Source organism: Podarcis raffonei, chromosome Z (assembly GCF_027172205.1).
Source record: "Podarcis raffonei isolate rPodRaf1 chromosome Z, rPodRaf1.pri, whole genome shotgun sequence".
Lineage (NCBI taxonomy): Eukaryota > Metazoa > Chordata > Lepidosauria > Squamata > Lacertidae > Podarcis > Podarcis raffonei.
Window position 1 is genome coordinate 42,269,001 of NC_070621.1, and position 144,179 is coordinate 42,413,179.

Here is a 144,179-nt window from a genome sequence, read left to right on the forward strand (position 1 = left end):
TCTCCAGAATAACTGTCTATGTACACCCAGGAAGACACTTTTATTTTATTTTAATAATTGCCACACATCATCTCTTTTTCTGCACTCTTCTTCATACTCTGAAAATGTATTCATCGCTTCACACACCCAAGGGTATGCCAAAGCATTTCACAGTGATACATTCAAAATACATTAAGAAGTTCAATAAAACAATGCAAAGTACTAAAAGTTTTCATCAAAGGGCGGGGGGGGGAGGGATCAGCACCTCAGTCAGCACAAAACATACATACCTTCCACACAGCCTAAACCCCAACAGCCTGACCACCAGTGCTATCCAAATACCTGAGAGAATAATATGTCTCTGCTTGGCACTGCAAGATTGGCAAAGTTAATGCCAGTCCAGCTTCCTAGGGAGATCATTCTGCAAGTTGGGGGTGGGGGAGTTTGCTACCACAGAAAAGGCCAATTTTCATGTTACCTCCCTCTGAGCACCCTTGGAAGGAGACTCACAGAGAGGGTCAGATGCCAATCCCAGGGTCTGAGTATGTTTGTAAGTGGAACGGCAATGGCCTGTGCAAAAAGGTCTCCCTCCAAATGGTGGTTGTACCAGTGGCAAAGTGTGGGTTGCCAACGCACAGGGTGGGGGTGGGAGGGAGGAAAATGGGCAGAGTACACACGCGCATTCAATTGCCTAATAGTGTCTGTGTCACCCAGGAGATCGCAGCCACAGAAACAAGAAAAGAGGAGTTGTTCTGTTGTCTGGAGATGTCACGTACTGCTTCGCCTGGAGAAGCTTTTTTCAGTAGACCAGCTACAGAAGCACGCAGCTGTATTGAGGCAGCACAGGGTGTTCAAGTTTTGCTAACAATGTTGTGTCCAAGGCAACTGCTCCTCTGCTTTCCCCATGCTATGCCAATGGTTGATAACTCTGGTATGAAACCACCTTAAAAACCCAGCCTTCTCCTTATGCAAGAACTATGGAAAGGTTTACACTATACATTTAAAGCACATTCTGTGCATTTTCAAAGCACATGGCTTTCCCCGCAAAGAATCCTGGGGACCGGACCATAGTTTTCCCCTCACAGGGGCTACCATTTCCCTTGCCTACTGTTCCCATGATTCTTTTTGGTGATGTCATCTGCTTTAGACGTGTGTTGAATGGGCATTCAATGTTTGGTGTTCTTCTGCTCTATCTTTCCCATTGATTTCAGTATTTTGCAGAGCAGACGTCTTCGAGAATGCTGCTTCTAAACTGCTCTACAAATTAATCTGTGTCGTTTTCTGCCCTGGCGCAAGGCAATTTTATTTGTAATTAATATGGCTCAGCCCTCAAGCAACAGTTCTCTGCAACTCAGTTAACAAACTCTTTGGAACAGAGAAAAAGAAAAAGCAGACAAATATTTCATGGCATTGGTTGAAGCAATGCTCATATAAGGAATCAGCGAAATCAAAGCTGACGTTGTCTTAGGAATGAGGTTTCACCTTTGGCTGTCTGAAACATTAGCTGCTGACACATCAGAAGAAAAAAGTGATGGTAGACCTTTAAGGTCATACTTCACAGGAGGAGGAGGAGAGCGAGAGGGAAAGAATTACGCTTTTTAAATATGACAGATGCATAACTCAAGGAACAGCAAAAGCATTGCAGCTCGGCCACTGGATCTTTTTGGGGAGGGGTGGGGGGAATATTCATATCGTTCCAACAAACACCATGAACTGGATTACAGAGGAAATAAATGAGCCTACAATCTCCACTCTGATCTCTGATCCCTTCTGGAAGGGAACTTATGGAAGAGATATTGTTCCAAATATTTGAATAGGAGATGAGATAGCAAATGGTACGACATCACATTCTGACTATGGTAAAGAACATACAAAACACAGGAATAGTTACAGTGGCCTTTAGACAGCCTGGAGGGGTGGGGAGGAATCAGCCTAATTTGGTAATTATTTAACTCTGCACTTTCTACGAACTGTAATAAATGTTGTGCGTATACACAATGAATCACTGAGAGCTGGTGCAGAGTAGTAGCTAAGAATGTGAGGTTTGAAGTTCCTAGCTCAAAAATAATTTCAGCTGTGGATACAGTAGTTGGATTTAAGCAAGCAACTGTCTTGATCCTATGCGTGTTGATTTGTAAATATGTCACACTGTGTTCAGCTGGACCTACTCTCAAGAAATTGGTCACTTGGGGATAATAACACTGACCTACCATACAGGGCTGCTGTCAGGGGAAGGGCTGTAGTTCAGTGGTAGAGCATCTGGTTGGCATGCACAAGGTCCCAGGTTCAATCCCTGGTGTCTCCAGGTAAGGCTGGAATGTCCACTGCCTGAAATGCTGGAGAGCTGCTGCCAGTCAGTGTGGACAATACTGAACTAGATGGACTGATGGTATGAATCACTATAAGGCAGCTTCCTATGTGCCCAAGGAGCCCTGAAATAATATTAGTGCAAGATGGCTTAGCAGTGTAAAAATGAAGGCCAAGCTGGTTTTTCCAGATGAGGTATCTGCTGGGAGAGAAGCTGTTAAGAAGAACAAAGGTGTTGATGACCAATCATCAGCTGCAACCCTACATCTGAGTAACCTGATGATATGGTATGAATGTCACTGCACAAGTGGAGACAGAGATACACCTGTGGTACACAGTGCTTACACTCTCAACAGCTCCCCCAGGGCAAGGGCAGCCCAGCCCATTCTGCCACCTAAGGTGAAACAGGAAGGTGTTGCCTTGTGAGTTGCCACCCCGCCAAAGCACTGAGGTCGCATAGCAGCTCCTTCCAGGGTCTGGTGAGTTCTCATGCAACCTTCCTGAGACCCAAGCAGCAGCGGAGCTACATTTTGGGGGCCCTGAAACTTGAACTGTCTTGGGGACCCCCTTTGCAAGCAGTAGTGAGGCCTGGGCAACCACTGTTGTCTTCTTCAATGGGGTTGTTCCATGGCTGATCATCACACTTTGCCACATCTGTGCTACTGACTTTCAAACTTTGGGATTGTTGAAATATATACAACACAAAATGAATCAGTTTCACTCAATTCAGTGTGACTCCAATTGGGTCTACTAGACCCAAAAATGTTAAGCAAGTTGCTTCTGGGGCCCTTCTGAGATCAGAGGCCCTGAAATTTAAGCTTTCATTAACTTCAAAGATCTGCCCCGGACACATGTGAGGCACTCCCATGAAATTTCACAGGCTCTCATGAAATCTCACCGGAACCCAATCCAACCACTTTTCCTTGCTTCTTTGGACATGCTACTTGGATTCCACTGCTTGAAGTGTGTTATGTACTGAGTTGAATAGGATCCAAAATGCAGCAGTCTGATTGGTCCTAGAACAATAGGATTCAGAATGCAGCAGTCTGATTGGTCCACAGGAGCCACTCAATCCGGCTCCAGGAGAACCCTGGAATTAGCCAATCACGTGGGGCCCATTGTGTAAATAATGTATATAAAGCAGACATTCTGGGGAGAACTTCCATTCCTCCTCACCACTATGAGCTGAATAAAGAGCATGAAATCCACTCTCGACTCCAAGTATACTTCAAAGTGGCTGCGTCAGTCTACCTCCTGGAAGGGCCAGCAGCTTGAACATTCTGCTTAGAGTAAAGCCTTTTGCCTAGCCACACAGTTGTGCTGAGAGCAGGCCCCTTGTTACAGTAAAGCAGGTGTGGGGGACCTTTGGCCTTCCAGATATTGCTGAACTACAACCTCCACCATCCCTGGCCATTGACCATTCTTGCTGGGGCTGATGGGAGTTGTAGTTCAGCAACATCTGATGGGCCAAAGGTCCCCCAAAGAGCAGGTTTGGGGGAGAAAGTGATATGATAAAGCCACGGGTGCCCAGTGATGAAAGTGAATAAGGCGCAACGTTCAGCCTCATATATGTGTCCAGCTGGGCTGCTGCCAGCATCTAAATTCATCACCATACCACAACTGAGCCCATTTTCATTCATCAAGCTCTCTTTTGTCTCTTCATATCATTGTTGAAATGGCTTCCATAGCAAGCCATCTGCAATACTTTTGTTTTTCTCTAATTACCTTTGGATTATTAAATCATCCTTTGCTTCCAATATCTGTTGACAGGCATTGATACTGCCCGCGAGCTTGCTTTTAATAATAATTAAAGCCTAGACCTCTCACAGAATTGAGTGTAAGTGCACACTTTCTGTGTTTTGTATCCCTTCCTAGATAAGCCAGCTTTCATTAAAAAATATATATTAAACATCATTTATATCTTAGGAACATGTATTCTTATAACTCTATCTTTTTAAATGTATTTTTATTAAATATTTTCTTGATTTACAAAGGTATGTGCAATGTCTCTCTCTTCTATTTTTTTCCATGTAACTTTTTTTTTTTTTTACAGATCAGTTTCATTTGTTGAGACATTAGGAAGAAAAGGGGGAAAGAGGTGTGGTAGGGAAGGTGGTTGGGGTGGATCAGGTGGTGATGTTTCTATTTTACTTAATATATGTGGGGTTTTGTGTCAGTGTTGCTTGTGCAGGTCCCCTGCTGTTATGTAGTCTTATAATTGAACAGTTCGACATCTAGCATAACCATAGAACAATTTTGAATTTCCTAAAAGGTAGTAAATAGGCAAAATAAATATTGTATTAAAGGCAAGTGATTATATAATGTAATAATTGCTACTGTTTATCCTGCAGTAATACACAAAGGAAAATTACAAAAGTGGGGAAGGCAAATGAAGGTTTGGAATCCAAACTTAAAGTATTCATTATTCCTATATCTAATAGCAAACATGTGACACCTCTGGGCTGTCAATATTTTGTGCGAAGGATTTGACCACACATTGGGGAATTTTGGTTTGTGCAATTAAAGCAGATTAAAGTGTTCAGTCATGCTACTGCAACCCCCCTCCCCCTTTAAAGCAACAGGTTTTTGCAGGTAGGAAAGTGATGGGGAAATGCTTTGAAAGATGTGGCATGAATTAATGATTAACAGGAAGACGTATAACCACCTCCATAAGCAAATCAGGATGAGTGTAGTTTTGCATAACTTGCCTGCAGACAAATCTATAAAGACCAGATATAGTCTGTCTTTTGTGCAAGCTTTGTGCAAATGGGGATGAAGATGTAATACAGAAGTCATCTGAATCAGGACAGCAAAACTGGGCAAAACTGACAGACAAGGTTGTGATTTCTGCAGACTTAAGGGTGGTGACTCCCCATGTATTCAGAGTGCTCGTTCATTTGCAAATTAAAAAACAAACAAACAGCCTGAGAAGGATTGAGCTTGATCCTAGATCTCAAGTAAGCATGGAATGTTGAGGAAGGACACCCGTTAGGAACTTCCAGGCCTACAGATGTTGTTGAATGACAACTCCCATCATCTGTGACCATTGGCCATGCTGGCTGGGGCTGATGCGGGTTGTAGATGAGCAACATCTGGAATGCTCCAGATAGAAGGCTGACCTAACTGGCATTCAAACAACTGGATAGACATGAATAATATTTTCTTGATCTGCTGTGTTTTTAAAACACTGTATAATTTGGTGAGTGGTCGGAGTGCAACGTTTGAAGTGCAGTTTAAATCTCCACCTTTATGTTTATTGTTCTTCGCAGTGCAGTTTATCAACAGAATATATTCGCAAGAACTAAAGCAAACTCCATGATCATTAAAACATTCAACATTCACACCCAAATAGCTACATAATGCCATCAGCCGTAAATATTCATAAATGCTAATGGCTACAATCCCTTTTTAATTGCTCGATACAACTTTAATGAGGTTCTAGCTGGCAGCCAGCCAGATCTGAGGACCTGCCTTGTGTGTGAGAGTGCAGAAACAATCCATTTAACTAGCAGCAAAAAGACCAAGGGTGCAATCCATGGGAATAAGCCCCACTGAACATAATGGAACAGTAAAATTAAAAGTGCCACCTGGAGACAGCATTAGGGAATCACAGTTCTTGAGTAAACAGAGCTGCTTAAAAATCCCTTGTAAATGTCCTCTGCATGCCTTGACTGAACATACAGAGAGGGAAGTGTGGGATTGAAGTTTTTGCTCCTGTCTCTTACTTCCATATGTACATTGTAAGGCCAGAACGTTCTGCATGTGTGGTGTGCTACCAGGTCATAGGTGCCTGCTTCCTGGGGCCCTGGCTGCCCGAGCACCTACAAAATTCCCCCTGAAGGGGCCGGGCACCCACAAATTTCGGTGCCAGGGCCATACATGCTGCCCCAGGCACCCACGGTCATGGGGCTAGAATCATAGAATCATAGAATCATAGAATCATAGAGTTGGAAGAGACCACAAGGGCCATCGAGTCCAACCCCCTGCCAAGCAGGAAACACCATCAGAGCACTCCTGACATATGGTTGTCAAGCCTCTGCTTAAAGACCTCCAAAGAAGGAGACTCCACCACACTCCTTGGCAGCAAATTCCACTGTCGAACAGCTCTTACTGTCAGGAAGTTCTTCCTAATGTTTAGGTGGAATCTTCTTTCTTGTAGTTTGGATCCATTGCTCCGTGTCCGCTTCTCTGGAGCAGCAGAAAACAACCTTTCTCCCTCCTCTATGTGACATCCTTTTATATATTTGAACATGGCTATCATATCACCCCTTAACCTCCTCTTCTCCAGGCTAAACATGCCCAGCTCCCTTAGCCGTTCCTCATAAGGCATCGTTTCCAGGCCTTTGACCATTTTGGTTGCCCTCCTCTGGACACGTTCCAGTTTGTCAATGTCCTTCTTGAACTGTGGTGCCCAGAACTGGACACAGTACTCCAGGTGAGGTCTGACCAGAGCAGAATACAGTGGCACTATTACTTCCCTTGATCTAGATGCTATACTCCTATTGATGCAGCCCAGAATTGCATTGGCTTTTTTAGCTGCCGCGTCACACTGTTGGCTCATGTCAAGTTTGTGGTCAACCAAGACTCCTAGATCCTTTTCACATGTAGTGCTCTCAAGCCAGGTGTCACCCATCTTGTATTTGTGCCTCTCATTTTTTTTGCCCAAGTGCAATACTTTACATTTCTCCCTGTTAAAATTCATCTTGTTTGTTTTGGCCCAGTTCTCTAATCTGTCAAGGTCGTTTTGAAGTGTGTTCCTGTCCTCTGGGGTGTTAGCCACCCCTCCCAGTTTGGTGTCATCTGCAAATTTGATCAGGATGCCCTTGAGTCCATCATCCAAGTCGTTGATAAAGATGTTGAATAAGACCGGGCCCAAGACAGAACCCTGTGGCACCCCACTAGTCACTCTTCTCCAGGATGAAGAGGAACCATTGATGAGCACCCTTTGGGTTCGGTCAGTCAGCCAGTTACAAATCCACTGAGTGGTAGCATAGTCAAGACCGCATTTTACCAGCTTCTTTACAAGAATATCATGGGGCACCTTGTCAAATGCCTTGCTGAAATCAAGGTAGGCTACATCCACTGCGTTCCCTTCATCTACCAGGCTTGTAATTCTGTCAAAAAACGAGATCAGGTTAGTCTGACATGACTTATTTTTCAGAAATCCATGCTGACTATTGGTGATCACAGCATTCCTTTCCAGGTGCTCACAGACTGTTTGCACACTCACAGACTGTTTGCACACTGTTTGGTATAGGCTGGCACTCCTATACCAGGTCTCCTGGCCTCACTCTTTCTATGCTTTCTGAAGTTCCAAATAAACTGAGGAATCAAAAGAGCCTCATTATAGGAGACAAGACTGCACCTTTCCTTTCTGTCCCGGCTTCTGCTCCACCTCACCCTTCACCTGATCACTCCCCCCTCCCATGATCCTCCGCTGGGGCTCTCCAGTCCACATGAAGGTGGGTGGGGAGAGCTGGCATCCCTGCTCCCCACCTCCAAAGCAACTGAAGTTGGGGTGGGAAGGGGAGATTTCCCCACCTCCAACCCAGGTTCCCACCACTTAGCCCCTTTCTCTACTCCCTTCTCCTGTGTCAACTCAAACCAGATCCCTACAGGCTTCATGACTTGATATAAGAAGGTATAGATTTCTGCTCTGGACCATTTTCATGTAGAGCTGTCTCCATTCTGCTGCAGTTCAGCCTCTGAGAAATTTTTTACATGATTATCATTACGCTATTCAGCACAAGGAAAACAGTGGGAGATGTCCACAATTACGCATTGTTCTTTTCTGTTTCTCTTTTTATTTTGTTAAATTTTAATTGATTTCCTGATGAGTTGAGTATTACAGCACTCATAATATTTTATATACCGGTATTTTGCAGTTGTTTTTTAAAATGTATTTTTATTAAAGATTTCTTGGTTTACAAAAGTATGTGCAATGTCTCTGTTTTACAAATTACATTTTTTACAGATCAGTTTCATTTGTTGAGACATTAGTGTTACATTCGGAAGAAAAGGGAAAGAGGTGGAGGGGGGCATGGTGAGTGGGGTGGGGTGGGGTGGCAATGCTTCTATTCTACTTAATGTATGTGTGGGGTTTTGTGTCAGCGTCGTTTGTTCAGGTTCTCTTTGCTATTCGCTTGTGTTCCTTTGGTGTTGAGAGAGGTTGGGGGTTGGCCTAGCGTGTGCTTGTTCATTTGTGATTGGCTGTGGTGAACTTTGTTTTCATGTATGTGTGGGGTGGGTGGGTGTTTTGGATCAGGTTAGCCATATTGATTTGTATGCTGTCGGTGGATTTTTGTCGTTGTCTTGTTGGGCTGTGTATATGATAAAGGGGAGCCATAACAGGGTGAAGGTATCTTCTTCTATTTGTCCCCGTGTCAGTTTCAGTTTATTGGTTAATTTTTCTAGTAAGGCTATTTCCCATACTATTTGGTACCATTGGTCCATGCTTATTCCTGACAGGTCTCTCCAGTGTCTGGTTATGGTGTTTCTGGCTGCTGAGAGTATGTGGGTTATGAGTTCTTTGTTATGTGAGTGGGCATTATTATCTTGGAAGATGTTTAGTAGGGCCAGTTCTGGGGTTATTTCTAATACCTGCTTAGTTATTTTGCATATTTCTTTTATGGCTGTTGTCCAGAATAGTTGGATTTTGGGGCATTCCCACCACATGTGGAGGTATGTGCCTGGGGAGGTGCACACTCTCCAGCATTTTGCTGAGGTTCCTGGGTGTGTTAGCCCTAGTTTTCTTGGTGTTAGGTACCACCTGTAGGTGAGTTTTAGAGTGAGTTCTTTCCTTTTCGTTGATATGGATTTAAAGGGGGGTTTAGACCACATTCTGGCCCACTCAGTGTGGTTAATCTCATAGCATTGTTTGTGAACTAAAGCAGCAGCAGCAGCAAACAAAGATCCCTGCAGGATTGATTTCCGTTCTAGAGATGGGACAAATAAGCAATAACTGGCAATTTCCATTCCTGCTTCAGTTTCCAAAGTAATTCGGAAACATCTCTATTGTAACTCTAGATTCCTCATCCTGAAAGGACTATGGTACCAGTTCAGACTTGGGAGTCTGTCCACTCTCTTTGGGAACTTCTTGGCATGTTATTGTCTTATGCGGAGGGTATTGTTCTGCAGAGAGGTATATTAGGTTAGCCCCCATCTGCAGTCTGGGGTGCTATTGTCTATACGCAGGCTAAGAACTGGAAATGAACTGGTCTTTACCATAAAATTTCTTTTTAAGGACAGAAATCCACAAATAGGATTGGAATCATCCACTGAAAAGTGAAGTGTTATGCACCTTCTCCCCCACCCCCCATTTCTTGGGGAGGAGGGAGGAGGAATATGAGAAGCATTTGCTCAAAATGAGGATGACGACCCCCTGATTTAAAATCAAATGGCTCTTTCCCCTGTATCAATGCAGCAGTAATCCCAAAGGCACAAAATACAGGCAACAGACACATGCTAGGTAAAAGGAATAAATATATGTTTATTAACAAAGCCACCAATCACACTTTGAAGGCAACAATCTGTATTCAGGTAGACACAACATCAATATATAATTTCATTTTCCTATTTTTTTTTCACAGTGCAGATCAATATATAGTTCCCCCCTGTTTCTTTTTTAAAAATCTTCTAAATAACAGTCATCAGCATCCTCTAAGAAAAAATGTGATACAATTACCTTCACCCTGTGACATATTTGTTCTTTCTCATTTGTAACGCTAATTTAAAAATAGATAAAATTTTGAGCAGTTTTACGCAAAGGGCATTTATGGACCATTTCACACATGTTAGCCCTGCTTATTTGTTCCATGTAATTGTTTATCAGTAAAGAGATAAGTGCTGGGATCAATGGTGTCTCTGTGGCTGTCTCCCTGTACCAGTCCAGATCACCACAAATCTGCCTACCTCTGAGCACACTAACCAGGTGGAGAAAATAAAGGTGACCTGTGTGTGAGAATCAGTGCTAAGGAAAATCAGGTTTCTTGGTATACAAGCAATAAGCAAGAACTGATTCCAAACTGCAGTCCTAGCTATAAATTAACCTGAAATCACTAGGCTCTTTGGAGTCTAATTAACAATTAAGGCTCACTGGCTTCTTGTGCAAAAAGCACTGGGTGGACCTGTGCAAATCTCTCCAGAGATGTCAACAGAGTTTGAGGTTAAGTCAACACAAATGTATTCTCACCAGCTTTGGCCGACATTAACTGCAAGATATTCACCCCACCACCCTTTTTTGAGGGTGCTTCCGCATCAGGGATGGTGAATCCTTTTTACCCAAGAGGCCAGATATTTATGTCCCCTGCCCCTTTCGGCCAACTTTTAACAAATGGGTGGGATGCCCTGCTTGGTCAGTCATCTGACATCATAACAACATCAGATCACCAACACAAGTCAAAGCAGAGTGCTTCCCAGTTGCCTGACAGCCTGTGGATTGTTGGGTGCTTTGGAAGCACTGAGTGCAAAGTGCTTTGCAAGCCCTGTGCTCGGGGCCTTGCAAGTGCTGAGCACTGGTCTTGCAAAGGGCTTTCTGCAGCACTTCCTGCATGCCAGACAACCAGCTGTTCAAGGGGCTTGCCCTATACTTGGTGCTTTGAGCGGGCTCCCGAATGTTGATTCCATGCATCCACATGGCAACTGGACCAAGAGTCACTCTGATCCCCATTCATCCACAACTCACAGAAAAGTTGTGCAGGCATGACCACCCAAGCTTCAAGGTGGAAAGGTTCAAGGACCTGGAGTAGACTTTGGACTCCCGGGGATTAGAAATTAAGTCTCCTTGTTTTGAGCAATCACAATTGGATTTTGAAATTAAGAAACGCATTCTGCAGCCCCTTTGTAGACTGGTAGAGCTGCAATCAAAATAATCCAAGGTCATTTTGCCACTGTGTTGCACTGAGATAAGCCATGGTTTGGTTCAGCATGTCATCTGAATCTCATGGTTCATCTGCCTCCAGACAAACCACAAACCTAATGTTTTTTTTCTGGGAGAGCTAAACTATGAACCCAGATTCTGATGACATGCTAAAGCCAACCATGGTTTAGTGCAGCACTGCAGCAAAATGACCAGGGAGGAGCAAAGCAACTGGAATCTCATCTCCTGAACAAATGAGGGCAGTGTGTCTTATGCTGTAGAGCTTTTACTCTGACACACTTTAGCGCCTTACCCTCTGCTTTGATGGGAGATACTCATGCATTCCTTACAACCAATGTGTCTGGTCTTAGCCGATCGTGCATTGAAACAGTTGTGCACGTGTTATTATACTGTTCATATTAATGTGGACAATCACTCCTTATATATTATACCCAGTGTTTTGTTTTCTTAAAAAATGTTTAGGGGTACTCTCATTCTGACTCAAGAAAATCACCATTTTATAGTTCAAATGGGGGAAAATAAATACAGTAAAAGGACAAAAGGACAAAATGTTTAGGGTTATGTGTACCCCTGTGTACCCCCAGAAAAAAGCACTGATTATACCTGTTTAAACCAAACCTCCAAGCAGATCTGATAATTTTAACCCTTCCCTCTTTCTGTCAAACTCCACTAATGAAATCACCACCAAAGTGGCAAACGTCTGTGCATCTGCATGTGCTACTAGAAACCAGATGCTTAAATCTCCTTGCCAACTGCACGAGCACTTAGCAACCCATTCTAGTGTGACTGAATGTGCAACAACACAAAGACACACTTCCTGGCACTTTGCTGTGCTATTAATTCTACATAGTCTTTTGCTGGCCTGTAAGCTGTAAAACTGTATTTGTTGATTGTAACTTAGTGGCTGATCTGTGATCCTAATAATAAAGATTCACTGGTTTATTGTGCCTTGCGCCAACCGTTTCTAACTCCCAAGTTCTTCTGGCACAAAACTATGTATATTATCTTACTACTGTGATACTTCAGAATAGTTTTTCTCAGAATAGACCCATTGAAATTAATGAGCATGACTAAGTTAGGCCCGTTAATTTTAATAGGCGCACTCTGAATAAAAATCAATTGGTTACTACTTGATGTGTCCTGAGATGTATGCTGTTCAGACCACTTAGTGGTGACCAGCTCCTGAGATGCTGCAGTTGTTTGGCATGATTCCTAGAAAAGGTGGGTGCTAGAGATGAATTAAAGATCGCATTTACTTGGAGGAGCACAGTGCTAAGAACAAACAAGCATTGGCTCTTATAGATGCAGCAAAAAAACTGCATTGTTATATTGTGCACTTTGTAACTAAGGGATATGATATACAGAAGCCCTGCTTCAGCAGCTACAGGATACACACAGAAGAGGCTACTTCAAATATGTTGAGGGGAAATCAACTTTGGAGAAAACAGACCACTTGTTTTCTCCTGCTCTGGAGGTAGGTCTCGAACCAATGGCTTCAATCTCTGAGAAAGGAGATTCCGACTAAACATCAGGGAAAAACTTTCCGACAGTAAGAGCTGTTTGACAGTGGCAAGAGGTTGTAGACTCTCCCTCCTCTGAAGTTTTCAAGCAGAGGTTGGGTGGGAACCTGTCAGGGATGCTTTTGCTGAGATTCCTGCATTGCAGAGGGTTGGGCTAAATGACCCTTTCAACTCTGCAGTTCTATGATTCTATGATTGTGCCCCATGGAACTCTGGCTTGTAGCAATAACCTTTCCAGCTTTTGGCTCGGTTTGACCTCACACCTAGAGGAAGCTATTGAGCGAAATGAGGGCTCTTATATCTCAGCCTCTGATGGGTTTGGGGAGCTGCCAAAGAGTCATTTGGCAATTCACTTCTGATTCAAACAAGCTGCAGTGCTCTTCAGAAGGCCCAAACATCAATTGCTTCTAAATGAGACTTTGCATTTAATAATCCCTTTTCTTTCTTTTACGTAGCTGGCAGGTGGAACATCAACAGTTTTCTTTTTGTATCTTTCTCTAATATTTCTTTTGCCTTCTCTCTCTTTATTTCTCCTCCTCCTCCTTCTGGAGTTCCATGTCTGGGGCCTTTTATTAAAGTCTATAAACTGTATACTCATGGAGGTGGTGTATGATTTATGGAGGGCCCTGGGTGAGAGACAGGGAAAGGTAGGTTTCCCGGGATGAAAGGCTGGGAGGAGCTACAGTCTATAAGGGCTAATAATTACTTTTAAGAGAGGATCCATATTCCACTTATCTGATTTGTATTTCTGTAGTCACTATTTTACTGTATTACAGAATTTTTAAATTACAAATCTCATTCGAACCTGCCTGGTTAAAAAAAACACAACCAAAACAAAGCTAGATTGCATCAGCCAGGAGGGCTGTAGTTATCAGACCAGGGGTAGAGAAAGAATGTAACTCTTTCCTTTCTTAGCTCTACTGAAGTCCTTAGGAGAACTCTTCTTCTAAAATTGGCATTGACTTTGGGGGGAAATCCTGCATAGGCATTCTCTCCCCTCCACATAAATACTAGCTTAAAAGGAGATGTTTTCTAACTCAATGCAATCTGGTTTCTATCTGGTTTCTATCTGGTTTCTCTGCCTGGTTGCTCAGTCAACTTCTCTAAATGAACTATTTAAAAAATAAATTTAGGACCTAAAATTTAGCAATTCACACATGCATACATTATTTCACATGAACTATAATCCAATTACAAACATATAATAAAAATGTGGAAAACCAAAAATCTCTCAACCAAAAATCTCTCAAAAGGTGTTTTTAACCTTGCTTTCTATTTTTATTCCAAACCTTATAAATTATTGAAAACACGGCAACTTACAATAATGTCTTTTATTTTCCCAAACCGAAAACCTAGACTAAGGTAAATCCTTTTTTTATTAAGCAGACCTAAATCCAGTGAATGGAGTACACCTAATTTATATTTCTACTGCTCTGCATTTCAACTGAGACAATTATTATATATAATAAAAGGGGAACTGAATCAACACAGAATAGACACTGAAATTAAACTTTCCAAACATCTCTCATTAACAAGCTCTTGCATTTAAAGATCTTAAATACACTGGGCGTTTGATGCCACTCACTCTGGAATATAGATGTAGTGGAGAAAATCACACATAATTTGAGATTTTAACAAGGTCTAGGTTCTCCGGGGACACGGGTGGCGCTGTGGTCTAAACCACTGAGCATCTTGGGATGCCGATCAGATGGTCGGCGGTTCGAATCCCCACAACGGGGTGAGCTCCTGTTGCTCGGTCCCTGCTCCTGCCAACCTAGCAGTTTGAAAGCATGCCCAAAAGTGCAAGTAGATAAATAGGTACAGCTCTGGCGGGAAGGTAAACGACGTTTCTGTGCGCTGCTCTGGTTTCAGCGGTCCGTTGCGCCAGAAGCGGCTATGTCATGCTGGCTACATGACCCGAAAAAACTGTCTGCAGACAAACGTTGGCTCCCTCGGCCTGTAAAGCGAGATGAGCGCCGCAACCCCAGAGTCGTCTGCGACTGGACTTAACTGTCAGGGGTCCTTTACCTTTAGGTTCTCCAGACACCTTTTATATGATTTGAAATTCTTTACAACATATACAACATTACTTTCAATACAATCCTTGTCACAAGCCTGTCAAATCCGGAACTAGACTTGATAATCTGATGAAGTTGACAGTCTTTACTTAGACTTTGCTATTCTAACTCATGTGCAACTACTCATTCTGCATGCCTATTTTATGGTTTTGTTTTTCATATTTTAATTTTTGTCTGTTGTTATAATTGTCCTTTCTGTTTGAATTACATTGGGGAGGGTTCAGTCTCCCCTTCATTCAGCCTCTGGTTCCATTAATTATCACCCCTTGCTGAGGCAAGTTGCATTTTTTAAAGAAACAAAAAACAAATACACCATTTTGCAGGCTAGATAAGACGTATTTAATATCACCTGCAGTTTGCCCTTGTGTGTGTGGCTGTAAACCAGTTCAAAATTCAAGTTTTAGTAAGACTGCTGTATTGCAGATTATATATCTATATGGACAAAGGGGAGGCTGGTCGGGCAAAAGATTCCTGCATTGTAGGGAGTTGGGCCAGAGGGCCCTTGTGGTCCCTTCTAACTCTACAATTCTATAAGTCTAAGGTGAGGTAGAGCCCTACCATTATTTTTTCTGCACTCTAAAAATCCAAACCTCTGTAGCAATGCCATATTCATAAATTTCCTATAACTGAGGGTAGAGTGCCAGCAAATTTGTCAATTTGAGTTTCTCTCTGTTCTTCAGTTCTGCAGCCTCGTTCAAGTTTCCACATTTCCAAATCAGCTTGAGCTGCTTTAAAAGAAAAGTCCTCATGAGAATTCATCAGCCTTTTTTGTGTGTGAGCTTCTCCTAATATACATTTCTTCCTATGGGAAAATAACTGCTCTCCAATTTTACAGCAATTTCTCCCCAATTTATGATTTTTGTCAATCAGAATTGATCTCAACTGATTAATTCAACCAATTTGTTGATTAAACATTGGAGAGCTAGCTAGACTTCTGGTCTTTCCCAAATGATAGGATTCCCCATACCTGGGCCTGCAGAGAGAGGGCACAGTGTTGCTTAGGAGAAAGACACACATCACAGAAAGCAAGACAAATGACCTCCAGATGTTGCCAGGACTACAGCATCCTAGAAATTCATTGTCCTGGCTGGTGCTGATGGGAGTTGGAGTCCAGCAACACCTGCAGATTCCTCGCCCTGGATATAAAGAGAGAACCCACAGCATAACCCTCAGCTGCCAGTGAACCTCAATTATTCCCAGCTCTGGAATTTGTCGTGCTAGGTATTCATACCAGCAAATCATATGCCAGCCCAGTCATTGGTCTTGCCTTTCCCAACATTCCTCTGGTGGGAGGGCTGGCTGGCTTTCTTTATATTTACATGCAGTGCATGGACAATCCTGCAGATATGCATTCATCCATCTGTGGCTTTATTTTGCTTTCCAAGTGCAAACTCCACTCCCACCCCAGTGCAAACATGGCTCAAGGATTAGGGGAAGGGCCAGCCAATCTGTGCCACACAAAGCTGCTTTTTGTTTCAAACTTTCTAAATTGACTCTTCCCTCCCCTGCTGGGGCTGAATTAGACACTTGAGGAATAGGTACATTCTGATGGACTGCCACAGGTCCTGCTGTTCTAAACATGTCACTGCTGTATTCACATTTAAATAGCAACCCATCAACCGCAGGTTAAAAACTGATTTGATTTGCTTTTTGCCCTGCTTTTTGGTTAAGACACTTTAATTTTTAACAGCACAGGCATACTTTTTTTTTTTTTTGCTATTTCCTTAAAAAATAGGCACACTTAAATAATACATTGCAAAAGGTTTGTTCTTAAGAGCATATATAAATAAAACGGCCTTTCTACAGGTGAGCTCATCCTCACTGTTTTACTGTACAAGCCACTGTTCTGGGCATCCCTCTGTATTGGAAAAGCTGAGAACAGTGGCTCATACAGAAGCCCAATGGGCAGCCTCCTTCCAGGATGATTGCTGTGAGGTTACATGAGCCCTTAATGGTCTGTAATTCACCTTGCATGCCACATTAGCAGCCATCTCATGGCACACTAATGTGTCCAGCCTGGCAAGGACACAGCTCTTTGTTGCTAAGCTTTAAAGAAGAATTGCTGGAGATATATCATCAGGTTGGTGGCAAAGCACTGGTTAACACATACAGTAATCTAATATAGCGCAAAGTTGGTCATGCGGCCTAGAGCTTTTGCACACTCCAGCAGAGGCACACCAGAAGGAGCAGAGCATGGCACATCTGTCGGTAGAACACTACAGAGAAGGACAGTGCACAAAGTAGCACATTCTCAAGGCTGTATGCACCCTTCTTGGAATGCTTCTTGTCTTAGGGAGTCATCGCATATGTGCAGCACACGCATCCCAAATCGATCAGGCACACTGTGGGAAGCAGCATTGAAGAGAACAAGACAGGCAAGCACCATCCTGCAAATCTTTACACAAATCCATGACTTCAGTGGGAATGTGAATGAGGTGTGTGTGTGTGTGCATGCGCGCACATGTGTGCGTGCACTAATGCTGAGAGAGGATAAACCCACAGGTCAGTGGCAGAGCACATGCATTGCACGCAGAAGGTTCAATCCCAGGCATTGTTCGCTGAAAGGGTGGGATAGACCTCTTGGCCCCAGATGCTGAAGAGTTTGGTCAGCCAGAGCAGAGAGTCCTGGCCTGGATAAAAGGGTCCAGTTGAGCTTAAGGCAGCTGCCCCAGGGCAACCTTGTAAGCTGGTGGCCAAAGAAGGCTTCTTGCTTCAAAAGTGTATGCTCTTTCTCAGCAGAACCTAGGAAACCATAAGCCGACTCTCACAAAGCATAATAACAAGCCCATTGTTTGAAGAGAGAGAGAATGAGACAGAAGGTGGTGGAATCATTTGTACGAGTCAAATTTGGCCCTTGTGATAGCATGTAGAAGATGAGCTTTACATAGTGCATATGGACAGAGCGGAATAAATAGTCCTTCTATTTACAATAAGATTTCAGCCTGGTTGTTGTTTGTTCCGGCCGGGGATGGCTTGCTTTTAGCCCCCTCCGTCCCACCTTTCGAGGCGTCAAGAAAGAGCAGGCGTGGACTCCAGAGGCCAAGGAGGATTCTCTTGTACTCCTTCCGGAAATTCTGGTTGAGAATGCCGTATATCACGGCATTGAGGCAGCTGTTAAAGTAAGCCATGAAGTAGCTCACCACAAAAAGCCACTCTGGAATCTGCGGGATGATCTTTGAAGGGTTGATGGAGACCGCCAGGCCGATGAAGTTTAATGGCCCCCAGCACACTGCGAACAGGACAAAGACCACAAACATGGTCAGGAAGTTCCGCACATCAGCCGTACGCACTTTCTGCTTGCAGTCTTGCCTCACCCGGTGCTTGACCTGGATCACGAGGATCCAGATCCGAAGGTAGCAGAAGGACACAATGGAGAGAGGGATGATGAAATGGACCACCACCACAGTGATGGTGTACGACATGCTCACCGTCTGAGCAAAAGTGCATGAATAAATCCTCTGGTCATACTGCAGGGAGCCCACAAAAAGGTTTGGCAGGATAGCCACCAGGGTCAGCAGCCACGTCAGGCAAAGGTAGCCGCAGGTGTTCTTCAGGTTGAAGAGCCTGTCGTACCGGAGGCTGTGGCAAATGTAGCAGTACCTGTTGATGGCGATGGCTGTGATGTTGAAGATGGAGCCAATCACACTGAGGCCCATGAAGAAGCCGCTGATCTGGCAGTGGATGTCGCCCATGGTCCATTCATTGTGGAAGATGGCGGTCAATATAAGAGGGTAGGGATAGACAGCCACCACCAGGTCTGCCACAGACAGGCTGACCACAAAGATATTGCCTGGTTGGGGGATGGGAAGAGAGATGAAGAAATAGTTAAACCCCTGGCTTGTGTAAATATTAATATCCAAAGAACATCTGACCCAGCTTTCAGGGCACACCACCAGCTTACAGAAGAGTTCTGAAGTATAAAATTGCACCAGATTCAAACTTCAGCCACTGGTTTAAAACCGGTAAGGTAAAGGTAAAGGTACCCCTGCCCGTTCGGGCCAGTCTTGCCAGACTCTAGGGTTGTGCGCTCATCTCACTCTATAGGCCGGGAGCCAGCGCTGTCCGCAGACACTTCCGGGTCACGTGGCCAGTGTGATAAGCTGCATCTGGCGAGCCAGCGCAGCACACGGAATGCCGTTTACCTTCCCGCTAGTAAGCGGTCCCTAATTATCTACTTGCACCCGGGGGTGCTTTCGAACTGCTAGGTTGGCAGGCGCTGGGACCGAGCGACGGGAGCGCACCCCGCCGCGGGGATTCGAACCGCCGACCATGCGATCGGCAAGTGCTAGGTGCTGAGGTTTTACCCACAGCGCCACCCGCGTCCCTTCCTTAAAACCAGTAGCAGCTAATAAAAATTGTACGGTGTTTGTATCTCTGACTTTCAAGTTGTGGAATGAAGAGGCCAGACGAAAAATGCACTGTTATGGGAATATAGCTTTGTAGTGGTAATCTTGGGCAGGAGTAGGGAAGAATTCTACTCAATACAAAGTGATCAATTCAATCAACTGCAAATTCCTCCACTCCCTTGGGCACCCAGATCACTCCAGTTGGGTATTTCTGGTTCGTTCCATTGGCTTGCCAAATGGATCCATTCCAAGAATCTGAAAATATAAGTTCTGAGTTGAAATTGTTATTTAGAAGCCATACCAGTTTTGTAAACACACACACACAGGTTTTGAAAAATGCGGGCCAAGAGCTAATAAAAATATATAGAAAGGTCAACTGAGTTTAAGAAAGCAAAGGGGGTAAAAGCTAAGAAAGTGGAAAAGTAAATATTTAGCATGGTTGGGGAGGCAATAAAAGTGTTCTGCAAACAGATAATAGAATTTGGCATACAGACAGAAATAAGCCTGCCATATGCTCCTGTAGCCCCAGAAAGATAAACATGAGAATCTTGTGGTGGACTATAACTTTGAAAAATTTACAGAAAACATATTTATCTCCAGATCCTTCCCATCACTGATCTTCACTTTCCTGCTGCCCACACATTTCAAGTATTCAGCTGGGAAAGAACTATAAAGTTCCTTCCGTTGTTTGGGAACACAACAACAAGGAAGCCACAACAGTTCCGATCTTGTGCTGTTGGGTGTGCAGATGGATAAGGACGTAGGAAGCTGCCTTATACTGAGACTACGGGCCCTTCTAGCTCAACCAAATCTATCCTGATCATCAGCTCTCCAGGGTTCCAGGCAGCGGCCTCTCCCATCCCTACCTGGAGGTGTCACAGACTGGGCCAGGGACCTTCTCAATGCAAAGAAGATGCTCTACCACTGAGCTATGGTGCTTCCCAGGGTGTGTGTGAAAGAAGAAGTAGCCCAGCTCAGGAGGAGTTAAGTTCAGGAGAGTGTAGAGAGAATTAGGCTTTTCCAGGGCAGACCCAACATATTGTGCTGTCTGAAGCAATAAATAAGTCAGGCATGCTATACTAGCAGGCCCTCCCACTCATTCCATTGAGTGGAGCTGTAGACTTCTGCCCTAAAGTCCTGCTCAGATGAGCAGGTGACAGCAAAGGCTGCAAGGTTTTTTAGCTGGGGCAATCAGAATAAGATCCACTATTTGACTATTGATTCAAAACCCTAAAGTGTATTTTATATAATTGACTTTTTGATTTCTATTCTTTGTATATTGTATCGTTGTTTTATTGCTATGGCTGATGGCTGACACAAATAAAGATTCATTCATTCATTCCTGCTCAATGCCCTGGGCTCAGTGCCCTGGGAGGTGTCATTTGAGGACTTTCTAGGGCTCTGGTCTATGTCACTATCAAAACGATAGGCAAATCTGTCAATTTTTCCAATCGGGTAGCCAGAAGTAGAGCAGGCACAAGATACTGTTCTGTTGCAGAGGCAGAATACAATTCTTCAAGTATTTATCCTAGGCCTGACCACTCCAGAGGCTTCATTCAGCCTCCCAATCAATCACAGAGGCTGCTCCACAATGATGAGGACACAGAGGTCTGAGCCTTTGGCAGAACTCACCAAACAAAGGCCTCAACCTTGGACCTCACAGTTCCCTGTTCAAGGAAGAGGAAACCCCTGACAGCATCTAGTGTAACACTGCAAATGTTTAACCTGGCAGAGGGCAAACGAGAAGCAGAGATTCACAACCACTTGAAGATAATGCTCTTTCTTATTCAAACACTGCAATCTGTCAACGGACACTGAGAAAAGTGAGACTGGCATGTGGGATTTCCTAGTACATAGCGCTGAAGTGAAACACGAATGGGCACTGAGGAAGTACTTGTCACTTGAGAGACAACCATTAAATTCATGGGATCACATGCCATCCATCACCATCAGAATGACTGAAGGCAGCAGACAAGGAGCATTCGCAAGAAGCTGACATAACGATGAAGGTTTGCTACAGCAATCCATTTGGCACTGACAACACTCTCTATAAATTCTGCTCAAATGAGAGTCTGGAATGACCATGTGGTTATGAATGTTCTGCACCACCTGCAATCTCTGGCAAGCAGTAGCAAGATTCAAATCGAGGCACAGCAAAATCTAATGTCTTTAAGAAATATGGGGTTTATTTTACACATATTTAACACCTGAAGTCTTCCATGGAGGGGGTGCAGAACGTTATGCCCCAATAGTGTCTCTTGTTGCCCCTCCCATAACTTCAGCAAGCTTAACTCCAAATCAGCAGGCAGTGACGGTTTCTGGTCTTCTGTAAGAAGCTAGTAATGCCATAGATCTAGAGTACCAGAGTCTGTTAATGAAAAATTGAAATTAATAAACAGCAGTCTAAACTACAGAGCCTAGGGCTTGCCGATCTTTAGGTCGGCGGTTCAAATCCCCACAACGGAGTGAGCTCCTGTTGCTCGGTCCCTGCTCCTGCCAACCTAGCAGTTCGGAAGCACGTCAAGTGCAAGTAGATAAATAGGTACAGTTCCGGCGGGTGTTTCCGTTATCTGCTCTGGTTCGCCAGAAGCGGCTTAGTCATGCTGGCCACATGACCCGGAAGCTGTCTGCGGACAAACGCCGGCTCCCTCGGCCTATAGAGCGAGATGAGCGCCACAACCCCAGAGTCATCTGCGACTGGACCTAATGGTCAGGGGTACCTTTACCTTTTAGTATTTAGATAACATTTGGCACATGTGGGGGGAAATGCAAGCTGCAGAACTGTGCCAGACTAGGAATTCCTGGTTTAGCTTATGCAAACCAGCCTGGCAGGCTAGCTAAGTGCAAAGCCATTGAGAAACACTGGGCCATTGTAAGGGCATTTGGCAATGCAGAAAGCTGCCACTCTGAGGAGTGGACAAAACCAGGAGATCTGGGAGGTTGCCAAGGTGACAGGGGTCATGATGTCACAAAAACAGGTGTCCTTTTTGAAATCTAAAGATGTTCTGGGAACAAGGAGGAGGAAGTGGGCAGAAGTGGCTGTAGCTGGAGAGGCTGCACCAAGAGACCAGGGGCAATGACTGACTGCAGCTCTGGAGCCAAGCTTGCTGAAGCTATGAGAGGGACAATGAGAGACATTATTGGGGTGTAATGTTCTGCACTCCCGCTACTGAAGACTTTAGGTGCAAATATGTTTAAAATAAACCCCATATTTATTAAAGGAACTAGCCTCCACTGTGCCTCAGTTTTCCCAATGGAAACGACAACCCTGGCTGAGTGCATGGAACCCCTGGAATCTTGCTGCTGCTTGGCAGAGATTAAGGGTGACAAGAAACCTTCGTAACAATATGGGAGAAAACCCCATTGACGTTTGTTCTGATTCAGTGGTAAATATTGTGTTTCCCTGGGAGAAAGCAACAAGACTGGATGAGCTCTAAGTCAGGTTGCTGGTGGATCTTGCCCACTGCCGGGTACCCCCCAAGTGGCAGAAGCTCTCTAGCAGCAAGGACTAGAAAATACTTCTGCTGCATAACTTATGGCAGCCTTCCGCAGGAGCACCACAATGTGTCTTATGTGCCTCATGATGGACTGATAGGGCAGGCAGACTTGCAGAGGCTGCAGACAATGAAAGGGAATGTAATTTTCTGAACTCTGAAAGTGTTAAAGGTTAGAAATAATGCTGTCACCTGAGTTCACAGTTACATTTCTCAGCATATGAACTTTTCCTGCTCATCTGTGTTACAAATCTAACAGCATTCCCTCCCTCCCCCATCCCAAAAAAGTTCTTGCACTTAGAATTTGGAATCAAAGAATTACAGAATTGTAGAGCTGGAAGGGACTGTGAGGACCATCTAGTTCAACCCCTGCAATGCAGGAATATGCAGCTACCCCATACAGGGAATGAGTCTTTCTTTCTCTGGTGTCTTCAGTGTTGCACTGGTAACATCTTAATGCCAGGGACACTTGGGAATGTTGTTTTATAGGGCTTCTAAGAGCTTTGTACAGGCATAGGCAAACTCCAGCCCTCCAGATGTTTGGAACTACAATTCTCATCATCCCTGACACTGCTCCTGTTAGCTAGGGATGATGGGAACTGTAGTCCCAAACCTCTGGAGGGCTGGAGTTTGTCTATGCCTGGCTTAGTATTTGCAACAGGAATCTTAAGGCTTACCCACACTTCTGCTTCTCCTGTGCCTAGAAGGCATGGGATCAAGCAGTTTCCCACTTGTCCCTGCCACTTCCTTTGGGAAAACTGCTCTGTAGCACTGAATTGGAGCAAGCGTCAATCTGGGGGAAATCCAATTGATGCTTGCTCTGATTCAGCGTTAAGGAATGGGTTTCCTATTAAATAGAGGGAATGATGGACGAAGGACACAGCTCTGTTAGATTCACAACTCTTTATTACAGCAGTTAGAACTGCTCCTGGAGACAGACAGACTTGCATATGTATATGTCTGTTTTATATAATACTATGTAACTTCTAACAATAACAACTCCCAACTAGCTAACCAATCAGTGAGCTGCAGTTCTCAATCCTTCATTTGCATACTGGTGGACCTGAGTGAGAACTGCAGCTACTCTTAATACATAACATTTCCCCAGGGAAAGTGGCAGGACGAGCAGAAATCTGGATGAGCCCTCGGAGACCACATGCCCCAGGGCTGATTGTTCCTGAGCATTCACATTACAACATGCAACATGCAAGGAGCCTTGAAACATGTAATTCCCAGGGCGCCTGTTGATCACAGTGAGCACTTGCGTGCCCTGGGAAGATTGCATTTCCCAATGTCTGTGTGCTTGTAGTTCTTTCTACTAGAGCAGCACTGAAGGCATTCAGGGGCAGGGGATGTTGTGAGTATTCCTAGTTACCACTGCCAGATGATAACTGGAAGGGAAAGAGAAGGGGGTGGGGCAATGTAAGTTTGGAACTGGCTAAGAAGTTTTTAGAACTGTTCTCCCAGGGGGTTTGCCCAACAGAAGTTCGATTCAGCACACACACACACACACACACACACACACGAGAAACTTCAGCTCATCACTGCTATGCAAGTTTAATATACTTAAATTCATGCAAATAACCCCTTTCCTTGCAGGAGATTTCCATTGGGAACCAACCCTTAGAAACATTTCAGGGTTGGGCCATCTCAACTGGAACAGCTCCCTCTCGGAAAAGTCACATGCATTTGGTGTAAAACCTAAGCTTATCTTGATGGAACACAGCTGCCTCCTGGACCAAAACCAGCATCTTCTCAAATCTCTTGGAACCACAAGTGTGACATCTATAACTGAAGACATAGGAGGAGGCAGGTTTTCCCACCAGCATCTTTGGGATCTCTAGGAACAAACAAGGCATTGCTAGGCTGGTAGCCATGCACCTCCGCCCAGTGGTGAGCAAGGGTCCCTTTATAGTAAGAAGCAAAGCAGCCCTGAGTGGAACGTCCTTTTCCCTATATTGCCTCAGGCCCCTGATGTGGTTGGCTCCAGAGGCATTTGGGGGAAATGGAGATGGGAGGCAGCTGTAGTTTCAGCTAGCACGTTTCTCTGTGGCATACACATTGCCGTGGTAAACAAGTTTTTTAAAAAGGGGGGGAGGGGGAGGAGACTGATAGCCAGAATCAGCTCCCGGTGACCTCTCCTATGTTCATGGGTCTTGGCACCTGCCTGATCATGTCAGGTGCTGGCACCAGGCCCGCAACAGATCCACTTCTCCTAGCCCTTGGTTCTCCCTGGTATGAGCCAGGAGAAGAAAACACTGGTGTGGCATCATTGCACTGAGACTTTCACATGTCTCTGGCAGCTCCTTGAGTGGACAGGGAACTCATGTCATGTGTCTTCTTTTACTAGATGTTATGAAGAATATGTGGGGAGGAGATGTGGGGCTGCTGCTCTCAAGGGCAGCCACGTAACCCTTGTATGGCTGTTACATATCATGCCTTAAACTCATTACATATTATATATAAGCAGACAAATAGTAAAGATGTGTTACGGAAATTACGGAGGGGGCACATCTTTAAAGTTGTTAACAGTTACAAATATTATGCCTGAATGTATCCTTTCGACTTGACAGCTCAGGGAATATACCTAGCTTTATGAATCATATAAAATCAACCCCTTTGCCAAGTTCCTCCATTTCAACACCATTTTGCCCTTGGAAAAAGGACTCTTTCCCCTTCCACCTCCCCAAGCTTGAAGACATGTGTACACACCTCCTGCCCCAGGAAATGCCCAGAGGTGACAATTGCTGGGCTCACTGTTCTCCAAGGGAAGCCAAATCTCATCACCAGACTTGCCTCAGGCTCCAGACATGCAAAGGAAGTTCTATTGTACTTTGGGTGGTGGGACTTCAGAGGTGTTTGCCTATGCTCATCTTATACAGTGGTACCTCTGGTTACGTACTTAATTTGTTCCGGAGGTCTGTACTTAACCTGAAACTGTTCTTAACCCTGAAGCACCACTTTAGTTAATGGGGCCTCCTGCTGCTGCCGCACCGCCGGAGCACGATTTCTGTTCTCATCCTGAAGCAAAGTTCTTAATCCGAGGTACTATTTCTGGGTTAGCTGAGTCTGTGACCTGAAGCGTATGTAACCTGAAGCGTATGTAACCCGAGGTACCACTGTACCTGGGTCTTACCCTGACATGTCTGCTTATGCTAATCTTGTACCAAGAACTTGTCTGGACATGTTTGCCAAGGTTAAACTAGTGTACCCCCTGTCTACCCCTCCCCTTTTGTGACATGTCAGTGATGTGGCAATAATGTATCAGTGATGCTAAACGAACTGTATTCTGGGATATGGTGGGAAACCTTTAAAAGTCATTGCCACCCTATCCTCAGGGTTCAAAATTCCTCTTTGAACCTGTTGCGCAATAAACTTTGGTCTACAGCTATTTGTTCCGGTTGGTGGCTGGACTCCTTCCTTTATTCTGTAGGGACCTGTGGGCTCTGCCCGACCAGCTGGGTGACTGAGCAGCCTCGCACCTAGATTTTCCGGTTACAGATGCATTGCCAATATTTGGCAAAAACATAATGTTCAGATGAACCACTGAGGACTAGGATCATGGGAAGCTGCCATATACAGAGTCAGACTATTAGTCCATCCAGCTCATTATTATCTACACTAACTGGAAGCAGCTCTCCAGGGTTTCAGAAGGACATTCCCAGCCCTACCTGGCGATACTGGGGATTGAACCAGAGACCTTCTGCCTGCAAAACAAATGCTCAACCTATTTTCCCCAAATTAAAAAAAAGGTAAAGGGACTCCTGACCATTAGGCCCAGTTGTGACTGACTCTGGGGTTGCGGCGCTCATCTTGCTTTATTGGCCGAGGGAGCCGGCGTACAGCTTCCGGGTCATGTAGCCAGCGTGACTAAGCCGCTTCTGGCGAACCAGAGCAGCGCACGGAAACGCCGTTTACCTTCCCACCAGAGCGGTACCTATTCATCTACTTGCACTTTGACGTGCTTTCAAACTGCTAGGTGGGCAGGAGCAGGGACCGAGCAATGGGAGCTCACCCCGTCGCAGGGATTCGAACCGCCAACCTTCTGATCAGGAAGTCCTGGCTCTGTGGTTTAACCCACAGCGCCACCCGCGTCCCTCTTCCCCAAATTAACAACCAATTAAATGAATTATCAACCCACTTCTAATATTGTCTGCAGTCCAGCTTCTGTCTAGCTTAACCAAGATATCACCCATCTTTCCTGCTCTACCAAGACCACTTTCTAAACCCCTGCAGAAAGTAGTAAGCCCTGCTCAGTTTTCAGCTGTATTTGTGACATTATGACATTCCAGCAAAGGAAATTGGAGACAGCTGCATCACCTCAAACACCAGGCTGGACTCAGATGAGTGAGCCAGCACATCTCTGCTACTAATTTCTGGCTACTCTCCTGTCAACCAGATTTTTCCAATCTCCAGTTTTGTATTATTTTGACAGCCATAAAATCTGAAAAAGAAATTGTGGTTTTCTAATCAGCTGTCAGTCAAAATAGGCCTTTTTTAATATATGCTGAGCTTTGCCAAAAGGACAGAAGGACCTATTTTGACATTTTATAATAGATTTGCATATTATTTCATTTGCAGAAGTATTCATAACAATTCTGAGGAGTCCTCATAAAAATCGGATTATTTATAGGTTTCCCTTTGCCGCTGAACGGAAAGCTACAACCATCCTTTATACAGAACATAGGAAGCTGCCTGACCCTGAGATGATTGATCCATCTAGCTTAGTCCTGGCAACTCCCCACTTGAGCAGAATCAACTCCTGCACTACTGCACACATGCACGGCGGCACAAAATAAATAAATGAATACATTCAAACCCAGAAGTGGTGGGAGAGAGCTGAAAAGTGCTCGTGGTTCGTAAGGAGACCCTCCCCAGAGCCTGAAGAGGACCTCAGCAAGCCAAAATTCAAGAAGTAAGGGTTTAAATTATTATTTTTTTAAAAAAAACTTATGAGCTCCAAAATGGCATGTGGGAGATCTCACAACTGTGGCACTACCCTTCTCAACAGCTGTTGGGCAGGAAGCTGTATTGCTCAGACGCATTGTTCCCTGTCCTTTCTGGCTATCTGAAGACAAAGATAATGGAGAGCAGCTAAAAAAACAGGTGTTTAGAGGCTTTAGATGGTGCTCATTTTACTTATGCATGTGGAGGCCCACAACATAACCCCAACGAAAGCAGGGGGAATTGCCTGTGCTGTCTAGACACTTCCGGGTTTCTGTTATGTACAGTCATACCTCAGGTTGAAGTTGCTTCAGGTTGAGCGCTTTCAGGTTGCGCTCCGCAGCGACCCGGAAGTAACGGAACGCTTTACTTCCGGGTTTCGCCGTTCGCACATGTGCAGACGGTCAAAATGACATCATGCACAGAAGCGTTGAATTGTGACCCACGCAGACGTGCATACGCGGGTTGCATTTGCTTCTGGGTGCGAACGGGGCTCCGGAACGGATCCCGTTCATATCCAGAGGTACCACTGTATTAAGATTAGCTGCAGTTCTCACTCAGGGCCACCAGTATGCAAATGAAGGATTGAGAACTGTCGCTCACTGATTGGTTAGCTAGTTGGGAGTTGTTACTGTTACAAGTTACTTAAAGCAGCCAGCTAGGCTGAAGTCAGTCTGACTCCATGAGCAGTTCTAACTGCTGTAATAAAGAGCTGTGAATCCAACAGAGTTGTTTCTGTCCATCTTTCCCACTATTTAACAGTTTCAGAAAGGGGTGTCTTCCAATCCTACGTGGATTAAAAGAAGAGGTCTTTTGCATGCAAAGAAGATAATCCACCACAGTTACATCCCATCTGTGCATCCCATCCCATGTCTATCACAATTATTTGTAATAACCATTTTATCTTCAGAACAACTCAATAAATTAGATCTGTAAAAATCAGGGATGGATATGCTAATAGGTCCATGAATCAGTCAACCCAAGTCCTCTTTAAATTTATACAAAAAAATAATAATACACAAAACATAAGAATAAATATTGTCAGCTCACATTAACAATAAGAATAATCCATCAGCCATCACTGATATATATTAATATACACCATCCATCTGCTCTGTTAATAATAATAATAATTTTTTTCATTGAAAAATTGCTTCCTATGAGGCATTCCAAAGCAATTTACATCTACAAAGATTACATACATAAAAGCAGTTAAAACAATTAAGAGTGGGAAACAGTGGGATGCAATCCCAAATTAATACATGCCTCTGAAGCTGCCTAAACCACTAACAGCATCTGTGGTGGAGCATAAACCACCAAAGTGGCTCATTTCGCATAGAAATCCATTCCTAATCCATCCGTCCAAAACATTTAAGCACCTTTTTGTGTATGTTTGTATTTTAAAGGACTTTTCCCCACTTGGGAATAACTGGGAGGCCAAGGCAACGCTACTTAGGATGGCAGGAACCCAACATAAACAAAATGAAGCCATTTTGCTCTGTTGAGTCCAAGAATTATGCAAACCAGACAGAGGTCTTTAATTTTAGCACAAAGCCATCCCAGAGTAGTACTGGGATGCATGTTCCACGTGCTTCTCATTCCCTTTTGGATCAGTTCTGGGGTCAAGGGAGGCATAAGTATTGGGTAATGCTGAGCACCTGGAAAATATGCCTTATGAAGCAGTAATGGAAGTTAACCCATTGCCCGTGGTGGCTGGTGCCCGTTTGGGGCCAGTGGGGCTGAATGCAGGGAGGCTAAGAGTACGCAGAGCCAGAGCTGACAGCAGGCCGATCCAGATACTTACAACAGAGAGAGGCTGTTCTGGTTTTGCTCACATCTTCCTCTTGCCTGAGTTCTGCAAGGGCAACACTGAGACTAAAGAAGAAGTAGCAAATGCTATCACCCCTGAACTGGCTGTAAGTCAGGAGGAAGAGAAGTGGAGGCTGACTGAGTTTGTTGGGGGCAGTGCCTCATTTGCCCAAATGGACCAAGCCTCCACTGCGTATGGAGAAGCTCTTTAAGTTTAAAAGTCCTTTATGATTGCAGTGCAGAAGGATGTCAAAGACACCAGTCTGTCATCAGTGATGCTGGGGGCTGATGGAGAAGTTTCACAGGCATGAACAGAAACACTGGAGAAGCAGGTGAAACTGGGAAGAAGTAGTGATGGACAGTTCTCTATTTACCTCCTTGTCCTTTTGGTGACAAGATGAATCACCAGTGCTTCTCATACTGCTTGCTGTCAGGTCCAACTCCAATGCAGTTAAGAATAGAGCTGGCTAAAATTTGGAAAACCAAACTTTCCATCCAAATTGGGTTGGGGAGCATGGTGTAAGAATCAGTGGGAGCAACCCCACCCTTTGCTAATTCCAGAGGTTGTGGGAAATGTTTTTTTTTTGGGGGGGGGCTTACTGGAGCTCTTCAAAGCTCCATCAAGGTAGCAGCTGCTATCTTAATGCCCCAGAATGCCCTATTTTGACAAGGAACTTGCAGGGCTGAGGGGCAGACGATGGCCACCACAGGGGGGGAAAATGGCAGCCCCCAGGGGGTATCACCTGAGCCACTCTGGCCTATCAGCACAGCCTGCAGTTCTCTTCTTTGGTCTTGTTATGTATTCAGACTGGCTGCAGTTCTCACTCTGGGCCACCGGTATGCAAATGAAGGATTGAGAGTTGTTTTCACCTATTGGGTAGTTAATTGGAAATCGTTACTGTTACAAGTTATTGAGCATTATATAAGGCAGGGAGCTTCGCTGTTGTTCAGAGACTTAGAGCAGTGCTAACTGCTCTAATAAAGGGCTGTGTCTGTCACCCATCTTTCTGACTATACAACAGGTACAAAGGTTAAATTCCAAGTTTACAAGTGGAGCACTGCCTCACCAATCTCAGTCTGTGCTTAGTCAAACCCCATCTGCCTGTTTCTTCCTTAAAACAACCCCAAGGGAGAGAGGAGGGGAGGCTGCTTCAGCCAGAGTCCACCATTTCCACCGGAGGTGCAGAATGGGGTCTGTTTCTAACCAGCAGTTTGCAGGTGGCTGCGCCCCGGCCAGATGAGGAGATATTTATTATAAGATATCTAAGATATTTCTTAGATATTTAGTATGTGTAAATATCTTATGTAAATTTTTCTGGCTTATTTCCAGTTTTCCTTTTTGATGATTGTTCACAAACTTGAGGGTGTGAGAAATAGCCAAAGCATGTGGTGGGCATTTGCACCAGAGGGGCATAGAGGGGCATAGCCAAAGCATGTGGTGGGCATTTGCACCAGAGGGGCATAGAGGGGGCACACTCTTTGCACCTTGCCACTTTCCCACATGAGAGCTGCTTAAGGGGTGGGGGGAATTTCCCCTATCTTCCTACAACCAATGAGAGAATTGGACTTCTGAAATAACAGTGATTTATCTGCAAGCCAAGAGGAACAATGTTCTTGGGGGGGGGTTGACTGCAGCTTCTTCTACCCACTAGTTTGCAGAATTGTTTTGGAAATTCTTTAGGTCAGTCTCCCAGACCTTTTTTTAAATGACAAGATGGTTTCTAAAACTCTTCAGCTTGGTCTTGCAAATAAATCCCTGCTTGGAATAGGCAATATCATTACCATTTTAGACAGTGATGGACACTATGCATTAGGGCAAGCAGTGTAAATTGCAGTCAGGCCGGTGCCACGTCTGTACTCAGGGTCACTGTGGAATAGGGAGCGCTGAATGTATGGCGACTTCTTGCGTGGCTACATTATTGTGTACTAGGAGACAAAACGAATGTAACTCCCATGTTTACTGCTAGCGACCAAAGCTTGTTTTGTGTCAAACTCTTTGACTTTTCATGAAGCAGGTGGGTGGGTTGGTGGGAGAGGGTGGGGATGAGAGGGTGACTGTGTGGGGTTCTTTTTAGAGGGGAGAGGGTCATGTCTGAGCTGGATAACTCTGTTCAAGCAATCAGCTATCCTGCTGATTATGTCTGGTGGCGACGTCAATAATGCCCATGACTGCATTCCCCTCCTCTTCGCTATTTTCATTTTTGTACCAGTTTTTGAAAACGATGGAAACAAATAAAGAATATGGATCATTTTAAAAAAAACCACCACCACAAGGGGCAGCCCTTTACTGTCAGTTTCCTCCTCCTCCTTAGTCTCTGTTTTGCCCCTGTAGAACACAGCAGGGAGCACAACGGGGACAAAACTAGAATGAGCCCGTTCCACCTGCCATTGGTTCCGGGTCCATCTACCATGGGGCTCCCTGTCTTCTGGCCCTTCAAGTCACAATACACACCAGTCAGCAGCCACGGTCTCACACATCACATTCCACTCTGAGGAGCTGCTTGCAGATTTGAGCCTTGGCAGCTGCACAGCATGCTGGTGCAAGACCTCATTCCCTGACAACTCCTTTACAGATGGCAGAAGGTCATTCAGCAAATGCAAACCCCCAACATTCCTGCCTCAAAGGTAAAGGGACCCCTGACCATTAGGTCCAGTCGTGGCCGACTCTGGGGTCGCGGCACTCATCTCGCTTTACTGGTCGAGGGAGCCGGCGTACAGCTTCTGGGTCATGTGGCCAGCATGACTAAGCCGCTTCTGGCGAACCAGAGCAGAGCACGAAAATGCCGTTTACCTTCCCGCCGGAGCGGTACCTATTTATCTACTTGCACTTTGATGTGCTTTCGAACTGCTAGGTTGGCAGGAGCAGGGACCGAGCAATGGGAGCTCACCCCGTTGCGGGGATTCGAACCGCTGACCTTCTGATCGGCAAGTCCTAGGCTCAGTGGTTTAACCCACAGTGCCACCTGCGCCCCACATTCCTGCCTTAGCTACCAGAAAGTGGTAGGTGATGGCTTATTAGGGTAGAAGGCAATGGCAGCTTTTCCCACCCAAGCCATTACTAGTGGTCAATGCCTTCTGGAGCATTTGCTCTCACACACACACCCCAATCTATCTCCATGGCTGGGAATGAGAAGCTTTTGGGTCATTAGGTAGGACAGAAGAATTTCCTGCAAGTGAGAGATGGGTTAAGTATTCAGGGGCCTTGTGCTGCCTTTCTGATATCTGTTTCTCATATTACAGTGTCAACAGCCATGCCAGTGACACACACACATAGCTGGACTGCTGCTGCTGCTGCTGCACATGTGCTTTGCACATGAAAGACCTACACAGCCTAATTTCAGATGTCTTGCTTCATGTGTCACAAGGAACAGCAGTGGGTGTGAATGTGGACCATAATGAAGTGGTGGTTGCCAGGGCTCCACGGAAAGTGCTGTGCTCCCGAAACGCTGGTGAAGGTTCCTCTCCTGCTCCACAGAAAGTTGGAAAGTAAATATGCTGGTGGCAATCCAGTGTGTGTGTGAGGCCAGCACCGCCATAGCAAAAAGGAATGGGGGAGTTCTTCACACAGTCCCCAAAGCATTTGGAGAAGGAGACCAAGGTCCCTGAGGAGCCAGGATGCAGTGGGATAGGAAAGCCCAGAAGAAAAGCTTGTCCCTTGTCTCCTCATCCTGCTGAAGACAAATCATCTTCTGAAGGTGATCAGATGCCTTGCCCAGGCATAGGCAAACTCGGCCCTCCAGATGTTTTGGGATTACAACTCCCATGATCCCTAGCTAACCAGACCGGTGGTCAGGGATGGTGGGAATTGTAGTCCCAAAACATCTGGAGGGCTGAGCTTGCCTATGCCTGGCCTCGACTCTTCTTCTGACAGATCTTGCCATGTTCAATGTCTGTTCCTCACCAAGTGGTATTCAAATGCATTCATTAGCCGCAATCTTGCTGCTCCTCCATGCATTCAGCCAACCTTTGGGAAGATGGTTTGAAAAGATGTACTGGTGTTTTGCAAACAAGTGAATATCATTCTGTGCCCTTCTGCATTTGTGAGTTTGCACCGCTTCTCGTTTTCGTCATCTACAACTGATCTTGCTTATTTTTGTTGTGTGAGAGTTTTTTTAAAGCAGGCTTTAGGGGTATTTGCTATTTATATATTGATTCTAAATTGTTTGTATGTAATTGATTTAATTATGTGCTACTTTGATAGCACAGCACTGAAAAACAATATTTGCATTCTGTGAGCAAATTAGTACTGTAGTTACAAGTGAATTAAGTGCAGGCACAGGGTGGGCAGAGGAGTCAATAAAGTTTTTCACATGCCAGTGACTTTGTTAGACTAACTTGCAAGGGCAGGGCAGACAGTATTCTCCACATTTGCAGCATGGGATAAAACAGTCTATAACAGACCAAGTTATGAGACCAGGTTAGCAAGAGCTTCTCTCTATCTCATTCTGCAAGTGGGAAAGCCCAGTCTAACTCACTTTACCTCCAGCTTGTTTCCAAGCTCACATGAGAAGCTGAGCTTGGGAACATGCCTTCAGGAACTGAGAATGGAATCCTTTTTAGGGATCAGCCAGTCAGTCATGCAGAGTAAGCCCCCGGCTTTGATTCTGGTTTCCCTTTCTGAGTAACTCAATCTTCCGCCAAGGATCATATTGTCCAGTGAAGAAGAGAAGCAAAGTTTGCTGGGAAAGCTGTATCCTTCCCTTGCTCTTAAGCATCCTCTTTTTCTTTTCTTTTTTGAAGTGGCAACAACCATTAAATAAGAAAACTGCTCACCCCCTACTTTCCCTGCACATAAACAGTCCACCCAGAATCTTAGGCTGCCTGGTAAGCCTTTTCTGCCAGTCATGGATTAATGTTCCTTGGAAGAGAAGGGCTCTCATGTGCTTGGAGCTGTGTTTTGAAGCAAGGAAAGCTGGACTGAATCAAGGAATGTCACTGTTGCATGCACTCCAATCTCCAAGCAGTGAGATACTTTTGAGGTGCCTGCACAGATCTGAGGTTGGGTTTCCTTGGAATGCAGGTTACCAGAGACTACTGTGTCATTGGCGATACAGTAGTACCTCAGGTTACATACGCTTCAGGTTACAGACTCCGCTAACCCAGAAATAGTGCTTCAGGTTAAGAACTTTGCTTCACGATGAGAACAGAAATCGTGCTGTGGCAGCGCGGCGGCAGCAGGAGGTCCCATTAGCTAAAGTGGTGCTTCAGGTTAAGTACAGATTCAGGTTAAGAATGGACCTCCGGAACAAATTAAGTTCTTAACCTGAGGTACCAATGTATATGGTTTTACTTACACACATATACAGACTAAGTGTATGATGGCTCATGGCATTAACACTCCAGCAGACCCTGCTTCTCTACTGGGTTTCCAGGGTTCCCCAAAGTTATAGCTTTGGTTCCAGCACAGAAAGCAGTTCAAGCCTCTCAGTGCTCCTTCAGACGCCATTTGCATTGTGCACTCATCTTCAAACATATGAAGGCTGGCAACATCAACCCCGCTGTGTGAGAATCCCTTGCAAGACAACCAGAGTGCCTGAAGACAAGGCAGGTTGTGTATCCACAACAGTGACCAGAGGAGAAATGACTGCTGGGAGGAACACAGAGAGGAGAAATGCCATGGTGCATCTGCAGCAACGCAGCCACACACCTTCATCTGCCCCAGCTGCAGCAAAACATGTCTCTCCCGTATTGGTCATAACAGGCACTGTAACCTTCCAAAAGTTTGACTTCACCCCCAAAGACACACTCTTCCATTGCCTCCCAAGACAGACAGATGCCAACATCTTGACTTATGCTCCTGATGGTATAAAGGTGGTTACATGCAATCTGGCTTTCAATGCCATTCGCACCTGCAAAAGGTTTGGGCTAGACATACTGCTTTGCTTCCAACTGGTGCACGTCCTCTTGCTGAACTCCTGCAAGAGTTTACACCAGACTGATCCTTGGCCTATTACTCTCCTACACCTTACAGGATTGCATCGCCTCTTGCCATGGAAGGTGGCGGAGAGGCCTTTCTCCTTTCTTCTGGAAGCATCTCAAGCAAGTAGTCTCTATGACAACACAGTTTTTCTCGGTCAACTCTTTTTAGTCCCTCAAAGAGGTACATGATAGGCTTGGCTACATCCATTAACTTAACAAAGGCTGCATTTACACAACATTTTTTTTCTAGAATCAAAGGGGATCAAGTGCTTGTTTTTTCCATGTAATCCACATATAACCAAGATCTATTGCATACTTTTTTGCCCCTGAAAAGTGCTTCTTGAGAAATTGGCTTCATGCCTAAAATAAAAGCTCGCTGCATATTGATTCTCCTTTACCCTACAGCAGAGGTTTTCAAACCTTTTGAGCCTACGCTCCCTACATTCTTTCTGCACTCAATGTGAGGAGGCAGTCCTGTGGGGCTCAGGAGCCCAGTTATGTCACCCCTTGCCTGCAGAGCTAGCAGCCTCTCACCCTTATTCGAACACCCTCCCTTGTGGAAGGTTCCCCCAGCCTCCTCTCTCCCCTCCTTGGGAGTCCTCCAGGCAGCTGCTGCTGCTGCCCCTGGTCACTGAGCTGCCCCTCCCTGCCCCAAAGAGAGGTGCCTCCTCACACTGCCCCACAGTGGCCTGGGAAGAAAATGACCCCAGCCTTAGTGGCCCAACAGAGACTGGCCAAAGATGACTGTGAGGCCAGCACCTTACCTTGGGAGGCAGCAGTGGCAACAGCGGGCACTGCCGGGCCTGCATGGCAGACTGTGTCCCCTTCAGCACCGGGCACTCAGCTCCCAGGCAGGCCTGGCACACAGCAAGCACAAGAAAGACCAGTGCAGTGCCTGCCTGCCTGGTCTCCCACTTGTCTGTCTATTCCCAACAGCAAGGGTTGGTGGACTAGCTGGCTGGGCTCTCTTATCCACTTGCTTGCTTGCTCATCTCCTGGCAACCAGCACCCCCTGGCCAGCCCCAGAGGCATCATTCACCTGGGGAGCTTATAGCCGGTGCTGCTGCAACAAACAGCTGTGCAAGCCTTTGGGAGGCAGAGACACGAGAGGGCATCAGAGGAGGGAGGGAAAGAAAGAGAGACGAAGGCCAATGTTGCCTGCGGCACCCCTAACCATTTTTCAAGGCACCCCGGCACACTGGTTGAAAATCACTGCCCTACCATATGACCATGGGAAAAAACAGGCGAAAACAGATTTAGGCTGTCTTAGCAATGTAGGGATGTATTTTCAACTACCTGTTGACTCCAGGTGTATACCAAGATTACAATCATGACTTTCTTCTTCATTCACCTGGGCTGTACGTAGGGAGGAAAAGACATGGATAACCTAATCATTGGAGATTGAGTACTTGCTTTTTTTCTATGTAGTCTACACACTAGGTTTACTGCATATTTCTTGCCCCTGAAAAGTGCTTCAAGAGAAACTAGTTGCATTACAAAAATAAATGTGCACTGCCAATTAATTCTGCATTGCCCTGTACTCAGGGTATTTTCCCTCAGCCAGAGCTCATCAATCAGAGCTCAGCGACGGCACCTGTCAGGTGGGCACTATTGCCATTCTAAGAGAAGAAGGGAGAAGTTCACAGTGAGCTCCGGCACCTCTTTTTCTAGAAAAGTAGCACTGGCTGTACCTGTTTGAAAACACATGTGTACCTACACCTGCCCAATGATGTGGGAGGGCATACCTGAAGTCTGCAATTACCACTTCTTTCTTCATTCACCTGGGCAGGGAGGGAAACGTATGGGAAACCTAATCAAAGACCTATCAAGTAACCACACACAACCTTGTGGATGAACGATTCTGGATTGAGGAAAAACTACATTTTGGTGCTACAGACAGGTTAGTGTGTATGAAGCCCAAGAGACGGGTTTGACCACTTCAACAGTTCCTTCAACATTATACAGGTATAAAACTACAGAGGGCACCCAAAGGTAATATCTAAACCAACCAACCCCTCACCCCATCCTACAATATAATGATATCTTGCTTTCGATGCGAACTCTCTTCAAAAGAATCAATAGCCAACAAGGCATATGAAGCTGGAGGAAGAGACAAACAAGCAACAAGCTTCAGCTATGATTCTCCTTGTGCACAAAAAATTGTGTGCAATTTTTTCTCTGGAATAAGAAGATGGTGAGATAAAGCCAACAAGCTCAAATAAAGCTGGAAAGGATGAAGGTGCTTCTAAAGACACCTGTGTTAACAAGTACTCCTAAGTCTGCTAATTCCATATCTTCGCTCAGTTTTCTTTGCTCAGCCAAAGCTGTGTGGTATAAAGAATGGAAGAGTGTTTTCCGCTGCTTCTCTGCAAGGGCCACAGATCTACTTTTGCCTGTGTTGGAGGTGTAGAAGGCAGGTGATTCTGATGCTATCTCTGCACCAGGTGCAACTCCGTCATTACATTATTCCTCTTGCAGAGATGCTGCAGAGCTGAGGGTTCTTCTTGCACCTCTTTCCCCAACTCAAAACTGTCCTGAAACAGGATCCCTGTGTCTTTTCCCCTGCAGAGTGAAAAGCAACCTGGAGATGGTGACTTTGAACAGAAGATAAGCGGGGAAGGAGGATATGCAGGTCACGGCAGTCCACTGAAACAAGGAGCTGCACACAACTGCTTTTCAACTGAAAACCAAACAAAAAAGCATCCCTCCAGGTTTGCCAGGTTCCGGTTTTCAGAATAGGCTGCTTGATTTGAACTATCTATTACCAGATACAGGAAAGTGGGTCCCCACCCCCTTTGCAGGCTTCAATACATTTCCCTCAAAAAGTTTATAGGGCATATGTATACCAAAAAATCATGCAAACAAGTCTGTCCTTGTAATAACAGAGAGATAGAATCAGCAGCACTTTTTAAAAAAACTGGATTTTTTTATCCTGGGGTGATGAGAGAGGCAGAGAAACTGTGATAATACTCCATTACACAGACCATCCCAGGCCCGTCTTCAGAGTCTCTGATCGTTTTATTGGATGGAGAGCTCTGGTTTTTTAACAGGTAAGTTGCAAAAATTATCACTGTTTCCATTAATCTATTATTGCTTTCTGAGGTCCCCCCCCCAGTTTTCTCTGTATTTCTCTGTACAGTGGTGCCTCGCAAGACGAAATTAATTCGTTCCGTGAATTTTTTCGTCTAGCGAATTTTTCGTCTTGCGAAGCACGAAATCCCATAGGAATGCATTGAAAATCAATTAATGCGTTCCTATGGTCAAAAAAAGTCCAAACAAAGCCAAATTTGGTACAACAAGAGTTTATTAAGTGCTCTTTAAAGTCACACATACTGTAAAGAGCATTTCAAAATTCAAGCCCAGAAATTTTTTTAAAAAACAGCAGAGTGGCCAATGGTCACAGAAAATCATAAAAATGCAGGGGGGGAAACCAAGCTTCCAGATTCTTGCAAACCCCTCCCCAACTGTTCCCCCAGCCACCCAGCACACAGAAATTCAAATCCAGAATTTTTTAAAAAAAACAGCAGAGTGCCCCAATGGTCACAAAAAATCATAAAAATGCAGGAAAAAAACACACAAGCTTCCAGATTCTTGCAAACCCCTCCCCAACACCAAGTCCTTGAATTCCAAACACCCCAACCCAAAATCCAACCCCCCCAAAAAAAGTTTTAAAAGCTTAACTTACCAAATGGCTGCAAAAGAAGTTTTGGAAAAGCTTCAAAAATCACCAAAGTCTTTAAAAACCTCAAAAAAGGCTACTGTGTACACTGCGTTCTATGAGTTGCTCCTCGAAGTCAAGTCGCAACTGTATTAACGGTGTTAAGAAAAAGGAAACAAACTTGCAAGACGTTTTCGTCTTGCGAAACAAGCCCATAGGGAAATTCATCTTGCGAAGCAGCTCATAAAACGGAAAACCCTTTCGTCTAGCGAGTTTTCCGTCTTGCGAGGCACTTGTCTTGCGGGGCACCACTGTATTTTCTCTGTATTTTACATCCTATAACTTTTTATTTCTAGTCAGTGGGCTATAAATTATTAACATTTAGTTTGAGGTTCAGAGGGGCAGGGCTGTAAGCAGAGAGAGTGTTTCTAAATCTCCCGTGTGTCTTTTAGTTTAGTTCTCATCTATCAGAAGTTTAGGAAATCTTTGTTCAAGCCATTCCAGATCATTGGTTATAAAACTGGGTGTAGAACTCTTAAAAAAGGGGAAAAGGGGTAGGGGTGGGGAAGGATATTTTAAAACTCATTTTAACCATGGTAATGGCAACACCATTGCCTGTCCCAAAAGCCTAACTACTTTCCAGTCCTCGGAGAAAACATTTCTCAGAACACAAAGTCTTCATTATAACAGATGAGCATGCATTGGCTGCCAGCGCGAGACAATCCAATTAAGAGTTCTTTACTTTGCAGCGTCACTTGGAAAGTTAACGTGCATAAGTGTAATTCTGGGGGGCTGCCTGGCACACCAGATTATAGCATTTCATCTTATTTAATGATACTCAGAATTCAGCTAGGCAGATTCCTTCAACACATCCATTAAGTTTTGATGGACTCAGTCCTGTGGTTTCATAAATGGCAACAGGCCCACACTCTCACTTAAGCAAGCTTGGTTTAATGGTTTTTTAAAAAAATAAATAAATAAATAAGAAAACCACTTCCTTACAAAATGTGTAACCCACCTGGAAGGAATAGCAGTAACTCTCACTCATTGCCATTGCCAGACTGTTAACAGCTGCCAGCAAACAAATAACACTGCGTGCAAACGGCAGAGTGTTTACAAAGCCATCTAAAAATGGTGAGGGGAACCAGATCCAGTCACCAGGCAAGATCCTTATCTCCACCACCACACACCCCACAGGTGGGTGGAGCTTATTGATCATTGGGTCTTGTGTGGCTGTGGCTGGTAGGGCAGAAAACAGGGAGCCCAAACAGTAGCTGGAGCCAAACCCAACAACAGGCAGAGCCAACTAATTCACGTTTTGCACCATTCTCCACCCAACTGAGTTCTGCAAGGGACAACAATGAGACTAGAGAGGAGGAAACTGACAGAGTTTCCCAAAAAAAGGGGAACTACTCTGGGAACTGTGGTTCAGTGAGGGGAATAGGGAGTCTCAGGGTTCTTTGGGAGATGCCATGGCTGTTTAAAGTGGTGTGATACTGCTTTAAATGTGTGGTGCAGATGCGATCTAGATTATGCAAGGAAAGAGACCTCAGGCAATTTACTCAATTTACATAATATATAAATTGGTGGCTAAAGAACCTTTACATTCATTTAAACTGCCTGGATGTAAAATGTGTTCGGCCCCCCCCCCCTTTCTTTAGCATTGTTTAAATTTCTGCAAGTGCACCCAGTGTAACTTGGTAGAGCAAGTTCTGAAACTGATTGCAGTTCAAAAATGTGACACCTTGTTAAAAACACACAGATATACACACACACACTTTTCCTCATGCCAAGTCAACTACAGAATTCATAAAATACCAGGTGGCACCAAATAAGCTTATCTCACAATAAATCTGTTAAGTATTTAAGGTGCCACAAGACTTCACTGCGGGGGGTTTTCCAAAGCACACACACAACCAAAACCTTACTGGACCAAATTTTAATAACTGTTCTCTTACATTCCCTTCTCTTTATGGGATTTGCTCTCAGTTCACAGAGGGACACAGTCATCTGGCTGACATCACTGCCAGTCCAATAAAGTGAAGATATACAACCCACAACAGCAAGAAATATCCCTCTTGATGTTGTTGCTTACATATTTCTGCCCTTCAAATTTGGCTCTTGTCCTTCCATCAACACTGCAATGCTTTCAGCAATTATTACTTAGCCATTGTTTTGTTTCTTGAAGTGTTTTGTTTTTTTAAATATGCTTAGGAAAAGCACCAGCGCATTCATCCAAGCAAGATGCCGCAGCAGTTGAAAGCAGCAAGCCAAGGATCTCTTTGGAACTGGCAACCAAGAAGCTAAAGGCAATGGAACAAACTGTTTTCATTGACACCCAGCCAATGACTTAAACGGAGACACCCCCCCCCCCAAAAAAGAACAGATACCCACCGGACACTGAAAAGCAAGGCGTGAGTCCCAGAGGGCACAGCTTGCCAACATGCTATCATCAACCTGTGTCTTTTGGCTCTGCTAGAATATAGCCTTTATTAGGACTGCTGCTGAACACTGCCCAAAACATTGATTTGCCAGTAATTAGTTCATCCAGATAATGCAGAACAGGCAACTTGTGGCTCTCCAGATATTGTTGAAGTACAACTCCCGTTGATAGAGGGAAGGGGTGTAGTGGAATGTTGGACTGGGATCAGGGAAAAACACACATAAATCCCTCCTTAGCCACAAAGCTTACTGTGTGACTTTGGGCTTGTCGCTCTCTCTTTCTCTGTCATAGCCTAACTCACAGGGCCGGTGTAAGGATAGAATTAGCAGAGGGAACATGGTTAAAGGCTTCAGCCCATGCTTATTATCTGTATCTTTTGATGGTAATGTAGAAGCACCTTCTAAAGACTTGATTAGGTTTATGCTTGTGGCAGCAAATTAAATGATGGTGCAGCAATGGGAAAATGCTTATAGTTCCAAATATCTAGAACTGGTGCACCAAACTTCGGGATTTAGCAATAAAGGAGAAACTGGCATGTCACCTTAGAAACCCAAAGGAAACAGATTCATTTTGAACACCTTGGTATTATTACTTCTTTCATTAATCAGGAAGAGAGTGAGACACAATTCCCAGTCACATATATACAGATTTAGGACTCAAAAAGTTCAAATGTGTGACTGCAGTCTGGAGTCAGGAGATGCTACTTTTAAGGACGGTCCCCAAGATGACCTAAGTGTCAGAGAAATGCAAACTATATATGTGTGTGGGTGTTCCTCACCAGCAGCTGGGATGTTATCCTGCACTGTTATATATGGATTTACATTTTAGGTGTGTTTTATGCTGGATGTGTTATCTTGGAGTATTATTTATCTCTCAGAATAGTATTTATTTTATTTTATTATTTTATTTTATTTATTTTATTTTATTTGAGTAGGGACATGAATACCTTAACTCATGGGAGGAATCACAGAATTATGACTGTAATAAATAAGTGTGCAAAGTCCAGGTGAGGCTGAGGTCCATAGAAGTGAACAGCAGTCACAGGGGGACAGGTTGGGTTTCAAATGGCCACAACCTATATGACTACTCTAACTACCGGTTGCTCGCAATGAGTGACCAAGCCTGAAGCAGCAGCTTATATTGAAGGGGAAACTATGGGAAAACTTTCTACATGTGGAACTCCAAACCATAATTTGTGTTCCAAGTAAAGCATGGTTTATGCAGTCTCTCTCTTCACTGACTTCCCTATGAATCTCAGTAACCTGGAACAGCTGGAAGAGCATCTCAAACCATGGTTTTGTTGGTTCAGCTTAATGCCAAACTACAGTTAGCTGAAACTGTGATTTGCAGACAAGCCTCAAACAAACTATGGTTTCAGGTCCTGATTTGGTGGGCTCAGATGATAGCATTATTCAAGATACCATGGCAAATTATTGTTTGCCATTAAGTCTGAACTGGATTCCATATTCCACAAAAAGGCAGCACAGCTGTAAACCCTGAAGTCTGAAGAAGCATCTGTTGCCTTCTACACATTTATCCAATATGCTACCTTGTAAACTTTCAGCTCATTGCAGATTTTGTCCCCACCCCACCCCAGCCTGCAAGTTGATTCAAAGAAATTGATTTATTCATGGGTCAAGCCACCGTTCTGTCTGTTAAAGTATTCCCCATAAATTCTCTTGGTTTATTGTACTGCTAGGTCATCGCTATAAAAGAGCTCATCTCATTTTAGACAGAAGCTTTCAAATCCATGTATTATTCAGAATTAATAAGCTCATTATGCCACTCTCAGTCCATGTGATCACTGGCTAGAAATTTTTTTGGAAGAATGATGGGATCGTCATGGTGCTATTGCAATAGATGGGGATCATTTTACAAGGAAGCATTTCCGTTTCAAAACGACAACCAGGCAGACAGGATGCATGTGTCCCAGATTCTACACACGCTCAAGCATCAACGCTTTTTGCATTTAGTAAAACCTAAGCTAGGGACATGATTCTGTTTCCACACACCCCATTTAACACCCAAAATCCTATGAAGTGGGTTCAGCTGAGGGACAGTGACTGGCTCCTCAATCCTAGACTAACCACTCTGTCGCACTGGGCCTCGTATTGACATGTCCTGACACATTCACAAGACCAGCCACCAGGCCAGAAATGCCAGCACAGAATTTAACACATGGTAACGTGTCACTTCACTGAGGGCAGGTGCAGTCTTATGCTTAGGAGGATGAATATGGATTCAAACCTGTGTTTCCCTGGTTGTCGTTCCAACACTTCTGAGGCTGAACCTATGGCCTCCATCACTGAACCTTGCCCTCTTCCAGATTTTATGGAGCTTTATCTTATATGTGTGCATCCCCTTTCTAATGAGTATCCCAGCACAGAATTTAATTTGCACACAAAGGACTGTGACTTTATTTTTATAGAAAGCAGAGATTTTCCTACGATCACCCACTGAGATTTGTTCTATGATCCCAAGTGCTGAGAGACAATCAAAATGTCAGTCGCTGGCAATATCATTTTACACAGGGAATGCCTACTTTCCTAGAACAGCAGTCCAAATCCAGAATGCCCCTGCAGCTTAAAGGCAATAAATCAAATTGGATTCTGGCCTCATTGAATCCACCATCTATCAGCAATCCTGATAGAGGACAGAGAGCCATCCAGGGTACAATCAAGGTGTGCTTTTTCATCCTGCTACTGGTAGAGAGTTGGGGAGGATTCGACAACGACAACAGAGAAGGCAATTACTAGGAAGATGACTTAAAAGGATTGGGTGGGTGGGTGTGTAGTCTTCCTATTAAGGCATAGTCCTACTTTGGTATTAAGCAATACATGGAAATGATGTGAAACCAAAAATAACCCAACCTCCTGCCTTTCTCCAAACAATAAAATCATAATATTAGTCAAACTGAAGATCTTTATCCATGTGTGTGAGAGAGAGAAAGAGAGGGAGGGAGGGAGAGTGATACTAATAGAATCCTAATCCCCTAATTATATATATACTCAGGGATTTCCACACATTTCTTTGAAAATGCTCAGGCAGACTCATGTCTACAGCAGAGTACTCACTCACGTTGTGCTAATTTAAGCACGTTCTGTTTCCACTCACTTGTGGCAGGAAGAATTTTTCAACTTCCATGCCATCAATATTAAGCATTTTGTACAGCCCTTAAAAGAACCCACCTGTGGCATTTCAGGAGCGCCCAGTTCCCAGGAATGGTGATTCATGCATTGGTAATTTCAAGATTCAATTGTTTCAATGCACTGTTATGTGGGGCTGCCCTTGGCCCTGGTCCAGAAGTTCCATCTGGTGCAAAACACAGCAGCTACCGAGACACTATCACCAGTGCTTAAGAGCTTTCACTGGCTGCCTCAGGACCACGCAGGCTAGGGAAGAAACCAATTACACTTGCCCCGGGCCTCAGAGAACTAAGCAACCAGGGGGCCCTGCCAGGAGCCTGCCAGACTATGCTGTCATGCCAAGAATGCCCCATGCCTTCCAGCTGACCAGAGACTTAATGGGCAAAATGGGCATGGGCAAAATGGCCATGCTTATCCATATGCACTGCAAGCCTTTGATAGTAAAATCTGGACCTGCATTACTGAATACAAGCATGTAGCTCATAGCTTCCAACATTTCTCTGATGGAAATAGGAACATCCTAAGGAAAAGGAGGGATTCCGGGATCAGATCAGAAACTGGGATGGCTTCTCTAAATCTAGGACTGTCCCTGGAAAACAGGGACATTTGGAGGGTCTAGTAGCGTCAGATGAGATTAGACAACACTACTGCAATGGCGCATGTCATGGACTCCAAGCCTGTCGAAGCCACATAATGCGTCCATCCCATACGTTCCCTATTTCTAGTCCTGAGTTATTTGATCTTCTATTTGGATGACTAGTCGACAACACAAGGGCCAGTGTGACCAAAGGCCACACAGCAGGTGGGCAGGCAGGTATGATTGATTAGTGATTACTAACTTTTGCGCTTCAAATGTATAAACAGCTATGCAAAATATACTGTGCTGGAGATGCCTCAATAACATTGTTAATCCAAGCTAACTTGCCATGAAATCAGTATTTAAACAATAAAGCCACAACCACTCAACATGTCTGCAAAATGCAAGTCCTGCAGTAGGCACACCAGCACATGAGCTACTCTATCCCCAAATGCATGAGTAAAAAGCAGCAAGCACAAGTAATAGATGAGATCTGGTAGTTTTAAAGTAGGTGCAGTTAAGGTTGGCGATAGTGGCAATGGTGCTATATACTGTAATACAGGGGCGCGGGTAGCGCTATGGTCTAAACCACTGAGCCTCTTGGGCTTGCCAATCAGAAGATCGGTGGTTTGAATCCACATGACGGGGTGAGCTCCCATTGCTCTGTCCCAGCTCCTGCCAACCTAGCAGTTCGAAAGCACGTCAATACAAGTAGATAAATAGGTACCACTGCAGCGGGGAGGTAAATGGCGTTTCCGTGTACTCTGGTTTCCGTGGTGTCCCGTTGCACCAGAAGCAGTTCAGTCCTGTGGGAACATGACCCAGAAAGCTGTCTGTGGACAAACGCTGGCTCCCTCAGCCTGAAAGCGAGATGAGTGCCACAACCCCATATTCGCATTTGACTGGACTTCACCGTCCAGGGGTCCTTTACCTTTACTGTAATATGTTTCAAAGACTATAAAGTATTTTTGTACCTTGCTCATATGTGACCTGTGGCCCCTCTGTTTTAGGAATACAATATCTGCGGGGTTTTCTGTTTATCTCCCTAACTTAAGAATCTGACCGTACCAAACTATCACCGTCTATTTTCTAAAGCCAGATTAAATGTCTCCATCTGAAGTGCTGAGTGGAAGATTGGCTGGCATACCATACCAAGCTAAGCTGTGCACATGTTCCCAGGATGTTGAATGTGTGGAACACATTTTATTACTCTGTCGTCTGTAAAAAAATGGTTAGACAGCTTCTAATCAAACCGATATTAACAGAACAACCTGGAATTGCTGAATCCTTTTATGAAATAAAATTAAAGAATTCCTTCCAGTAGCATGCACACTACAAAAGCTCATACCAATAACTAATTTAGTTGGTCTCTAAGGTTCTACTGGAAGGATTTTTTTATTTTTTATTTTGTTTTGTTTTGTTTCGACCAAGGCAGACCAACACGGCTACCTAACTGTAATTGAATCCTTTTGTGTTAAGGTGCTCCTTGAGGATAAGACTGATACTATTATTCTGGCTGTAGCAAAATTTCTCTCACAGGCAGTAACGATCAGAAATCAGTATATGTGGACTAAAGCTCCTCTGTTGGTTAGCAAGGCCACTCTTACGCCTTAATAACTGTTGATGTCATTGTTGTACTGTGTATTTTGGATCTATGCATCGCAATAAAGCTGTGTGGTTTCTTGCCACTCAGCGATGCCAAGGTGTGCATCTGGTCATTCCTACACAGAACCCAAAGCAGAACATTACAGAATGATTATTTGTTATGTGCGTAACGAGGACCAATATGCCATGGACCTCTGTGCAAATGGATATGTCTATAAAAAGCCTTTGCTTTGGTCTTGGAATGCAAAAGACTGGAACCTGCTCTTCACGCATTATTAGCCCTAAACAAAAACAGCCGTGCAAAAGCACCAGAGTTTGACTGGCAACCCCGCTAGGCATAAGTGACTCAGCCAAACTTAACAATTTATCCCATTAAAATTCAATAAAATGCAATAATCAAGTCTTTGTGCAGATTCCAGTAGCAAGCATAGCATTCTTGAAATGCATTGTCAAAATATTATGACACATAAATATCAAACCCTGATGTTCTTTTGTTTTGCTTTGTGTGCCTTTAGTGTCTGGGATCTCTCCTAGCATGGTAAATCCAGCTGCTATTGTGTTGTCTTCTGGACTGCAGATTATTACACAAGACACAAATGCACACCACGTTTAGCTTGGCGTCTCTTCATGCATTACCTTTCTGGGTTCGTACACCCAAGGTGGTCTCGGTGTACACATAAACATGCAATCTTTGGATGGAGCAAGTGCATATATCCAACGGTTAGGATGTGATAAACTAAAAGAAGTGCACAGCAAAAGTATTCTGTTGCCAGGACCTAAATCTCAGGGGGATCATATTGAAAAAACATCTCAGGACCTGAACCTGACGGTTAAAAATCCTGTAGATTTCAGCTTTAGATTTCAGTATTTCAGCTTTACTCATAGGCATGGGTGAATCCTTCAGTTTCGGTTTCTCTCCATTTCTCATTTTTCCAATCTTAAATTCACTTGTACATATTTCCACATCAATCTGCAGGTCTTCTTAGTCCCTCATAAATGAATTCAATCATTATTATTATTATTATTATTATTAAAAAGAATAATAATAGTCAAAATTTTGTCCTAATATACACTGTTCTTTGTGCAATTTTGCCTAATATATACATTTTAGCAAAGCAATTTCCCCTAAAGTATTGCATTTTTGTGTGTTAAAAGGTAAAGGTAAAGGGATCCCTGACCATTAGGTCCAGTCGTGGACGACTCTGGGGTTTCGGTGCTCATCTCGCTTTATTGGCCGAGGGAGCTGGCGTACAGCTTCCAGGTCATGTTGCCAGCATGACTAAGCCGCTTCTGGCAAACCAGAGCCGTTTACCTTCCCGCCGGAGCGGTACCTATTTATCTACTTGCACTTTGACGTGCTGCTTTCAAACTGCTAGGTTGGCAGGAGCAGGGACCGAGCAACGGGAGCTCACCCCATCGCAGGGATTCGAACCGCCTACCTTCTGATCAGCAAGTCCTAGGCTCTGTGGTTTAACCCACAGCGCCACCTGCGTCCCTTTTTTGTGTGTTATTTTCACACACAAAATGACTTTTCAGTATACCTTAGCATATGCATTTTTGTGCTCATTACTTGGCTTGGGAACTGCATTGCAAAATTTAGAGAAGTGCAAAGATTGAAGGGTGGCTGCCTTTCGGTTTGCATATTGTTTCTGGAAGCATGAACTAGGCAAGGTCACCTTTAAATGTGAACCATCAAATTTCTGAGAGAGCCAGTGTGGTGTAGTGGTTAAGAGCGGTAGTCTCATAATCTGGGGAACCGGGTTCGCGTCTCCGCTCCTCCACATGCAGCTGCTGGGTGACCTTGGGCCAGTCACACTTCTGTGAAGTCTCTCAGCCCCACTCACCTCACAGAGTGTTTGTTGTGGGGGAGGAAGGGAAAGGAGAATGTTAGCCGCTTTGAGACTCCTTAAGGGGAGTGAAAGGCGGGATATCAAATCCAAACTCTTCTCCTCCAGTCTTACTCCAGCTATGTAGCTGCAGCAAACCTGGAGTAAATTCTATTTTGCCGAGGGGATAAACCACAAGTGTCTCAATGGATGGGGTGGAGCCCCTCTGCTAGCTTCCTATCAGGTGGGTTGCTGCTGCTGCTTAGCAGGAGGGCAGTGTGGGAATGCCTGCATGGTACAAACGCACCAGCAGAGCCCATTCAGTACTACTGTTGGATCATTTGCACTGCCTCAACCTCCTCACTTGGTAAGCAGCAGTGACCCACCTACTCAGACACTAGAGTAGCTCTGCCCCACCTGAGGAACCACTTCGGTAAAAATATATATAAATATAATATTCCACAGTGTATAACCCTGCTAGAGGAAAAGTCAGCTTATAATTAAAAAGTGTGGATTCTGCTTTCAGTTCAAGTTCAGTGTAGGCTCAATTTAGGTTACAGTGGTACCTTGGTTCTCAAACTTAATCCGTTCCGGAAGTCCGTTCCAAAACCAAAGCATTCCAAAACCAAGGTGCGCTTTCCTATAGAAAGTAGTGCAAAATGGATTAGTCCACTCCAGGCTTTTAAAAACAACCGCTAAAAGAAGCGATTTAACATGAATTTTACTATCTAACTAGACCATTGATCCATAAAATGAAAGTAATAAACAATGTCCTGCAGTCACACAATCAATAAATCAATCAGTAGCTGAACTGGGTTCCACACAGTCACAAAAACAAAACAAAAAAGCAAAATAAATAGCAAAAACAGACAGACCTCAGCATAACACTCAAAACGGAGCATGTTCAGCTTCCGAAAAACATTCGCAAACCGGAACACTTTCTTCCGGGTTTGCAGTGTTTGGGTTCCGAGTTGTTTGCGTACCAAGGCATCTGAGAACCAAGCAGGCATTGGCCTCAGAGCATTTGATTAGAACTGGGAGGACCCAGATTCAACTTAGCCATGGAGCTCATTGGGTGACTCTGGATCACTAAATGTCTCTCAGCCTCACCTATCTCACAGGGTTGTGGTGAGGATTAACCGGAGAGAGGAAACCATGCATGGTGCCTTGAGCTACCCAGTGGAAGACTGGGATATATACCGGTATATATTTATAATGAACAAGCCAAGATAGCAATTGCCACACTACCGATTCCAACATAGTGAGTCATGATCTGGGCATGCCATGGTTCTAGAGTAGCAAGTATGGTTTCCTGCAGATTTTGAACCAAAGCCACCTAGTTTGGCCAATGCTAAGAGATGCTGGAAGCAGTGGTCCAAAAAGATCTGGAGGGCAACACATTGGCTACCTTTGCCATAGATCATCCATGAGATGGAGCATTGGACTGATATCAACTCATCAAATATACTGAAATGAGAGCTGTGCACATGATACAAAAGCTTAAAGGGGAACCAGCTTGCTCCCCCAATTCTACTCCTACATTTAGGTCTGTCAAACCCCCTGCTGGACTCTCAGCAGACCATAAAAATTCTGCTTGTTCTAGCTCTTCTCTCCACGCCAAGGGGGAAGAGGGACAAAAGAAATCCTCTGTGTAGAAAATGGGTTTCCCATGCAGGAAAAAGTCCTTACAGGGCCATCCACTGGGAAACAAAAAGAAGGCTTCTCTTCCTGAGCGAGTTCTCTGGAGAAGCCGTAAGGACTTGCTGGTGTGCAGCAAACTATTTCAAAGGTCCTGTTAAGAGGGCAAGCATTTGTTCTATTCCTGTAAATTTACTGTTGCATCTTCTCCTTCTCTTTAAAGTAGTTTAATGCATTTTAATGACTGGATATGCCACTTTGCAAAGTGGCGTGCTTATTATTTAAGGAAAGGTCAAGGGACTGGAAAGCTTTTGAAATGAAAAACAACTTTTTTTGCATTTGTTAATTCTCTCTCTCTCTCTCTCTCTCTCTCTCTCTCTCTCTCACACACACACACACACACACAGAGAGAGAGAGAGAGAGAGAGAGTGCTCTAGGTTCCTTACAAGCTGCTGACAATCCCAATACTTTGAAATGTGTTGGTTATCTTCAGAGGACTCCCTTCTCTCAGAGAAGCACTGCTGCTGCCAAACGACCATGACTGGAGGCTGCATGTAGACACCAACCCCATGCAGAGTGAGACGGGCTCTGCCCCAATCTCCCTTTTTTGACATTTGCTAGCCAGACTTTCATTGTGAAGCATTGTTCAGCAATCCTGGGAAGGACTTGCGTGCCTTATAATATGGTACATAGGATTCTGACTTATACCACTGGTCCATCCAGCTCAGTAGTGTCCCTCCCAGGCCTACCTGGAGGAGATGATGGGGACTGAACCTGGAAACTCCTGCATGCACGGCAGTTGCCCTACCACTGAGCTAAAGCCCATCTTTACGCTTCTCTTTAGAGCTGCCTGCTGAAAACCTCCTCTCAATGCACCTGAATCCCCCCAGGAACAGCATGTGCCGCTTTGCAGACTGCACATTGATTTGAAATCAAACATCCTCTAATAAAAAGATTACCCATCATGAAAACCGCTGGGCTAGCATGCATTGTTTGATGAGAGTGATTCCAGGGGATTATTGGTAGGGTTTAAATAGCCACCGTGCCTGCTCATTTGTTTATTTGAGTTATTTATATCCGCTTTTAATGACAGTTCTCAAGGCGGCTGACATGACCCAGGACTCCCAACTCCCCATCCTTAGAGGAAGAGGCTGGGAATACAGAGGAGTGTATCTCAGACCAGGCGCAGCCTTCGCCACCCCACCTTCCTCAGGAGTTCCAGCACCAGAGCAGCCCATAAGCTGTGACAGAGGGATAAGAAATACCATTCCCAGGGCCTGAATGTGGCCCCACAGGGCTCTGTGTCCTGAGGGTTTTGGCCTGCCTGGGATGTGTCCTTGATGCTTGTTCCTTCTCTGGATGGAGGACAGAGACAAGGAGGCCACTGAGAAAACAGGTCTAATCCAGTAAGCTCTTCCTATGTCCTTATGTAGCAATGGCCTCCAACTTGGATGGCTTTAAGAGAGGATTGGAGAAACGCATGGAGGGTAAGGCAGTCAGTGACTACTGGCCCTGATGGCTACGCTCTGCCTCCATGGTTGGAAGGAGAGATGCTTCGGACACCCGTTGCTGAAAAACTTCAGGAGGGGGAAGTGCTTGGGTTCTCCTGACACCCTCAGAGGGTGATGGGCTCCCTTCATTGCAGGTTTCTAAACAGAAGTTGGACAGCCATCTGCCAGGGATCCTTTGGCTGTGATTCCTGCACTAGAGGGCCCTCGGCAGGCCCTTCCAATTCTACGATTCTGTGATTCTGTGTATAATTCTGCAGCCTACTGTGCAAAGGGGAAGCTTACATTAGTAGCTCTGACCACTTTTGCCTCTGGCCCGCTCAGCACAGGCATGTGGCCCTCAACAGTTTGACCTGTTGAGAATGTGGCCCTTGGGTCCCCCCAGCCTTGCTCCAGACGAAGAAAACAAAAATTCATTCCGAATTTTAAGGAGCAGAGTGGCTCTGTGGATGTGCTCTGCATAGGGATTTGTTTTCAGTGCCATAAAGTTAAGCTCACACAGCTCTTTCGCGTGAAAATCAATTCCTGTTTCCCCTCTAAATTTCCTCTTTTCAGTTATCTAATTTAGGGAAGGGGGAGATGTGCCGCTGTTGCCATTCAGCTGACCTGTGATGTTTCGATTCAGGCTCCCTTCCCCTTCGCAGTAATGGCAGCTGACAACTCTGCTCTTAGGATATCACAAGGGCAAACAGAGATCAGCTTTCACTGCCATCTGGATGGGGCTATGAAAAGAAGCAGGTCCAATTAAAAGGTTATTTGATGCTCCCATCACCATAGAGCCTATACAAAGGGACACTGTGCATTTCAGAGCAAGTAGGTAGATCTGAATTCCTGAGGTCCAGCAGCTTCTTGTTCCCTCCTCTGTTCAGATCTGCTTTATTTTATTTTATGCTTTGTCTGAGAACTGAACTTGCCAACACACTGGGCGTTGAAGGAAACCTGCCTCTTAATTCCCATAGTTGCCAACTCATTTCTACAAAATTTTAAATATTTTCTTCCCCTTCTAGAATCAGGCATTGTTCAACCATCCAAGAATAAAAATATACAAAATGTAATAAAATTAAGTATCTGAATAAATGAAGGATTTTTTGAAAGATGGATTCCAAAGTTCTCTGAATTAAAAGAGCTTAGCATCTTCAAGTATTTTGTTGTTGTTACTGTAATGTGATAAACACTGGGATGCATTTAACTGAGATTTTTGCTAAGGGTCAGCAACTGGCAGCCTACGTGTTGAACCTGGCCCCCTGAAGAATGCAGCTTGCCTTTCCCCGTTTTTCTATTCAGGAACAGAATATGAAGTACTGAAATGGTCAAGGTAAGGAGAAGTGGGCCGAGCCTTGGCCCTCTTGTGGTTCGTCTCCTTGTTACCAGGATATCCTCTCAGCCAGTCACCATCAATCCAAATCAACATTAAGAAAGTATCTGTCCATGACAAGAAAGTCAAACTGGCTTCCACACACACTGGCATTTCCCTTCTCCACCTCCAAGTCTACTGTATGACTGTTAACAGCTGCCAGATCAGTGTGCAGCTCCCCTGTGTGGTGAACCATTGAACTGCAGCACACAGCTTCTCAGAAGAAGGCCTTTAGGCTCTGGATTGACTCTCCCCAACCCAGCTAACCACTGGATCTTCCTGCTCTGCCACGCTGGAACAACAATCTTTGGTTAGCCATTGGACCTGCCTTGCCCACAACCCCACCTCCTAACTTGTCACCTTCTGATTTTAACTTGTACAAGGCAAAGGAACAATTCAATGGCAGATGCTACCAGAAACAATCTCAAGCTTAGCAGGTGCCTGCAAAAGTCCTGAAAAAATAATGGGATATTCCGACCTTGTGACAGCATGCATTTCAGTTGTTTTAATATTAACTCCAAGAGTGACTATTTCTGAATGTACTCTAATCCGTTTTCCTTTAGCCCAGCCAAGAAAAGCAACTGAATCTTACTTGGAAAGTTATTACATACACCAATGACACAAAGGGGGAGGGAGTATAATTGGCTTTGCCAGCCCAGCTTCAACTCATGAGCAGAAGGTGTGTTGTCCTTGGCAAAAAACACACAACCACATCCCTTTCCCATGGCCATGGTCAACAATAGCCATCATCTAAACCTCTTCCAGGTCAATACTTCCACCTGCTCTAGAATAATCCCCATCTACAGTGACCAGGTTATCCCATGGGTATTCCCCCTTCCCCAACTGAGTATCAAGTTTTAAAAGATAGGCATAAAAGCCAGGGCTTTCCCCATCAATCCTCACACACCTGTATCCTTGCTCACCAGACTCACCTGCATAGCTCCCCTGTGTGGTGGGCCACTGAACTGCTACTGCCAGCTTCTCAGTGCAAGAGCCACCTCTGGGCTCTGGGCTCCCTCTCCCCACTCAGGCCACTGAAACTTGGCAACAGGCAGCATTCTCAGGTAAGGGTCACTGCTGCCCGTGCCTGGCCCCTTTTTCCAGTACTCTAATGCACAGCTGTCATTGCAAGTGTCTACAGTGCCCAGGACTGATTGTGTTACAGAGAACCTGCGGTTGCCAGGTACATATCAGAGAAGAGCTGCCTTCATCTTCTTCATTGTTACCTGGAGATCCTATCTGCCTGTGCAGCAGATATAATTAGGATGTGGAGCTACCCACTGCCTACCATTGGGAGTGGCCAACAGAGGGTGGCATGCTGAAGACCAACTCAAATAAGGAGTTAGGATGGAGAGCTTCCCAAAGCACCATGGGTGAATAGGCAGCAGGTAGTTGCCTTAACCTCTGGTTTAGTAGTCAAGGCCACTTCAAAGAACAAGAGAAATAAAAGAACTTCCGATCTGAGGACCTCACCTATGAATCTTCTCATTGCTCAGTGACTGCCATGTTGAGTGACGAATTGCATGTTGGGCCAGAACTTTCAATCACCTTTCCAACAAAGTTCTTTCGCACAAATGCAAAGTTTCCAAGGGCTGCTCAAGGAGGTTGCGGCAGCCAGTGTTGATTTGTATGTGTGAATGGGCCGTTGCCAGGCCTAGCAGAACTTCCCTCTCACCTTGCCTTGCAGTCTTGTGTGTGCTGCAGTGGCTGGGATCATGAGCAATAAAGCCCCAGATTCAAGCCTCACCAGACTCTCTCTCTCTCAGCCTCAGTCTCCCCGTCTGTAATATGGTGATAAGGAAACTTGCCTACTTTCCCAGGTAATTACAGGGATTATCTGGATTTTGTCTAAACACATGCAGCAATTGAACAAGGTGGGATGAGATGGGGAGCACAGGTGGAAAGGGTGTGTGTGTTATATTTTCAGATACTCCCCAGTGCAAAAACCTCCCCATAAAAAGGAAAAACCAGCACAGAAGCCAAAAGGCCAGGAAGCCGGGGGTCCCCTCCCCCAGTGTTTTTTCAATTTGCAGGTAGCTGTTTCCTCCCCCAGTTGGGAGAAGGATTCCAAAGCAATATCCAAAGTGGTACAGTCCATTTCTGCTGCACTTGCAGGCCCAACCTAGGACAACGTAGAACTCTGAAATGCACAATATGAATTTTGGAGTTTGGTGTGTATATATATATATATATATATATATATATATATATATATATATATGTGTGTGTGTGTGTGTGTGTGTGTGTGTGTATATATACATATACATATATATATATATATATATATATATATATATATATATATATATATATTGCAGCAAGGTGCAGAAATAAACAGTCTGGTAAGACGGCTAACTGAAAGAATAAATAACCTGAAGGCGTGATACTCCTGGCAAACAAAGCCATTCTGAGTACAAGCTGATATGTGGCCATCATGAAGTCATTAGTGTAACCAACTGAAGGCACAGCGCTAACCGACTGAAGGAGGAAGGAAATAATGCCTGAGAAAACAATCTACAGGTAGTCACTTAAGAACGAATCAGCCAGGGAATAGGATACCTTTATGCCTTCCGCCCCCTACTGGTTCTGATAACTTATTGCAATTACTGTTGCTGTACCCTTGATAATGAACACTGACTGTTTTCAGTGGTTGTCGGTTCACACGCTCCTTTGAAAGTCATCAAGTGCAGTGACAACAAGCGACGGAGGGGGTGGACGTGGGCGATTCAATCCCACGTTTCCCTGGTGCTGTAGATTTTACAGAGGAACTTGTGCTCAGACCTGGATGCAATGGCTAAAACAGGAAAAACTGTAAGGGGCCAAGCAAGTTCTAACGCTACAATCACTGGACATGATAGCTGGTGTATAATTAGAGAATACAAGAAACCAGGTGGCACAGTGCAGGGATGAAGGGGTTCTGTGGACCTTCGTATGTCATTCCACTTCAGCTCTCATCAGTCCCACTTCTTCACCCTTGGCAAAGTGCTAAATTGGGACCTGCTCAGCCATGAAACTAAGTGGGTGACTATGGGCCAGTGACTGCCTAGCCTACCTTGAAGGATAAAATGGAGGTGAGGGAAGAAGCAGGTATACTACTGCAAGCTCCTTGGACGAAAGGCAGGATATAAATGTTGCCCAGGTGAAGCAGCCCAGATCTTGAAGTCTATATCAGAGGCCCTTCTCTGTGTGGCTCACCCAAGTTAGGTATGGAGGGTGGCTGCATGGCCTTTTCAGTGGTGGCTCCATCTATGGAATACTCTCCCCAGGGAAACACGCCTGCCATTACCATTGTCAGGGTTTTAGGCACTAGGCTAAGACTTTTTCCTTCATTCAAGCCTTTGGTAACTAAGGCCCCATCTACATTATTTAAAGCAGTGACATACCACTTTAAACAGTCATGGCTTCCACCAGAGAAACCTGGGAACTGTAGCTTGTAACAGCACTTAGAGAGAGCTAAGATTCTGAGTGGTGCAACAATCAATCCCTCTTTTTAGGCAACTCTGGGGATTCTGAACCTCTGTGAGGAGAACAGCCAGTTGTTAGATCTCCTAACAACTCTCTGCACCCTTAACAAGCTTTACTTCCCAGGATTATTTGTGGAACCCACCATGGTCAAAAGGGTAGTGACACTGCTTCAAATGTATAGCACAGATGCCTCTATGGCAGTCATGGGCATAGACAGGATGTTTGTTAGGGGGAGAAGGACTTGATTGTGGGTGGGGCAGAACCGATGTGATTGGTTAGCTAGCTAAATATTTCCATTGTTTTACTTGATCTAAGGGGGAGCTGCCCCCCTGGCCCCCCCCCCCGGGTGGGATGGATTAAGACTTGTCATTATTATGTTACTATACCTTGTTTTAAATTTTCTGGCTTTAATCGTTTTTTTTATCCACTGTTTAACCTCTTGTTCAGTTAAAGACTTCTTTTTTACTATTCTTTTTTGCAAAATGCTCCCAACAAATGTAATAAATAATAGCAATGTTATATACACAGGGAATTAAGGTCCGCACCTCCTGCTCTGTTTTGCTCAATTGTCTTTTGCTGCAGTAAAAGAAAGAAAGAAAGAAAGAAAGAAAGAAAGAAAGAAACCCCTCACACTTACCCAACTTCAAAAAGTTTCGCATATAAAGTTCCCAGGAAACAAAACTATACGAAGCAATTAGAGACAGTGCCTTTCAAAGTCTACAAAGCAATGTGAACTTTGTAATTGCCCTTGAGGAAGGATAAGGTACACTGGCACTTCAGTCTGAAATCCCAAACCTGCTCCTAAGAAGTGAGCTGATTATATACCTCTCCAAAGGGTTTTTAAACTGGAGAGGAGTGCCTCATTATTGGGTGTACAAATGGGACAATTGCAGCCTTCCATATGCTCTGTTATATTTTTTTTTTTAAAAAAGGAGAAAGGAGAGAGAGGGTGCTGAAGATAAGAAAAACACAATTTTGCCACAAGCTAGTCCTTTGCCATAAGAAATAAATGCTGGCTAGGAGGAGTCGCTGGAGCAAGAAAACAAGCAAGGGCTCTCTGCGCAGAGGCGGAGCTAGCTGCTCCGGCACCTGGAGTGGCGCACATGCTGTGCACTGGGGGGTGGCGCTAGCTGCCCGCAGAGGCAGGGAGAGCATCCCAGGGGGCAGGGGGCGCTGTCACCCCCCCTCATGGATGACACCCAGGGCGAACTGCCCCCACCACACACCCCTTCCTCTTTCAGTGTCTCTGCGGAGAAGTAAAGTTCCCATTTCATCACATTGAGGCTCCTCAACTCAGTGAAACATTCAATAAACCCAAAGATCAACTCCCTAAAATTCTCCCCCCCATTGTTGTTTTTTTTTTTGCTTTCACTTGATGTCTGTTTTTCTCTCTCTCCCTGTCTCTGCCCCGTGCTCTTTACTACTTCCCAGTGATTTAAAACACGAAGCTTCCAGGAGATTGCAACCTTAGGCACACCTTCTTAGCAGAATGGGTCCTACTCTCCAGTGCTGAGATGCTCAGCTGTGTATTAGAAACATGGGCATGCTGCACACACAAGTTTCCTTGGTTAGCTATGGGCCTTTCTTCAAATTAAGGTAAAGGTAAAGGTACCCCTGCCCATACGGGCCAGTCGTGTCCGACTCTAGGGTTGTGCACCCATCTCACTTAAGAGGCCGGGGGCCAGTGCTGTCTGGAGACACGTGGCCAGCGTGACGAAGCTGCTATGGCAAGCCAGCACCAGCGCAGCACACGGAAACGCCGTTTACCTTCCCGCTATAAAGCTGTACCTATTTACCTACTTGCACTTAGGGGTGCTTTCAAACTGCTAGGTGGGCAGGAGCTGGGACCGGAAGACGGGAGCTCACCCCGCCGCGGGGATTCGAACCGCCGACCATACGATCGGCAAGTCCTAGGCGCTGAGGTTTTACCCACAGCGCCACCCGCATCCCTTCTTCAAATTACTTAGGGGTTTACTGTGAGGAGGACCTTGGTGGCTGACACTGCCACGCTGCCCAAAATGAGGCTCTTCCTGAAGCCTTGAGAACTGAAAGCAAACGGGACAGAACAAGGGTAGGAACCTTTTCAGATTGAAGAGCACATTCCCCTCCAGCCAACATGCCAGGAGAAGGCAAAAGTGGGCAGAGGAATCAATGCAAAATTTACCTTTGTACAGTTGGTTAGGTTTCTACAAGCAGGCACACACCTTTTTATCCTCCACCCAGGTATGTACAACTCATTACAGTGGTACCTCGGGTTACATACGCTTCAGGTTACATATGCTTCAGGTTACAGACTCTGCTAACCCAGAAATAGTACCTCAGGTTAAGAACTTTACCTCAGGATGAGAACAGAAATCATGTGGCGGCAGCAGGAGGCCCCATTGCCTAAAGTGGTAGCTCAGGTTAAGAACAGTTTCAGGTTAAGAACGGACCTCCGGAGCAAATTAAGTTCTTAACCACTGTATCGGGGGAGGGGGGGCTATTCCCAGCCAGGGGGGAAAACTACTCCAGGAGAGTGAGGGCTGATAATGGGTCTGGTTCTGGAGGGTTTGTGACCTGGGAAGAATCACAAGGGCCACATGACGAGATGAGGAGTATTTGGCCCCCAGGCTGAGATTTCCCCATCCCAGAGACAAAGTAAGACAAACTGGCTTCCTTAGTGTGATCCATAAGCCTTTAAAATGGTCTCCTAAGGCAGAGCTTTCCAAGCTCTTCATGTCTGTGTTTTAATTGTTTATTTCACTCTTATTGTTTAATTTTGGTGGTGTTGTTTCTTTCTCCCCAGTGTCAGTTTGAGTAAAAGTGTTGTTTTATTCTGCCAGACATATGTGTGTGGCATTTTACAACATACACGCAGGCGTTTCAATCTGTAATTCAACACAAGAAGGAAGAAAGTTTAGACGGCATGAACAGGGGAAGAATATGCAAATTATTTCAATCATCTGTACTTAAGCTTAGTTAAATCAAATAAATACAGACAGAAAAATGAATGAAATAAATTAACATTCTTGGTATTTGCCATCAGTCTGGTTTTCCCTCACACATCTGCACCCAGAAAGAGACTTTAAAGCTGTTGTCGACAAGTTCCCTTTCACACCCACTCCGATTTGCCATCCTCAAAGCAATCTCATGGTCAATTTATTATTGGAGGAAAGTTGGAGTTGAGAGACTCTGGTTCCCTCTTAGGGATCTCATCCCTGTCTAAAGATCTGATCAGATGCATTGCACACATGCCAGGAAACGTTTCTCTGCATTGCACTGTCTCTGCAATTCATGCTTCTGCGTTCCGGCTATTACATTTCCTATAGATCCAGGGTCCTTAGACTGTGCTGAGCCTAAATCTTCTTCTAAAAAGCCCTTTTTTCAGCTCTCACCCTACATGCAGGCAGGATTTTATTTCTGAAAACCAGAAATGATCACTGGGCACACAGAGGTTTCTCTCCTCCTCCTCTGAAGACTTGTTTTCCTAATGAGGGAAATGCTCTTCACAAACTCAGGGGCATGAACTGGAACTGCACAATCTTATACATATACAGTGAGGAATAAATTCCACTGAGTTCATGAGATGTACTGCCAAGGAAGTGTGTGTGGGAGTGCAGCCCAAATCACTTTCCCTATCAGCTGTAGATTGCCTGCACAGGCTGGGGGTTGGACTAGAGGACCTCTGAGGTTCCTTCCAATTCTGAAGCTCTCTGTCCCTCCTCTGCCAAAAGGTTTGTAATTGGGGGTGGGGTAGAAACTTTTGTGGGCTATTTTACAGTGATGCCCTAAGTGAAAGGTGCTTCCTCCCTACTTTCTTTTGGGAAGAAAGAAGGCAACAATAAAGGCACAGGAGGTACTGGAATGTGCACACTCAAAGAAGCCCCAAAGTGGAACATAAGGAACATAGAAAACTGCCTTACCAAGTCAGATCATTGCTCCGTCTAGCTTAATGATATCTGCACTGACTGGCAGCAGCTCCCCAGGGTTTCAAACAGGAATCTCTCTGAGCCCTACCTGGAGATGCCAGGGATTGAACCTGGGACCTTCTGCAGGTAAAGCAGGTGCTCCAGGACTGGGCTATGACCCTTCCTGGAACGGGACACGCATCTTTTTTGTATGGTTAGCACTGAGTACTCCAAGAAGGAGGGCAAACTTCCAGGCCAAGCTAAAAGGAGGGTTCCCTATAGACAAAGGGCAATTTAAGACTGATAGCTGCTGCTGCAGCAGCAGCATACTGCTTCTTTCGTCTTGTTTGCACGGGGATGTTGCATGCACCCTCCTATGCCTTTAAGTCACGTTCTTTCTCTCAAATAATCCTGGACACGGTAGTTTGTGAAAGGCTGCTGGGAACTGTAACTCCGTGAGGAGTAAACTGCAATGCTCGGGATTCCTCGAGGGAAGAAGCTGGGTGTTCTAATACACCCGTACGCGAAAGCAGAGCCCTGTCAGGCTCGGTGGGGTTTTCTTCTGAGTAAACGTGCCTGTAACCTTGAGCAATCGTAAATGCGCTTCCTAGGGCTCAGGCAGCCCCCCATTGAATAAAGTGGGAATTACTTCTCTATAGGCATGCGCTGTCAGCTATGGGTTTTTCGGAAGTCCTTGGTTTGAAAACCGGCTGTATCATAAAACACACGAGGTGCTCTTCGCTAGGAAATCCCCTCTGAACTAAGGTTACCAGACGTCCCCGTTTCCCGGGGACGGTCCCCGGATTTACGAATCAGCCCCCATACAAGATCCACTGAGGTTGAAAAGTGTCCCCGGATTCATTGGGGGGGAAATCTGGTAACCTTACTCTGAGCTTCAACTCTCTGCCCCGCCCAGCCCCATCCCGTAATATGGGAGTGGAGGATAATAAACCTGGGCTGCCTTACAGAATTGCTGTCAAGGATTATAAAGTCAAGTAGGTGTGAATGACTTTAAACACTTTAAAAGCCAACTTCTGCAGTAAACATGCAGTAAACCACTACGACCTGTCTCCCCTTGGTGCACATTATTGTCTTACCAAGAGATGAGACACTTACCATACTTTTGTACAGCTGGCGGTCAGAAATGCAGGGGGCATTTGCCCTAAGAGGGCCACACAGACGGCCCGCGCCCTCCGGCACCTTACCACGTGCTGGCCTTCGAAGTGGTGGTTCCCACATAATCCCTCCCCGTCCTAGCAAGAGGAGCCTTAATCAGCGGGCCGGAGCCAAGGCTCTCCCTTCCTTCCCACGGGCCAAAACTCACCGGCGTTGCGGAGCTTGCGGTTCCTCAGCACGGACATGATCACCAAGACGTTGCCCAGGATGTCCACGACGATCGTGAAGATGAGCACGGCCGCCAGGGAGTGGCGCGCCTCAGGCTGGAAGCGGCATTCCGGGCAACTCGCGTTGTTGTCCAGCATCTCCCCGCAGCTCCGGCGCCGCCGCCGCCGCTGTGCAGGTCCCGAGCAAGGGAAAGCCCTCGCCGGGACTCCCACCCCATCGGCAAAGAATCCCCAGCGCCTGACTGCCCGCCCGCGGCGCGCCCGCAGAGCCTGAGCCGCCCGGTTCCCAACTCCAAAAGTTTAGCTCGCCTGGAAAGAGCGACGGGTCCTCCCCCTTTGTGCCTTCCCCTTCTCTCGGTAAGCGTCTCAAACTGCGCGGGGTAGCATGGAGGCGGGCGTTTCTCCCGTCACCTGCCTTTCCCGAAGCGCCGGGAAGGAGGTACCCAAACGCTGCGCTTTTGTCTCTCGCGGGCTGGCAAAAAAGACAAAAACGCACACAGACGCTCACGCCCCTGTTTCCAGGAGCGTCGAATAAGTCGGGAAACCCTCCCACCTCAGAGGGCGCCTCCTGGGGCTGCCCTTCTGGGACAGCGCGGCTGTGCCCTCCTTTCCTATCCTTGAGCCGCGCGTAAAAATGGGGACTTTGGAGAAGCGTGTTGGAATAAGGCAAACGCTAGTTTGCCGTGCGCCTTGCAGGCTTTCCGCCTTGCGCGGAGCTGGGGATGATCTACTGCTCTCTAGCCAGCTGCAAGGATTGACGTGGAGGCTCAAATATGCATTCCCACTTCTACCTGTTCCTCCTCTGCCACAGAGAGGAAGGGAGAGAGCCAGGATGGTTAAGAGTGTTGGTCGCTCGCCACTTAGCCATCATGAAGCTCATTGGGTGACCTTGGGCCAGGGACTGCCTCTCAGCCTAACCTGCCCACACAAGGTTGTTCTTAGGGAAAAATGGGCAGTGGGAGGGGACCCAAGTGCACACCCCCTTGAGCTCCTTGGAGGAGGGGGCTGGCTATACAATAACAACAGGGATAATAATGTGAAATGTGAATGCTGTCCATAGAGGCAAAGTGCCTTCCATGTTGACTTTTCCATGCCTGCTAAAGACATTCCTCTTCCAACAAGCCTTCTAAAATCTCAGTTGCTATCTGTCTTGGATCTGAATTTATTTTAAGTATGTGCTGATGTTTTAAACTGTTTTTTTATATTTAGAGTTTTGTTTTAATATATTTAATATATTTTAATTGCCATGCAACGTTCAGCTGGTAGAGCACAAGACTCTTCATGACAGGGTCCTGGGTTCAAGCCCCATAGTCAGCAATAGATTCCTGCATTGAAGGGGGTTGGACTAGATGGCCCTCAGGATCCCTTCCGACCCACGAGTCTATGATTCTACCTTATTATGCAATTGTTCTTAACCATTTTATATGCAATTGTTTTTAACTTTTTTGTTTTTGTTTTGTTAATATGGAGTAGAAATCGAAAGGTCTGCTCGCTAGGAGAAATGCAGGATGAGGATCAATAGTGAAGGGGCACATCCAGCACCAGATACAGGAATACTTACACAGTAAATAGTGACACTGAAGGCAACTTCAGTTGAAGGCAACTGACAGGGCTATCTTTAGCCGATATGGCACTGGGGTGCAAATATCCACCCAGCACCCCCAAATTACCATGGATAGTGTTGGGGTGGCCGTAGCTGCACACTGCCAGCCATCCGGGGGGGCACAACTCTCCCCCATGCCACTGTGGGAGAGTGATCCTCGCAGAGGCTTAGGAGTGAAGTTGCGCCCCTCCCAAGCCACCTCAGGAGGAGAGCGATCCCTGCAGATGCTTGGGAGGCAAGCTGTGTGCCCGCTAGCCTTGTAGTTGGCAGGGCGCAGCTGGCAGGTGTGCAGGGAAAGGGGAGGCTGACAGCAAAGCTGCGCAGCTCCCGCACTTGTGGGGCGCTCCTGAGAGGCCGGTGCCCTGGCGCGACACACCACTATGCCTTATGGGAAAGACGGCTCTGGTGACAGAGACCCACAGAAGCAAAGGGAGAAAAAGTTTTTTCTTTCAAGCTTTCCATCCTTTCGGATTCCAGCAGACCTTCAAGCCTGCGACACAAGCAAGCATTGCAAACCCAAATGCTGCAGCTGTGCCACCCAGTGCAAACCTTGGAGGAGACACTGAAAATGACACAAAGTGGCCTAAGGGCGTAATAAGGTCCCTGAACTAGGTCCATCTAGTTCAGCATTCCTCAACTGATGTTTTGGCTCCCATCAGCCCTAGTCAGCATGGCTGTTTTGGCTGAGGCTAAGAAGAGCTATAGTTCAAAACATCTGGAGGGCACCAGGTTGGGGAAGACTGGTTTAGTCCCATATCTGGGTCCTCATGGTGTCGAATTCTAGGAAACAATGGAACTCACTCCCACAAGATACAGTGATGACCATCAACATGAATGGCTTCCCATACTAGAAAAGCTAATAAACTAACTGAAATTAGCCCGGGGACAAACAAAAGAGGATGCCTTCACCATGGTGTGGCTTCCCTTTATTACATACACAGCGCAACAAGACAACATAACCCCCCCCCACAACAGTATGCGAATCAATAAGGCTTATTTGACCCAACACCCCCCCATCCAACCGCATAGAAAACGCACTGCAATAAACTGAATGCAACTATGATCTGAGCTCTCCAATCTCTCCTACCACCAAATGAAAACAAGCAAATGAATAAAGAACCAATCCATGTGATGCTGATGCAAGAACCCCACACATGCACAATGCAGAAGAAGGAAAAATAATTACCCCCACCTCTTTCTCCCCCCCTCTTTCTCCCCACATCTTCACAATGTCTCACACCAGTGTCTCAACACCAAATGTAACTGACCTATAGACAGGACTCTATGAACTGAAAACAGAGATGTTAGATGTACCTTTGTTATCTGTAGAAAATCTTTCAATGGAAACAATTATATATACCAAAAAAAAATGGTTTCAAAAGGTGATGAGATAAATTTCTGGATTGGGTTGGCCCTACTCTACTTGCAGGAGGGGAGAACGCTGGTCTACATTCAGGTCCTGCTTGCAAGTTTCCCAGAAGCCTCTGTTTTGCCCCTGTGAAAAGCTGGAATAGATGTGGAGCTATTCTGGCCTGATCCAGAAGGGCTCTCCTTTTGTTCTTGTGAGATGGTAAGATGAGACTGGGGTGGCTCAACCAACCCAATTCATTTTAACAGGGGCTGGTCCAAGACATTTTGCTACCTGAAGTGAAGGGCAAGGTATCAGCAAGCCTCTCCACTGCACATACCAAATCCAGTCATATTGGCCCTTGACACTCTCCTTAGCAATAGGACCATGTTGTCTGCTGCACCTGAGAGCAGTAGGCTAGTTTAGCGGGCAAAGGGAGGCACACACAGGTCTGTCCACTCCTTGAATCTCAGCATTTGCCACCTGAGGCAGATGAATTATTCTGATTCATAGTAGGACCGACCTACCAATTAAACTTGCATATTTGTAAAACAAACATTCCAAAGTGGGGGGAAAGCAGCCTTTTTATTTTTAGATACATATGTATGTGCCATCAGGCATATCTCAGAAGAACTTACTTTGTTGTGTGGAAGAAAAAGGGAGATCTCTTTTTTAAGGCAGTGTTTTGGCACCTACCATCTTTGTAGATATTTGAATTAAAATTCCATATGAACAAACTTGAGCCCAATTAACCAGGGCAGCCCTCATAATAGCATTTAAGGTTGCCTCCAGATTATCAGTGTTTTGTAGGAGGGAGTCTAGTGCATTATGGAATGTTAGGTTTGTGCAGTTAAGGTGGATTAAAGACCTCTGTTGTCTTGCTGAAACAAAGCCACTTTTTAAAAAGGACTTTTGCAGTTTGGAAAGTGACAGGGATGAAAAGTGTGCCAATGAATCAGAAGGAATGCCCATATGATTACCCTGTGAACAAATCAGTGCAACTGCTCAGTAATGTCCAGATATGATCTAACCTCTGCCTAAGTTTTGTTCCAGGAAATCAGGATGAATGATCAATAAATATGGTGGGCCTTAGGAAGATAAGGGATGGGCACAATGAATTTGGAGCAACAAGTCTGAATATCACCTGTGTGATTTAGTCTTTATCTTCATAAGTAGAGGAGGAGTGGGGAACCTCTGGTCATGGGCCAGTCTTGGTCCCCGGGGCATCTAAATTTGGCCCGTAAAGCCATTTTTCTAAACCCATGCCCAACTGTCAATCGAGTAGCATCCCTTCAATAAGTGGGTGAGATTAGCGGATGGGGTGATCAGGGAACTGGTGTGCACAGCCAAAATAGCAGGCTTCATCTCCACCTTTCAACTGGTTAAATCATGCTCAGACCACTGCAGAGAGCAGGGCTGAACTCTCCGCTCAGTCCTTATCAGTACTTCATTATGGCATGAGATGATGGACAGGGGTGGTGGTCCTATGCACCTGTCAAAGTTGCCCCACGTAAGCCAAAAAGATTCCTCACCCGTCTCAGCTGCCGCACCCTGCCTGCTCCTCTCCTCTCCCAGCAATTGTCTGTAGGAAATTTGGCACATTTCACAGCATGCCCTTGAGCACATGCTCCCTCTCTCGTTCTCATGTTACTGCTTCCACTTCTCTTCCACTCCCAGATACTAATTTGCATTAATTAATCATCAGCTAAAAATACCACCAGTGTTTATCTTCTTCTTCAAAGCACGGGTCACATCACCCAGGATGCTGGCACTTATATTTAGCACCTAGTCCTCCCCTCCCCCTCTCCCAGAAGAGGAAAGTTAGCATTTGTTTCTCGTTTGCAGGTGCTGTTCAGCATAATCTAATATACACTTCTCTTTTAAAAACACACACACACACAAAACCCATTGCCTTAATAATTGCTCTAGCACTTGGCCCGAGAGCTGTTTTGTGATGCTGAATGGGGGAGAGAGGAGAGCAGTGGTGAGAAGACGTGAATGGGAAGAGGTAACCCATAAAACAGATCAGAAAAGAATGGTGCAGCTTTCAGAGCCCCTGAGGGAATATACATTTCACCAAGCAAAAGTGCTGGAAGTCTCGGAACACAGGATAGTTTATCCTGGGAAGGAAGGAAGCTGTTTGATGGCGCCACCGTGTGGCCTTTAGCAAACTTGCTCTTAGATTATTATTATTATTCAGCATAAAATTTGTGAGAGCTTCTCCCAAGCGGCTTTGGGGCCCTAGGGAATTCTATTGCCTGGGGGGGGGGGACACACACACGGAACCCTGGAGAACTCTTCACTCAGAGCACTTTAGAGCTCTTCTGAGATCTATTAAAGCAGTTTTTCTTCCCTGTTAATCTCTCTATCACCAGTTGTGTAATTACCATCCCCCTTAAGTCAATTATTTCACTCCTTGGCTCGCCATTGGGGAAGCCAGCCCCATAAATGCTGTCTTTTCCTTCTTTCCTTAAGTTGCTATGACAAAGGTTAGCTCACTTTCTTCTTTTGTTCTTTATTATTATTATTGATTTTTAATTTCAAGCAACAAAACATATTTGTACGACGAATACAGAGTTTAGTAGGTTACAGAAAAGAAAGAAAAACAGAGGCTGGTGGTTGTAGTTTTCGATGTTTCAAGAAAGGCAATTAAATAAAAGTGTCTCTCCATCATGTTCCGTGAGTCGATGGAGGGTGAAAATCATTTTGATTGTCTTAACAAAGTCAATAAAAGGATACCATGTCGTACAGAAGGTGTGAGTCCTTTCCCCCCCAAGATCGATATTCTTTTTGTGAAATGGTTAATTTGTCCATCAGCACAGCACCCCATGCTTGCAAAACTCATGCTTCAAAAAGATTTGCATTTAAAGTTTTCTAGTTTTTCGCAATAACTAATCTAGCTGCAGTTAATAAACAGATGTGGTCTTTATTGGTTGTGTTGTTAATCTGATGAGTAAAATGAGATAATTGGGCTCTTCTTTATGCTGTTCTTGTTTTAATCCTGTATAGAGAATCGTAGAGTCCCTTGTTGTTGTTGTCATTTAGTCGTGTCCGACTCTTCGTGACCCCATGGACCAGAGCACGCCAGGCACTCTTGTCTTCCACTGCCTCCCACAGTTTGGTCAAACACATGCTGGTAGCTTCGAGAACACTGTCCAACCATCTCGTCCTCTGTCGTCCCCTTCTTCTTGTGCCCTCAATCTTTCCCAACATCAGGGTCTTTTCCAGGGAGTCTTCTCTTCTCACGAGGTGGCCAAAGTATTGGAGCCTCAGCTTCATGATCTGTCCTTCCAGTGAGCACTCAGGGCTGATTTCCTTAAGAATGGATACGTTTGATCTTCTTGCAGTCCATGGGACTCTCAAGAGTCTCCTCCAGCACCATAATTCAAAAGCATCAATTCTTCGGCGATCAGCCTTCTTTATGGTCCAGCTCTCACTTCCATACATCACTACTGGGAAAACCATAGCTTTTACTATACGGACCTTTGTTGGCAAGGTGATGTCTCTGCTTTTTAAGATGCTGTCTAGGTTTGTCATTGCTTTTCTCCCAAGAAGCAGGCGTTACAACTCTACAATTCTATGATTCTGCTACTTGCTCTTTCTCTGCTGGGAAACCTCTCTAAAACAGCTGTCCCCCATGCCTTAAAATCCTCTTGCTTGGTGGTCCCTAAATGTTCATGCCACTGCCTGCTTGGTTCCATCAGTTAACCCCCAGTGTCCCCTACCCTATTAAATGCATTATTCAGAACAGCAGTTTCCACAACCCACTATGGATGATAACAAAACAATAAGGTTCAAAACAGCAACAATTAATTGCACATTCATTCAATATCCAGATAATTCAAGAAAAATAATGAACTTATCCAGTGATGCCCGCTGTTGAAAGTCAAATAGTCATTGACCCCACTGCTGTCCCTTGCTTCTTAGTATCCCCCTAGGTAACCCCCACCCCCCCACCTCTCTTCCTCCAACTGGGGCCACCCTGTTCATCCTTTTCTAGCCTCCTTAACTCACCTCTGCACCTGACTGTTGAGAAGACAGTGCACCAGTCCATCCTGGCAGAATTACAAAAAAGAAGTGTTGCTTATGTATCTATTGTCAGCATCATTCCATGAGTGTGCGTGGGGCCTTGCAAAGTACAGTGGTACCTCAGGTTAACTACTTAATTCGTTCTGGAGACCTGTTCTTAACCTGAAACTGTTCTTAACCTGAAGCACCACTTTAGCTAATGGGGCCTCAAACTGCCGTTGCGCCACCGCTGCACGATTTCTGTTCTCACCCTGAAGCAAAGTTCTTAACCTGAAGCACTATTTTCTGGGTTAGCGGAGTCTGTAACCTGAAGCGTCTGTAGCCTGAAGCGTATGTAACCTGAGGTACCACTGTACAAGAGGACAGGACCCTGCCCTGGGAGGGATTACAAATAAAACACCACACAGAAGCGCAGACAGCTGAAGAAAATGAAGGAAACAGAAGTGAAACATCCCAGCATCACTCACAGCAAAGACCTGGTGAAAGCGGGTGTCCCCCCAGACAGGCTTGGAGGGCCCCGACCTAAATGTAAATGAAATAAAATAAACAGGTGAAGAATATAGGGAATGCTCTCCCTGGCAAGGCCTGCCTGGTGCCTTTGCTAACATCTTTTCAGTGTCAGACAAAGCCTTACCTTTTTCCCTCCAGGTTTTCGATGGGCTGAGCTGATTTTTATATTTATCGGTTTGTTGCATCTCTGTCTCACCTTTCCTTCAAGGAGGCGTATATAGTTCTCCTCTCCATTTCATCCTCAAAACAACCCTGCAACGTAGATTAGGCTGAGAGTGAGTGACTGGCGCTGGGCCACCCAGGGAGCTTCATGGTTAAGCGAGGATTTGAACCCTGGTCTCCCAGGTCCTAGTCCAACATTCTAACCACTGCACCACACTGCTGCTGCTGCTAAGCATACCAGCTAAGCTTCCTGAGGCTGTTACATAGTGAGTCTCTGTGTGCATAACTCGTAGGCATTCTTATGAGAATGTTAATGTTTTATATGCACTTTTAATACAGTAAGCCTGCAACTTGAACTCAACTCCTTAGCTTCTTCCTGGATTGCTCAGTTGATTAGAGCGTGTTTCTGATGCCGCCAAGATTGCAGGTTCGATCCCTGTATGGGACAGCTGCATATTCCTGCATTGCAGGGGGTTGGACTAGATGATCCCCAGGGTCCCTTCCAACTCTAAGATTCTACACACATTAGCTTCTTCTACACAGTCCAGTGCTAAAGACCCTTTTATGATGGCTATATGTCAAAACTAGTCTCGCTGTTAGTTACATTGGAGCAATTGATGTGCATTGATTGATTTTAATACCTTTTATTCATTTTGCACATACCGTATTGGCCCAAATATAAGCTGCACTTTCCCCAAAAAATTCTGTCTGTGAAAAGGGAAACTGCGGCTTAAATTCGTAACCTTACAAAAATTGGCTTTTACGGTATTGCTGCTGAAACAGACATATGGTAAGACGGAATGGGAGTGTGAGTGCATGCGGAATCTTAAGGGAGCGGCCTATATTTGGGTATTGTCATTTTTTCTTCTCCCCCCGTCCCCTGAATTTTAAAGGTGCGGCTTACTTGCAGGTGCAGCTTATATTGGGGGCAATACAGTAGTTTAGAAAATAAAGCAAACAAAATACAGTGGTACCTTGGGTTAAGTACGTAATTTGTTCCGGAGGTCCGTACTTAACCTAAAACTGTTCTTAACCTGAAGCACCACTTTAGCTAATGGGGCCTCCTGCTGCTGCCGCACCGCCAGAGCACAATTTCTGTTCTCAACCTGAAGCAAAGTTCTTAACCTGAAGCACTATATCTGGGTTAGCGGAGTCTGTAACCTGAAGCGTATGTAACCCGAGGTACCACTGTAGGGGAGAAATTGTGAATCATATTTTGATTGATGGAAGATATTTTTTAAAATATAAATGACTAGTGTATCTTATACTTCATAGAAGGAATACAGTGGTACCTCGGGTTACATATGCTTCAGGTTACCTACGCTTCAGGTTACAAACTCCACTAACCCAGAAATAGTGCTTCAGGTTAAGAACTTTGCTTCAGGATGAGAACAGAAATCGTGCTCCGGCGGTGCAGCGGCAGCAAGAGGCCCCATTAGCTAAAGTGGTGCTTCAGGTTAAGAACAATTTCAGGTTAAGTACGGACCTCCGGAACGAATTAAGCACCGTATTTTTCGCTCTATAAGACGCACCAGACCATAAGACGCACCTAGTTTTTGGAGGAGGAAAACAAGAAAAAAAATATTCTGAATCCCAGAAGCCAGAACAGCAAGCGAAAGCAGCGATCCCTCTTGCTGTTCTGGCTTCTGGGATAGCTGCACAGCCTGCATTCGCTCCATAAGACGCATACACATTTCCCCTTACTTTTTAGGAGGGAAAAGTGAGTCTTATAGAGCAAAAAATACGGTACTTAACCCGAGGTACCACTGTACAAATAAAGGAAATTGGCTGATAAGAAGGGGGGAAGGGGAATGCCTTAAAAATATCAATGTAACTCTGCACAAATCATACCGTTTGACACTTTTTGCCATATAAATAGGGAAACCTAAGCAGCTCTGGGGGACGTGGGTGACACTGTGGGTTAAACCACAGAGTCTAGGACTTGCCAATCAGAAGGTTGGTGGTTCAAATCCCCGCGACGGGGTGAGCTCCCATTGTTTGGTCCCTGCTCCTGCCAACCTAGCAGTTCGAAAGCACGTCAAAGTGCAAGTAGATAAATAGGTGGCCAGAAGTGGCTTAGTCATGCTGGCCACATGACCCGGAAGCTGTACGCCGGCTCCCTCGGCCAATAAAGCGAGATGAGCGCCACAACCCCAGAGTCGGTCACGGCTGGACCTAATGGTCAGGGGCCCCTTTACCTTTATCTTTAAGCAGCTCTGGGACTATGGGGGCAGGATGAGGAAGGGAAAACTTGAGAAATAATGCTTTCCTATCTTTTCAATATGCTCATTAAAAATGCCTCAGGTTTTTTTTCCTAGAGGAATTTTGAGTATGTTTTAAATTCCTCATGCACACAACTCCATTTTTTTTAACTTCTCCACAACCCCACCATAAGTGTATTATGGTTCCCTCTACCTCCTTGGATTTCCAACAAAGATTGCATCTCGACTTGTATATTTTGGCAAGGTTTTGAAGGTGTTATGTGCCACCTGTAAAACATTTTCATAATGTTTTCTTTTATAGAATAACAGGTGGTGAACCTTATATCAGCCTTTAGAAGCCTATCCCACTGTTCTAGGTATATTACCTGTCCGATGTCCTGGGCCCATTTGATCTGTACTTCTTTTACTACATCATCTTTTACATTCCATTCCAATAATAAATCATATACTTTTGATAATAATTTTTTGTTATTTCCCAGTAGAACTTTTTGTAATTTTGATTCTTCCTTCTCAAAGCCTAATTTTTTATCCAAATTAAAGAGGTTGCTTAGTTGATGGTATTGAAGCCAGTCTGTGAAGTGGTGCCTTATATCTTCAAATAATTTCAACTTTATCTGGTCTTCTTCTTCTTTTAATAGTTGCCTATACATTGCCCAGTTCCCTGTCATATTTAGTCTTTTAACCGTGAAAGCCTCTAATAGAGACAGCCACCATGGTGTGTTTGGTTCTAGTAATGGTTGATATGTAGCCCACCCTTTGTATAAAGCACTCCTGATAATATGGCTGTTAAATCCTTTGTGGACTTTTATTTTGTCGTAACTCAGGTAAGCGTGCCACCCATATCTATTATCAAAGCTCTCTAGGTCTAACATAGCTAATTTTCCCAATAAAATCCAATCCTTTATCCAGATTAAACACTCAGCTTCGTAATAAATTTTTTGGCAACGCACATCCTCCTCTCTCTTTCTTACCCATCAATAGTTTGTAACTGATGCGCGGTTTCTTTACTTGCCAGATCAATTTTGTTAAAACTTTCCTCCAATTCTCGAAACAATCTTTTTTTTGTTATGATTGGAATCATCTGAAAGAGACAAAATGGGCAATATATTCATTTTTATTACTGAAATTCTTCCCCAGAATGATAGTTTCAATCTTGACCAGATTTCTAGATCTCTTCTTATTTCTTTCCAGGTCTCTTTATAGTTTTTTTATAATAATTTTTATTAAGTTTTCCATTAAACAATCCAATCATATCACATTAATTATTCCAAATTATACCAATACAAATCATAAAATCTGAATATTTTGGCAAATTATAAATTTTGTTTGGGGTTCCCATGCTTTCAGCTCAGTAGGGTTCGATCATCTCATATTTGTCCTGCTTTTAATGTTCACCAGTCCCATCTTCCAATCTTCTTGATGTTATCCTTTTTCTTCTTAATAGCCTGAGTTGTTTTCACAGGCGAGTTAAAATAAACAATATTATACTTCTGTGTGAACTTTGTAAGGCTCTCCCTTTTTTTTTAGAACTGGTAAGTCTTTTGTTTGTCCTCATACAAATTAATGTTTTTCATTGTAATTTGGATGCCCAAATATTTTGCTTTTTTGACTGTTTCCAATCCTGTTATTTTTCTCAAATCTTTTTTTTTCCTTCCTCCTGCATATTTTTGACCATTAGTTTTGTTTTGGCTTTGTTGAGTCTGAATCCCGACACTTCACCAAATTCTATTATTTTTTCTAAAGCTTTAGGGATGCTTTTTTAAAATCTTCTACTGTTAATATTATATCATCGGCAAAAGCCTTCAGCTTGAAGGACCTTTTCCCTAACGTAATCCTCTTGATTTCTTCCTCCTTCCTTGTTACCAAATTTAATATATCTAATATTAATATGAACAAGTAACAGGGATAAGGGACAGCCTTGTCTTGTTCCTCTTTCTATAGAAATATAGAAAGGCTCCTACTTGCTAAAATCTGGAAAGGAAACTACATAGCTACAAAGGAAGATTGGCTAAATAAACTTTTAGAATTTATTGAGTTGGCAAAATTAACTGCAATAATAAGATATCAAACAAACCAGAAACTAAGGTCACAATGGAAATGGTTTGAAGAATACATGAGCAAACACTGTTCTAAAGACAACATGCTGGTATGTTTAGATTAAGTTTGTAAAGTTGACTCAGAAAACAAAATATTAGTAAAACAACAATACCAAGGATGAGAGATACAAATTGCAATGTAAATAAGAACATTAAAAAAAAGAAATGACAAATAATGATGGAGGGAAGTGACTTAAATGTAGTATTTATGTTGGTATTTCTGCATTGTTTGTATTTAAGTTTTGGTATATGTGTGGTTGTATGTGCATTGTAAATAATAATAAAAATAATAAATAAATAAATAAAAAGAGGAAGGGAAAACTTAACTTTGATCTATCCACACCATGGTTGTCACAAGGCCCCATGAAGCTACAATTCCCAGTTTCCTGGGGAGAAGGACTGACTGCTAAACTACTTTGTAGCTCTCAAGACAGATAAACCGGTAGGAGAACACTTCAGTCTCCCAGGACATTCAAAACAAGATCTCAAAGCTGCTGTCTTATTACAAGAGAATTTCAGAAATAGACTTGAAAGAGAAGTTGCTGAATTACATCTTACCACCAAACTGAAAACTATGGAGAGGCCTGGTGTGAACAGAGATATTGGATTCTTGTCTCATTACACATGCATATGCATGCTATCCCTTGCTTTTTCCTGTTGGACTAATTGCAGTTGTTAACAGTCATCAACAGGTTTACTATACCCATTGGGCCAATCACCCATCTCCTACTACCCTTCTGAGAAATACCCCACCCCACCCTCCCACTATATATAAGGGTCTGGTGACTTCTGTTTCAGTGTATCTGAAGAAGTGTGCATGCACACAAAAGCTTATACCAGAACAAACTTAGTTGGTCTCTAAGGTGCTATTGGACAATTTTTTAAATTTTTATTTCGACTGCATTGGACCAACACGGCTACCTTCATGAATCTGCAGCTTTGTGAGGAGAACAGAGGTCTCTTAAAGACTCTCAGCCCCTGCATCAAACCACAGTTCCCAGGATTCTTTGGGGGGAAGCCATGACTGTTAAAAGTGGTATAAGAGAACTATAAATGCTTGGTGCAGATGTGACCTTCGTTGCAGGTCTCCTCCACTTACCACCTCTAAATTTAGAGTTTGCAGCCACTGAAAAAAATCACTCTACGCTAAGCTTACATTTCAGGGGGTAATCCCTCCGTCAATCAATGTATTGACCAGGAAAAAGGAAGGAAAGCAGGTTGTGTGTTTGTTTGCTTCTTTTGTGCTTCTACGTGTGTGTGTGTGTGTGTGTGTGTGTGTTTAAAAGCAGAAAGAGCCCGCAATCTCTGCTGGGGAGCAGAACTATGGATCCTGCAAGAGATTCCTGCATTGCAGGGGGCTGGACTAGATGACACCGGGGTCCCTTAGTGCTATGATTTTATGTCAAGCTGGCAACCTCTGTTCTTTCTCAGCCGCTTGAGTTCTGTGCCTATCTTTGAAGTCATGGGAATGAAGCATACAAAGACTATGGCTTCCTAATTTAGGTCAGGATTGTCAAACAATCACCAGGGGATTTGAGAGAGGGTGGGGGTGGGATCCATTAAAAGAGGCGTCTGATCATCTCGGCTTCTCATTGGCAGCCTCCACACATATACACACACCATGGTGGAAGGGAGAGTGACAGCAGGGACAGGGAGCTTTCTTTTGCTGCTTGGAAGACAAGAAACATGCCTACTCAAAAGCTTTAAGGAGGACAGTGGTTACAGTAATTTAATTTCCCCCTGCCTTTTAATCTGAGGTGAGAACCTGCAAAGTCCCTTTCTACAAAAGCCACAAAGAATCTTATGCCACCTTAAAAAAAGGTAAAGGTTAAATCCAGTTGCAGACGACTCTGGGGTTGCGGCGCTCATCTCACTTTACAGGCCAAGAGAGCCAGCGCTTGTCCAGAGACAGTCTTTCCAGGTCATGTGGCCAGCATGACTAAGCCGCTTCTGGTGAAACCAGAGCAGTGCATGGAAACACTGTTTACCTTCCTGCTGAAGCGGTACCTATTTAGTGTGCTTTCGAACTGCTAGGTTGGCAGGAGCTGGGACCGAGCAACGGGAGCTCACCCCGTTGTGGGGATTCGAACTGCCGACCTTCTGATCAGGAAGCCTGAGAGGCTGAGTGGTTTAGACCACAGTGCCACCCACGTCCCTTAAATGCCACCTTAAAAGCTATCAAATTTATTATCACATATGTGGTCATAGACCAGATGCATGAACCTGAGTCACAGGTGCATGGTTGGAGTGGAAGTTAGGAAGAAATCAGGTTATGTATCTTGTTAGTTAGTTATTAATCACCTTCCACACATACAGTTTACAAAATTCAACAACAACAAAAACAGTTAAAAGCAACATTAGATAAAAACCGTGGCCATGGCAGAGGCCACTCATGGAAAAGCCAGTCCAGTATATCTGCAGGAGTGTCTCTACCCCCATCATTCTGCCCGGACACTGAGGTCCAGCTCTGAGAGGCTTCTGGTGGTTCCCTCGCTGCGAAAAGCCAAGTTACAGTGAACCAGTCAGAGGGCCTTCTCGGTAGTGGCACCCGCCCTGTGGAACGCCCTCCCACCAGATGTCAAAGAGAAGAACAACTACCAGACTTTTAGAAGACATCTGAAGGCAGCCCTCTTTAGGGAAGCTTTTAATGTTTAATAGACTATTATATTTTAATATTCTGTTGGAAGCCGCCCAGAGTCGCTGGGGAAACCGAGCCAGATGGGCGGGGTATAAATAAATTATTATTATTATTATTATTATTATTATTATTATTATTATTATTAGAACAAAAATATCTCCAGTTGTTTCTGTAAAGTTAACTTGATGGGCACCTGTCTTATCTCAACAATGGCAGCCACACTGAAAGATCTGCTCCAAGTCACTGTGAAAAGGTCTTCCAATATCTTTGGGACTTGCAGGAGAAGCTCTCCCACATACTGCAGTGACCCACTAGATTGAAAGTGTCTCTCAAGCAGCCTGGTCCTGAATGTATAGGGCCTTTCATATTAATACCAACAACACTCTGAACTTGGATCCAGTAGCAGACTGGCTGCCAGTGCAAATCCCACAAGCAAGGAATTGCATGCTGGCAGTAGTAAGGTAAAGGTAAAGGGACCCCTGACCATTAGGTCCAGTCGTGGCCAACTCTGGTGTTGTGGCGCTCATCTCGCTTTATGGGCCGAGGGAGCCGGCATACAGCTTCCGGATCATGTGGCCAGCAGGACTAAGCCACTTCTGGCGAACCAGAGCAGCGCACGGAAACGCCGTTTACCTTCCCGCCAGAGCAGTACCTATTTATCTACTTGCACTTTGACGTGCTTTCGAACTGCTAGGTTGGCAGGAGCAGGGACCGAGCAATGGGAGCTCACCCCGTCACAGGGATTCGAACTGCCGACCTTCTGATTGGCAAGTCCAAGGCTCAGTGGTTTAACCCACAGTGCCACCCGCGTCCCGCTGGCAGTAGTAGCCACAAGCAACCTAGCTACAGCATTCTTCCACCAGCTGAAGCCTCCAAATCAACCTCAACCCACACAGATGTAAAAAGAAGCACAACAGCTTTTTATATCTGGGTTGCCATATGTCCTCATTTTCCAGGACATGTCCTCTTTTTCATGGGCAGAGTTTTCATAGTGCTAAAAGCAGAAGTCAGCAAATGTGTCCTCTTTTTTGCTCTTCAAAATATGGCAACCCATATCAGCAAAGCAGGAGATAACTTGAGGCGGGAATCTACTGGAATCTAAAGAAATCTATTGTAGCCAAATTGCGTAGTATGACGTTTTCCAAGATGCAAGCTTGAAAAATAAAATAGGGGTGTCCTTTTCATCTGATGTGGATTTAATCCATTTTTTAATGCAAAGCCACAGAATGCAGCAGACTTTTTAAAAAAGTATTACTTAAGGCCAAATGAATGGAAAATCTGCATCTATCTGTTAACTATTATTTTAAAGAAAAGCAATTTACATCTTATCAAAGGTCTCTTTCCCCCTCCCCCAACAACCCCAGTAAAAGACACACAAGACACGCAGAGCTGCATTAGTCCAACTTGTAGGGCTTTCTGTCTGAATGACTGCAATACCCGCAAAATCTAGATCCATTTAGTAAGCAGCTATTTATACCTCCCTTTGATCCTAAATCCTTATCTAATCAAAGAAAAATAACGTCTATAAAAATCCAGGTTGAAGGGCAGAGAAAGCAGTTTAACATACATTAGTACAACTTTTTGGTGGGGGGTGGGAGCAGATAAAAAAAGATGGAAAAGAAATAGGAAAGATATGAAATTATGGGGAGGGGGAGACCAGGAATTCCTCTTTCACAGCTCTCCAATGCCTTTTTGATTTTGTGTACCTATTGCCTAGGCAACCACAACTAAGCATGACCTTTCAGTTGGCTTTTCTTTAGCTGATGGCAGGTGATGTTTTCTCCTTCAGTGCTAATGAGTGAAACTAAAGATGTTCCTTGCTGGTTTGTGATGGCTGGTGCCTACTAGCTATGAAATCTCCCTACCTGCTTGGGTAGGGGCTGGAGAAAAACAGTCTGGGCAGTCATAACGTAGCCAGGCAAGGAAGTCTTCAGTTTTGGAACTGACTGGGGGGGAAAGAGGGAGAAGAATGGATTAAGAAAACAAGTTATGCGTGGGGGTAGAGATACTTGCACGCACGCACATGCACACACCCACACACAAACACACATGATTTATTTACAGTTATAAATTGCTTCCCAGACTATATCTCAAAACAATTTGGCAATAAAAACATTTACACAATTAAAAAAGAATTAAAAACATTTCCATATGTAAAAAATAAAATACATTTCATAGGTAAAAGCAATTTCAAATCCAGGACAGATACAGATTGGGTTGCATCACCCTTCATTGCAAGTGCCAGTACTGGGGTCAGTCAGCTTCTCCAAGTATTTCCTAGTCTTCCTGGGGCATTTACCTGTAATTTCCCTGGCAAAAGATGTGCCTGGACCATTAAGGAACATCAAAGCATTCATCCTAGCAGTCTTAAATCTCTGCTGTCCAAACCCAAATCCTTCACAACAAACATATAAAGAAAGCTTGCCGCAATTTAATCTGCGTCAGAGGGGGATCTACCCTTGCTTTTCAGAAGCAGGACTGCATCTTGCAATCGTTAGCTGACCTTTGTTTCACCCCTGCCATTATTTGTGCCATTGCTAAACCTTTTAAACTGCTCCTTGAGCAGATTGTGCCATTGAATCAATTTCAATTAAACTCCTTTCCTGAACATATTGCCCGTGACCTTCCTTCAGATTCCTTGATGTCCCCAGGGAGGTTCGCAGCAGGTTTAAGGGGCTTTTTCAGCCAGGGAGCCACATTCCCTCACGTGCAACCTTTTGGGGTGCCACCTGGCAATGGGGAGCAGAGCCAGAGTGCAAAGTGGGAGGGGCTACAGACATAAGTGGGTGGAACAACAGGTGGAACTCTTAGCTTTGTACAATAGGCTACTTTCCAGCATCATAAAATCTGGAAGTTTTTGAATGACACACAAACACCCCCTCCATATCTGCCATTTAGGCAAGCTAGAAATGCTATCTGAGTGCAAAGACACATTCCAACAAAGCAAAAGCACTCAAAGGGGATGCAGAGCAGAGGTGTGGCCCATGGAGAAGGAGTGTGTTCTAGATCTTGGGAGAGTCCCAAAGGCCAGGCAGAGAGGCTGGGGAGGGGACACATTCAGCACACTGGCCTGAGGTTCCCCACCCTTACATTGAAACAGTTCCCCCCCTCAAAATTGAGTCCCCTGCTGTTGCTACAACTCCCACCATCCCAACTTGCAGGACCATTGGGATGATGGGATCTGTAGACCAACAACAGCCAAGGTTGAGAAGCACTACTTTAGAGAGACTTCATCCTTACCCAGTACCCTAGTTAACCTTGGCATAAAAAAGCTGAAGAATCAAGAATAATAATAATAATAATAATAATAATTTATTATTTATACCCCGCCCATCTGGCTGAGTTTCCCCAGCCACTCTGGGCGGCTCCCAATCAGTGTTAAAAACAGTACAGCATTACATATTAAAAACTTCCCTGAACAGGGCTGCCTTAAGATGTCTTCTGAATGTCAGGTAATTATTTATCTCTTTGACATCTGATGGGAGGGCGGTCCACAGGGCGGGCGCCACTACCGAGAAGGCCCTCTGTCTGGTTCCCTGTAACCTCACTTCTCGCAATGAGGGAACCGCCAGAAGGCCCTCGGCGCTGGATCTCAGTGTCCGGGCTGAACGATGGGGGTGGAGACGCTCCTTCAGGTATACAGGACCGAGGCCGTTTAGGGCTTTAAAGGTCAACACCAACACTTTGAATCGTGCTCGGAAACGTACTGGGAGCCAATGCAGATCTCTCAGAACCGGTGTTATGTGGTCCCGGCGGCCACTCCCAGTCACCAGTCTAGCTGCCGCATTCTGGATTAATTGCAGTTTCCGGGTCACCTTCAAAGGTAGCCCCACGTAGAGCGCGTTGCAGTAGTCCAAGCGTGAGATAACTAGAGCATGCACCACTCTGGCGAGACAGTTTGCGGGCAGGTAGGGTCTTAGCCTGCGTACCAGGTGGAGCTGGTAGACAGCTGCCCTGGACACAGAGTTAACCTGCGCCTCCATGGACAGCTGTGAGTCCAAAATGACTCCCAGGCTGCGCACCTGGTCCTTCAGGGGCACAGTTACCCCATTCAAGACCAGGGAATCCCCCACACCAACCCGCTCCCTGTCCCCCAAAAACAGTACTTCTGTCTTGTCAGGATTCAACCTCAATCTGTTAGCCGCCATCCATCCTCCAACCGCCTCCAGGCACTCACACAGGACCTTCACTGCCTTCACTGGTTCTGATTTAAAGGAGAGGTAGAGCTGGGTGTCATCTGCATACTGATGAACACCCAGTCCAAACCCCCTGATGATCTCTCCCAGCGGCTTCATATAGATATTAAAAAGCATGGGGGAGAGGACAGAACCCTGAGGCACCCCACAAGTGAGAGCCCAGGGGTCTGAACACTCATCCCCCACCACCACTTTCTGGACACGGCCCAGGAGGAAGGAGCGGAACCACTGTATGACAGTGCCCCCAGCTCCCAGCCCCTCTAGACGGTCCAGAAGGATGTTATGGTCGATGGTGTCAAAGGCCGCTGAGAGATCCAGCAGAACTAGGAAACAGCTCTCACCTTTGTCCCTAGCCCGCCGGAGATCATCAACCAGCGCGACCAAGGCAGTTTCAGTCCCATGGTGAGGCCTGAACCCTGATTGGAAGGGATCCAAATGGTCCGTTTCCTCCAGGCGTGCTTGGAGTTGTTCAGCAACCACCCGCTCAATCACCTTGCCCAAGAATGGCAGATTTGAGACCGGGCGATAGTTGGCCAAATTAGCCGGGTCTAAAGATGTTTTTTTAAGAAGCGGTTTAATGACCGCCTCTTTCAGCGGGTCTGGGAAGGCTCCCTCACAGAGGGAAGCATTCACCACCCCGCAGAGCCCATCGCCCAGCCCTTCCCGGCTTGCTTTTATCAGCCAGGATGGGCAAGGATCAAGGAGACAGGTGGTCGGTTTCACTTGTCCAAGCAGCCTGTCCACATCAAGAACTGCCTCAACCTTCTGCAGGGGTGGGGAACACCTCTGCCCTTCTCCTCTCATCATCCCTGCCCATTGGCCATCCTTGGTGGGGCTGCTGGGAGTTGTCAATCAGCAACATCTGGATGGCCAAATGCTCCCTACCCCGACCTACTGGGTTAATAGAACAGTAGGATTCTTCTGGGGGGGAGTGGCAGGAGCACTTAGAGAAGAAACGCCCTGGTGCATCTGCAGCAGCACAACTGCATGCCTTCCTCTGCCCCAGCTGCAACAAAGCATATCTCTTCCATATCAGTCTCTACAGCCAAAGCAGGCGCTGCAACATTCCAACAGCTTGACCTCACCCCAAAGCTACACTCCTCCTTTGTCTCTCAAGACAGACAGATGCCAACTAGAGAGGACAAAGAGAAAGAGAGAGAGGCACTGATCCTGGGTCTCAAAATATAACCCTGCCAGCTTCCAGTTTCTTAACTGCTCAACACCCTAGAAGGTTTACAGCAACTTAGCCAGGAAGGCCAAGGGATGAGCAGAACTGCAGAGAGAAGCAGGTGGCCGATGCAGAGTGTGCCGCTTGAAGAGATGCTGAACTAGCAAGCAGGTCATATTAGAGACGAATGTGCTGAGGCATTGCATGGATACGTGTGTGTCCTCTCTGCAGTAATGCAGACCCCATACAGTTAAGACTGCTGCTAGTTCCCCGCAGCTGAGCACACTCACCACCACCTCGATGCAACGTGGAGCTGGACCAAAACTCACAATGAGCCCCCTCTCTTCCAGTAGACAGTAGCCCTCACATTCCTTTCCCCTAACTGCAGATTTCCCAGGAAAAGAATGTCCCTACATTCATATACAGACGCACTGGAGGAACACTTGAGTTCACAAATACAGTATCTCAATGGGGCAATCGCCTGTGAAAATGAGCAGCTTGGCATGTGCATTTCTAAAACCCCAGCACTGCCTTCGTAGCCAGACTGGGAAGATGTTGGTTCTGCCGCTACAGGAATCTGAGCTAATTAAAAGCCCGGGCAAGCCGACCAGGGCTAGATACAGTAGCTCACAGTGCTGTGCAGTCTTTTCCAAGTTTTAAGTTTGTTTGTTTGTTTTTGTTTGTTTGTTTGTTTGTTTATAATGTTTCTTACCCACCCAAGGTCCCAGGGCAGGTTGCAAGCAATGGAAAACAACAATGATAAAAACAGATGCAATTGTAAAATGGACAGAGCAACATACATTCAGCAGAAGAAGTGGGTCCACCAAAACAAAAGAGAGAAACTGTCAAAAGGTCAAGGTAAGGAGGTGCATTTTCAGCATGCAACAAAGCTGTACAATGAAAGTGCCAAACTGATACTGATGCACTGGAACGATAAGTGTACGGCTCCATTTAATCAGTGGGTGGAAGCTATGATGACCCTTGGGGCTTATAGATGTGCTCCTCGTGTGGACAAGTATAATGACATTTGGAACGCATTTGTATATAATATCGTCAGTTAGCTCAGTTGGTTGAGGTTGAGGCTCTCAATTCCTTGGCTATTCAAGGGATGTGGAGCCAGATGCTGTTGAATGCCAACTCCCATCAGCCAGCATGGCCAATCACCAGGGATGATGGGAGCTGGAATTCAACATCATCTGGAGGGCCACAGGTTTGCCCAGTCCTGCCCTAAACAAACCCACTAGAGAAGACATTGTACTTGATTGTATACAAGCATAACATTTCACTGAACAATTCATAATCAAAACAGAAAAATCTGCCATTGTCTCTTCTTCTACGCCAAACATACCACATTTAATGAGACTATAAAGGATAAAATATAGCTCAGGGTTTCTGAAATGATGCATGCCGTTTTAGGGAGAATGGCTTTTGTAAATCATTATTCTACAGCCACACTCCTCTGTTTGTTCCCCTTGAGTTTTGGGGCTTCTCCAGACCACCTGTTTATCCATTCATCCTGATTGATTTTCCGGGAGACTAGATGAAGTTGCCTATTTAATTAGCATTGCCTTGATTTGTTTGCAGGGAGGTTAGATGGTACTACGTCAAAACAAGGGTTGCAAATTCCTGTGCATTTTCCTGTCACTTTCCTTATTGCATAAAGTCTAATCTTTTGAGGAAGTGAGTTTGTTGCAATAAAGACCTTCCCATCAACTATAATTGTGCAACCTGGATTTGCCAGAATCCCATTTGAAAATAGTCTCAGTCCAGAATTGTCCTGTGCCTGGTCTTTATTGAGCATTTATTCTTATTTGTTTAAAGGGTGGTTAATGATTAGTATTCATCCTGATTTACTTTGAGGGCATTTATACACCTTCTAATTAACCATTTGTTAATTCCACACTTTTTGGAACATTTCCCTGTTACTTTCCTAACTGCAAAAAGACGGTGTTGTCGTTTTTAAGAGGATTTGTTGTGCCAGAGCTACAGAGTGCTGTATTCCACCTTAATTGCAGAAAATAACTATGCACTTGAATGCCACAGAAAGGTGACAGTCTTGAAGCACCCCTGGTCTATGGAGGTGGGTTTGAATTAGCACCATTAGAAATAATTTTCTGGAATGACCCAGATTTAGTTCACTTTAAAAGGGGACGAGTTTAAAAGGAAGCGACAGCAGCTCTAATGTGAAGTTTTACAAACTGACACACTGAAATCGCAGTGGGCAGCACATTGAGGACAAAATGTTTCAAATTAGTATTTCATTCCAAAAGGCTCTTACTAATTGAAGAGTCGGTAAGGTGATGGCTGAATTATACATAGAGTTTCTCTGATTTCTCTCTGTCAAGGGTCATGCTAGCTGCTAGAGTAACTTCAATATTTAATTCTTCCTGCTAAACAGAGGAATGTTTGCCTCATTTTCACTTCCCGGACAGAGCTGAGAGCAGCATTTTGAACCTCACAACGACCTTGTAAAGCAGGCCAAGCCAAACATTAGTGTGCCTAGCAGAGCAGAAATTCGAATCCAGATTCTGCAAATCCAATTTTCAGACATAGAGGTGGCTAACAGTTGGTCAAGGAGATACTGTTGTTATCTGGTCTCCGATGATGAATCCACCAACTTTTGAAAAAGACGTAGAATAATAATAATAATAATTATTTTATACTTTTGCTCCCAACAAATAGAAAATAGCATGTGAGAGATATAGCATATACACCAGACTTCCTCAACTTGGTGCCCTCCTGCTGTTTTTGGACTGCAACTCCCATCATCCTGGACCAGAGGCAACGATGGCTGGGGCTGATGGGAGTTGGAGTGCAAAACATCTGGGGGACACCAGGTTGCAGAAGGCTGACTTACAGTTTCCCACAAAAATAGAGAAGCTGTCAATGTCTGCTTTAGTCTGTGCATCACAATGGAGTATTAGGTCCAGTTAGGTCCTCTGCCTAAGCCTAGTATTTGTTTCAAAGAGCTGACAGAGGGCTCGTTCACACTTGCCCTTGACCCAGGCCTAGAAAACATGTGTCTGAGAGACTTTTCATTTGTCCTGCTGCTTTACTTGGGAAAAACTCACTGTTTACCACTGAATTAGAAGAAATGCCAAGCTATGGGGGTGGGTGGGTGGAATTGACGTTTGTTCCATTTAGTGGTGGGCAGCAGGCTTTTTTTCCGGGGAAAGCAATAAGAGAAGCAGAAGAGTGGACAAGAGCACAGACACTCAGGGATGGAATTATTCCCTTACAAATCCAGCTACGTCTGAGGTGCTTGCAGATGACCTGCTGGCCATTCAATGAGCATTTGCTCTGATTTGCTTGCGAGAAGGCTAGATGACGTTGCATCACAGCAAGTGTTACCCCACACTTTTCAGTGCATTTCCCCATCACTTTCCTTACTGCAAAAAGTCAGGTATTTGGCAGGAGAAGGAGGTTTGTCGTGTAAGACCACCTAATCAGTTTTAACTGCACAATCTGAATTTGCTGGTATGTGACTGAATCACCAACCTAAAATGGCAACAGTCTGGAAGTGTCCCTGAAGGACTAAAGATTTCCCATCCTTCACACTGACATATGTGTAGCTTTTCGGATCCAAAAAAATGTTTGACACTGAGGGGGAGGGTGGAAACAGTCTGTTTAGGAAGGAATCGGGAGGGACGCACATGGAGCGGTGAGGGAGGAAGGGGACACCCGCCTAGCCAGCCAGATCAGCCGAATCAACCCTGGCGATCAATGGGGTGACAGATGTCGCAGCCAGATCGCCCTCACATCAGACTTCCGGGTTAGCGCCATCGGCTAATGGCGGATTCCCTCCGAGCTCCGGAGGGAATCGGCTCCGCAGGAGTTGGGTCTTGCCGCGGCGGCGACGCGGGGACCCTCAGAAATCACAGGCGGTGAAGCCTGTGAACGTGGTGACTCGGCGGGCACCATTTGCGCCCCCCGACCCGCGAAGGAGCCTTTTTAAAGGCTTCGGAACGGGGGGCGGGGTGAGCGGCGCGGTGCTGAGAGTCAACTGCTTCTCCTGCGGAGTGAAGCCGCATGCCATGGTCGGAAAGCGCTGACTTCTTCTTGTGAACAATTGGACTTTAAAAGCAACAACCCGTGAGTAGTATGGAAATTGGATTTACAAAGAATTTTATTTTTTTTTTGAATTAGGCACGATCGGGGAAGGCGCAAACAGGAAGTCCGTCTCCCCGTCTTGTAAATAATCTAAAGCAAGGATCAGCTAACTAAGGTCGAGAGAATTTTTTCTTGTTTATTGGGCAAAAGACATTAATTTCACGATTTGGCAGTATAAGTAATTTTACTGGAGGATAAGAGCTAATTTTGGGAGCTGAAGTGCCACCACCACCCCCGGACCCAGGAGTGATCCGCGAGAGAGCCTGTTGAAGAGGTATTGAAGAGTTTGACAGCTGTCAAATTAGCTGTCAAGACTGAAAAAGAGAACTTTGTTTCTGTTGTCTCTGCTGGTTATATTTGTTACAATTTGGTTATAATTTGTTGAAAACAAGGAAGAATTGATACAAACTAACTTGACTTTTGGATTTGAACTGGAAGGAAGATTAAGTAACCAAAATCCCTCTAGAAGGGGTTTTGGGACATTACAAGAATGGCTGAAGGAGGGTAAATACATGCTAAATTGGACAGAGATTTTGTTCTCTTGGGAAAGTTACAAGGCCAAATTGATGTTTTGGCTACAAATGTTGCAACTCTGGATTTAACAGTAAATAAACTCATTGAATTTGATAAGGACTTGACTCAGGAAGTCCATGCAGCTGGACAAGAAGAGAAACTTGAGAACTTTGAGAGTGTGGAGAAAGAGATATATGTTGTTCCTGAGGAAAAGGAAGGAGGAGCTGTAATGCTGCAGATGACAAAGGAGACCCAGAGGCCTGACATGATGGCTACAAAGGAAAATAAGAACTTGATGTTGAAAATCTGGTTTGAATTGGAGATTGAAGAACGGAGAGATCTCCTTATGTGGAGATCTGAAGATCCAAGGATTACAAATCTGATTAAGGTGGAAGTTGGAGCTTTGGGGACATTTGGATTTGAAAGGAGTAAGAAACAAGATTCGGGCTCCACTTTTAAGTATGGAGGTCTGGCTGGAAGAAACATGGATCCCATTCGGCTAGAGCTTCTCCGAGATCTGGTGTTTAATATTAAGGACTATCAAAAAAACTGACAGAGAGGAATTGAGAGAGAATTAAGAGCCTCGGACGTGAGATCTCCAGGCTGATAGTAGATTAAGACTGATGGACATTTGTTGGGGATTGAAACCGGGAAAGGGGTGGTGGAGTTTGGGGATCCAAAGGGTGCATAATTAGATTATAATTATGCACCCTTTGGATCCCCAAACTCCACCACCCCTTTCCCGGTTTTTGCTTTTACTCTGTTTTGCTATTCGTATGAAAATTGGGGAAGTCATGGAAGGGAATTTGGGTCTACTTTAGAAAGAGGTTTTAAGAATGAGTATTGATATATAAATATTGATGTTTATAAGGTAAAATTGGCTTTTTTAAAAATGAACTAAATAGAAAAAGGTCAAAAATTGGGGATAAGAACTTGTTGAACTAACAATTTGAATTGGAATATAAGAAGGGGAGGTGTGGGGAGGTCAGGGAAATATGTTATAGAAAATGTTTAGGAAGAAATCACTCTGTGGATTCTTCCATGTAATTCTCAGGATTCCCAGCTGCCTGGTGTTACCGGAGGCACTGCTAAGAGCCAGTTGCCTCTAAAATAAGCCTGTTTATACTTTTGAAAGGAGAGTAGTGAATGGATAGCATCTCACTCACTCACAAACCCTCACGTTCTGCAATCTGAATGATAGCAGACTGCTGGATTGCACAGGCTAAAGGTTACTCATATTAAAAGGCACACTGTGGCCTAATGCGAAAAGTTGTGGCTGGCATATAAAGCTTAAAACAAGCCATGGTTCTATATAAATCAAGGGGAAACTCTCTCTCTCTCTCTCTCTCTCCCTCCCTCCCACTCATAAATTGCCTGACAATGGGTTTTACTGCAGGACTTAATTTGCGTCCTGGTTGTCAACATGGCCCAGTTGTGAGGGCCTGAGAAAGCTATGCTGGTCACATGAGAAGGCTGCCTCCTCCTTCTCCTCTGCAAGAAAGGACAGTGGCTCCATTTGTCTTCAAGATCTGTCTCCAATTAGAGAAAGAGGAGAGCTTTTTCAACCAGCTTGCTACCCGTCCCCTCAGCTTTTTCATGACGCATCATAGGAGAATGCATTTAAAAGCGGAATGCAAAGAGCATAGGCAAGGAGACAAGAGAGCAATTGTGTGGAGGCAGGACTCACAACAGGCCTGTCCATTTTTTTCATGCTTCCCTTTCTTCTTCTTCTTCTGCCTGCCTGCCTTCTTCCCTGGCTCCTCTCTCTTAACGCAAAAATATTTCAACAGCTTCTGCAGTGGGTGTGGACCCTTTTACCTGGGGGAAGAAAAGCACTCATCCCCATGTGCACAAAAATACAGTTATCACACAGAGACCTGCAATGCTGTTCATATGGCTTATTAGTAGTAGTATGTAGTACAATATTAGAATTAGTATATGCCCCCCATCCGGCTGGGTTGCCCCACCCTCTCTGGGGGTGGATCCCAACAGATGATAAATGCCGTATTGATTTGTTAATAATATAACATGACTTTTGCTGCAATTGTGATGTTTAGCTTATTTTTGTTAATAGTGGTTTATAGATTGCAATCATTTTAATGATGACTTGTAAATTATTTCATATGATTTATGCCAGATTTGTGATGTTTCATTCTGTTTTGTTCTGTTATTGTTATTTATTGTTTGCAAGCTGCTTTCAGATCCATTTGAATGAAAAGCAGCACAGAAGCACAGTCAATCAACCATTCCATCAATTGAAGAAGTACTTTACCTCCTCTGAAGATGAACGGGCAACTGCCCCGCCAGGATATCGTACAGGGCAAGGAAGCAAGAACGTACCCTGTTGCTCCTTCCCGTCAGAGACACACACTTGGGGCAGAAAGTTACATGCCGAGGGATGCACACACAAACAACAATTTTGTTTTATGCTGTTTCGGAACAGTCTTGTGCCCTTCAGATGATTTGGTCTACAAGCCCCATCAACTTTGCCTGTTGGCTGTGCCTGATGGGAGTTGCAGTAGTCCAACAACAACTGAAGGGCATCAGATGGATGAAGACTTGCTGTAGAGGGTAGGTAAAGATAAAGGTAAGGGACCTCTGGACGGTTAAGTCCAGTCAAAGACGACTATGGGGTTGTGGCGCTCATCTCACTTCAGGCCAAGGGAGCTGGCATTTTTCCACCAGATAGCTTTCCGGGTCATGGGGCCAGCATGACTAAGCCGCTTCTGGCACAACGGAACAACCATGACAAGTGCCAGAGCACACAGAAAAGCCATTTACCTTCCCGCCACAGCAGTACCTATTTATCTACTTGCACTGGTGTGCTTTTGAACTGCTAGATTGGCAGGAGCTGTGACAGAGCTACAGGAGCTCATCCCATCATGCAGATTCGAACTGCCAAACTTCTGATCGGCAAGCCCAAGAGGCTCACTGGTTTAGACCACAGCACCACCCGCGTCCCATGCTGAGGGTAGGACCCAAATCAATATGCTGGAATTGCAAGAATGGACACTTGGAATAATTTATTGATGGTACAAGGTGTTCAAAAGAGGCTGCGTCAGAAGGGGGTAGGCTCTCCCCCGTTAGAGAAGGGCTGGATGGCTACCTTTCAGGGATCCTGGCTACAGATTTATTGCATTGGTGGCAGGTTGGGTTTGATGACCTTCGAGGTCCCTTCCAACTGGTAAACATCTGGCAAGAAGCACATAGCATGGCCTCTTTGTGCTCAGAGACTTTGTCCACCTTTGCCACTCCAAGGAACTAGGGGAGACCCTGATGTCTAGCAGCACCACAAGCTGGGACCAGGAATGTACACTCAGCCATGAAGCTCACTGGGTGACCTTGGCCCAGCCTCTTGTCTCTCTGCCTAATCTACCTCACAGGGTTGTTGTGAACATGAAATGGAGCAGGGGAAGAACTGTATACGTCACCTTGAGCTTCTTGGAGGAGAGGTTGGGTATGAATGTGTGGCCCCATTAGCACTATGCATTTAAAGCAGTATCATACTGCTGAAAGTATTCACAGCTTCCCTCCAAAAATCCCACGAACTATAGTTGGTTGTGGGTGCAGAGAGCTGGTAAAAGACTACTCTTCCCCTCAGCTGTGCTACAATTCCCAGAATTCCCTGGAAAGAGGGACTGCCTGTGAAGCTACTCTGGATGTAGTAGTTCTCTGAGGGTAATAGGGAGTTGCTTCACAACCTTCAGCACCCTTTAACAGACTATAGTTTGTAAGATTTGGGGGTGGGGATCCATGACTGTTTAAATGTGTACGGCAATGCTTTATATGGGGCCTCATACATAACAGCAGGGTCTATGCTAGGTCCCTGGCGAAGTGCCCTAATAGTGAGGCTGCCTGTTGATTTACACTCCCACTCCCTTGACGGGAGGCAGTGTCTGGGTCTGAGAATCCGCACACCAATTTCAGTTTTCCAAAATGGTTGAAAGCGAGGCTATATCAGGTGCATTGTGGGAAAATCAAAAGAACGGTCAGCTTCCCTGCCACACGAAGGGGAACAAACAGGACAAGCAGGTTGCACAGAAGCACTGGTATGCCCCTATGACACACTGCGGTCTAAATCACTGAGCCTCTTAGGCTTGCCAGTCAGAAGGCTGGCGGTTCAAATCTCCGAGATGGATTGAGCTCCCGTTGCTCTGTCCCAGCTCCTGCCCACCTAGCAGTTCAAAAGCACATCAGAGTGCAAGTAGATAAACAGGTACCACAGGAGCGGGAAGGTAAACAGCATTTCCGTGTGCTCTGGCATCCGTCATGGTTTTTCTGTTGCACCAGTAGCGGTTTAGTCCTGCTGGCCACATGACCCAGAAAGCTGTCTATGGACAAACGCCGGCTCCCTTGGCCTGAAAGCAAGATGAACGCTGCAACCCCATAGTCGCCTTCGACTGGACTTAACCATCCAGGGGTCCTTTACCTTTTTTTTTTTACCTTATGGCAGCATTTGAGCCCCCAGAAGTCACCTGGGGGTGCGGAGCTGCCTAACAGCCAACTTGTGTAGGCTCATTTTCCCAGGCAAATGATAACAGTTCCCACTGAATTCCCACCACCAGTGACTTCGGTGACTGATTTGGAACCGTTTATTGGAAATTTTATGAGGACCTGGCAGCGTGCATCCTGTTTTAAAGCTGCCACTAACATGCCAGAGAAATTAAGGCGAAGAATATTTACACACTCCCTACTCACAGACCCTGAGCGCTTAATTAGGGAGTGTGCTTGTAAACGGAACCCTAATGTGGGCTCTCTGCATAACTTTTCCAATGCTAATTTTTTATTATCAGAATCCACCTGATAAGAGCAGGTGACTATTATTTTATTGGAGAGGTTTCCTCTTAAGGAATTTATTGCTGATCCTCCCTCTGCAGCCCCCCTGCCCAACCGCTCCATCAATTACAGGAACTGGGCTTTACGGCCCTGAACAAATTGCTTTGTGAGAGCATAATGGATGTACACAAGAACATATTATGTTCTCAGCAGCAGGCTCTGTTAAAAGGCATTGCTGAAAATGCATAGGTCAGAAGAGATAAATGGGGGACAAGCGAGGGTGTGGGGAGGATAGTGACAACGAACAGCAAAGTCATTTTAAAAGAAACAGAAGAAACAACATCCATTCTGTTGAGCCCCACCTTATCAAACTGTCCCTGTGGTGTTCGGAAGCAGAGAATAAGCCTTGCATGTGTAACGTAAGAAGAGCCCTGTTAGATCAGGGCCCAGGGACCCTCTAACCCAGCAACCTGTTCTCACAGCAGCTACCCAGATCCTTGTGGGATGCATGCAAAGAGGACCTGAGTGCAGAAGCAACTCTCCTCTCCTGTAAACCACAGGTTTACAACTGGTAAAAACTGGGTGGAGCAACTTATGCAGCTCTTACCTTCACACAGTTAGCTCCATCCCAGTCCTGCAAGACCCAGAGGTATCTATATCTGCACATCTCTTCAATCTTCACCCAGGCAAGCAAGAGGTGTGATCCCAGGTCAAGAGTGCATCTTGTCACGCAGCGGTAAATTAATCAATTTGTCTCATGACACATCACATGGCAAGTAAAGGAGCACGTGGAACAGAGTCTCAGAAGCTGGGCCTGAGGTTCCTTACCCCTGCTTTGCAATTCTGTCTTTCCTCCTGCATGAAGAAGGAAAATGCCCTACACCACAGCCAGAGACTTCCAAGCTTCGATTCTGGTGCAAGCAGTAGCAATCTGCCATCTGTTATCCAAACAAGGCAGAAAGCCAATATGCAGTCCTCTAGCTCCCCTGAAGAAATAAGACCACGCCAGCTTGGGAAACAGGGCAGCAGCAAGCTTTTCATTTCTGCTCTTTGACTGGAATAGGGGAATAGATAACTGTATTTCCTTCCGAAGAGGTGGTTTCCTTACTCTTTGGAAATGTTTTGAAGCAGAAGAGGCTGCAAAACTGTTGCGTGTGTTTCTTTGTTTGTTTACTGAATTTTTCCTTAATAACATTCTGATAGCTTTACACACATAATTAAAAATCTCTTCCTGCATGGAGATGTTGGACTAACTGTCAGAATGCAAGCCTTCCAACGCCTAGTGCTGAACAGCAAACAGACGTTGGCCGGCTCTAGACATTGATGCGTCACATTCTGACATTTACCGGTACTCCATGCATGAAGAGGTTTACAACAATGTGCGTAAAGTCATCTGAACTTTATTAAGGAAAGTGATCAAGCCCAGAGCTTTCTGTGTGTGCCTGAGGAGTCTCTTGCTGATGGTACTGCAGGCACATTGTTTCTGGGATTAACAAAAAAAAAACAGCAAATACTTTATAACTAAACTAGTTTGCCATGAACACTGTGAGCATGACATCTTCCCAAGATATTTTGATTTCTGACAGTGGTGTAGCATTGGTTGCCAATGCCCAGGGCGGGAGCATATTCACATGCTGGGAGAAGGCACACTGGGCAGGGGGATGCCAGCCCTGCCGTCACCACTGATGCCTCCGGAATGACCCCACCATCACCGGAGCAAAGAGGGGCTGCACTGAGCTGCTTGCCCACCTGTGCAGAGGGGAGCCTGGCCAGCCGACTTGGCCCTTGGCGGGCAGAGAGGAACACCAGGCTGGGGAAACCTGTTTGGGGGTCCCTGGTTTGCACTCCCTCAAAAACTGTGTGCCCAGGGTCACTACTCCCCCACCCCTCAGCAGTCCCCACACTATGCCCCCGCTTTCTGAAATGAAACAGGAAATCCCACCCTCTCCCCAACATCAAGGTCCAAATTAGTCAAGCCTGGGCATGGAAGAAAATCCAACAAGCACATCTGCTTGGCAGTAAAAACAAGTTAATCAGAAATTATATAACAAAAAAATATATGGTGCCCTTTCAGGATTCAAAAATGATAATTGCCTGAGGCAGCTGCATCGCCATGGCTTGGAAGTGCAGCTTGAATCCACCAAGTGGTTTCAAGTACTCTGTGCCCAAAACTCTGTGTATGTGTGTGTGGAACTCCCTGCCACTTGAGGTCAGATCTCTCTCTCTCTCTCTCTCTCTCTCTCTCTCTCTCACACACACACACACACAAACAAACAAACAAACAAACAAACAAACACACCTGGTTGGACTTCTGGCACCTACTGAGTACTTTTTTATTCCAGCAATGTTTTAACTGAATTCTGATTTTATAGCCTTTATTTTTATTGCGCTGAGTTACCTGCATACCAGGGGACATGGGTGGCACTGTGGGTTAAACCACAGAGCCAAGGACTTGCCGATCAGAAAGTCGGCGGTTCGAATCCCCGCGATGAGGTGAGCTCCCATTGCTCAGTCCCTGCTCCTGCCAACCTAGCAGTTCAAAAGCACGTCAAAGTGCAAGTAGATAAATAGGTACCACTCCGGCGGGAAGGTAAACGGCATTTCCGTGCACTGCTCTGGTTTGCCAGAAGTGGCTTAGTCATGCTGGCCACATGACCCGGAAGCTGTCTGCGGACAAACACTGGCTCCCTCAGCCAATAAAGCGAGATGAGCGCCGCAACCCCAGAGTCGGCCACGACTGAACCTAATGGTCAGGGGTCCCTTTACCTTTACCTTTACCTTACCTACATACCACCTAGAAAGCATTGTAATTAAGTGGTATATAAATTGTCAAAATAATAAATAAAGAGGAAGTAGGAGAAAGAATGCACACCAGGAGCAGCGGTGCAGGAGGGTGGCCAGAAAATTTGGTAAGCCGGCCTGGGGACCGGTGGTGGCAGCTGCAACAGCAGATTGCCAGGCCGGCCAGCCACCGCTTCTGGTCACTTTTCTCTGTCCAGCCCTGCTTCTCCTGTTGGACCAAGTCATCATCCTAATCAGCCAAGCAGCCCTGGCTGTACAACCAGCAGATCAACAAGCTGGCCTGTTTCATCATTTATTGATGCTTTACTGAATGCTCTATTGATGGATTCTCTGTTTTCGTTTTCCATTCTTACAATGCTATGTATGGATTTCCCTTTTCTTTAGTACTGACCTTACTGGGTTTTATGCAAGCCACTTATGAATTTTGCATAGTAAGCAGTGTATAAATATTATCAATAAATAATAACTCAGCTTACTTCATGTCAGCATGCAGCAAGAGGAATGTGCAATCACAGCTCAGTTGCTGTCTGTTCACCTGACCACTCTGAGGAAGTTGAGCATGGAAGAGGAAGCGACCTATGTTTATACTGCCCAGGGCTGAAGAACCTATGACCCTCCAGAACCTATGGCCCTGTTTTGGACTAGAACTCTTTTTGTCCCTGACCACTGGTCATGCTGGTTGCAATTGATAGTACTTGGAATCCAACATTCTGGAGGGACACAAGTTCCTCAGCCATGATCTTGCCCAACCCCACTTGGTGACTGCACAGCAAGGATAGGGAAGCTGTGGTCCTGTGGTCTCTTACTCTAGCACCAAAAGGTGTATAATGAAGGAGACAGATGAACTTCCCTGGGGAGAGCATTCCTCAAATGGGGAGCCACCACAGAAAAGGCCCTTTCTCATGTTGCCACCCTGCGGACCTTTGATTGAAGACACATACAATTAAGGGCATTTGTATTTTAATTTTAAAGCTTACAGTCATGTATTAATCTTATTTAGAAAATGTCTACATTTTTCTAGTGAGCTATGGCTGATTTAACTATTGCAGTGATAATTTGCAACAGCTTATAATACAACATGGGACTGCAGCAGGTTGTATCACATGATTTCCCTCCCCAAAGACTAAAAAGAAGATTTTCTCCTATAGACTAGAAAAGGAGACTGTTGTTGTTGTATAGTCGTTTAGTCATGTCTGACTCTTCGTGACCCCATGGACCAGAGCACGCCAGGCACTCCTGTCTTCCACTGCCTCCCGCAGTTTGGTCAAACACATGATGGTAGCTTCAAGAGCACTGTCCAACCATCTCATCCTCTGTCGTCCCCTTCTCCTTGTGCCCTCAATCTTTCCCAACATCAGGGTCTTTTCCAGGGAGTCTTCTCTTCTCATGAGGTGGCCAAAGTATTGGAGCCTCAGCTTCACGATCTGTCCTTCCAGTGAGCACTAAGGGCTGATTTCCTTCAGAATGGATAGGTTTGATCTTCTTGCAGTCTATGGGATTCTCAAGAGTCTCCTCCAGCACCATAATTCAAAAGCATCAATTCTTTGGCGATCAGCCTTCTTTATGGTCCAGCTCTCACTTCCATACATCACTACTGGGAAAACCATAGCTTTAACTATACAGACCTTTGTTGGCAAGGTGATATCTCTGGGAGACTAGTAAATGGTGAAGAAATGTGCCATTAATGGTTGATATATTCAATCTCAAAGGATATTGCGTTTTGTTTTTCGTTTTTGTTTTGCTGTAAATTGTTCAGCAAAACACAAAAGGTGCATCAAACCTGCAACAAACAGATTCGAAAGACTGTCAGAACATTGGTGCAATTTTGTTTTCACATGAGAACAATTCTGACCATTTATCAAACCTGGAGAGAACTTGAATTGCACTTATCAAAGCGGGGGGTGGTGAGAGAACAGCTGATGTTATTAACCAGCAAAAAGTTAGGCAAGAACAACATTGGCAACCAGTATTGGAATGCTTGGACTTCTGGTCTGTCGTGGCCATCAGAAAGGAGCACAAGGCTAGCCCTCTGGCGAAGCCTTGAGCTTTGCGGGCAGGGGAGTCACACAAAGGCTCTGTGAACTTGGGAACCCAAAGGGGATTAATCTTTGGGAATGTGGGATCCAACTGCACTCTTGGTGGCTCTCCTGTAGGACTAACCGCTCCATGGAAAACCAACTATATATATATGGAATGCTTGATTACTTTATCAGAGTTCTTGGCATTCCATGGTAATTCTCTATTTGGCTTCCTCTATTTGGCATCTTCAAAAATTATATACACTGAAGATGTACTTAAGGCCTGCAAGAATTTGTAAAAACCATTGATGCATAATGTAAACAAATATATTGGTACTGAAGATCTGTACCGTGAATATATAGCAATCGTTCGAAGACTTCCTGCCGCAAGGAATGCTTGTCTTCATACTACAACAAAAACTCCTGAATAGCGTGCCTAATGTTTCTGTTGCTCTAAGGATCTTCCTCACACTTCCAGTGTCAGTGGCAAGTGGTGAACGCAATTTCTCAAACCTTATAAAAACTTGCATGCGCTGAATAATGTTGCAAAAGAGACTAGTTGGCTTGGCAACTATTACCAGCTGAACATGCCCAAGCATCAGCACTTGACCAGGAGAAATGGGTGGCAAAATTTGCAGAGGAAAGACACACAAAGTGAATTTTGATGTGCCTGGAATTGAAACTTTTAAGAGGCTTAAATCTTAACATCACAAGATTATTCAAAATGATGTGTGTGCTAAATCATTTTCTTTCATATTTGAGAAAGATAATAAAAGGCTGTTGTATTACATATTCTTGCAATTTAAAATCAATTTAGAAGTTTCAGGCTTTGTGGTTTCCTCCCCCCCCCCATAAGACACCTGTTTTTGAAAATTGAAGTTAGCCATTTGGGGGGACAAGGTGGGCTTGCCTGAGGCACAAATTAGCCTGGCACTGGCACCTCCTGCTAGGAAACTACAATTCTCGCAACACTCTGTGGGGAAGAATGTGAAGGGCTGAGTGAGAGATTTCCCCCTTTCTCTCTAAAGACATCACTATGGAATGGAGCTATGAATGTTTCCTTCTCAGACATGACTATGTGATCTAATAATAAACCATTTTAGTGAGCAATAAAACATTGTTCCACACAACGGCAGTGTGCACCTTCTCCATAAGAAGGAATAAATGGCTACCTGTTGCATGCAGAGACATGTTTTACAAGGGGTTCCAGTTTGATTGGCCACTATTACACAGCACTACAAGGTTTTTCTTTACCTACACAATAAACATCGTAACAGCATGGCAACAGCAGGAAGTATAAAAGATACCTCTTGGGTATCTTTTACCAGTTGCTGAACACCACAAGCAGGAGGGATGCTATTGCACTCATGTCCTGATTACGGTGTTGCCATAGGTTGGCCACCATGGGAACAAAAATGCTGGACTAAATGGGTCTTCGGTCTGATCCAGCCAGGCTCTACTTATGTGCTTATGACATTTCATAAAATGTCAAAAGGTACGTGTATTAAATGTGAGCTTTCGAACACATGGGCTCACATAATATGCACCCTGTTCATTTTGTTGCTTGCTTTTTATTTAAGGTACTTGTTTGTTTGTTTGTTTGTTTGTTTGTTTGTTGTCTAGTTTGCACTGATATTCCAAGTCTTGCAGTAACCTAACTACTTTACCTCGCATATGCAAACTCATCCACTTCAATCAGTAGAATTGGCACTACTGCAGGTGCCACATAATACCTGTTCTGTGTCTGTAAGAATTCTGTTACAAAAACACTACCAAATAACATGCCACTACTATGAGTAAGAGAAGAACCATGCTTTCCAAAATGTGAATTAAATAGTTTATTTCCTTAATATATTAAAAAATGAGATCTCTTTAATTCATATGGAATTCATTACCCATTATCTATGATTACTAAGACCCAGCACAAGTTTCTGAAAAACAAGTAATGCCAGATGACTCTCCTTCCCTCCCTTCCATTGGATAGAGAGTTACAAGCTTGGTGGATCAGGGGGATTCTGTGGACGTACTGTATCTTGATTTCAGTAAGGCTTTTGATAAAGTCCTCCATTATATTCCTGCGAGGAAGCTGGTAAAATGTGAGCTGGACGAGGTAACTGTTAGCTGGATTTGTACCTGGTTGACTGACCGAACCCCAACAATGCTCACTAATGGTTCCTCATCAACCCAGAATAACTTGGGTGAAGGAATTGAGAGGATTCTCATCAAATTAGCAGATGAAACCAAACTGGGAGGGGTAGCTAATGCCGCAGAAGACAGAACTGGGATTCAATATTACTGGAAAACTGGGCCCAGATTAATAAAATGAATTTCAATAGGGATAAATGTAAGGTTCTACACTTAGGTAGAAAGATCCAGCTGCACAAATATAAGATGGGGGACACCTGGTTTGCCAGTAGGACATGTGAAAAGGATCTAGGGGTCTTAATAGACCCAAAGTCTTAACATCTAGTGGGTCATCTAGTTCAACCGCCTGCAATGCAGGAATCTCAACTAAAGCAGCCATGACAGATGGTCACTCAAACTCTGCCTAAATACCTCCAAGGATGGAGAGCCCACAACTTCCCAAGGGAGACCGTTCCACTATTAAACAGCTCTTGCCACCAGACAATTATTCCGGATGTTTAGTCAGAATGTCCTTTCTTGTAAGTTGAAGCCATTGGTTTAGATCCTAGCCTCTGGAGCAGGAGACAACAAGGTTGCTTAAGATATTTTAAGATGGCCATCATATCTCATCTCAGTCTCCTCTTTTAAGACTAAACATACCCAGCTCCTTCAAGCGCTCCTCATAAGGCTTAGTTTCTGGACCCTTGATCATCTTGGTTGCCTTCCTTTGCACACGTTCCAGCTTGTCAACATCCTTCTTAAATTGTGTTGCCCAGAATTGGACACAGCATTCCAAGTGTGGTCTGACTAAGACAGAATAAAGTGGGACTATTACTTCCCTTGATCTGGACGCTATACTTCTGTTGATGCAGCCTACAATAGCATTAGCTTTTTTTGCTGCTGCATCACACTGTTGACTCAACGTTAACCTTGTGGTCCACTAAGACCCCTAGATCCTTTTCACATGTTTCGCTAGTAAGTCAGGCATCCCCTATCCTATATTTGTGCATCTGGTTCTTCCTGCCTAAGTACAGAATTGGACACAGCATTCCAAGTGTGGTCTGACTAAGGCAGAATAAAGTGGGACTATTACTTCCCTTGATCTGGCCACTCCTGTTGATGCAGCCTAGAATAGCATTAGCTTTTTTTGCTGCTTCATCACACTGTTGACTCGGGTCAACAGCTCGGATAATTTGGTTGGTAGAGCATGAGACTTTTAATCTCAGGGTTTGATCCCCATACTAAGCAAAAGATTCCTGCATTGCAGGGGGTTGGACTAGATGACCCTTGGGACCCCTTCCAACTCCACAGTTCTGTATTCTACCCAAATCTTGCTATTATTATTATTATTATTATTATTATTATTATTATTAAGCAAATACAATTTGCACTCTGTGTGGGAGCCAAGGACATGTGACTAGACAGTTTTAGAATTCCTATGTCCCTGGAACAAAGGTTTCCAGTATATTGGGAGATGAAAGGATAACTCACACATTTCCCCCCAGCTGATGTGTGAAACTCTGAAAAGCCCTAACACATCCCACATCCCCTTGCACTGTTAACAGACTGCCATCCCCAGCATTCCTGATGGCTGTCAGGGCAACATGCAATTCTCAGCAACTACCTGAAGATGGCAAGATAATACCACACTCCTAAATCCGTCAAATCACGGGTAGGGGGGAATTGGATGCACTTAGCAGATAGGAGTGGAATTATTTTATTTTATTTTGCAACCCACAAGATGCCAAAGCAAAACATTGTAATTACTGTTTTTATGACACTCTTCTTGTCTTTTTTTAATAAAAGAGAGAGAGAGAGAATAATTCTCTTTTTAAAAAGACCAACACTGTTATCAATGACGGCATGTGAAAACATATGCTGTATTACTGTACTGCAGTGGCTTTTTGAACCCGCATGCAAAGTGCGAAGACGAAATTGCACTGCATCCAACTGCACCAGGGAGTCATAGAGCCACACTCTGCCTGCAATAACTTATCCTAAGCCTTCTAGTGACATTTTATGTCTTTTTGCTGTAGTGCTATTACGCCTTTGATTACTCCATTTTTATGTTTGTCAGCACAGCATATGAGAGGGATAATTTGTATTCAACATATTAAACTGGTCATGTAAATTATTAAAGACCCAATTCATAAAGGCATTACACACACCATATGCAGATTTCCCCTCCACCTCCTCTTCATTACAGAGCCTTGGTTTGGGCATTTCTGAACGCTGCATTTTCCAAGCTGAGGAGAGAGAAGTGCTCCGTTGGGCAGCTAATTTACACTTTATGCTGGCTTCCTAAGGATCTCTCCCCTTCCCACATCCTGCAAAGCATCGCAAAACAACTGGCGTTAGTTGGTGGGATCTACCTCTGCCTACTTCATCCTTAGCTGGGCAGGGGTACAAATTCCTGACAACAGCAGGACCAGCCCTACTGTTAGACAATGAAGCAGCTACCTCAGACAGCATGTTGTAGGAAGTAGGAATTGAATGCAAGGTGTTGGTGACAGAGCTATGTGTGCTGTTCAGTCTGCCTGCATTCTCTAAGCCAGGAGTGAGCAGAAGCTCTCCTGGATCTACCTTGGGGTGATTTGCAGTTGATCAGCAATCATTTTGACTCCCAGTTATTTAACAGTAGCAACAACCATAGCCACATCTGCAGCTTACATTTAATGCAGTGTCAAAAAAAATCCTGGGAACTGTAGTTTGTTTAGGGTGCTGAGAGTTGCTAGGAGACCCTCATGCCCCTCCCTGAGCTAACATTCCCAGAGTGGCTTAACAATCCCTCTTCCCAGGGAACTCTGGAAACTGACATTCTGAGGAATGGGGTCTCCTAACAACTCTCAGTCCCCGTAACAAACCACATTTGTTGAAGTCAAATTGCTGCATTAGCAGCACTGAAGAGACCTCTACGGGGGCACAAGCCTGCCTGGGCAGTGTGTATGGAGGTCCTGGGCTGCCCAGATAACAACCCCCCACTCTCTGGATTTGTGTAGGGTTTACTCCTTAGCTTTTTTCTTCTTCCAAAGATACGCTGCAAGGCAGCGGAAGTTTAGGACCAGAACTTTCCTGTTATGTACTGAGTTGAACAGGATCCAAAATGCAGCAGTCTGATTTGTCCTAGAACAATAGGATCCAAAATGCAGCAGTCTGACTGGCCCTAGAACAATAGGATTCAGAATGCAGCAGTATGATTGGTCTGCAGGAGCCACCCAATCCAGCTCCAGGTGGAAGTGAATCCACAACCTGATTGGCCTACAGGAGAATCCCGGAATTAGCCAATCACGTGCAGCCCATTGTGTAAATAATGTATATAAAGCAGATATTGTGGGGGAACTTCCATTCCTCCTCACCACTATAAGCTGAATAAAGAGCATGAAATCCACTCTCGACTCCGAGTATATTTCATTTCCTTTTCCTAGATGGGCAAGTCCCCTTAGCCCCTCACTTCCCTGTAAACCATGTGCAGAATCTGCCCTCTTGACCATTGGACCTACTGTTGAGTCTTGTTCGCTCAATCTGTCGGAGCCTGTCTTTGCTTGCAGGGAAAGTCGTTAACTGACCAAGGGCTTGAGACCCATCGACTACCCTCACCTGGTATAGCCAGCCGGTCAAAAGCTGTTCCCATGGTGTGGCCACTGTCACATGCTGACAGCTTCAAGGAGCTTGTAGGTGAGAGCTGAGTGTAGGTTTAATCTCTGGCACCTTCACTTAGGGCTGGGCAGAACTGCATCTGGAGCGGAGGCGGGGAGCTGGACATGTTTTTTGCCCTAGGTGAAGTCTCCAAAGGTGCACCACTGAGGCCCTAACTGAAGGTGCCATAGATTAAACCTGAGACCTTCTGCATGCAAAACAGATGCATGCAGATGCCATGGCCCTTTTCAGGGTGCACATGAAGCAATTAATAATCTAAGGTTTCTCCCTCCTCCCCATGCACCTTCCTCCCTAGAGACCTTCTCATCACTGTTGAAGGAGCTAAGCTGGTTCTTTTTTCATATCAGTACTTTGGTTTAATTAATTAGACAAAATAGAAGGCATGAATGCCAGTGAGACAGACGAAAGTGGCAAGCGAGAGTTGGTTGGCTGCCGGCAATGCACATGCACTTTACTGAAAACAAAAGCCACCATCATGGAAATGTAGAATTGGAAGGGACCACTCTAGCAGCGCAAGAATAGCACAAGCCTGCAGCATAGGTAGAAATGCTCATTCTCTGCCACCACATCTAGCAGCTTCATTCGGAACCCAGCACCACATGATTTTGTGCTCCCCTTACCCTCGAAACACACAGAGAGCACGAAAGAGTCCTCTCTTGGGTTATTTTACACCAAGCTCGCAGCAGGCTAAGTAGCTGCTCCTTGCTGTAGGTCATGCTATTTCAGTGTGCGAGATAAGGGGTCACCTTTTTAAACAGCTCCAATATTTCACTCGCTGCAGTAGCTCACTTCAGTGTGCTCCGGCAACCCAAGTGCTCCTTAGAGCCTAATATCACAGGAACTGTGTGAAATGTCTTCAGAACACAGTGTGTGTGTGTGTCCCAGTCACTCAATACCAAATGTACCCAGCCACTCAACATACAATGGAAATAGGGACGCACAGCATGTGCATAGCTTTGATTCAGCACTAGATTGTTTCATCGATAAGATCATTTTTTAAAAAAGGAAAGAAAACACTTGACACTTTGCACTGAGTATCAGTCTTGGCACTTAATACTATTAAGAGGTCCATAGAAAGTGGTGGGTCATTTTGAAACCACAGGAGCAAGATAATGTTTTGCACTTGCTTTAGATAAGATTTGGGCACTCAGAACGTCCCTCTTCCAACATGTGCTGAATAAAAGAGCTACAGATTTAAGAGGACTGAACCCCATTCACCTGAGGCTACAGTCCTACGGACACCTCTTCCTTGGGAGGAGTGAACAGCCATCAGATACTACTAAGAAAGATGGTACAGTATAAGGCCTGGTATAACCAGGCCGGCTCTGGCTCCGGCCTGGTGGAACGCTCTGTCTCATGAGACCAGGGCCCTGCAGGATCTGATTTCTTTCCGCAGGGCCTGTAAGACAGAGTTGTTCCGCCTGGCCTTTGGCTTGGAATCAACTTGATCCCCTTCCCCTCTATCCTTTTTCCTTTCTCCTTCTGTGATGGAACTACTATTTGGGGACTTCCTTGGCTTTTTTCTGGCCCACATAGGACCAGTCTGGATAGTTGGCCTTGGTGAAGATTTGACGTTTTCATCCCCAAAAAGTTTTTGATTTGAGTTTCTCCTGAAATGAGGCTGCATTTTAATGTTGTATTACAATCTTGTTTTTAAGTTGTATGTTAATCAATTGTTTTATACTTGGTGTTAGCTGCCCTGAGCCCGGTCTTGGCTGGGAAGGGAAGGGTATAAAATCATCATCATCATCATCATCATCATCATCATCATCTTTTATGTATTTATTGCATTTGTATCGCACCTTTCCTCTAAGGAGCTTGTTGTCATATACACAATTCATTATATGCACACAGACCCCCGTAGCCTCCACAACAACCCTGCTGAAATGGGGGGGGGGCGGGGCGGGACAGACCTTCGTTTTAGAAAGGGGTTTCAGTGCAGATCACTTGTGATCAGGAAGTGATTTTGCACTGAAACCTCTGCCAAAACAAAGGTTTTTTCCCCCCTTCCATTTTAGCAAGGTGCTTTGAAGTCCCAGCTTTAGGAATTCAAAGTGCCAAGTCACCTGATATCATTGCAGCATCAGGTGATTGAGATGCATTTATCGCATGAGGCCAGTTCTGGCAAGGATCTAGGCCCTGGGAGCCAAGAGATTTTCCCGTAACTGACATATAGGAAACTTCTGGATCATAAAGCTCAGTATTGTTCACATTTGAACAATGGCTCTCCAATGGTTTTTCTTTTTAGCCCTGGAGATGGCAGGATTTGAACCTGAGACTTTTGCATGCAAAGCACATGTTCTGCTGCTGAACTTCATTCTCTCTTGTAGCTGTGGCATACCAAAGCTAGTCCTTTTGCTTACCAGGGCCAGTTAAGGGGTTGGCTGGCGGCTGAATAAATTTTGTGCAATTGAGGAAGTGAGTGAGACCTTACTCCCTCCTTGAAAGCAGCATCACGGAAGGGAAGGGAACCTAAAGCTTCCAGAGGATTTAGCCAGTTAGAACCAGGTGAAATAGAGGCATATGACTACTCAGTTGCCTTTCTGTAAATATGGATAAAATAGTTTCTGTTTGATAAAACACAATAAACCAGGTTTCTGGGACCTTCAAAGCACATTTAAAGCTCATTCTTTCTCTCAAAGGATTCTGGGAACTGCAGTTTGCCCCTCATGGAGTTACAGCTTTCAGCAACCTTTAACAAATTACAATGTCCAGAATTCTTTAAGGTGGTAAATGTGCTTTTAAATGTATATAGTATGTGCAGCCTGGCTGTCCTTTCCATAAGATTTTTTGGTCTAGTATAACTTCAGGCCATCCACCACAGCCTGCACTGTCGGCCAGAACCTCCCCCCTCAGTTGTTGTTGTTGTTGTTGTTGTTGTTGTTATTGTTTTGGAACATTGGCAGATGGATAAGGATGGCTGCTAGGCAACACAGTCAGTCATATACACAGAGCGGCAGCCAAAGATAATGGCTGACGAATTCACACTTAAGAAGAAGAAAATACTAATTTCCTCCAGTTCTGCTCCTTCTAATCCTTTGGAGTAGATGCTGGAAACTGTAGTTCTGCGAGAGGAAGAGGTGCCTCCTAACAACTCTCAGCGCCCGTAACAAACTAGGGTTCCCAGGATTGTTCCAAGAAACCACAACTGTTTCTAGTGGTTTAACGCAATTCTGCTTTAAATGTACACTTTGCATGTGACGTTTCAGAGGTCACCCTGCTTCATAGCTGTCAACTTACAGATTTGAAAATAAGGGACCAGCAGCCTCAAAAATAAGGGATCAGCAGCCCAAATAAGGGATTTTGCTTACCCAGCTGCTCGCGATGTGCCCCTGAGGGGGAAAAGGGAGAGACGGAGATGCGGCAGCTCGTGTGCGCTCTCTCTCGCGCGGCGGAGGACCCCGAGCCGCTGCTTCCCTCCCGAGCCGGGCGAGCATGAAACCTGGGGAAATTAAGGGACATCATCAATAAGGAACAGCAGCGGGACACGGAGCTGGGATAAGGGAGTTTCTCGCCAAATAAGAGACGGTTGGCAGCTATGCCCTGCTTGCTCTGTTCTCATGAATGGGGGCAGATGCATGCATATTACCAAGTCGTTAAAACAGAACAGTAGCCCAAGCCAGGAGTATTCTGGGCAGTGCATGAATTCTCTTCTTTGACCAGCCCTGCAAAATACCCCATGTCTAATCCATACGGTTGCAGGTTCAATACAAGTTCAGCAACACTCAATATCACATTTGCTTACCCTTCCCTGTAAAGAGTAAACTCTCCCTGGTCTTGGTTCCTGCATATATGATGGTTTTCCAGATGCTCCTCCTGTCCTGTCCTCACCTCAAACCACCACCCCTTCCAGGTCTCCTGCTTCTTAGTTTATCACCTCCTCTGCTCTTCCCAGCCTTCCTCAGCCACCAGCTCCTAGGCTCCCAGCACTAGACAATAGCACACCTTTAAATTATCACAGGCAGGCAAATTAACACATGCAAATGAACATCAGCATTTTACTTTGTCTTGCTGAAAGAGATCGCCTTAATAAAGCAAATACTTCTGTGTCCTATTACTGCAGCAACTAGCCCTCCAAAAACACTTTGCACTTGCAAAGCTTTGTGGTTCTTAGGTGTTTCTATTTTCATTCCGTGCCTTTTCTCTTCTACAAAGTATTTCTGCAATATTCCTTCCTCCTTCCTCCTGTTGCTGAGAGTTAAACAATGGATGTGGCTTAGACTGTCATCTCCTCCAAAACTACAGGCTGTAAACCCAAGAAGAAAGCTTGGTTTATCTGGAGCAAGACAAACCACAAGCCCAGATTCAGACAACATACCAAAACAAACCGTGACTTATAACAGTGGTACAGTGACACTACTAAGCTATAGTTTTGTTTTGCATTACGTGCGAACTAACTCAGGGTAAGGCACTGTTCCTTTCTTTTAAAAATCACATTGGCTTGGAAAATTATATTCAGAGCATCGTGCATCCTGTAGCCCTGCCTTCACAGCCTCTTATTTTGTCCTAGAGACAACCTGATATCAGAATCATTGAGAATGCCCAGCGAACCTAAGTGCTACAAAACCACTGCAGTCTCTGCAGGCATTTTCCTGTTTGCATTTCAAGGAGTAGCAAGTTGTATGCTATCAAGAACTTAACCTCCTATACCAAGGAAACTTAACTCCATACAAAAAACCACCAGCAGTGCTGCAATCAGGTTATTTTACACTCTGAACTTGATAGTTGGTCTAGATGGCAACATGCATTGCTTCACCCATATGAAGCAAGAGTTTGGTTACCCAACCTGTGGTTATCAAGGCCTGCTGTATTTCAGGGCCCTCTGTTCATTCTGCTGAGCGAGGCCCTGGACTTCTGCCCCCAAAGTCCTGTTCTGGCATTAAGCACCAACCCACAACTCCAAGTCAAATTTCAAGTGTGCTAAAGCCTAATAATAATGCAAAGAAAGAAAGTGATCAGCCCAGCTCGTGAGCACAAACGGTGGACCTTAAAAGGGGCTTCTACGGTCTGGGCTGTGTGTATCTCTAAGCTGATAGCTGTCTGTTGAGGTTCCCGTAGCTCAAATGAAAATGATTCCAAGCAAATCAGCTACCAGTTCTTGCATAAGGCTGGCAGGCCGAAGTTTGCAAAGAACAAAAGGAAATGATTAACAGAGGAAAGTTGCATGTTCTATTTTTTCTTTAATAAAAATGAACTTCTAAAAAAAAGGTGTCAAGATGCCCCTCTGAAATGCACCTTGACTGACATTTCCCAGACACGTGACCACTGGGACAGCCTTTCCCCAAAAAATTAAAAAGGGAGACCCACCACAGTCTTGCACCTGCAAAGTGGTACCATCGTGGTAGGGCTTTGAGGCACCCAGCAGAATGAGCTGGCAGATCCCCAAATGCAGCCAGGTTAGCTTACCTTATTTTGAAGTCATAAAGAATGATCAGATATCCATTAAGTTCCCCATGCCATGTTCCTATGTAACTTACTGTTCCTGGTGTATTGCATGATTGAAAGAAGGCAAGTTCAGAGCAGTAACTCACACAGAGATACAGCAGGCACCTTCTTCTCCTTCTGTAGCCCCACTACATGACCAAGCAAATGCTCCAGTCATGCCTGAAGCAAAGATGGGACAGAATTAACATCCTCCAACAGTGGCTGACAGAGAGTGGTAGTACAGAACAACTATTCATACAGGTGCACAGCAAGCAGCCTCCTTTACAAAAAGATAATTTGAGCTCAGATATGGCATTCATAGGGATGATCACTTGGTGGTACAGAACCTAATTTACAAGCAAAAAGTCTTAGGTTCAACCCAAAAATCTCCAGTTAAAGGAATCAGGTAGCAGGTGGTGTCAGAAAGTCCTCTTGCCTGAGGCTCTCGAGTCTAGATGCTCTAAGAGCAAATTTAAAGGGGGAGGGAGTGCAGCAAAAGAGCTCAGTCCTCCCTCTCCCCTGCCCAGACAGGATGGCAGGCAATGGATTAGATAGGTGGGTGTGGCAACCCGTGTCTCATGAGATGTCATAGTGATATCAAGAGACTGATAAGTGGGTTTACCCACCTGTCAAAGATGCTCCACTGGAGCTAATCAGTTTCCTCAACTCTGCTCTTGGAAAGCTTATCAGAAAAATATAGGCAGCTTCCACTGTTCCTTATGCATTTTCCACTTGTGACACATTGTTTGGGAACTCCTGTCTTCATCATCACCTCCTATATTTATTCCTCTCTGTGCAACCAATAATTCCTTCAACAGATTGCTTGATTGCATTTCAAGGCATGACCCACCCACCCAATAAGAGTAATTGCATCGAACCTATTTGTAGAGGGTTGTGCCAGTCTTTGCACCACTCAGCAAATCGCAAAACAAAAGTATTGCTATGGCAAGGAGGTCCTACCTGTCTGTATCAGGGCAGAAAAACTTTATAGTAAATCTGTACCTTACTGGAGCTACTGGCTCTTAAGCCCTGGCTGTGGGGCTGCCTGCACTCCCTTCTGAATCTAACCTGCCAGTACAATCTGATCATGCTCAGATCTTTCTTAAAAGGGTGCCCCTCCAAGCAGCTCAAAACATATTCAGTACAGAAAGCTAGAAGGGTTTGGGCTAGTCTGAGCAGCTCAGTGTACATCTTTCCATAACTTCTATTTCAGGCTTCCTCAACCTTTGAGACTACAATTCCCATCAGCCCTGACCACTGGTCCTGCTAGCTGGGGATCATGGGAGTTGTAGGCCAAAAACATCTGGAGGGCCGAGGTTGAGGAAACCTGATCTATTTTTTACTTAATCATTTGCATTTTTTAAAAAATGAATAGAGAGGGTAAGGAGAAACAGTAGGTAGCTTGTGTTTTGCATCTTTCAACACAGAGAAGTATTTTTAGAATTGTGGGGTTTGCCTCTTTTAGGTTTGAAAGCAGCACAGAAGTTCTGAAATACTGCTTTTCTTTAGGTTCAAAGATTGTAAGATGCACTCCGTTTCTTAAGGTTATTAAGATAATGCAGGGAAGTTTTGAACACACAAAATAATTCTTCGAGTGATCATTTCTATATAGCATCTATATATATATTGGAAGATCGCCTCACTCGGTATGTACTCACCAACCCCGTTAGATCTGTGGAATTGGCACAAATTTTACCAGTGCACCACATCAATTTGGCATTTTGGTGCGGCAGTGCCTACACTTTGGAACCCACTACAAACTCAATGTATTTCATCAGTGCCTGCTAAAAGCTTCTTTGTTCTAGAGAACTTGACATAAGCAGTTAATGACTTGGTGATTTTTATGTAACTTGTTTTTTAATTGGTGTTATGAAGAGAGAGGGAAATGGTATTGTAAGCCACTTAATAGTTCTTTCATTTTTCTAAGTGGCAAATAATTGTTCCTAAATAGAAATACGTACACTGGAAATGATGAGTGTGACCTCCAGCAAAATATGCTCATAATTCCAGACGGCCATGGCCTTTCCCCGCAGACTCCCTTTCATCTGCCATCTCCCTCCCCAGCAGCTTGGCTCCCCACCGCCATTTTTGTTCTCCTGCAAAACTTGGGTCTTTCCCACAAGCCTGATGCTGCTTGTGCATGGATGATGCCATTTTCTGAACAAGGAGCAACAAGTTCACTGTTAAGTTCGTAAGATGACAATATTTTAGATACTCCGGACCCAGAATCCATCGACACAGAATCAGCATGGGAATGGCTTCTACCGTATTTTTCGCTCTATAACACGCACCTGACCATAACACGCACATAGTTTTTAGAGGAGGAAAGTCCGTAGGCATGCAACCCGTAGGCATTCCCTCCATAACACGCACAGACATTTCCCTTTACTTTTTAGGAGGAAAAAAGTGAGTGTTATGGTGCAAAAAATACGGTAATTGCACAGGAATTTGCCTTGCAGGAAGAACCAGGGATTTTCCTTGGTTGGAGAGAGGTGTGGATGACAAGTCACTGAGAACACACACACACTTCCCCGAGACTTGCATTGATGTGACTCCATGGAGAAGCGAGTTGCCCCACCGAGAACAGAAGATCGGCTACAGGTAGCAATTCCCAGCCATCCTGCAACTGTGGCTTTCGATCGTATGGTGGCATATCACACTAATTTTTTATGGTGTTGGAACAGCACGATGTGTAAACTGCAAGGAAGATGACGAAAAAGCTCCCACGATTTTCTGAGTTAACAGGGTTGCAATGGGATTTCCACCCCCACCCCGGAAACAATTAACACAGTAATGAGTGCTAAATGTTTGCCAGATCCCGCTGGATTTCCAGAAGCGGCTTTTCCTGTCACGTGAAAGATCGCGCAAAACACAAAAATTGACAGGTAATGATGTGTTGTGAAGATGGAATAAAACGGGTTTTTTGTTTTGCTTTATGGAGGTCTTTCCCATAGAATCATGTAGGTGAAAGGCTCTCTTGTAAACCGCTCCTGTCACTTACAATACAAAGGTAGCCCCATCTCTACAGTCCCTTCCAGCCATATATATATATATATATTTCCATTCAGTTCAAAACCGGAAGCATTCAGGTGCCAGCCATTAGTTCCAAAGAGGATAGCCTGCCAATTCTATTATTATTATTATTATTATTATTATTATTATTATTATTATTATTATTAGAAGCAGCATGCAAAATAAAGGGTCTTTGCACAGGTATGAAGTTGAGCCAGAGACACCCAACCTGGTCCCTGCCTATGTTGCTGGGCTTTCATCACCCTTGACTGTTTGGCCATACTGACTGGGGCTGATGGAATCTGGAACCTGCAAATATCTGGGGGATTCCACATTGGCTAAGCCCATAAAAGGAACAGATCAGGTAACTGGATGGGCAGAAACGTTTGCAAGCACTTAAAAGTAAGAACACACCTGAGGAGGATTTTCAAGCAATGAGGAACACGCAGCAAGTGCAATCCAACACATACACCACAATAAACCAAAAACTAGGGTATTGCCATGTATGGACAACCAATCCAGTCCTTAGCCAAGAATCTCATTGAAATATGATTCAAGTCAAGAGTTTTCGAGCCCAGAGCTTGCAGTCATTCCAGCTCTTGCGCTGCACCACCATTTAGAAGTAGCGAACTTTGGCCTTCCAGATGTTGCTGAACTCACTCTCTCATCACCCCTGGCCATTGGCCATGCTTGCAGCCACGCATTTTTACAGAAGCCACACCTCTGATCAGTAGTTATTCCATATTTTAGAAATGACCCATAATCGTACACAGCCTGAGATAGACTGAAGCACGGCAAGGGGAGGGATACTGGGCTCTCCTGAATCACAAAGTATGCTGCTTGGAATACTGCTTTTTCATGGAGAACGCTAGTTTTTATTAATCCCCCGCCCCCATCACAAGAGATTTATGTTTTGGGTCAGCAACTGGTTCTGCTGGAAAGATACAATCAGGAATGACAAGCCTATCCCTCAAATCCCACCCTCTGAAGTCACCTGGCTACATACATGGTGCTTATTTTTCCAAACCTCATTCCTCTCTAAGGGGTTGGGGCCCCTCATTTGTTAATCCCTATTCAATAGCATCTTCTTTCCCCATGATTTTTTCTTTCATTCCACCCAGCAAAGGCAAAGGATCCCTGGACGGTTAAGTCCAAAGGCGACTATGGGGTTGCGGTGCTCATCTCGCTTCAGGCCGAGGGAGCTGGCGTTTGTTGACAGACAGCTTTCTGGGTCATGTGGCCAGCAGGACTAAACCGCTTCTGGTGAAACACAAACCCATGACAGAAACCAGAGGGCACGGAAACGCCATTTATCTTCCCACCACAGCAGTACCTATTTATCTACTTGCGCTGGCGTGCTTTTGAACTGCTAGATTGGGAGGAGCTGGGACAGAGCAACGGGAGCTCACCCCATCGTGGGGATTCGAACCTCTGACCTTCTGAGCCCAAGAGGCTCAGTAGTTTAGACCACAGCACCACCTGCATCCCACTATTCAGCTGCATGGGGCTGGCCTTTAGATGCTGCTTGTGTACTTCTGGGCATTACCATCCCACACAGAGCGGTGTGTCCACATACGCCAAGAGTCTTTCATTTGGGATAGAAGTAATGTTTCTTAGATGATCCCTTGGGTAGCATTTTTCACACTGCTGATTACTAGGGCAGCGAAGCTTTTTCTAATCAAACTAAGAACAACAACATGCTAGCAATCAGCTAAACACATTGGTGCCCGAACTGTAAAATTAGAAGCATACCAAGCCTGCACTGCAAAAGTGGGAGAAGTTATAGCCTGCGAGCGAGTAGAGGAACCCATTCTGTAATCTTCCACCTCATTTTTACAATACTACTGACCGAGAACTCCCAGAAGTGCAAGCTGGATTTAGAAGAGGCAGAGGAACCAGAGACCAAATTGCAAACATGCACTGGATTATGGAGAAAGCTAGAGAGTTCCAGAAAGAAATCTATTTCTGCTTAATTGACTATGCAAAAGCCTTTGACTGTGTCGACCACGGCAAACTATGGCAAGTTCTTAAAGAAATGGGAGTGCCTGATCACCTCATCTGTCTCCTGAGAAATCTCTATGTGGGACAAGAAGCTACAGTTAGAACTGGATATGGAACAACTGATTGGTTCAAAATTGGAAAAGGAGTACGACAAGGCTGTATTTTGTCTCCCTGCTTATTTAACTTATATGCAGAATTCATCATGCGAAAGGCTGGGCTGGATGAATCCCTAGCAGGAATTAAGATTGCCGGAAGAAATATCAACAACCTCAGATATGCAGATGACACAACCTTGATGGCAGAAAGTGAGGGAGGAATTAAAGAACCTTTTAATGAGGGTGAAAGAGGAGAGCGCAAAATATGGTCTGAAGCTCAACATCAAAAAAACGAAGATCATGGCCACTGGTCCCATCACCTCCTGGCAAATAGAAGGGGAAGAAATGGAGGCAGTGAGAGATTTTACTTTCTTGGGCTCCATGATCACTGCAGATGGTGACAGCAGCCACGAAATTAAAAGACGCCTGCTTCTTGGGAGAAGGGCAATGACAGGCCTAGACAGCATCTTGAGAAGTAGAGACATCACCTTGCCAACAAAGGTTCGTATAGTTAGAGCTATGGTTTTCCCAGTAGTGATGTATGGAAGTGAGAGCTGGACCATAAAGAAGGCTGATCGCCGAAGAATTGATGCTTTTGAATTATGGTGCTGGAGGAGACTCTTGAGAGTCCCATGGACTGCAAGATCAAACCTCTCCATTCTGAAGGAAATCAGCCCTGAGTGCTCACTGGAAGGACAGATTGTGAAGCTGAGGCTCCAGTACTTTGGCCACCTCATGAGAAGAGAAGACTCCCTGGAGAAAACCCTTATGTTGGGAAGGATGGAGGGCACAAGGAGAAGGGGGCGACAGAGGATGAGATGGTTGGATAGTGTTTTCGAGGTTACCAGCATGAGTTTGACCAAACTGCGGGAGGCAGTGGAGGACAGAGGTGCCTGGCGTTCTCTGGTCCATGGGGTCACGAAGAGTCGGACACGACTAAACGACAGCAAAACTGTGGAAGAGGAATCAAAGACTGTTCCCCATGAGATCACCTGGGGCTTCTGACATGTCAGAAGGCACCAGAATACAGCAACTCCTATCAGGGTATGTCGGGGTATCCCTGAAGGCTGTTGAGTTCAATTCAACAAACAGCCCCCATCATAAAATAAGCACATATTGAAGTTCCCCATAGAGCAGATGGGAGTGAGATTGCCTTAAGGCAAGACACTCTAGCAAGCCGATGGCCAAAAACAGGGACTGAATTGGAGATTTCCTTATTTGCAGCTCAGTCTTAACCATGCTAGGTAGGTAGGAGCTCTAAAACTACCGACAGCTACAAACGAACATGGCGTGGTTTTTACCAGTTTATTTTTGGTGGTGTGAATACAGTGGCATTCTTCCACAAGATGAAGAAAAGGAATTGCACATGTATTCACCCTACACAAACACACCATTTTTCCAGCTTTGGCAGATTCCAGATTCCCCAAATGCGGTCAGTTTCATAGAACTCCCAGCTGCACATATGCCGCTGGCTCTCCTGCACAAAAAAACCCCACGACATGCATGTAGCTAGCACACTTTACTGGGGTAAGAATGGGACGGAGAGAGGAGTGGAGTCCAGGAATGAAAATTCAAGTTTCAAACTACCACCAAAAGTTGACTTTTCAGCCGCTTGGTGCTCAGCTGAAGTTCTGTTTGGTCTCTGTTCTTTTACCCAGGTGAAGAGCAGAGTAAATAGTGAGAAAAATAGAAAGGATCTTCCCCATCATCGCAGATTACGGAACACTCTCCCAAGAGTGGTACAAATGACTCTCTCTTAATAAGTAGGTTATTGAGATGTATTTCAGTAAGCATTTCTAAAACTAATCTCCCTTTTTCTTTTCTTTTGAATTCTCTGTTCGCTTGGTTTTTTTAAAAGCTGTGTACCTAGAGAAGCAGAATAAAGTAGTAGTTTCACTCAAGCCATCAGGAGCTGGGTTCAAATTGTTGCTCAGCCCTAAATCAAACTGGATAGCCTTGGGCGAATTTAACAGAACAGTAGCTAAATGTTGACACAGAAGTTTTAGTTGCACTTGGGACTCCCTAAAAAAACCAACTGAATTTGAATCATGACCAGCTTGTCCTATTCACTTTGGTGTGACCCAAGCACAGCAAACCTTTCTGATTACAATGGGTGGGGTGTAGACCAAGTTAGCTGCGTTTGACTTCCACAAAGATCAACAGAAGTTGTCTCCGCTGATTCCAATAGGACCCAAAAGCGCCTCGCTTACCCTGGATCTTAGTGTGCCCCCAACCCACTGTAACCCAATGTGACATTATCTTCATCCAATAACTTCATCCTGTACAGCAAGTGTGGGTAAACCTTTAGGTCGCTAGACGTTGCTGAGATCTAGAGTGATTATCCTGTAACTTGGCTCCCTCAACCAAGCATAGCACTTACAACCCTCCTTCCTCCCCTACACCCACCCACCCAACCTATCTCTTTGCATAAGTGCTGAAAAGCCATGCACCAAGGTGGCCAAGGCTGCCTTTGCAAGATTCAACGATGAATACTTATGGCCATCTAATATTCTTCCTACCAATACCCCAGCTGCTGGTGGGCAAGGGACAAGGCAGGAAAACACCACAAGTCTGAAACAGTTTAAACACAGGACAAAAAAGGCACATTTTAATATTTACAAAGCATAGCATTTGGGCTATAAAGGTACCCAACACACCTAGAAAGAAACATCTGCTCCCCCTTAGTCACCTACCTTTCCAAATGGTGGTAATTCTCACAATTTAATATCACAAGCCTCCTACTTTCAAAGGAGCAAGAGACTCAAACTTGCATAGCATCTTTAACTCAAGTAGTCACCTTTCCTAGACCAGTATTGAAACTGTGCTTCACGTTCATCCTTGGGAAAGTGGGGAAAAATATCTGCTATAAGTTTTAAACTAGTCCACTGGCTGGGTTGACGCTGCCAGAACTGCTAATGTTTCCTTTTGCTGCTGCTGCTGCTGCTGCAGGGAACCTTGTTCAAAGCAGAAAATTTTTAGAATATTGTCAAGAGGTTTTAAAAATGTAATACTGTTTATTTTTGCTTCAAAAACATTTCAGCATTCTAAACATACAAAAAAAACCAACATAACGTTTTTGCAAATTTGTTTCTCTTTTTAAGTACAGAGTGTTTTTGAACTTGTTTTCTGCGCCCTCTCTTCACGTTTTAAGCTGACAACGAAGAGACCTACAGTTTCCGTTTCAAAACTACCCCGCTTAACTAAAAAAAGGGAAAGAAAAAAAAGATTCCATACATTTTCTCATGCCAGCTGAAGTCCCCCCTCCCCTTCCACAACTAAGAATGGCCGCAGAATGCTAGTTTCACTATATACAGAAAGACAACTTTAAGCTAAATGGACGCCCACTGTAGTGTAAATAGATCTAATTTCGTAGAGCGTGCTTTGAGACACGACCCCTCCGTGGAAGAACATTACAACCTTCAGTTAGTCATATGCCTTCCCACCCTGAGGGCATCACTGCTCAAAGCATGAACCACAAGAATCTGTCTAGTTTTTACAAACTATAGATATGTACAGTTTTATAACCCAGGATTTTCTAGCCAATAACCATATAGTTAAAACACCACCTTACAAATTAAAAAATAAGATGCTTGAGAAACATTTTTAAATGCTTTGTTACACCAACAGGAAAGTGCACAGAGTTGAGGAGAACACAAGAGCGCCTTGCTCCCACTTTTTTTTGTTTCGTTTTTGTTTCAAAAATGTTTGGAAATATGTACAACTTTGTTACAGTTTCAGGGTGCCTAAGGGCGCCCGTGGCCACTTAACGTAAACCGTGGTTTGGTTGCTTTTTAGCTTTTTTCCTTCCTTCTTTTCCCCCCTTAGAGCACGTTTTATTCGAAATTCCCTTCCCCAAAGGAGCTACGTACGGCGTGGTCAGAATCCAAATTGTGTCATTTAAGCCTAATAAAAAGGGCAAATGAAGACACCGTCTTAAGCAACAGGTGCCTTGTTTTGTTTTCTCTTTTTCCAAATGGTGTTTCCCCTACTCTATGGTATTCACATGGAGACAAATATTATACAGTTTCTCATTCATCGTCCTCCTCCTCCTCATCTTCCTCCTCGTCGTCTTCTTCATCGTCCTCCTCCTCTTCTACCTTTTTTCGAGCTGCAGCAGCAGCTTTAGCCGCGGCACTCTTTGCACCATCAAACTTGCCTTTAGACTTGTAGTCAGCCACATCCTGCAACAGCAAGAGGGTGAGTTTCACTGGCATTGGCATAATCAGCAGGTGTGTCCCCCACCCCAACCCCCTTTAAGTGGGACAGTGACTCAGAATAGCCTCTCTCACATGGAAGAAGGTAAGAGCGCTATTGAACAAGTCACCCATGGGACACCTTGCGAGAGGTGGGGAGATGCCCAGGGTGGGTCTGGATCTTTTTTTAAAAACAACAACAACAACAACATACACAACAAAACCGTCAGTACGGAGGATTGACTTTGTAACATTGCAACTTCTTTAGCTGGAAGCTGGTGGTGGTCCTTAGCGGCTATAACACTTGCGTTTAGAAACAATGGCTTGCCTACAGAGAACAGTGGGTGGGTTGCCACTTGAACAAGGGGCCCCAAGCCTCTTGCACCCCCCATAAGATGCCACTCCACCTGGAGATGTGTGCATAGCATGAAGAGGACTGCCTCCCATTCACCCAAGGAGCTCTAGGCATCTAGCTAGCAACGTCACACTCTGCGCTTTTTAGAAGTCAAGATTCGGTGTCAAAATTCTGTAAACCCCCTTCCAAAAAGAGAGCAGCAGTGGTCCCCCTTTTTAAGATGTTCAACTAACAACTCCCATCAGCCCTGAGAATGGTGTGTGCTGGCTAGGGGCTGCAACAGCCTCTGGACAGCCACATGTTCCTTGTTCCAGCTATACAGATTTACACGAGCTAAGGAAAGTTGCATTATCTCCAGCCCTAATTGTTAGGAAGAAGAGAGCAAACATGCTCCAGAACTCTCAGCCCCTGAACAAGTTGATCAGTGACACCCGCTGCCTCTTTGCTTACAAGAGGTGCCACAACGCACCTCCAAATCGCAAGCCATGAGTTTAGAGTAAGAGCCACAGAAACAGATTTTTTTTCTGGGGAGCTTAGTTTCTGGTATGTTTCCTGTCCCAATTCAATGTGCTGGGTGTTAACTGGTTTACTTTAAGAGATCTGCTTTGGTGGTCCTGATTTGATAGGTAAGATATGTGTACACATGTGACGCAGCCCCTTTCAACTGACTCATGTTTGGTCCCTTCTGCACACAGTCACCATATACTAAAACACACACACTTGCACCACTTTTAAGAGTCATGGGAACTGTAGCTTGCCCCTCAGAGCTGCAATCCCCAGTAGCTTTAAACTACAGTTCGCAAGATTCTGTGGGGGGGAGCCATGTGCTTTATATAAATGGTGTGTATTTAACCAAAAGCTTTTAACAATAGCCTTGGAAACTTATCTTAACTGCTGCTTTTCCCTTAAGAGTTTTGCTGACTTGCGTAAGTCAGAACACCTCTCCCATAGTAATTTTACACCTAGCTGATATGCCTAAGAACCTTGCATCATTCCTTCAATGCATGTAACTTTTTAGAGCTTAGACCCCCCCAAAAAGCCCCTTACAGGGTTTTTTGTTTTAAAAAAACAGATCAGAACTCTGTATCAGTTCTCTGCTCACTAACAGAATACATGTGGAATTGTATGTACGCATCTTCCTACCAGTCCATTACCAAGTGCAATTCAAGATTGTGTTATTGTTCCTAGGGATCTCTTGTGTGCATCTGCCCCTCCTTTTAAGACTGGCTGTTGCACATCTCTTGCATACACCACTGTCTTCTGAAATAAGGTTGGGCAATGGGCCTCGTATGTGGTGGCACCCCATCTGCAGAATTCCTTGCGGCAAGAAGCAATGTTTACCTCTCTTCATTTATTTGTGTTCTTCTAGCAACTGAAAACACTCCCCAAGCTTTTGAATTGTGTGTTGATGCTTAATTGTACTGATTCAAATGCTGGTATTTGTGGAGGGTTTGCTGCCATTTTTAGCTTTGATAACTTGTGTCTAATGCTTTCTTTTATATTTGTAAGCTGCTCTGAGCAACTCCCTTTTGTGAAGAGAAAAAGGAGGGGAATAAATGTTTTAAAATACCACCTCTTGGGAATATCATCTCTTGTGGAGACTCAGGTCCTGTTTGCGGGCTTCCTATAGGAATCTGGTTGAACCTCTGGATATTGCACTACATGCCTGATCCAACAGGGCTTTTCCTACTCTCTTACTTAGAATTACGAAGCTTTCAAGCCTTTTAGCACAGCCCATCACTGTTCCTTTGTGATGGCTGATGGAGAAGAGATGGAAAAAGAAGTTGCAGCTTTACAACTTTATTTTAAAAAAGCAAACCAGCACTCTGGCTTCTAGGAGCCAGGGCAAGTTGGGAAAGCTTTAAAATGTTCAGTACTGAGAGTGTTTCAGTTAATTTCTTTCTGCCTTGAGCCTCCAGGATGGGGTGGACTAATTCCAATCCAGCCAAAGCCTAGGTTTCCTCCAGTGACATGAAGACCAACATACCATACATTGCCGGTGCTAGAAGGCCTTGGAGCCAAGAGAGATGCCTTTAAGCACCTTTTCCTGGTAAGTTTGCATTCGCAGATGTCACTGGAATTCGCTCCCAGTTAAGGAGCTGGCTTGGAATGCCCTGTTAAGTTGGAAAATACTCCACCAAACTGGGGACACCGCAGTTCACCTCTAAAGCAGGCTTCGCCAAACTAGTGTGCCCTCCTACCTCTGCTAGCTAGTGCTGAAGGGAACTAGTAGTGCAATGAAGCACCTAGAGTGTGCACCAGGTTGGAGAAGTCTGCTTCGAAGTGTTTGCCATGAGACAAAGTTTTGTTTTGGGAGCAAATGCAAACAAGGGTCCCTTTGGACAGAAGCCACCTGAGCCTTACCTTCTCATACTTCTCCTTCAGTTTTGCAGCCTTGTTGTTGTAAGGCTGCTTTTCCCCATCACTGAGGTTGTTCCACATTTCACCCAATTTCTTTGCCACGTCTCCAATGGAGATGCCAGGATTAGTGGATTTGATCTTGGGACGGAATTCTGAACAGAACAGGAAGAATCCAGACCTTGTGGAGGGTGGGAGGGAGAAGACAAACCACAGTTGAGAGCTGGTGTGGTGGGCCAAGGGTCTTTTACCTACACTTCAAAAAAACTGGTCTAGCTTCCTCTCCAGTTACTTGGTTCTGACGCAACACTACAGAGGTTTAGCATTGCACGCCTCAGCCCTGGCCTTGAATGTTCCCCTGGACATGGCTGCTGCAAGACTGGAAGCAAAAGCTTCCCATTTCCTGCTCACAGCAGAGAATCGAGTGAGGAGTTCACGAGACTGAGGCTTATACCCACAGCAGACAGCGCTACTCCTTATAAGCACTGTTTTAGCATCGCACTATTATAGGTCCCGGGGCATTTGCTGTGGGGTGAGGTAGCAGAAATCCCTAACACTTTGACTAGAACGAAACCAGTGAGAGAAGATATAACCTAGACAGGAGCTAGGAATTTCTGGGTTTAAATTCTACCTTTTTGAAAACAAAACCTCACTAGATGGGCCTTGGCAAGTCACTAGTCCTCAGCACCCGCATCCCTAACCCACCCCGTCATATGGAGACGCAACTTCTGGTTCATCTTACAGGACTGTTGTTAAGCACTAGATGTTATGACACACCGAACACTCTGGAGCGCCATTAAATAATAAAATTAGGAGATCAGGGTCACTAAGGGAAGTCAAGATTTCAAGCTCCTTTTCCCCACCTCCAAGATAGTCACGTAAGTGGCAAATGGTGCCACTCTCAATCAACTACTCAGTGCCAAGATTTAAAGCTTAAGTGATCAGGCATTAGCAGCCTTCAAAAGCATTAACTTTGTTGCTGTTGCTGTTTCTTTAAATTAGCAGTTGCATGACTATCTTGAAAACTCTCAAGTCTTTCTAGCAGTTTGTTGTTGATAATGGGTTAACTCTCACCAAAAGCAGCAGAGTGAGAAGTTGCAGCCAGCTCTGAAGAGGGTTTGTAAAAAAATAATAATAGAGGTGCTTTATTGTAGCTTGTCTGATATCCCGGGGGGTATGGGAGGATAGCTCAGTGGTAGAGCACATGCTTAGCATTCAGGTCTCAGGTTCAATCCCCAGCATCTCCAGGTAGGGTTAGGAAAGACCCTGGAAGCCACTGCCAGTCAGTGTAGACAATACTGGCCTAGGTGGACCAATGGTCTGTTTTGGCTTCCTACTGCCAGATCTACTTGTTTCTTTCTTAACTTTGTTTGAATGTAGGTTGCATCTTGCTACCTAACAAATCTGGGAGTAAGTTTATGTATGTATACTGATGCAGGGAAGTTACTTACGGTGGCCGTTTGGGGGCATTGGGGTCCTTCTTCTTCTTACCACCCTTTGCTGGTCCGTAATCCTTCATCTCTCTATCATACCGCACTTTATCAGCTTTAGCCATCTCATCAAATTTCCCCTTCTCTTTGCTTGACATGGTCTGAAAGGCAAATGCAGGCAGTTACTCATCTGCCTTCCTTCCTCCCCCCACCCACCCAAAAGAGCCACAAACAAAGGCAGGTCCATATATCAAGATTTGCTTTGCATGCAGAAGGTCCCAGGCACAAATTATTGAATGGGAAAGAGACCCTGCAGAGTTGCTGCCTTCCCAAGTAGGCGTCACTAGGCTAGTGTGCCACTGCAGATTCCTATGTTCCAAAAACCTGGCTGAGATGCCCTCAGCCATGTGTACACAGAAATGACCTTCCAAGTGCCCCCTGCCCAAGTCTGTAGGACTACCAGCTCATTGATGCATGCTTTGCACACATGGGAGGCAAGCTCCAAATTAAGACTAGATATGGTGGCTTGCACCCTTTTTGCTCCTTTCGCACACTGTATGTTGATTTTAAGACCATCTTCTTGACTGATCAGCCGTAGCTAGACCTGTGCAAATGCTGCCATTCCAGACAAAACGGAGCATGGGTAGCCAACATGGTGCTCACCAGATGTTTAGGGCTCTAACTCCAACATGGCCAGTGTCCCTATAGGGCCACATTTCCTTCTCACCCTTAAAATCAGAGGATGCAGAATTCAGCTTCCTGAGAGCTTCCATCCTCATTTATAAGTTTGTAGCCTCTAAGATTATATAAAGAATGCTTGAAAGTTTTCTGGCAATGCCCAATGAATACTCATTGCTGAAAGCGATGACTCAAGCAGGGTTTTAGACCTCTTGACTTGGGCTGCAAATCTCTCTGCAGTTATTTGAGACAAGTGCCACAAAGCTCAAAGGGGGGCTTAATGAGTTGAATTAATGGAGGCTGCTTTTGTTCCTAAAGCTGAAAGTTTGTGTGTGTGTGTGTGTGTGTGTGTGTTTTAAAGTGCAGGAAGCACACATTCTTCTCTTATTAGGCTGCTGTCTTTATTGCAGGTATAAGAATTTGGGTCTTGCAGACAGTACCTTCCACCTCTCTGAGCACTTTTTGGAGAACTCTGCGAAGTTGACAGGAACTTCCGGGTTCTTCTTCTTGTGTTCTTCACGGCAGGTCTGCACAAAGAAGGCATAAGCAGACATCTTCCCCTTCGGCTTCTTCGGGTCACCTTTAGCCATCTTTACTCCCTGGAAAGACATTCGGAAAAAATCACCACCTACCACCGCAACAGGCGATTTATGTTGCTTATACCAGGCAAAGAAAACATTAGTTGCATTGCCCAAAGCGTATTTGCACTTTCATGCATGCATGCACGCACCACTTTTAAAAGTTCTCAGCCAAAACGTGCCCATTTCTGTCCACTGGGAAGTTGTGTGTATTTTTTGAGTCGAAATGGACATCATGCAAGTCCTCTGTTGGCTTGCCCACATCATTATTGTATGGTATTTTCACCTGACTGAGCATCAACTTCCAGCTGATTTGCTTACATTTGATGATCAAGGGCCATAACTCAATAGCAGAGCATCTGTTTTGCATGCAGAAAGTCCCAGGTTCAATCCCTGGCATCTTCAGGTAGGGCTGGGAATGCACCCCATTCAGAAAAACTAGAGGGCTGCTGCCAGCCAGTGAAGACAATACTGAGCTAGATGGACTTGACTCAACAGAAGGCAGCTTCCCAAGTTCCAGTGTGAAGCACATGTGTGAACTAGCCCATAATACCAAAGTATTAAAAGGGTTAACTAATACACATAGTTGTGACTTGCATTCCTTGGCTGGCCCACCCAGTAGGAAAACTCCCTTGCTACTGCTTCAGAACTTAAAAATAAAATAAAATGCATTTCATGTCAGAGTAGCTGTCATGCATCTTCTGTAGGCACTTCAGCATTTTAAAACCCGTATCTCGAAAAACAGCTTAAAATATGTTTAAAGAGTTTATTTATTACAGCACAAGTTATAAGACTGGCTCTCTTGGTAAAGCAACATCATACTTTTGATGTCAGGTTGGTCGCTGTTTATTTAATTTCCAGAGCAGTTGCTAACTTTTTAGATATGAATGCACCTTTCCCATCTCATTTCCTGAAAAAGCAACCATTTGTGGGGTTAAAAAGGAGAGAAAAAACTGTGTGTGATTTTTTTTATTAAAAATGTATTTAAAATAATTATTTGTACTACGCTGTCTTTAGAAGTTGGAATTAATTTTCTTCCTCCCCAGGAAAAAAAAAGAGCTCAACACTCCCTTTTTCAAATTTCCTTTCTTCGAAAAAAAAATTTTTATTTAAAAAATCCTATTTCAGTCCCTTATTAAAAGGCTGCATGACTATCTGAAAAAGTTTCGGAGGAAGGAGGGAAAAAAAACCACCCACATTTCGTTTCTTTATTCCAAAAAAATAAATAAATTCTGTCCCTTACTCCCCCCGCCCCCAAGGTCATTGGGGGGGAATCCCCCCCCCGCGTCCTCCTTTTTTGCTTTACTACATTGGGACAACTTGCATTTAAAAAAGCCCCTTTTATTGCCTTAGCGAACGCAGCTGGGATATGCCTGGGATTGCTATATATTTGCTGGAGTGGCTCCGGTAAGCTGGGTGAAAAGAGAGAAGGGGGGAGAGAGAAAACGACAGGTCACGAAAGACACCAATAATTCATCTTCCATTTTGTGTAATGTTTACTCATGAAAGAAAGTACCCCTCAAATAATCCCTTCGGCTCTCCTACGGGGTGCCTTTAGCCCTAGGGGGCAAAGCCGGCTGGAGCTGGGGCAGGCGGCGGGGTTCTTGCCCTTGCTATAGCTATCTCTATAGTCTTGGTGCTTTGCTAAGGCAGGGATATGGAGTTCCCCCCTCGCCCATAGCCAGCCAGCTCCATTCGCTAAAATGGCTTCTCTACAAGGCAGCGAGACTGCTATCCCTAACAAAGCCACCGGCACCCGTCTGCTCGGATGAACCCCCCAGGAAAGGAAACCGAAGCACCAAGGCTCCCCAAAACAAGCCAGCCTTGTAGAAAAAGCTCTGCTCTTTCCTATGAGGGGGGTCTGGGGGCGCCCGGGGGTCGGGAAGGGGGGGAAAAGCAGCTTTGAAGCAGCCACCCCCCCTCTCCTCCCATGTCCCTGCTTAGCGCAATAGCCTGTATAACAAAGACTGCCATGCAGCCATTACAAGCCCTGGCTCAGCACACAGCCGCGCCGAATCGCAAGGAGATAAAAGTGCTGGAAAAAGCCAAAACGGCCCCCAAACAGCCCGCCAAGGGCACGGTCGGATAGGGAAGGAAGACCGGGGAAGGAAGCGAAAGGTTTGGGGGCTCTGGGGGCTCCCACCGGGTTTTTTTTCCTAGCGCCGCTCCCCCTCCCCGCCTCTCTGTTGCCTTTACGCGTCTTTCTTCCTTCAGCGGTGCCACCGAAACGCCAGCCATATTAATGCACACAAGAGCTCAGCTCAAAAAGCAATGTAGCAAGGGGCGAAAGGGAAACGGTCCGGGGCTTAGCAGCGGTCGGAGGGGGACGAGGGGCACCTTTTCGGACAGGGGAAAAGGAGACGGGGAGGAAACGAAAGGTTCGGGACGGGTCGGAAGGCGCGGTGGAGAGGGAAAGGGAACAAAAATATAATTTTTTCAAAAAAAAAATTGTAGTTGAAAGGAATAAAGAGGCGAGGGGAGAAGAGAGATGTGTGTTATCATCTCTCCCTTCTCTCTCCGGGACGCGCAGAGCTTATCCCTGTCAGATGCTAAAGCGACAGCCATTATTAATGCAGAATAAACAGCAAGGCACCAGCAATGCGCACGGCTAAGGCAACTTTCCTCTCTCCCCAAGAAGGCGAGCCCAGGGCAGGAGGCGACACGCGTGGAGGAGAAGCGGGGAACCGGGCTGGCATGCCCGTTAAGCGGGAGGTCCCCGCAGCCCATGCGGGGGAAGTTAATGCACCAGCGGAAAATCCACGCGTGCCCCCCGCCCCGGCACCTACTTTGTGTGTGGATCTTTATTATCCCGCCGCCCCCCCTTACAGAGTAAGAGACGAGAATGCATTATATATAGCCTTGCCGTGCGCCGTCGCCCTCCGTCCCCCATTCCTTTTTGCTACCACCACCCCATTAAAAATAAATATAAATAAATAAAAATTAAACCGAGCTCCATTTACACCAGGATTCGGGACAAGTCTTGATTTCCCACGCCTAGTTAAAGACCGGTGTGGTGGGTGGGAAGCCAAGAGATAAAAGTTGATCGGGATATTGAGAGACAAGAGAAATGAAATAAAATAAAAATGCAAAAGATTTTTTCCCCTCCCCCAATTAAAAATGGAGCGCGTTGCTTTGTTCTTTAAAAGGGGAAATTAAAAAGAAGGGCTAGCAAAGCAGCCGCTCCCCCCGGAAAAAAGTTGCAAAGTGCTCCACGAAACCTACCTGTATTGTTCGCTTTAACCTAGGCGATATGCAAGGGAAGAGAGCGAGGCGCACACACGACGCGCTAAGACTCAGCGCTAGTAGCTGTGGCTCAGCCTCGCGTTGGCTTCCTACGAGAGCGGCCTGATTGGCTGCGGGGCTCTGCCGTTTAAAACAACCTCCTCGCCCTGCCATTGGACAAGGGGCTCCTGAATATTAAGCAGGGCCCAGCGCCTATTGGCCGCGAGCGGTTAAGTCATTCATTCAAAAAGAACACCCGCCTGGCAGAATGGGAACACACACACAAAACCCAAGCCACAAACCACTCTGGAAATAGGGAAAAAACAAGGGGTGGGAAGTTCGTGGAGTTGCCAGTAGTAAAGTAATAGCAGAACACCACACAGCTGAGGTAAAGAGCTGGAGAGCGATCGTCTCACAGCCCCCACCTGACCCTGGCAGGTTTGGAGGGCGCTTCTTCATCATCATCTTCATCTTTGCAAGATCGGAGATCTTAGTAAGCATCCAGATCGCCACATGTGTTTGCTCGGAAAGTCAAGCCCACGCAGAGTTCAAGGGGCTTGTACGCAAATCACCTGTCTCTCGGAGTCTAGTCTGATTTTTATGGCGCCCCAACACATCTGAACTTTTGCAGAAACCACCCTAGCTGATTTTCTTCCAATGGGGCAATGCGTATTAATGATTTGGAGCGGCATTTAGGAATGCATACCCTGATAACGTGGGGTGTGTATTCATGGGATCTCCTTGGATCCCGGTTGCAGTTCTTTTCTGACACGCTTGGGTTCGAATTCTGTTGGATGCGGGGGGGGGGGATAAACACGCAGAATGTGTTTTGGGAAAAGAGGACCGGGCTGCAATCGGACAACCTTATTACCGAAGCATGATGCCATGGGGTTAAACTTTCATCTGTCATGTTCCCCACCCACGCTTAAACTACACAGCTAGAAAAATGCACATTTTTTAATAAGTTCGGAACTTCAGCTTGCCCCAACACCCAAATATAAGTCAAATTCTAACTGGATAAGACTTCAGTTAGGTCACCCCGAATGAGCGTGGCACTATGGAGAAAGTTACTGACCCAACAAAGTTTATAAAAGTACCAAATATATTTTTCTGAGGAAGGTATATCTGTGTGCAGTTGGAAGGAAGTTCCTCTGAGCTCAGTGAAGCTTTCCTCCAAATAGTTTAGAGGCAGTTTTTAAGATTGTAACAGCAGTAGCAGGGTTCACACATTTACAGGACTTACATTTACTGTATATCCTGTCTTTCCAACAAGGAACTCTTCATTTTATTCTCACAACAACCCTGTAAGGAAGCCTAGTCTGGGAAACTGATGGCTTCAAGGCTGCCTACTGAGCTTTATGAAAGGACACCACTGGAAGTGCTTTTGAACAAACTAAGCTAGATATAGGGACGTGGGTGGCGCTGTGGGTTAAACCACAGAGCCTAAGACCTGCTGATCAGAAATTCGGCGGTTTGAATCCCCATGACAGGGTGAGCTCCTGTTGCTCGGTCCCAGCTCCTGCCAACCTAGCAGTTCGAAAGCACGTCAAAGTGCAAGTAGATAAATAGGTACCGCTCTGGTGGGAAGGTAAACAGCGTTTCCGTGCGCTGCTCTGGTTCGCCAGAAGCGGCTTAGTCATGCTGGCCACATGACCTGGAAGTTGTATGCTGGCTCCCTTGGCCAATAAAGCGAGATGAGCGCCACAGACCCAGAGTCGGTCACGACTGGACCTAATGGTCAGGGGTCCTTTTACCTTTAAGCTAGATATAGGTACAAAGTATCTGTATTTTGTAAGATTTATTACTTATTATAAAATATTTAATGGATTTAAGTGTTCATTTTATTATAATATGAGGCAGGGTTGTATCCATAGCACTATATGCTAAGACACTGATGTGTGGAGCCATCACATAAGGATTCTGTTGGCCCATGAGTCCAGCATCCATCTTCCAAACAGGTACATGACAAACACTGAGAATTGCTGCTGCAACCCTGCATGACTCACTGTTCTGGGCAGAACACTGCCTCAGGGAAATGCTTAGTAGGTGGACTCCTCCGGATGCACACCTTTCGTTCTTTCACACCTTTAAGGGGCTGGGAATAAGAGGAGCAAATATATTCAGAAGAAATCTGCCTTGGCTTGCTAAAAGTTGGAACGCAATGGGTAGTGAAAAACTGTAGTACTAAATCCTCTTTTTAGAGGATTTCCCCATCTGGAATGACCAGTGCCTCTTTTCAAGCCAGACGTCTGTTTTAGGTACAACAGCTCCCTGGGTGTCCAGCCACTTAGGTCATTCCCTCTAACTTCCATAGTTAAACATATTCCCTGTTGTAGCTAAAAAAAACAACCCCTATGAATGGAGAAGAAAAGTGATCTGCAGGGTAGAATTTGCCAGACCCCATGTGCTTACAAAGCCAGAGGTTAATCCGATTCTAATTTAAATCTATGAGAAGCCTAATGTGGCAATAATCTAAATATTCTTTCACATTGGGATTGACACTCTATTTAACACCCCTCCTCTCTCACCCTGCCAGTCCTCCCTGTGGTAGTTCCAAGATTCCCAATAATTGCCGCACCTGCCCTAATAATGTTTGCTGAAAAGTGAGGGGGAGAGATATCTGCCAGTTGCTTATCTGCCATGTGTGATTTGAAAGAGTTTTCATTCATTTCCCACCAAAACTCCCACTGACATGAGCAGATAAGCAAAGCTTTCCAAACGTTTGAACTGGAGCAATAGCAAGCAAGTGAGAAATCCTAGCCCAATTTACATGGGAGTAAGCCCTGTTGGATTCAATGAAATTTACTTCTGGGACTTGGGTAGACAAGTAGCCCACTGTTCAAAAAGTCAAGAGAGTCAGAGCCACTGCCCTTTCCAATTTCAGCTTTGATTCTACCCATGACTGTCATACGGTGCCCCCAAACTGCCTATGAGTTAATATGGCCTTTGAGCTGAACCCCTCCCCGCACCCTGTGTTTCATTCCTTGTCTTCTCACCCCACCCTACAGTTTTCCCTCAAAAAGATAATCTGTGTTTAAGGCATTGGCTCTCAAACTTAGCCAAGAAATCTACCGTCAGCAATTAGTAAAGGTAAAGGTAAAAGGACCCCTGACCATTAGGTCCAGTCATGGATGACTCTGGGGTTGCAGCGCTCATCTCACTTTATTGGCCGAGGGAGCCGGCATACAGCTTCTGGGTCATGTGGCCAGCATGACTAAGCCGCTTCTGGCGAACCAGAGCAGCCATTTACCTTCCCGCCAGAGCGGTACCTATTTATCTACTTGCACTTTGACGTGCTTTCAAACTGCTGGGTTGGCAGGAGCAGGGACCGAGCAACGGGAGCTCACCCCGTCGTGGGGATTCAAACTGTCGACCTTCTGATCAGCAAGCACTAGGCTCTGTGGTTTAACCCACAGTGTCACCCGCATCCCACAGCAATTAGTAGATAGGATAATATTGTTGTCAACGCAACTCCCCTATGAGGAAAGCTTTGCAACTTTTGGAGTTTTTAAATTTAAAGATAGATTGAGTAAAGAGGAACATGACAAAGGTGTATACAATTATACATGGGGTAGAGAAAATGGATAGAGAAATGTGTTTTTTCTCTCTCCCTCTCACATAATACTAGAACTCATGGGCATCCAATTAACTGGATGTTGGAAGATTCAGGGCAGACAAAAGGAAATACTACTTAACACAATGCGCAGTTAAACTATGGAACTCACTGCCACAAGCCATTTGGATGGCTTTTAAAGAAGATCAGGCAAAGTCAGGAACAAGAAGACTATCAATAGCTACTCGGAGTACCAGTTGTTGGGAACTGCAAGTGCGTAAGGGTGCTGATGTGCTCAGGTCCTGCTTACTGGCTTTCCAAAAGCATCTGGTTGGCCACTGTGAAGCAAAGTCATGGTGAGCATTCATCCTGATTTGCTTATGAGGTGTTTCTGCATCTTCCCATTCATCATTTGATCATCCTACACTTTTCAATGGATTGCACCATCACTTTCAAAATAGCAGAAAGCCTGTTGTTGTTTTGAAGTGGATTTGTTGTGGTAGGGCGAATGAGTGCTTTAATCTAACTTAATTGCAGAAACCTAAAGCTTTTTCCTTAGAAATGCAAACATTTTTACAGGGGAGTGTTGCCACTGAAACTGCTAGTCTGAAGTAGGGACTGCAGGAAAGAAAGGGAAAGAGGTGCATAACCTCTGTTGATTTTTTCTCACTCTCACACTTGCTCTGTCCCAGAGGGACAGAATCCTCCAGATGTTGCTAGACTACGTTTCCCAGCACCTCTGCCCATTGGCCATGCTGACTGGGGCTGATGGGAATTGGAGTCCACTAACGCCTAGAGGCCCGCAGGCTCCCATCCTCACTGTATACCAAACTGTCACAAACAAGTTTAGGAGTCTTGTTATCACCTAATTCACTTGTCAACTCAAGGATGGTCCATTATCCTGGCACTCTGACAGATGATAGCATCATTCCTGCTGCACAGTGACAGCTCTGGGGGCCTTGATCCAAAAGTGCACAAGGCCAGACAAATGGCTGTCATGGAGAAGCACTACTACTGAAATTATTCACAACCTCTATTTCCTTCCTACAAATATTAGATACACGATTGCATCCAGTGGCAATATGTGTAAAATAAACCACTATAAAACAATACTACTTATAGCCCTCTGGGATTGTGCAGGAGTTGACAAAAAATAAAATTAAAAAAAACTTCTCTTTTGGCAGGGATGGTGGGAACTTAATCGTAATAATAAAGTCCAAAATCTTGTCATTTAAATCACTTCTGGGCAACTCCTGGAGGATTCTGCTCTGCATGTATATCAGTTAGAAAATTTATCAAACTTCCGTCTGGAGGAGAGACGTCGCTAATTTATATTCTGTAGAAGCACAGGATAATGTTGCACTGAAGTGACAAGATGAGTAGCGCCAGTAATCAAACTACAAATTAAAGAATTTATTACATATGAGAAGTAAGCTTAAAGATGAGTGGTGTAGTTTCGGAAGTCAAATCCCTCGCAACTTTTGCGTGGGTGAGAGAATGTCGCGTTAGTCAGATTCTGCTTGGCTCGAGAAATCCATTGCAGATTTGCTTGCTGTACACAATACCCAAGCTTAGGTCTCAGGGTGGCTGCCTAAGCCACACACACACACACACACACACACACACACATACTGCCAGCCCTGCTCTGCACCTTCAAAGGCTTCTGCTCAAGGAATGTGTCCTTGAACAGTAGATATACCAGTACAAACTTTAGTATTCAGTGTTGAGGTTTAATTTTCATGGACACTTTAAGCCATTTCATTCTGTTGGTTGCTATGCTCTTTTGGATGTTGTTATTTTATGCTGCAAACCTATCCTGAGATAACAAATTGATGGGACATTTATTAAATGCACTGAGAATTCCTCAGATCAGAGCGACAATTCGCAGAGTTCCCCAAGAAGAAGGTTTGATTCTGAAACCAGTCTGCTGAGGTTCAGCCAGTGTAACTTGCATAAATGCCCAAACAGGGGTGTTGCGGGAGCTGGGAAGGGACAATGTCTTTCCTCAGTCACCTTACCTAGCAACCTGGCAAGACATAGCTCTTAAAAAGGGTGCTACAAGTCAAGTTCTTCCACATTCTTCCTGAATGGAGTTTGGATAAGGGTAATTTAAAAGGTAAAGGTAAAGGGACCCCTGACCATTAGGTCCAGTCGTGGACAACTCTGGGGTTGTGGCACTCATCTCGCTTTATTGGCCAAGGGAGCCAGCGTACAGTTTCTGGGTCACGTGGCCAGCATGACTAAGCCACTTCTGGTGAAGCAGAGCAGCGCACAGAAACGCCGTTTACCTTCCCGCCGGAGCGGTACCTATTTATCTACTTGCACTTTGACGTGCTTTCGAACTACTAGGTTGGCAGGAGCTGGGACCGAGCAACGGGAGCTCACCCCGTCGCAGGGATTCGAACCGCCGACCTTCTGATCGGCAAGTCCTAGGCTCTGTGGTTTAACCCACAGCGCCACCTGTGTCCCTAAGGGTAATTTATTCCAGTGTAACTTACACTAGCGTAAGTTACACCAGCTGTCCATAGTTAGGATTGCTCTCTAGGGGTTAATATGGACTTTTATACAGACTTCAAAACATTGCCCAGACATTTCAATTAGGGACAGGCAGTTAAGGGTCACATCCCTTATCAAGTAGTTTTTTGGGGGGGGCATGCTGTCAGCAGGTGGTTTCAAACTAATCATATTTTTCTTGTTTCCATTTGTGGACATATGTTAACAGATAAAAGGTGTGCATTGTGTTGTGTATTATTTAATCAGATTTCTTTACCGTGCTTCACCATAAGGTCCCAGGGTGGGCTATAAAAATACAGTATTAAAATGAGCTGAAACATATGCCCATAGTTATCAAATGGCTTGCCTTAATGCACCGACCACATTTGCACATTAAGGAAGCCATAAACCACGAACCACTAGGAACAAGCAGCAGAGCTATGCATGCTACCACTCCCCCCTCCAAAGCACTGCAGCCACCCCCTCCACCAGCGCAAGTGGGACGACCCACCACTAAACCCAAACATAGGATTGTGGCCTGAAGAAACAAACCACATTCAGATGACATGGCAAGTCAAGATTTGTGACCCGTTCCTCCTTCTTGCTTGGGGGCCAAGTACTCTCCCTTCCATCTATTAGTGAGTCAGCTACTGTCTCCATCAAGGGCTTAAAACTATGAATGTTCTGCTTAGGTAGGTTAGCACTATCTCTGTATGAAAACTGAATGTGCAGAGGCAAAGTTAAAGACAGGCTCACAGGGCAGTCTTCTGACACCTTTCCTATACACACACTCTGTCCCTGAAGGTTGCACTTGAAAACATTTTGGGTTGCAGAAGCCCCTCGCTCTTCCCTTATGGGTAGGTGCTGAAATGTATTGCATGCTGCCTTTGATCTTGGGGACCCCAAAATACAGAAGTTGGCCATTCCTTGACCATCATTGTATATAGACATGTATCAATGTGGAACTGAGGGAGACAGACAGACAGACAGACAGACAGACAGACAGACAGACAGACATGTAAACAGAGCAAATAAGCTCAGGGGTTTTTTCTTTAAAATGTTTTTGGGTACTCTCATTTTCCTACTCATATTGAAATACTGCCCCTCAATGAGGCCAATTTTAGATTCACACAATGTTTTGGGGTATGCCTACCCCTCCATCCCCCCCCCCGAAAAAAGAACTTGTGCTGCTAATAAGATGCTTGTATACAACATGGGTGATATTTCACCCTTTCATTTGTCAGAGCGAGCGACAAATTTGTTCCTAATGAAAATGTACTCCATTCCTAATGAAAAAGGTGCTTTCCAGTCTCCAGGTCTTGGATCGCTTCACCAAAACAGACTTAACAAATGCTTTTTGCCACACTTAGAAAGAGAAAATAAAAATGCTATTTTATTCCCCTGCCTTTTAAAATTGGTTTTAATGTGCTCATAATTTCCCTATATTTAATTCCCATTAGGCGGGATTAAAAATAAAAATAAAACTTGGACTTCGGTTTTTAAGAAGAGAGATAAACAAGGCACACGGAACCAACTCACTCTGTGCAAAACTAAGAAAGGTGCCAAGAGATGTCCTGGTTCAGTGCATTAAAAAGAAAACCAGAGATGAAGTTTTACAGAGACAGTTTGAGACCAGGATGAAGGTTGGTGAGACAGAGGTAATTATACTAAAGGAAATTCCACTGCCTCCTTTCAGAAAAGTTAAAATAAAGACAAATTATTTTAACAAAGTGTTTCACTCAAAGCTGTGGGAGAATAATCAGCCAGAGGAAAGTACTTCTGTTTCATTAAGACATTTCATACTTGGGGACCACAGACCACAAAGCAAGCTTAAGCTGATTAACTTTAATAGGAGTCTGACCATTCACAAATGCATCAACAAATGGTTCGCAGATCTCAGCAATATCTTGACTCAAAACACCACTAAAGCAATTAGTCTGTAATGCATCTCCAAATGAACCCCAGGTCCAAGCTCAGTTTGGTAAGCCATTACAGAAAAACAAATCAGGCCACGCTAGCCAAAGTTGAGCCTATTTCAGCCTCCTTGACATGACAGTAAGCACTTGTTTAACACTTTGATTCGTGCTGTTTTGAGGCTACAGTCCTTTTACTTGAAATCAATAACCTGAACACAATGAGACTCTCATCCAAATAGACATGTAAAGGATTGAACTGTAAATTTTTCAATGGGACACTTCTTAAAATGATTTGGGAAGGGAGGGCTAGCTGGGATTGCATGATTTGTGGAAAAATTACATTTTATTATGGCAACTGAAACAGCTCTGCCTATTCACAATATGGTAATATAATCTAGCAAAGATTTCACTGCGCGCACACATACACCCCTCAATCTCATTGTCATTTTGCAAATTTTTAAAAAACTCTCAACCAAAATCAAAAAGAAAAATCCAACTTTCTTTAAAAAAGTTAGATTCAGACACCAATATAGGATATGTTAATATGAATAACAATACAATGTATAGAACAGCTATGCTTTTTTTGGCAATGCAGTATGATAAAACCTCACTCAAATGTCTTGGCACTCAAAAACATTTGGGATTATTCTTATACAATATTTTAAAAGTCACATTTTAAAATGTAAATGATGCATACCCGCCACACGACTGTACTTTCATACACTAAAGTATTGAATGCTGATTGCCATTGCCAATACTTGAACAATGTCCACAGGCACGGTTTCTGCTTGTGCTGTAGAGGAAAATGAGGGGCAGGTGGGGCTTGTCAACTGGGGAAGCTAGCCCATCTAGGAGAAGAAAGACTCTAATCTAAACCTTATGGAACACCTTCGAGAGAAGAAAAAGCTAAGGAGTAAACCTTACACAATCCAGAGTGGAGTCCCTAAGATGGTTGGTTGGCGCCTTGTACACCTCCTTCCAGCAACTCCTGAAGCTAAGATGGTGACAAACATCTTGCCCTGCTTTCCTTTGGACCACACCAGCAAGGCCAAGAGGGGGGTCTTGTCATCTGGGCAGTCCAGGATCTCCATGCACACTACCCAAGCTTGCACCCTGTGGAGGTCACTTCGGTGCTGCCCACGCAGCATTTTGAGTTCACCCCCAGAAATGCACTCCATTGTCTCTCGAGACAGGCGGATGTCAACAAGCAACAGTGGAAAGGTTCTCTCAAGAAGTGTTAGCCTTTTAGTTTAATCCATTGTCACATGTCTTAGGAAGGGAACAAATGTAAAGGCTGGAATTAAAACGAAATTAAATAAATATGTTTTCAGACTTTAAAATTTCAGTACCAATATGTAAATGGTGATACTGTATATAACTTTTCTAACTGTTATTTAATGCCCACTTCCTTGACCATCAGCTTTGTGACACAGACTTTTCTTTTCATTTGGCATTACAAACAGGGGAAACAGCTTTTCTTGTGAACTAATGCCTTGTTATACATAGCAAGATAAAACATCAAAAAGCAAGGGATTTCACATGGGAACAGAAGTTAAACAATTGAGAGTTGTTTTGTTTTTTTGGCAGTGAGATAAAGCTAAACCTGCTTAATTTCTCCATAGCAAGGAACGACCAAAGACTTGGGGCAGTAAAATGAGTTAACCGTCTTAAGTACATTCAGAAACAGGTGCCATAATTAATGAGGGACACTTTTTTTTTCCAGTTTACCTATAGTTCTAAGTGAATCACTCTTGTCATAAGCCAGGAGCAGTGGAACCTCAGACCCAGAAGTCAAATGCAGACTTCTGAATCTGGCCCTAGGCCATGTTCCCCTCAAGCCACACTACTCACCACAGCCTCCTCTGATGCTTTTGCACAATTAAGACCACATCTACACCACTACAGTGGTACCTCAGATTACAGACACTTCAGGTTACAGATGCTTCAGTTTACAGACTCTGCTATCCTAGAAATAGTACCTTGGGTTAAGAAATTTGCTTCAGGATGAGAACAGAAGTGGCGCGGTGGCAGCAGTGAAAGGCCCCATTAGCTAAAGTGGTACCTCAGGTTAAGAACAGTTTCAGGTAAAGAACGGACCTCCAGAATGAATTAAGTTCTTAACCCAAGGTACCATTGTATTATACCATTGTATTGTATTGTATTATGCTGAGAGTAGTTAGGAAACCTCTCTTCCCTTCACAGAGATACAGTTCCCTGGGAAGATTGATTGATTGTTAAACCACTTTAGGAATTGTGAGAGAGATGGGAGGGCCGTCTCCCAACAGCTCTCAGCACCGTTAACAACCCACAGTTCCCAGAATTCTCTGGGGGAAGCTGTAAGTGTTTAAATGGTATGATATTACTTTAAGTATTTAGTAAGGGTGGGGGGCTAATCATACCCTCAAACATGTTGAGGTGAAAAAACTGGGATGCACGTCTTCCGGGGCAGTGCTCCTGCACAAGTCAAGTGAGCTGTGTGGGATTGCAGCCCCCCGAAAGCATCCCCCCCCGAATGAGATTGCGACATGAGATTGCACTGCCCAAAATGGGCACCATGCTCTCCTGTGAAAAAGCAGGGTGTCCTGGTTTTATCAGGACAGTTGAGATGTATAGGTTAAGTGCATTCAACTCCTTGCTTTGAAAGAGAAATAGCTGTTTGACCTGTGTTGATAACACTACAGTTCAGGAGTCCTCCTGTCCGCAACGAGAAATAACACCTCTGGGTTTCTAGCAAGCCATTATTTGCTTTAAAATGGTCCTACAGACCACTCAACAGTTAGAGAAGTTTGAAATTTAATGATGGGAAAGAATGCTTTGTCACAATAGCACTAGCCTCTCAGAAGATACACATATTACTCTGGACTGAGACATTGAAGAATTATGATAGCTGTGGATTCATCTCTGAAATTAGCTTCCCCCAACCCTGAGTTAAAATTGGAGGCATGCTTCATTCTTATACCTGAAAATGTTTATTTTGCACAGCCTTTCCCAACCTGGTGTCCTCTGGCAGGGCTAGCCCAAAACATTTTAGCACCTGAGGCAAGCCACAAAAGGAAGAAGAGGGGAATGAAGATCACCACCAGGAAAAAAGAGAAAATAAAGAGCTCCTATCAGAATCATCTCCTCCTTTGCATCCTGCTGCCTGAGGCAGTCACCACACCTTGTCCAAGGGGTGGGTCGGCTCTGCCTCCAGATGCTGTTGGACAACATTTCCCACCATTCTTGACCAGTGGACATCACACTGGGGCTGAGGGGAGTTTTAGTCCAGAATTTTCTGGAGGGCACCGAAGCAGGGAAAGGCTAGTTTGGAGACTGGGTAAGAATTTTAGCCAGTCTATTTCTGGTGCCCTTCAGTGTGAATTACTGCTCCAGATATGCTTCCCAACTGGAAAGGACCAAGACCAGAGCAATGGGTGTAGAGAGCAGCTTCCCCTTCAGAAAGGCACCTTGAGCTCTAGAAAAGTTTCAGTAAATTAAAAAGAGCACTGTCAGATCAGACCAAAGGTGTCCCAGTCTAGCATCCAGTTTGCCACAATGGGGTTAGTATTGCTGCTTTAATGTATTTATCATGGCAGTTCAAGTCTGGGAACTGCTGTTTTTTGTTGTTTTTTCAGACTCAACCAGCACACACACCCCAACACCAACACCCCCCCACACACTAAACATAATGTTTCATTTTAAAGTACAGGTAACCTCTTAAATCCATATCTTCCTCCCTGCCATGAGACTCGACACACACTGGGATGTCTATTGAGGACTGCACTGAATTTGTTGAAATTATTTAAATGCTCTCTTTCCTCCTTCTAGGATCTAGGATCTACACAACACTGGAGAGCCAGTGTGGTGTAGGGGTTAAGAGCGATAGACTCATAATCTGGGGAACCGGGTTTCACGTCTCCTCTCCTCCACCTGCAGCTGCAGGGTGACCTTGGGCTAGTCAAACTTCTTTGAAGTCTCTCAGCCCCACTCACCTCAGAGTGTTTGTTGTGGGGGAGGAAGGGAAAGGAGAATGTTAACCGCTTTGAGACTCCTTTGGGTAGTGATAAAGCGGGATATCAAATCCAAACTCCTCCTCCTCTTCTTCTAAAAGTTCTGCAGCTATTACTACAAATTGCATTTTTTTGATTACAAAAACCTCAGCTGCCAAGGGACTCAGACAGGAAAGGATAGAGTTGCTCCCCCTGTGTACACCTGACCACTTTTGGCATTAATCAAAGAACTAGCTGGCCACTGTAGCATCTGTAAATCAATCTGTGCATAAGAGTTAAAAATGAAAACGTAAGTCATTACTATGGGGAACTCCATAAGGGCTTTACTTTTTTGTGTGTGAACAGCTCCTGGTGCTGAAAAAGAGAAAGACACATACCGTACTTTCCTGCTAAAACTAGTGGAATATTCCAGCCAAACCACTGGGGCACGTCATTCTTCCTTTTTCTTTGCAGAGAGATCTGACAGTGTCAACTATTTGCTGAGCCCTTGCTCTGATTTGTTTGTGAGGAGTTTAGATGATGTTGCACCCAGGCAAGTGCTATCCTGCACTTCCACAGTGCATGTTCCCATTAGTTAGGTAAAGGGACCCCTGACTGTTAGGTCCAGACGCAGACGACTCTGGGGTTGCGGCGCTCATCTCCCTTTACTGGCCGAGGGAGCTGGTGTACAGCTTCCGGGTCATGTGGCCAGCATGACTAAGCCGCTTCTGACGAACCAGAGCAGCGCACGGAAACACCGTTTACCTTCCCGCCAGAGAACTTGCACTTTGCACTTGCACTTTGATGTGCTTTTGAACCGCTAGGTTGGCAGGAGCAGGGACCAAGCAACGGGAGCTCACCCTGTCATGGGGATTCAAACCACTCACCTTCTGATCGGCAAGTCCTAGGCTCTGTGGTTTAGACTGCAGCACCACCCACATCCATTAGTCACCACATCTCAAAAAGTCTGAGCTTCTGGGCAGCAGTGGTTGTTGCTTATTAGGACTGGGTGGAAGACAGAGATGACAGCGGTAGATGGAAACAGGCAGAGCCAACTAATGCCAGTCCTGTCCCCATCCTCTTCTCTGCAGAGTTATTGGGCTGCAATACTGAAATTAAGCAGGAGGAAGCTGGCAAGCAGTCTGTCTCCTGGACTGGTTGTGTAAGTCAGAAGGCAGGCAGACTAAGTCAGACCATTGGCCCACAGTATTTTCTACTCTGACTGGCAGCAGAAGTTCTCCAGGAGTTCAGTCATACGCGGAGATGCTGAGGCTTGAACCTGGGGCTTTCTGCATACAAAGCAGATACTCTGCCACTGAACTATGGCTTTTCCTGTAGGTGGAGCTCTGGCTGAAGGCAGACTGAGGTTGGTGGGGCGACACCCTACTTGCTCTAATGGGTCGGGCTCCCCTGCTTCTCGCAAGACCTCCCAATCAGATATAATTGTGGAAGCCGTAGGTGATTGAATCTCAGCCCCAAACAGTCTAGAAGTGCTTCCACTCATAAGAGCAACCTCTGAGGTTCAAGGTTAATCTATATAGGAGAACGTAGGAGATTTCCACACCCCAAAGTCACACAATTGTTCTGTTTCATCCAGGGAAGTCTACTTTGACTAGGAATGCTTCTCTACAATCCCAGATGCAGAAGGAGCTGGGTGTGCTGGTCCCGTGGGTTACCTGAGAGGTGAGGTCCAAGTCCGGTCCATGGTCAAAGGTGCAACATGGAGGCAGTCCGTAGTAGCTGAAGCTGAGTGCTGGGCAGGGAGTCTGGTGAAGTCAGGAACAGGCATGCAAGCAGGGAGCCAGGGTTGGGACTGGGGCTGGCTGGCTTTTATCTGCCCCGAGGCATAGGGCTGCCCCAATCCTCTAGTGACTCGTCTCTCCTGGCCTGGAGGCGAGCACTCCTGTGGGAACTTAGTTCCCTCCGCCTCTCTGCCCTGAGCCTCTGCAGCTCCGGAGAGGCTGGAGGGTTACCTGACCCAGAGGCAACCTCAGCTTTCTCTGATGGGACTGAGAGTGGAGCACCTGCAGGCAATGGGTCCTCCATCGCCTCAGGAGCCAGAGCAGACTCAGCTGGTGCCTGCACCTGAGGATCCAGCACAGGTGAGGACCCTTCAGGTTCATGCCCCAGCCCCGGCTCAACTGGTTCTGGAGGCAGGGAATCCTGTGCAGGCTGGGATCCCTCAGGTTCAGCACCCGAGTCCAAATCCCAGGCCATCACACTGGGTTTGGACCCAAGAACCATCTGCATGCAAAGTGTGGAACAGGGAGGAGTGTGATTATTGCTTTTGCCTCTTGATCTCTTGTTGGATTTTGATACCATCGTCCATGATATCCTCCTGTAGTGGCTTTGGGGAATGGGAAATGAGGAAACTGTGTGTAATAGTACTTCTGCTTCCTTCATGACCAAGTCCAGAGAGTGGCTTTGGGAAAGTTATCTATCTTATCCCCCATGCTATTTAATATCTATAGGAAGTCACTGAGAGCAGTCATTAGGGGGCGAGGTGCCATCAGTATGCTGATTATGCTCAGCTCTATTTCTCCTCAATCAGGAGAGGCTGTGCAATCCCTGAATCAGTGTTTGGATGCAGTGGCGAGGCAGACATGGAAGAACAAGCTGAGCTTGAATCCTGGCAAGAGGGAGGTGCTCTGTCCAAGAAATTCCTCTGTCCAAGAAATTGGTCAGTTGTGTAGTATTATTATTATTATTCATTAAATTAGTATAACACCCTTCATCTGCAGATCTCAGGGCGGCTCACAACATTAAATTACAATATTAAAAAACAGCACAAAATGCAAAATAAAAATAAGAACCAAAACAAACCAATAACCTTCCACCACACACAGCTTAAAAGGCCATAGATTGTTTAATTAGCCAAAGGCCTGGAAGAAGAGGGATGTTTTTGCCTGGAGCCTAAATATATGTAACAAAGGTGCCAGGCAAGTCTCTCTCAGGAGAGCATTCCACAAATGGGGAGCCACTGCAGAGAAGGCCCCGTTCTCGTGTTGCCACCCTCCAGACCTCTCGTGGAGGAGGTACACAGAGAAGGGCCTCAGAGGATCATCTCAGGGTCCAGGTAGGTTCATATGGAGAGAGGTGGTCCTTGAGGTAATGCAGTCCTGAGTACCCTGGTTGGGGTAGCTGTACTCACTGTGTACTCTTTTTCAATGCCTACTTAAAACATCTTTGCTTAGGAAAGCCTATCCATACATGTAGAATGTTCTGTTCTCGTTTGTAGCTTATCTTTGATTGCAATTGTTTTTGGATGTTTTTAAAGAGTTGGCTTTATTATTTTATTCATTTTGTAAACTGCTTTTAGGCTTCATTAAAATCAAGCAGTATATAAATTTTGTAAAATGAAACAGATGAAGTGTGATGCCTCATTCCTGAGTTACAGCCCTTACCCCAATTTACAGACTTTATGTTATATATATATATATCTCCCCATAATAAATGAGCCTGTTTTTCTCAGACACCATACTGCGCACCAAAATTATTTTAAAGAAAGAAAGAAACTCAAACTAGGGGGAGTTTCAAAAGCACTCTGTTATACGATACATGGAGGGTTCAGCTGCTGAAAGTAAAATTAAAAATAAATCCCACCAGGCTTGCGTGGGACGACATAAACCTTTGGATCCCAACCAGAGCTGGTAATGAATTCCCACAATGACCTTTTCCTTCCAAAGTTGATTAAACTGTTTAAAGGGGGGGGGGACACCCCTTCAGATCTTTCTTATACATGGGACTGAACACTCTGGTGAAATGTAATACTTCTCAAGAAACAAACACTTTCCGAAATGTGTGAAGTGGTGTTTAAGAGAGCCAGCTGGACAGGTATGTCACTGCTTTATGTAGCATCTTTGAGTGCAAGAAAATGGCTCCCCCCCCCCATTTTAACATATCCAATGACTTCCAAAAAAATCTGCAAGGGGAGACCTGCAACAAAATGTTGGTGTTTGAAGCACTTCTGTTTGTGTTTCTAGGTGCCCCATTCCGTCCTGCAACTGGTTTTCCATTCCTGCCCCTCCCCCCACAAAAAACCCTGTCAGCATTTTGAGTGTATGCTCAACCTCAATAGGCAATTTTCACTGTCTCCTCCTCTTCTAGGGATTCTCCCCCCCCAAAAAAAAATCTATACTTTCTGTGCTTCTGCAAACCTTTGGGATTCTCCCCCTCATGTGCCAGGGGGTGCTGCCATTTTGGATACATGGATGTGGACACTTACCACTGAACATCAGAAGTAGAAGGAAATAACAGTGGCGGCTGGCCCATTAGGGCACTGCCCCACCAGTGTCAGTCTGCCCTCATCCAGTCTCCAGATGTTCTTGAGGCCGACCCTTTCAGTTCTGCATGGATTATTCCCCATCTCTTAATGCAGGGATGGGAAATCTGTGGCCCCCTAAATGTAGTTGGACTCTTAAGTCCCATCAGGTTGCACGTTCACCACTGCTGTGGGAAGAGTGTTTATGGATGAAAGGCTTTTATCAGTCACATTTTCTTACCTTTGCAGCAAAAAGCAATTGCTATGCTGAAATCATAACTAGATCTTTCCTGATTTGAGCTCTTAATGAAGAAACAGCATAATTAAAATAAAATGAGTCTCTGGTGTCAGCATTTACTTCCTTCCCAGACGTAGATCAAATGGGGGGGGGTGGAATTTTCACATGCACACTTTTTTTCCCTTTTACTTTTTTGAGGTTAGTTTATTGGATGGCACAGTCTTAACTTGTTGAATTTTAAAAGTAACTTGCTGTTAGTTGGCCAAATCTGGCTTATTTGTGGGTTTGGGCAGGGGGAAAGGTGGTGAGATTTCTTTAATTCTCAAACATATAGGCTGCCCTTCACCAAATGCTCCAAGAGCACATTACAAAAAATAACAATTAAAAATAAGTACAAATTACATCAAAGTCGTGCAATTAAACTACAGAATAACAGGATAGCAGTGCACAGTAATGCAGCAGAAAGGAAGATATCTAGTCAAACAAAGGCCTGGATAAAGAAGTGCATCTTCACCAATTGTCAGAAGCAAGATGCACTTCAGGTGTTAGGTTATTCCAGAACCTGGGGGCCACCACAAAGAAGCCCCTCTCATGTACTGCCACCTGCATGAGCCATGGAGGGTTTCCTTGCTGATCTTAACACCCAGGCAGATCAATGTGGGGAAAGGCACTCCCTCAGATATTTTGGGTCAAAGATCTTTATATGATGACCTTAAATTGGCAATCAGTGCAGATCTTTCAAGACCAGCACAAGTGTCTGGCCAGAGATACCCTCCGTACTAGTTGCAATTTCTGAACTCCTTCTGCAAAGGCAGCACCACACATAGCAAATTGGAATAGACTGATCGGGAAGTTACCATAGTGTGGAGCTCTGTGGTTGAGCCGTTCCTTTTCAGGAGGGGCCACAGCTAGCAAACCAACTACAGCTGGAATAATGTAGTCATAGCCAAGGCTACATGGGCCTCAAACAATATATATGGAGCAAGCATTACCCCAAGCTATGCACCTGCTCCTTCTAGAGGAGTGCAATTCTGTCCAGAACTGGTCATTTCCCTATTTCCTGAAGTTGAGAGTCTGCAATGCACAGTACCTCCATCTTGCCTAGGTTCAGTTTCAATTTATTGGTCTGTATCCAGCCCATTTCCAATTACAGGAAACAGTGAAACAACTTAATTGCCTTTCCTGATTCAGATGCAGCAGAGAGATAGGGCACAGTGTCATCACTTTAATCCAACTTCCCCTGACAAAATCTCCTAGTAACTTCATCTATGGGGGGACGACAAGACTAACCCCCCAAGGAACCCCACAATTTAGCTCCCAAGGGGCCAGGCAGCAGTCCCACATTCCTACTCTCTGAAATCCACCTCAGAAGCAGAACCACTGTAGCACAGTACCCCAAACTTCCAACATTCAGAGCCACTTCAAAAGGATACTGTGGTATCAAAAGCCACTGAGAGGTCAAGGAAAACCAGCAAACTGCACTTCCCCAACAGACCAGGGTGACCAAGGGAGTTTTCAGTGCCATATCCAGGCTTGAAGCAAGATTGAAAGGTGTCCAGGTACGCACTTTGCATTTAGTTTGGAAGAAGAGGGACAGAGGGAGAGTGATTCTCCCCCCACCCCCAAAAAAGTCACAGGAAATTCTGTCAGCCATTGGGAAAAGGTGAGCAGGAGGAGGGATGGAAGTGGGATAGCATAAAACTGTAACTGGAAACATTTTGCAAGTGCAGCTAGACTGTTAAATTCCTAATGGTTTCCGAATCCTAGCTAGAAATGTCCTTTACACTGTATTAAGTAGCATCACAGCTGTAGACCATCCTTTCCCTTTCCCTTCTTCTTTTTTGGCACAGCAATCTAGAAGTACAAAGGGCTCCCAATTAAATTAAATGGGAAACAAGAAGGAAGATTATCAGTCTTTTTAAAAAAAAAAAAACCATGCTGGAATGCAGGTTGTTGTTGTTGTCAACTTTGTCTCAGCTGCTTTATCTGGTCACACTTTATCTTCATGCGCTAAAAAAAAGCTTCAATCACGGATATCTGCAGCTTTCCCAGGCTGCTGTAAAAGGCAGAAAAAAGACTAGAACATCCCCGCCCCCTGTTAGTGGATACTCCTTGAGGTGGTATGTACAAACACACAGAGACCATGTTTTAGCCCACAGGTGCTTATTCTTCAATAGTGTCAATATTTCTTGTTGCAGGGTCTACATGGACAGGGACAACTTTTCCAAGCAAAGAAATGGGCCTAGAATTGTGTTCCCAAAGCATAAAGAAATATAAAAGCAAGAGAGTTTGCACTTTGATCAACAACATGATCAGAGTTATTAGTAACAGCATTCCAATAAATGCTCTTAAAACACCATGCCCCCCATTTACCCTTGAACATGTCCCAAAACTGAGAATGTTTTCCCTCTGCAAAGCTGAGTAATAAAAAGCAAAGGAGAGCATGCAGTACCTTTCCAAGTTGAAAGGAGAGAGAGCTCACCTGTTGTCTGGTAGCTAACTATATGGTGGTGATCTGATCCTAAACATCTTCAGCCTTGCAGCTATACTCATTTGTGAGAAAGGCTTCAGGAATAAACCCTGGGGAACAATCCGTACCCATTGCCTTGCAAGGTATCTTTGGGAGAAGCAGCAGTTACGGAGTACACCCTACACTAAGACGCATTGTATGCCTCCTTCTGGCAACTCCTGCAGCCAAGCTGATGCCA

At 44.9% G+C, this 144,179-nt stretch overlaps 2 protein-coding genes across 2 annotated transcripts; both read right to left on the reverse strand.

The window, feature by feature from the left end:
- Positions 1–14,625: 14,625 nt before the first annotated feature.
- GPR50 (G protein-coupled receptor 50) lies at positions 14,626–62,513 on the reverse strand. The gene is made up of 2 exons (XM_053373892.1): positions 61,706–62,513; positions 14,626–18,552 (listed from the first exon to the last, which is right to left on the reverse strand). The coding sequence occupies exons 1-2, from the start codon at positions 61,860–61,862 to the stop codon at positions 17,687–17,689; spliced, it is 1,023 nt and encodes a 340-aa protein (XP_053229867.1). The 5' UTR covers positions 61,863–62,513; the 3' UTR covers positions 14,626–17,686.
- A 52,301-nt stretch (positions 62,514–114,814) lies between these two features.
- Positions 114,815–125,169, reverse strand: HMGB3 (high mobility group box 3). The gene is made up of 5 exons (XM_053373491.1): positions 125,043–125,169; positions 121,683–121,841; positions 120,586–120,725; positions 119,141–119,315; positions 114,815–116,409 (listed from the first exon to the last, which is right to left on the reverse strand). The coding sequence occupies exons 2-5, from the start codon at positions 121,830–121,832 to the stop codon at positions 116,257–116,259; spliced, it is 618 nt and encodes a 205-aa protein (XP_053229466.1). The 5' UTR covers positions 121,833–121,841; positions 125,043–125,169; the 3' UTR covers positions 114,815–116,256.
- Positions 125,170–144,179: the final 19,010 nt, after the last annotated feature.

Excerpts from the sequence above, each read along its gene's own strand:
- GPR50 (XM_053373892.1), bottom strand. The coding sequence starts at position 61,862 with ATGCTGGACAACAACGCGAGTTGCCCGGAATGCCGCTTCCAGCCTGAG. Across the intron at positions 18,553-61,705 it reads CCGCAAGCTCCGCAACGCCG|GCAATATCTTTGTGGTCAGC; the intron begins GTGAGTTTTGGC and ends TCCCCCAACCAG.
- HMGB3 (XM_053373491.1), bottom strand. The coding sequence starts at position 121,832 with ATGGCTAAAGGTGACCCGAAGAAGCCGAAGGGGAAGATGTCTGCTTAT. Across the intron at positions 119,316-120,585 it reads AATGCCCCCAAACGGCCACC|GTCTGGATTCTTCCTGTTCT; the intron begins GTAAGTAACTTC and ends ACCCTCCACAAG. Across the intron at positions 116,410-119,140 it reads TGAAGGAGAAGTATGAGAAG|GATGTGGCTGACTACAAGTC; the intron begins GTAAGGCTCAGG and ends TTGCTGTTGCAG.